This window comes from Notolabrus celidotus, chromosome 22, assembly GCF_009762535.1.
Source record: "Notolabrus celidotus isolate fNotCel1 chromosome 22, fNotCel1.pri, whole genome shotgun sequence".
Taxonomy (NCBI): Eukaryota; Metazoa; Chordata; class Actinopteri; order Labriformes; family Labridae; genus Notolabrus; species Notolabrus celidotus.
In genome coordinates, this window is record NC_048293.1 from 5,034,300 (window position 1) to 5,178,478 (window position 144,179).

The 144,179-nt window shown below is 40.5% G+C and overlaps 4 protein-coding genes across 16 annotated transcripts in view; all 4 read left to right on the forward strand.

Annotated features, from left to right (window-relative positions):
- pld1a (phospholipase D1a) overlaps positions 1-34 on the forward strand; it is a 56,203-nt gene extending 56,169 nt beyond the window's left edge. For all 8 annotated transcript variants that reach the window (XM_034675010.1, XM_034675007.1, XM_034675006.1 and 5 more), the window contains one exon: positions 1-34. This exon is cut by the window's left edge and continues 2,257 nt beyond it. The gene's annotated coding sequence lies outside the window, so the exon portion shown is untranslated.
- Positions 35-5,140: 5,106 nt separating this feature from the next.
- tnika (TRAF2 and NCK interacting kinase a) lies at positions 5,141-94,701 on the forward strand. 5 transcript variants are annotated; one of them, XM_034674758.1, is made up of 33 exons: positions 5,142-5,584; positions 29,593-29,658; positions 52,607-52,663; positions 53,714-53,839; positions 55,322-55,432; positions 60,123-60,213; positions 60,683-60,813; positions 60,896-60,950; positions 61,266-61,344; positions 61,497-61,672; positions 64,351-64,417; positions 64,511-64,709; positions 66,028-66,144; positions 69,179-69,367; positions 70,473-71,069; positions 76,134-76,298; positions 76,828-77,094; positions 77,758-77,864; positions 79,604-79,719; positions 80,322-80,419; positions 81,493-81,561; positions 82,603-82,709; positions 83,019-83,121; positions 83,369-83,509; positions 84,367-84,466; positions 84,664-84,834; positions 84,936-85,079; positions 85,704-85,838; positions 86,491-86,591; positions 86,813-86,962; positions 89,346-89,505; positions 90,505-90,644; positions 92,216-94,701. In XM_034674758.1, exons 1-33 carry the CDS (start codon positions 5,528-5,530, stop codon positions 92,297-92,299), a joined length of 4,476 nt encoding a protein of 1,491 aa, XP_034530649.1. In that variant the 5' UTR covers positions 5,142-5,527; the 3' UTR covers positions 92,300-94,701. The 5 variants fall into 5 exon arrangements, with proteins under 5 accessions (XP_034530653.1, XP_034530649.1, XP_034530651.1 ...); XM_034674760.1 differs by having other exon boundaries at positions 5,157-5,584; positions 83,019-83,112; XM_034674761.1 differs by having other exon boundaries at positions 5,157-5,584; positions 70,473-70,712.
- A 1,552-nt stretch (positions 94,702-96,253) lies between these two features.
- On the forward strand, positions 96,254-103,495 carry slc2a2 (solute carrier family 2 member 2). Its single transcript, XM_034675257.1, has 10 exons — positions 96,254-96,472; positions 97,408-97,532; positions 97,732-97,847; positions 97,960-98,122; positions 98,891-98,997; positions 100,220-100,300; positions 100,546-100,650; positions 100,740-100,841; positions 102,066-102,269; positions 102,384-103,495. The coding sequence occupies exons 1-10, from the start codon at positions 96,384-96,386 to the stop codon at positions 102,576-102,578; spliced, it is 1,287 nt and encodes a 428-aa protein (XP_034531148.1). The 5' UTR covers positions 96,254-96,383; the 3' UTR covers positions 102,579-103,495.
- A 2,418-nt stretch (positions 103,496-105,913) lies between these two features.
- LOC117805777 (eukaryotic translation initiation factor 5A-1-like) lies at positions 105,914-119,010 on the forward strand. Of its 2 annotated transcripts, none has more exons than XM_034674326.1 (5): positions 105,914-106,034; positions 107,156-107,331; positions 107,475-107,579; positions 111,544-111,675; positions 115,558-119,010. In XM_034674326.1, exons 2-5 carry the CDS (start codon positions 107,170-107,172, stop codon positions 115,618-115,620), a joined length of 462 nt encoding a protein of 153 aa, XP_034530217.1. In that variant the 5' UTR covers positions 105,914-106,034; positions 107,156-107,169; the 3' UTR covers positions 115,621-119,010. The 2 variants fall into 2 exon arrangements, with proteins under 2 accessions (XP_034530217.1, XP_034530218.1); XM_034674327.1 differs by lacking the exon at positions 105,914-106,034 and adding an exon at positions 106,072-106,185.
- The last annotated feature ends 25,169 nt before the right edge of the window (positions 119,011-144,179 follow it).

The window sequence follows — 144,179 nt, forward strand, 5'->3', positions numbered from 1 at the left end:
TTTAAATGGCTTAAAATTAAAAAAAATCTCTGGATTTCTTTTCTCATCAAATGGAAAACATGTCAAAATTCACTGGTGTCATAATGGCGTGTGATTGGAAAAAATATGTTCTTCATGAATCAGCTACTTTCATAATACAGAGTATGGAACAGTTCACAGATCTATATCTATCTAAAATATAACAAGTTTAAAATGTATCCCCCCAAAAGAAAACAATATTCACTGCATTGGTTAACTAAGCTGTTAAGGCCTGTGTCCATTTATAATGATTTTTGCCCTTGCAGCGCCCACAATCTCAATTTCAGAGCTGGTGCTTCATGTTGCGAATACGAAAGTTGTCCCATGGCTCTTCCATTTCCCTTCGTAATGACCCTCTGCTTTCACTCAAGGGGCATTTGAGGAAAAACCTGTCTACGTGTCGTGGTATCGACAGCAGTTCTAGACCTGGAAATAGTACCTCATAAAAATAGGTGTGGTTAACTTTTGTTGTTTACAAAGTTAATACCAGAAATCCCGGCCTTTTTTGGTTTTGATTGGCCCTTGATGAATTGACATTGACGAGCACACTATGTTCAAAAAGTTTATGTACTTTGAACACAGGATGCTGTAAGCGCAGCAACAAAAAAGAGCCAGCACTGAGGACAATTGTTGTAATGGACACAGGCCCTTAATTTATGATGTACACTTCGCGCACAATTATTAGGCACGCAAGTACTTTAAATCAATAAATAGTTAAAAACTATGTTAACAGTCGTTTTCAAATTTGTTAAGAAGTCAGATAGTGAATATATTTCTTCAACTGTGTGGTTAAAATGATTTTTTTCAAAAATTACGTTGGCTGTATTTTTAAATAAACGCAGAATCTGCAGAAATGTGTGTGCCAAATTATTATGCAAGTTGGTGATAAGAGCATATAACTGAAAATTAAGAACTAGGCACCATTTTAAACGTTCTGTTGATTGAATATAATAATATTTACTACAACTGTATTCAAACTTCAACAAAAACAACTGTTTTCTTTACATTTGTATACAAAATAAAACTGTTAATGTCTTTGAAACATTTCAAATCTAAAGTGTTTCTCAAATGTCCAATATAACCTCCTTTTCTTTCAGTGAGGGTCAGACGTCACTGTAAACTGATTTAGTGAGGTTTCTGCTGACTTATCTGCTGACACTGTGAGCTGTACCTTGTATGGCTTTCCAAAGAGGCTCTTTTGAGCTGTATTTCTTGCCATTACTGTAAATTATCTCCTTTATTATTGACCACAAGTTCTCAGTCTGGTTGAAATCGGGTGAGCAGGCAGGCCAGTTCATGAGGCGATGCTCTTTTGTATTTTCCTGCATGGTGGAAAAGACATTCAGCTAAAGTGAAAAAGATGCTAGTGTTCATGCATGAGCACAATGCACCGTCACATGCCTCACATTATTCCCAGGACAGGACGGCATCTCAGAGCTTTAAAGAGGATCGCCTCATGAACTGGCCTGCCTGCTCACCTGATTTCAACCAGACTGAGAACTTGGGTCAATAATAAAGAAGATAATTTACAGTAATGGCAAGAAATACAGCTCAAAAGAGCATCTTTGGAAAGCCATACAAGGTACAGCTCAGTGTCAGCAGAGAAGTCATCAGAAACCTCACTAAATCAGTTTACAGTGACCTCTGACCCTCATTGAAAGAAAAGGAGGTTATATTGGACATTTGAGAAACACTTTAGATTTGAAATGTTTCAAAGACATTAACAGTTTTATTTTGTACACAAATGTAAAGAAAACAGTTGTTTTTGTTGAAGTTTGAATACAGTTGTAGTAAATATTATTATTTTCAATCAACAGAACGTTTAAAATGGTGCCTAGTTCTTAATTTTAAGAAGTTATATGCTCTTATCACCAACTTGCATAATAATTTGGCACGCACATTTCTGCAGATTCTGCATTTATTTAAAAATACAGCCAGCGTAATTTGAAAAGCATCATTTTAACCACACAGTTGAAGAAATATATTCACTATCTGACTTCTTAACAAATTTGAAAACGACTGTTAACATAGTTTTAAACATATTCACAAAAATACTCACGTGCCTAATAATTGTGCACGCAGTGTAGTTTGTTCAACAAGCCACAGCTTCTTTTAAGCAAAATCTAAAGCTTTATGATCAGTTTGATATATTTATGTCTGTACCATAAGAATTATCTGAGCTATATTTGCAGATATGAAAACACTTTTTTTTTGTCATTGTTTCTGCCACCTTTGTTAAGATTGAAAGGCAGTCAAAAACTGGCAGTTGCATGAATAATACATGTTCATTCATCATTCAACAGTAATTATATTTATTGCTCAGATTGAATGATGTTTTCAGAAAATCTTGTGCGTTAAGAAAGTTTGGCTTTGATTTATTCCCAGTATAAATGAATGTTAAGCTATACAACTTTAGCAACTTAGAGCCTAAGTAAATCTTCAATGGAAAACATTCTTTTAAAAAGACCCTCACATCAGCTCCTAATGGAGGACTTGGCCAGTGTATGTAAAAAAATACATTAGTTCTTTTGTTTTTAATAAGCCAAGTTTCAGTACATAGGTACTTAAGTGTTAACTTGTTTTTGCTTTCTCTTCTTTGATTCTAGTGATAACGTGGAAAAATATCAAACAAGATTGAAGATGTTGATTCCCATGAAATTCACGAGTGCAGACTCTTATGAAAAGTTACAAGGAAGGCTACTAAAGACTTGTACTGTTCCTCCATTTCTTCTCAGGGTGAGGTTTTTTATGTGACGGTGATAAAAGTGTGGTTTGTTTTATGTAACCACAATATGCAGCACAGTTGGAATTATTTGGAAGAGCACAAAGAGTTGAACTTAAGAGAGTGTCTAGATAGTATCTAGATTCCAAAGATTTTATGACATAACAAACGACTTGCTTCATTGGAATTGTATTAGAACGGTGAGAAACACATCCTCTAGTTTGATCACCTGTTGACGTGTTTAGGCAGGTAATTTGTCTGCCACCAGCAGCGGCTGCCAACACATACAGAGCACTGGGCTGTTGCAACACTTTGAATACTATCACTTTTCGGATTAGGTAAGAAGCTGATGATTTTGTCATCAAAGTGTGAATCTCTTTTAGGGTTTCAGGAATGTTAAACTGGGTCAAAATATTTCAGAACAATACAACCACCTTGTATGAAAACAAGATCTCCCCAGTTTTTTTTCTTCATGATTTATCTTTGGTGAATCTGCAAGTAAAGAGTGACAGAACAACTTTTGATTTGTAGATGATCATGACGGTACCAATTTGAAAAAGGAAAAAAGTGTTCAGAAACAAGAAAATTAGAAATGTATAGGAAGTAATAAGCATTGAGATTTATCATTTCCATATGGTTATTTTATTTTTTTGATATTTTTTTTCATTTTCCACAGCAAAGATTCTCAACTTCTGACACATTTGACACCAGAAGTAAAGTTTTTGTTAAAAAGCACAACATCAGCAAAGATATGGGAGGAACCTCTTTGACCACATGGGGGGCGCTAAAGCTGACCAGCCTTAAAATTTCTCACTGCAGCTTTAATATACTACCACTCTTGAGAACATTCACTCTGCATTTTAACTTTCAACATTATTTTTGGGGGCTTTTATTCTTAACCTGACATCTATGAGTTACCAACTTGTATGGATGTGTGCTGATTACACATTATTTTAACAAAATCCAACAATCAAGGAATTCATATTTAGGGCTACACCTGTCATTAAGATATATATTTCATTGAAACTGACTTTGTTGTTGAGCTGTTGTCCCTTAAATGAAGGCCTATTTTTTTATTCCATCATGTTCTGTTATGAGTTTAAAAAAATGCAGTGTTTTTATTTTATATTCAGCTTCATGACTTAAAATTGTATTGTAATTATGAATGAGTCCGGTAATATTTTTTTTTAGTCAAGGTCTTTTTATTGTTTTGTTTTTTAACAATTATACAAAGACAAACATAAACATCAATGATGTATCATTTTGCTCAAACAGAGCCCCTTTCCCAATGTACCCTACTTAGTAAAGGAAAAAATCTAAATAAATAGTGAGAAGACAAAGTAAAATAAAGAAATAAATTAAATAAACAAAATAAACAGATACATATATGCATACATACATATACACACAAATATATACACATACACATGCATGTACACACATCTGTTAATATGTTAAGTTATTCTTTTGTTGTTTTATTTCTTATGGACGAAGTATGGCAAGTGGACTGGTGGCTGGTGAGGTGCTGGTTCACTTGCCTGGGCACTGCCGAGCTGCCCTTGAGCAAGGCACTGAACCCCCAACTGCTGGGGGCGGCAGTAGCTCAGTCCATAGGGACTTGGCTTGGGAACCGAAGGGTCGCCGGTTTGAGTCCCTGCATGCACGAAGTTTGGCAAGTGGACTGGTGGCTGGAGAGGTGCTGGTTCACTTGCCTGGGAACTGCCGAGGTGCCCTTGAGCAAGGCACTGAACCCCCAACTGCTGGGGGCGGCAGTAGCTCAGTCCATAGGGACTTGGCTTGGGAACCGAAGGGTCGCCGTTTTGAGTCCCAGCATGGACGAAGTTTGGCAAGTGGACTGGTGGCTGGAGAGGTGCTGGTTCACTTGCCTGGGAACTGCCGAGGTGCCCTTGAGCAAGGCACCGAACCCCCAACTGCTCGGGGTGCGCTGGTTGATGGCAGCATCCTCACTCTGACATCTCTCCCTAAGCATGTTCACTGCATGTGTGTGCATGATTGTATGTATACACCAAAAAAAAAAAAAAATAGCAAGAGTGAAAAAATTTAATGTCCCCCCTGGGGATTAATAAAGTACCTTTCTTTCTTGTAGAATGAAGAAATAAACTGATAAGAAAAAGGAAAAATATGACAAATATAATAAAAAAAAAACCCCAGAAGAAACAAAATTCAACAAATTAGCTGTCCAAAAAGTCCCCTGCAATATCCTTTGTCTTTGAAGAAAATAGTGACTTTACACACACACACTCATGTTTAATCAGACACTGCAGTTCTTCAGCTAAAAGGAAAGAAAAGTTTGGGAGTCCCTGCTGCCTCACCAAACCCCGCCCAGTAACAGGCGTGGTTTGCAGGCATTAAAGCACCCATCTCCCCCTCCCCTCCCTCAGAGTATTCACTTTCTGTCACAGCAGCAGCAGCAGCAGCACCGGCAGTAGCAGCAACACACTCCTCTCCTCTCCTCTCCTCTCGCGCTTCACCTTCACACTCCGGACCGTCTCCATCCCGCAGACATGGACCTGGAGCTGCTGGTGCACGCTGCGCTCTCGCTCCCTACCCTCCGCGTGTTTCAGCTCTAGCTGAGCGCTCGCAGAGGGAAAGGACGGAGACTGTTTTTTTATTTAGCCGCTCGCTGAGACATCACTTTGAAGGAGAGAGGAAGAAGAGAGAGAGAGAAAACACGCACACACACACACACACAGAGAGAGGACCACACAGTCGTGACAGCAGAGGCTGTTTCAGGATATCGAGTTTTTTGTGTGTGCGTCCTCCATCATGGCGAGTGACTCTCCGGCGAGAAGTCTGGACGAGATCGACCTCTCCGCTTTGAGGGTAAGAGGATATTTCAAATGTGTTTCTCTGTACAGCTTCAAATCAGAGAGCGTGCACTCGCTTCTCCTTCCCATGCACCTGACAGCGCTCCATGAATAGCAAACCGGCAGGATACAGGAGCAGAGGAGAGGAGGAGGCTGCCAGAGGCGGATGTGTGGGAGACAATGAGTCAAATTATATGTCAAATGATATATTTAGACATTAACTTGCATGACAGCTGTCCCGTGCATCCAAAGCTTTATCTACATTTGAATGGTTGACTGAGTGTGCGTGTGTGTGTGTGCTGAGCTGAGCTGAGATTCTGCTGACCTGGATACAACGCTTTCTGTATCTTTTTGTCACTGGGGCAGACTGTTATAGGCCTTGAATCACACAGCAGTGGAATTTAACCTAATTCTCATACACACACATTGTCACACTGACACACACACTGCAGATTTTATTGTGTGGTAGAAACAGGAGACAACAGAAACCTTGAGTTCAGGTCTAAATAGTGTTTTCTTGAAGCTGAACTGGTGCCCCCACTCCACTACAGCTGTTTCAGTGCCATTTACTTCTATGTGTGTGTGTGTGTGTGTGTGAGAGAGACATAGTGCAAACCAACCTGTAATCACCTCACCTTCCTATTATCAAAGCAGAAGCTCTGCATGCAGCAAAAGCCACTTTCTTTTGTTCATCCGGTGTGTTGCTGCAAACCACAACACACTCAGACAGACAGACAGACACACACACACACACACACACACACCAATGTGTTAATGCGTGGATACCCATGTTTTCACACCGCTGGGCATGCTGTGTGTGTGATATTCTGTGTGTGTATGTGTGTGTTCATGTCAGTGTGTGTGTGACAGCTAGGGTAATGTCAGCTGCACACAAGTGAGGGATGCTGCACATGAGAGAGAAAAAGAGCTCCAGCTAAAGACCTGTTTGCTTCTCTGAGAAAGGAAACCACATCATACACACATATCACACACACACACATATCACACACACACACACACACACACACACACACACACACACACACACACACACACACACACACACACACACACACACACAATGCAGTTGTTGTCTGCCTGCCTGTATTTACCTGCTTCCTCGTCTGCTTTACCGTGCCCTTTCTTCCGCTCGTCTCTTTGCTTGTCTTTGTGTTTCTGCTCGTTCACCTCACTTGTTCCTCCTTTTTTAAAAATAATTTTTTAACGCCTGTTTGTCCTGCTTCTTGTTTATCTGTCTGACTGAATGCACCTCCCTGTCTCTCTGCCAGCCACTCTGTCTCTGAGCATTATCTCTTTCTACCCACCTCCTCCTCTTTTGCCCTCCCTGCTGCTGCATAATGACCAGTGTTCACACAGGAGGTGAAATAATTTTTGGGCAACAAATGTTGCAACTTTGAAGGATTACACCTTTGTAGTCTGGTTTGTAGGCACAAGAGTGGAAAGGAGGACATAAAAAAAGAAGAGGAAGAGGAGGAGGAGACACTGACAGAGGCAAGATGAAGAGGAATGAGGAAGAGGAGGGGAAGTGTCTGTGCATTGGGAGTCAGGCCATGCATGTCCTGTTCTTTCAGAGGCGTGATGGCAAGCGCATGTCTCTTACTGTGACTCAGAGGCCGCTGCAAGGACAAACGCACACACACACGCTCAGGTTTCCTTTTACATGCATGGTCATGATCCCCTCAATAGTGGTCATTTGACACCACTCGTTTCTATGATTTGGCATGTTTGTACGTGCACACTCATGGATCTCAAAGATCTTTGATGCCCCATTGGCTCGGGCTCTAAACATTTCCTACAGATGACATCTCAAAGATCATGATGGTCATTGGTGTTGTTTCAGTCATAAGACTTTTCAAAGTGGGGTTGTGAGGTACTTATCAGTAGTAAGTGTGCAGTAGAGAACAGTAAACACTGCTCATGTTAGGTGAAGCTGTTGGGTTATGTATGTTATGTAAGTTATGTATCTGTGAAGATAATGTTTACACATAACTGCGTTTTTTTTTTTGCAGCATTTAGCAGAGCAGAGTTGGTAGAAATGGAATGCAATACACGCAGGTGTGTTTAAATGAGTGCATCATAATCTGAATCTGTCCCCTTCCATGGAGGCCACCATCTTGCATCGCTATGTTTTTGCACACATGGACACGTGAAAAGAGTAGGAGCGTGTTTTCTTTGTTTCTTTGTTCCTTGCACAAGTTGGAAAGCAAAGAAGAAGGGAGTGGTTGTGGTGTGCAAAATAATTTGTATTGATGGTAAAACATAACAAATGGAGGATTGTACTTGCATCATGCATCACAGGCGCTTCACCAATGTGAGGGGTGAGCAAAGAAGTGTTGCAGTCTGGAATGTAACCGTTAGATATTGCTATTTATTCCCATTTCTACACACTGCACCTTTAAAAGAATCCCACATTTAGGAGAACATGTCATTGTGATTTTTGTCACCCCTTCTTCTTGATATCAGATAACCTTTTCCATCAGCAGTGTGTCTTACTCTAAGCAAAAGCCCTGTATGCCTCTACTTGCTGTATAAAGTATTGTAAGCTGTTGAAAAGGCAGGCTAACTCACGACTACAAGCTTTGTTAAAACATAGACTTTGTTGAAGCCACGTCGCCCATTGGTTTCTGAAGCCAAGTTTTGAAGCCCAACGTCGGCAGTCACCATATTGAAAATGCTGACTCAACCTAGCTTTTGGATGACCTAACATGAGGCACAGATGTGGAGTCGAGGCGGACTTTTGGCCTCCTCACTAACAGCTGCAGTGTGCCCGCCTGTCAGTCAAGTCAGCTGTGCACTTTTAATATCTTTAGAAACAAATGAAAAAAAAATAAGAAAGTGAAGGATGGGGTGTCGTTGGTCTAATCCAGGGGTGTCCAAACTTTTTTTCAAAGAGGGCCACATTTGATGTTGTCAGAATACCTGAGGGCCATTGGCTCCGACTGAGACTCAGGAATCATAAAAGTTATATAGGAAATATCTATTTATTAACAATTATTTAAAAATGTTTCTCAATAAACAAGTAACTAGGTAGTCCTCCGTTCTCCACAAGCCACGTAAACATTAGCAAACTTTATCTTCTTCTGGAGGAAAATGTTTTTCATTAGGGTCGGGACATGTGGGAAAAAATATTGTATCATTATTTTCCTATGGCAGGATCAGATCTGGATTTCATCACACTTCTTTTTCATGTTGTTTTTAAGACTTTTCTGACCAGCAGACAACATTTTAAGAACTAAATAATTCTTGTCCTGCATTCTGAATTATTTTTATGCACCAAATTTTGCCTTTTCTGCACAATTTCATAATTTTGATCTTGTCTTGTGTCCTCTTTTGTGTCTTCTGAACTTTTAGTGTTCACCATGAACATTTTCACATCATGATAAAAACATTAATTTGAAAAACCTGTAAACTTAAGAGTTCTTGTGTTTCCTTCTAATCATATTCTTGCAGAATATCCAGAGCTTTGATTTTATAAAAGTAGTCCATATGAAGCTTTTTGAGACGTTTCTGGATTGACTTTAGTTTTGTTTGTACGCTTGAAAGAAACTGCAAGTGTACAGATGATTCAGATTGTGATTAATATCTGTGCTATAAATAACACAATTTAAGATGGAAGCTGTGGGCCATAATTAAATGGACCTTGGGCCGCTATTGGCCCCTGGGCCGTGCTTTGGACATGCCTGGCCTAAGCGGTCTAAGCAGACGCCCCATATACAGAGCAGTCCCTCCAGGAAGTTGCGATTTCGCGATCGCAACTATCAACGCAAATTCAACCAATCAGCGCGATTTTTTCGCGGCCTTGCAATTTTATACAATCACCGCAACGTTCCTGCAAATTTGACCAATTACCTCAATCTCAGCCCCTGAACGTCATCGGTTTTGTCATCAATTTCACTTCCTTAAACGTAAGTCCTCACTTGATCGGCACTTTTGAACAGCAAAACATGCACAGAGAACGGGTGAAGAGAGGACAGCAGGCGGGACAAGTGACGATGACAACGTTGTTATTTATAGATTGAGGGGCTCAGTGTTCGCTTGGTCACCTACCTGCAGCAGGTGTGCTTTATGAACAAGCTCTCCCTCCTCCATGCATCTGTCTCATCTTCATTGATGATTTTACCCCCGGTGTGTGTTAGTGTCACAGACACATCCACGGGGCGTCTGTTTACTATTTAAGGTACTACTATTTGAGGTTTGACATTGTTGCCGCCATTACCGTAAAAAGCTCTGCGTCTACAGCTTGATTTATTCTAGTTTGGTGAAACATCAGACACATTTAGTAAGTTTTGATCAACTCCTTGTTGTCAAAGATGCAGATGCATTTCAGAGTGCGTGAACTGCCTGTCAAGTGCCCGTCACTACGAGGTGCATTCAGGGACCGTCGTAAATGTGAAATACAGCCCTTTCATGGCATTTTTCTGTGAATCAAGAGAATCAAAATACAGTCACAGTGGTCACATCAAGAATGCTTTCTAAAAACAACTGTAATTTAGCGTATTTACTTGCCCCTGAGATGTTATTGGGGGAAAAAAGCAAAAAAAAAATCGCAACTTTCACCGCAATTTTTTCAAAAAGCTGCCGCAAAATCAGGCTTTTTGGGCCGCAACAATCACAAAAAAATCCCGCGAAATCCTGGAGGGACTGACAGAGACTAGAGCCCTCATTGCAGAGGTTGTAGGTTCGATTCCAGCCTTGACCATTTGCTGCATGTCCTCCCCCACTCTCTACTCCCCACATTTCCTGTTGCTCTTCAGCTGTTCTATCCAATAAAGGCGAAAAAGGCCCAAAAATATAACTTAAAATAAAGAAAAGGTGAAGAATAAATATCGTTAGTGCCATCATGAGGAGCCATAAAGTTGTCATGAGGTGAGAAAACATTAGAAGGGACATATTTCAGAGCACTTTTAAACTAAAATATTAATATTTAACGCCAGAAATACCATAACTGTATCGCACAAGTCAGAGTGATGGGATATTGCCATATCAATATTTTGTCCTGCCTTCAATCAGAACAGCTAATTGGGTCAGTGGTTATTGAAATGAGGCTTCAAGTAACTATTCAAACTACATCAGATGATGGTCACACTACTTACAAAATGTGTCTTCATGGTATCCTAAAATAACCTTTTAACAACATCTTAAAGAGATTTCCATGTGATGAAATTATGGAAGAACACGGATCATATTTTCTGATGTGTAAACATCAAACAGTTTGAGTAGAGTGGTATCAGTTAGTCCGCTCTCTCCATAAACAAGCATCACAAATTCTGGGGAAATGCATGTTTTTCCTCAACATGTCTAGACAGACCCTTTTACACTCACACTCTGTCTGTCTCCCTCTCTCCCTCCCTCTCTCTCTTCATCTCTTTATCTACACTTCAGCTTGTGTTCTTTTTTTCCTGTCCTCTGCATTTTTATGCCTCATCATCATGCATTAAGACTGATCATGATCACACACGCATACTCCTACACAACCATAGATAAGTGTACAATTACGAGACAAAAACACACTCACACAAGTGATAAGTGTACAGTCAACCACTGGACCGACTAGACAGGAAGTAGGTCAGCTGGCTCGGGCAGGGTGGAGGTGGGGGGGTGAGATTATAACACTGACCCGGGTGGTGGTGATGGGGGATTGTGTTATTGTGTCTTTGTGTGTAAGTGTGTGTGCGTAAGGGGAGTGTGGGGTCAGAGTGCAAGGCTTGCTCTTGCATTGGGCTTCTCTCAGGAACACTGACCCTTACGCACACACAGGAACACACACATACGAAGAGACAGACAGAGCAGAGTGGGAAGTGGAGAGGGAAGAGGGAGAAGTGGCTTTTCGTGCCTGCTGTCTCTGCACTTTTTCCCACCGTTGTCTTTCTCTTTCCTTCTCTTTTCGAAGGCCCGATAAGCTTTCTGCGACCATGATCGGTTGTCGCACATCGACCCCCAGCAGCACCTGTTTGGGCGCCGCCTGTTTAACTCAAGAAAGAAAGGGCCAGAGTCACAGAGATGTCACCGCTTGTTTCCCGTCTACGCTGTGACTCACCGTGATACAAAAAGACAAAAGAGAATGAGACTGAAGTTGTGGTTTTTCACAGACTGTGGTTTTTATTTATATAAGATGAAACTCACACGTGCACACACACGCAGGTCAGAGGCGTCAGAAGCACGAGTTCATCCAGTCAGCTGAGCAGAGCAACAGATGGGAAACCAGCAGGAAGTGTAGCCCCAGCACCACACACACACACACACACACGCAAGCACACACACACACACACACACACACATGAACACACACTGCCAATAGAGAAAATGTGCCATGCAGGGACTCAGGTGTGAGATCTGTGATGAAAGAGAGAGAGAGCGAGGGCAGGTGAGGATGGAGAGGCAGTGGCAGAGAAAGAGAAAGAGACATGAAGAGGTGCAGAGATGGAGCGATGGATTCAGAAAAAGGAAGAGGGTTGAAGGAGCAATGAAAGAGAAAGAAGAAGAAGAAGAAGAAGAAAGGGACATGGAGGCTGAGAGGCTGAGATGTGACCAGTGACTAAAGTAGTCCAGAGCAAAGACCCCACTCCAGACCCCCCTTTCATCCATCCCTGTTGCCCAGTAAGGCCGCATTCCTCGGCCCCTCACCACGGACGCCATAGTAACGGGGCCACAGCAGTGCCCAAGGCTTACACAGAGCTTATTCATGAATAGTCTATATACTGTATGGCAGTCTGTCGCTGAGAAATGCCCCTCTCCCTCCCACCCTCCTTTCCACTCCGCCTGCCTGCTTCTAGTTGACCTATTTTCTCCCCCCCAAGTCACTGATGTAGCTGCATCGAGTCTTTAATTCTCTGTTACACTCATACAAGCACTTAGTTCTAGAAGTTGGCTTTGAATGCATGAGAACATGAGGTTCTTGTTTGTTTGTATCTGCTAGATTAAACTCCCATCATCAGCTGATTTGAGGAGAAAAGCTGAATTACATTTTAGTTCCACTTTTTTTGTGCAAACACTTCAGTTCTGGAGCTCTCTGCGTAGCATTTACATGAATTTCACAGCACTGGCTGAATACATTTCCCAGAGTTTTCCTGCTTCTTCAAATCCATTACCTTTTATGGAGGAAATCTGTGCCTGAGAATTTGACATATTAATCGGCAGTTTATACCAAGTCTGGGAAATTTTTGAAGTTGTTAATTCACAGGTTGGGAACAGGTTATTTTTTTTTTTAAAGGATATGATAAGATAGGATGCAATACAATATGATACACTTGTTATGATACAAAGCAAAACTATGCAATGCGATACAATCAAGCGGCAAACTCCGGTCTCAAACGATGAAGCCAATGCGGAAGTGCTATAAACTGCAATACATTGAAAATCCGCTTGAGGCTGGAAACACCGGAAACCACATAGACATGAATGGGAAAAAGACGATCTTTGCAGCATTAATAAACATGTTTACAGCCTGGTTCAAAAAACGGCTTGGCCCTACAAAGCTAATCTCTCTATCGGCACACTCTGTACGGGGGTGATTTTTTTTCTAACGTGACGGTTCAGAAGATATTAAGATTACGAGTTTTGCCCAAATAAGGACATGACTGACGTGACTCCCGGTCGGGAACACACAGCCATTGGCTAAGAGGCTCACACTACGTCACACTCTGCCTAGTTGAGTTCCGCATTACCAATATGGCTGCTGCCGTCGATTTGCTTCAAAACAGCTCTCAGGAACAGATGGGTGACGTCACGGATACTACGTCCATATTTTATACAGTCTATGGATACGATACAATAACCTATGCTCCAAAAAGATACATATGATACAATAAAATAACATGGTATAGTATGAGATGATGCAATGCTATACAATTCACTCAAATACAATGCATTTGACATAATAAGATGCAATACAATACAATAAGATACAATACAATATGATGCATCTGTTATGACTTAATATAGTACAATATTATGCAATTCAATGTTACATGCAATGTCCTCCAATGTGATACATTTAACGTGACACGATTTGATATGATGCAGTGCAACAGTGAAATACAAAATGATGCAATATGATGTAATATACTACACAAGATACCATATGCTGCGGTCTTATATGATACATTTAATAGAAGATTTGACACGGTACATTACAAAATGATGCAATGATGTAATAAAGTACAGTTTGATGCAATTTAATATAAAAACCGAACATTATGCTCGAATATGATACATGTGATAAGATATGATTTGAGCCGGTGTGATACTATACGATACATTATGATACAATATGAGATGATACATATGATACAATAAGATACAATAGGATAGGATAGGATACATTACCATACGGTACAATATGATACGATACAATATGATACAATACAATATGATACAATACAATATGATACGATATGATACATTACCGTACGATACAATAAGAGACAAAAGGATAGTATAGGATACATAACGATACAATATGATGCGATACAATACAATACGATACGATTAGATACAGTACAATACAACTGCACCTTACAACTGAATACTACAGGATACAATGTATTACAGTAGGATACGATACAATGCAATGCAATAAAATAAAATACAGTGCACTATGTCGTGTTGCATCATACAGTACAATACACTACACTACAAAATATGGCTGCTTCTCAATGGTAACTGGTTGTCTCTCAATTGGAAAGTCGGGGGTTGGATCCCAGGTCCCGCTGACCATGTGCCAAAGTCTCCTTGGGCAAGACACTTAATCCCAAATCTGCCCCTGGTGCTGTGCCATCAGTGTGTGCTTGAGATGAGTTAAAAACTGATTGGAGCTTTACATAGCAGCCTCTGCAATCAGTGTATAGATGTGGTGTGAATGGATGAATGTGACATGTCATATAAAAGTGCCTTGAGTGGTCAGAGGACTAGAGGGAGGACTGGAGCGCTATTTATACACAGTCCATTTACAATATCATACGCATGATCTGATGCTATATAATCTGATACACTATGCTTCAATATCAAACTATAGTTAGCACTGATTAAAGAAAGTGGTTTTGTTTATTTTTCCAGCTTAAGCATCAGATTTGTAGTCTGCAAGAGCCCGGTTTCTGCGTGAGCAGGAAGAGGAAATGAAATATATGGAAAAAGACATCAGTGTCTTTGATTTCCAAATGATGCCTTAGAAGTGTGCAGAGCGTAAACAGCACAGAGATCAGCAAAGACGAAGCCTTAACATAAGAAATAAACAGAAGCTGTGATCTTCTAGATTCAGCTTCATTTATAATGCATCAATTTACAGCCTGCTTTGAAAACTTTACATTAAAGTATGAGTGAGGACGAGACAGTTTTTCGCTCTTTCTGTCCCTACTTTTTCCTCTCTCATTCTGTAAAGCGTAACGTGTACACACACACACACACACACACACACACACACACACACACACACACACACACACACACACACACACACACACACACACACACACACACACACACACACACTGAAGGGCTGAAGGAATCATGTGCATGTAAACAAGTCCATAGTAGGAGCTGAATCCCTCCGTTGTGTCTGATCACATGGTGCAGGGCAGGGAGAAGTCAGGAAAGATGGATTGAAATGACAGAGGCAGGCAGAAATTGAGAAGAAAAGATGAATGATGAGGGGGACGGAGGGATGAAGGGAGAGATGACAGGGAAAGATGCGAGATGACGGAGTTGGCAGAGACGGATGGGATAGCCTGGGAGGCGAGGAGGGGATCGTTTCACGAGCATCGTAGAACAAACTGCAGCGTGTATCATCTACAGCCGGGCTGTAAATCTGTGATTAAGAGTTGACTCCTGTTAATGTAGTGAACATGTCTGGGTGAGACGTACTGGGAATTAGGCTACCACAGCACCTCCTTGTAAAGCAAGCAGTGGTGAGCCCTGTTGTTAAGTGTAAGTGGTTTTATGAGAGGCAGACCTGGCCCCAGCATGGCTCCTATCATCCTCTTAGGGTCTTTAATTCAATCCACCCCACTCCTCTGTAATTCACTTTCAAAAGACACTAACTGCACTCACCTGGCTGCTCTCTGGTGCGCAGGAACATGTACTTTAGAAACACATTAGACCAAGAGAAGACTCATTAAACTGCACCAAGACGATTCATGCAGTGCTAAGCTACCATCACTCTCCCAAAAATACGCCGAATCAACACTTCATAGATTTTTGTGAGTACCCTGGGGCCTCAGTATAGGCTTTAAAGTTACCTATTAACATTTCTAGCAGACACGGAGCAGCATTAGCATTCATTTGGAGTCTTGTTTTTAGCCACCTGAGGAATGTTAGTCCAATATTTATTTACTCTCCCTCTTGCTCTGTTTTGCTGCCCACTGACCGCCTTCATATTTCACAAGCTAGGTACTAACTTTTGCTGTTTGGTGCTGACAGGTAGCAAAGAGTTTTGTTTTGTTTGTGCTGTTGGGAGCCAGGTTAATGAACGCACAGTGACATTTACTATTTACAAAGGATATTTACACCCCTGTTACATTTCGTCCGCAATGTGGAACGCATGGAGGTGTAGTGTTGGGGCAAAGCCGTTGTGCCTCTGATCCGGCCTCAGCCAGAGGTGGAATGGGGTGAAGATGGTGGCGATGTGTAGCGGAACGGAACAGCGCTGAGTGTATATGCATGCCTGAGTGTGTGTACATGTGGTGCACCCGCAGTGTGTTGACAAGTCATGCCTCTCATGCTTCAGCAACGGCATAATGTGATGTGAACTCACACACTGGGACACCAATTTTACACAGTTTCAAGATGCAGCGTGTACAGTGTGTACAAAGATGTAATGATGGCAGTACTCCATTCCAGTGCTGTTGCAGAATCGCAGTGTGTAAGAAGCTAAATAAAAATGTAAAGTTTTGGGCTGTATTAGCAAAACAATGACCTAAAAGGCACTAAAATGCTAAACAGCTATACATTTTTATACATGCTTGTGACATTGCATAAGGTGATCTGAGCTATTGTAACTATAAAACTATTGATTGGTGCAGTTTGATTTCAAGCATTTACACAGAAGCATAGACTACTACACTTTACGTCAAACTCCATCTGTGTCAACGTTAAGTATGTTATGAAATACAATGTATTAAAAACAGGCTTCAGTCTGGTTGTTCAAATCAGAACAGCTTAACTCTTATGTGGAGAATGTTCTCCTAATCAGGTAATTAGCCGTGCTTTTTAGCTGAAGGAATGCTAAATAAACATTACCTGACAGATCTGGGGTTCAATTAAGGGACACATATACATACATAAATACTAGGGATGTACATTTAAAGTAATGTTAAATGTTAACAATCAATTACTGATTAATCATAAATGTTTCCCATGTCAAAAACAATGCCAAATGCATTTTTTCCCCTGAATCAAATTTTTCTTTATGACACAATGTATATAGCTGACAGTATTGAATAACTACAGATCATATTGAGGTGTTCAAAATGTTAAACACGCTGAATATCAACGTGTGGAGCAGGCTTATAATCTCCGGGCATACAGTCATAAAAGTGAAGGCTCAGACTTCAACAAGGGAACTGAACAGAAACATATTCTAGACTCACAGTGTCTAGTTTTCTGTCTACTGGTTCTCATTGAGAACATTAAGCATGTGAACGTGGTCAGGTGTCAGATGGGAGCACAACCGGGTCAGAATCAGTCCGGCAGAGAAAAAAAGCGCTCGTGGAGACCTGTCACTCAGCCTCAGCCCCCAGCTGAGCGTCTCCGCTGTGAGCAACACCTTCAGTCAGCTGATTCACATCCAAACATGCTTTAAACTTAAAACACCTCCCTGATAGCTGAACCAAATATGAGACCACATGATGTTTGTTCCACGCGATATAAACTTGAAACGGAAAAATGTGTTCGAGTAAGTTCTTAACAATCAATTAACCGATACTCGTTAATTGTTGACATCCCTAATAAGTACATATTTTTAAACTAAGAAATAGTTCCATCATAAAAATGTACAAAAGGTAAATGAAAGGCTGAAAAGGAGAACTTTTGGTTGTCATTGAAATCTGTAGGGTTGGCCACATATACAGAGGCTATAACCCTTGTCGCAGAGGTCGCAGCCTCAGCCATTTACTGCATGTCCTCCCCCACTCTCTACTCCCCACATTTCCTGTCTCTCTTCAGCTGTCCTATGCATCAAATGCCCAAAAATATCACTTTAAAAAAAAAGAAATGATGAATAAGATAACAGCTAATTATTGCACATAAAGAGATACCAAGTTGATTGTAGGTGGTATCAGTTTGACGTTGGTGTAAAATCCTTTTTGCACACATAAATAAACAAAATGTTTTGTTCCTGGTTCAGCAGTGAGCTTTTTTTTTTTTTGTTTAGTTGGCGACAACCTCACAGATTAATGTAATATTCACTTACTGCACTGTTGGTGATTTTACCCACAAAACATGTTCCCACTGTCACTTTTTCTGTCCTTGTCTTATATTATGTCCTCCTGATCCACACGTCCGCCTCAATATTGCTGTGACATCTGTAAACTGATAAGAGAAACAATAACTGATGGATATCTCAAGGCCAAGCTTTAGCAGCAAATGTATTTCCTGATCCATCCTGGTGATAAAACCTCTGTTTATGTGCAGGTTACCAGGACTCATGAGTGCCATTTGATTTTCCTTTCATTTGACAGCATTGGTATCGTTCCTGTAATCACATTCGACACAGTTTAAAAGACAATAGATGGATAAATCTCAGATGAGAAGGCTTATTTATGCTTCCTTTACATATGAAAACAGATATGTTTGCTTTAAACGATTTAACAGTCACTACCCACATACTCCCGCGCATCCTCTTCATTGGGATAGCCGTTAAACAGCACCACTCCACTCCTTCTTTGCTGCTGTCCAATAGACATCCAGTTCCTGTCCAATCACCATCCAGCTTTTCTGTTGACGTTGTCTGTCCCTGTGTTAATAGTTCCGAACAACTTTCACAATTCTGCCAGTTTCCAAAGTATCCTCCCTCATTGTGTTTCTGGTTTAGCTTGAACAGTTAGCTGCACTGCTCAACACTGCCCCCGCTAATTCTCGTGGTACCCCAAAGTCCATATCCGTAAGCTTCTAGAAAATGTGGTGGTATAGGGATGAAATAAAAGCAGAGTCTGGGCAGAAGGCTCCGTCTGTACCGTGTATCAGAAGTAGAGCATAGATTAGGCTTTAGACTCACAGACATCCGGATCTGATGTAATATCACAAAGTTTAAATGAGTTAAATGAGAATACAGTCATTCATAAGCCATCATGGTTCTTTTGACTCAGCTAATAAGTCTTTCCTTTTGCTTAAGCCCTTAAGTCTCAATGGATACCTGGAAAAATGTGGCACTTGCAACACCTGTCCCCACAAACCACCTCAACAAACACACACAAACACAAACACACACACAACGTTTTAATCTGGGTTTTTTTATGAAATTAAGTGCTTAAAAGGAATTATTAGCCAGAAACAATAGCCGACCAATGGAGAGGAAGTTGGATATGATTTTCTCAAAGTCTCTACAGAATCTAATGAAGGCTGTGGTCTACGTCATGGTCATGACCTCTCCCAAGTCCTTTGTTTTGGTTTTATGGCTAAGGTAAGAACTTAGCTTTTGGTTAGGTAAGAGTTAAGGTTAGGAATGTAGTGAAGAGGATTAAGGTTAGCTTGAGGAATGAATGAAAGAATGAATGCAGTCAGTAAAAGTCCTCACACAGGTTGTAAAGTGGCTTTCACAAGAACTGAAGTCCTGCACTCTAAAACCCATTATTTCTAATGGCCTGTGCTGCTCATGGACCAACATCCCCCTGTTCAAAGAAAAGAGTGGCTTCATCTCAGTGGCCTTGTGCCCAAAGTTAATCCTACTTCATTTTCCTTTTGCACAAAAACACTCCACATCAAGGAGAAACGCCGAGGGAAAAACAGAAACCAGAGGCAAAAAGATTAAGACCAAAGCAAAAGTTTTATCTCTGGATGCACAAGGATGTCAGACGAAAAGCTCACTTCTTGTAGTATATACTTTTTGAATGTCACGCTGTCAGTGTTTCACTGAATGCTAGCCAGATAACACTTGACGCTTTCCTCCTGACTTGTAGATAAGTGTCGAGTGAGGTGAGGCAAGCTGTGTCCTATCTAACAAGCACTTATGATAAACATATCACCATTTTTGTTGTGTGAATGACTGGCATGTCAAGACAAACTTTATTTTTTATTAGTGTGTTCACAAAAACAGAAGGACATCATGCAGCTTTGTGGGATTAATAGTTGAAAAACTCATGTCTTGACTTCTATGGCGTAGGAATCCAAACTTAAAAATGGTGCAGGATGAGTTAGAAGAGTGTCAACAGTTTGGGGCCCAGGGCATCATAGTCATCTATAACAAGGGATGGGCATTTCAAGTGAAGTTACCATTCTACAACGATGACACCACTAACTATTCTGCAATTATTCGAATAGTCCTCCTGAGCCTTAAAGGTGACATATCATGCAAAATTGACTTTTTAATGGTTCTCTACCTGAAATATGTGTCCCTGGCATGTCTACAAACCCCCCGAGAATGAAAAAAATCCATTCTGCCCCTGTTTTGATTTCTCCACCTTTCTGTAAATGTGTGTGAAACGAGCCGTTTCAGACTTCCGTGTTTTTGTTACGTAACAACAATATCCGGTCTGTCACGGAAGAGATGCAGTGATATTGTTGCTCACTGTTTGAGGCTTTAACCCTCAGCACAGAAAAAACATACATAACAACAGATAGTGGAGATAAGACATGGGAGAATGAGTTCCCAAGAAGGTTGAGTTCATGGCTTAAAATTTCTTTGGAAACTGATGGAAAACAAACATCTGGTGATAGTTATCAAAAAACAGGTATGTGACATCACTGAAATACTGATGAACTCTGAGAGAAGTTGTGAAATCAAGACAGTAAAGGTGAGTTAAAGCTCCTGTGAGGGGGTTTTGACTGTTTAAGGAACTGATTGAGAGGAACAGTGATGCCTTTCTATGACCTACAAAAGCAAACAAGACTATCAAGGTAAAGAATGACTATTTCTATATATTGATTTTTAATGCCTGTGACGTCTGCGAGGTGGGGGTAGGTGTTAGCATGCAGAATGGCCATATCTAAATTTTTCTAGAGCTAATATTCACAGTGAGTGATACATTTTGCAGTTAGAAGACAGCATGGTTGGAATATTTACTTGTAAGCGTAAGGGACAAAATCAAGATCTCCACAAGGGGGCGCCAGAATCGACACAAACAGAAAGTTCCTTACTGGAGCTTTAAAGGTGACATATCATGCAAAATGGACTTTTTAATGGTTCTCTACCTGAAATATGTTTCCCTGGCATGTCTACAAACCCCCCGAGAATGAAAAAAATCCATTCTGCCCCTGTTCTGATTTCTACACCTTTCTGTAAATGTGTGTGAAACGAGCCGTTTCAGACTTCCGTGTTTTTGTTACGTTACAACAATATTCGGTCTGTCACGGAGTCAGAGCTCAGAGCTTGTTCAGCCCATAGACTGTATAAAATAATACTGAATCCCCCCTCCGTTTTTCATTACCTGCACAAATGTGTGCTAACAAGGAGCTTAGGAGGGAGGCATGCTAGTTGTAGGCTGTCTTAATAAACACAAAGGTCGGTTTTACTCCCCACGTCTGCAGATTTGAAGATCTAGTGGATGATTTTTATTTGTCATGGATAAGTGCTAGCGCTAGTTAGCATAGCTACATGTCGTAGCTGTGTACCAAGACACACGTTGACATACTGACAAATAAAACAACAAGAAACACTAAATCTGTGACAAATCCTTCAGAAAAGGTCCCACTGCCTTTCTGGCAGAGGTCGGTTTTACTCCCCACGTCTGCAGATTTGAAGATCTAGTGGCTGATTTTTATTTATCATGGATAAGTGCTAGCGTTAGTTTGCATAGCCACATAGCTACATGTTCGTAGCTGTGTACCAAGACACACGTTGACATACTGATAAATAAAACCACAAGAAACACTAAATCTGTGACCAATCCTTCAGAAAGGTCCTGCTACAGGCGCCTCTCCATCAGGATCAGATTCTGGATCATATTCAGAGGGTTGAAGTAACGTGATCTCTGAGCAGCCGTGTATATTCAGCCAACATGTAAACATTAGATCAACGTGCTGGAGAGCCGAGGCACATCCACTTCCTGAGGGGGCGTGGTCAGAGAGAAAACAGAGTGTTCTGAGGAGGACTGAAGAAGAGGGCTTTTCAGGCATGTCAAAATCTGATTTCAAAGTGTTTTTTTGAGCATAAACTTTAAAGACATGTTTTGGGGACCTCTTAGACCAATATATATTGATGAAAAAAGCGTGATATGTCACCTTTAAAAATGGTGTACCAGCAACTGGCGCTTATGCTAACTTATGCTATTTGGAATGTTATATATCATTATGGAAGTCTTTTGTTATCTAATAGAAAAAAGGAACAGTAACATGGACTTTTAGATTTTTTATTATTTAACGATAATGCGAAAATCACGACTCGTTATTTCCAACTACCTTATTCTCAATTTCTGTTTTACTTACACCCATCGTTAGGCTACATAATGTATCTGAGACTACATGCATGTTTTATGCAGTCAATGGTCACCCAGCCACCCACTTTACCCTCACATTTTCTTGTCTCTCTTAGAGAGAGAAATTGTGTGCCAGTTTGGCTCAGCACTCCTGCCCCTTCTTCCCTAAAAACCAAACAAACCAAAATCAAAAAAACAAAACAAAAGAGAGAAGTAAAGTCGTCCTTAAACAACAACTAAAGGAGACTTCTGGTGCAATGTAAATGACTTGTACTTATATAGCGCTTTTCTAGTCTTTCTGACCACTGAAAGCACTTTTACACTACTCATCACGTTCACCCATTCATACCCATTCACTCACTGATGGTAGAGGCTGCTTTGTAGTGAGGGACCATCAGTATTAGTTGATTTCATACGTTCACATTCACACACCTCTAAACAACAGAGGGAGCAATTTGGGGCTCAGTGTCTTGTTCAAGGACACTTCGACATGTGACTGCTGGAGCTGGGATCGAACAACCATCCCTCCGATTGATAGACGACCGACTCTACCCACTGAGCCACAGTCTTTTCCCCCATGTAGGGGAAAGACGTTCGTGAGAGAGATCCCAGTCCGCTTTCAAATGTCTTTTTGTTTAACTAAACTTTTTCCTCAGACTTTCGACATAAACGTCTCATTTTGATTTATCATGAATATCTCTAAAAGTGCCAAACAAGGCAATAACAATCCTGCTGCAGCTTCAAATGAATCGGGATAGCTAGCACGGTTTGCAGCTTGCAGCTCTGCCACAAAAATCCCAATTGAAGAAAGTACAACCACTGCGCTCATCTCTATGGATCAGTTTGCAGCAGAGTTCAAAAAGCAGAGGGAAGACGTGTCGTTTCTAATTGAAGAATCCAGAAAACAACAACTAATGCATTCTGGGATTGCATTAAGATACCTTTGTCCTGCACTTCAGACTGACGTTCTTTACAAAACCAAACCACATCGCCCACAGCTCCAAATACCTTGTCTCTGACCTACAGCTTCTCTTTTCATATGCAGATCTGTTCACACAGAGGCAATGTTTGCTTTTGGAATATAATTTAAATTTCAACAAATATGCCCAAAAAAATCCTTATAAAGTAAATTGCCTTCCCACGCTCTGTGTAAGAAAAACTGCACCGTCATCAGGGATGACCACACGCCTCTCAAAAATAGACTTCTGGAGAACTGATGTGTGTCTGTGTGGTTTGCATCAGAATTAGGTGAATCTCATTCTTACTTCTCTCAGCACTTTGGTGTTTGTTTTTTTCACTCTGTTTAATGTGCAATCTGCTATTATTTAGCAGCTCCATGCAGACACACACACAAATACACCATGATTCATCTGCCACCAGTGAGGTCATGTGGCAGTCATGTGACGCTCAGAAGGAACACAAAATGAGAAAAAAGGGAACGAGCAAAATTGCTCTAGTCATTGGGATCTGTAACCCACAGACACACAGGCATGCACACACACACACACACTCAGATGCACTGTCAAAGCCTTGTGCATGCTGAGAGCTCATTCTGCAAGTGGCCTATAAAATATGAATGATATCGTGCTATATTTTTATCAGCCAGCCTGAGGACATGTATGAACTGGAGCAGCAAAAACGCTCAGTTTCTCCAGCCACAGCACTCGTTCTGTATGTTGTGCATGGAGAAGACTAGGCTCCACATGCATGCAAACATCATGTATCTCCTAGTTATTCAGGTTCCTTTACCCATTTTCATTTGCATCATGTGCAGATGTGTGTATGTGCCTTGATTTTTATATTATCTAGATGTTTCTGCTGTGTAAAAACAGCAAGAGAAAGAAAGTGCATCCCGAAGATGTGTCTGGGGAGCTGCTGTCAGAACTTTGTATGCAGCACTGAGAGTTAATTCACACAGCTGCCAAACACTAAAACGCAGTTGGAGAGCGAAAAAAGGAAGTGAGGGGATGAAAAAATCTACCTGCATAGGCCTGATAGCAAAGCAAGCAGACACACACTGACTGCAGAAGGTTGCTGTCTGCTCTGTTAAAAAAGGCTTGCAGCCTCTCTCTGACTATCTGTTTTTGCACACGGGTTTAGTTAGACACACACTCTTCATTTTGAGCCCACTCAAACTTGTTAGAACATTTGAACAGTAGCCTTTGTGTAGGAGTGCGCTTTTGGCACAGCGTGTGAGTGTGTGTGTGGTTGGTTATGAGTGTGTGAGCGAGCGAGACAGCAGGAGGATGTACTTGAGACAGGGCGCGAGAGAATGAGTTTGTCTGTTTTTGTGTGCGTGGAGTGAACGCGCGCACACATGAAAGAGAAAGAAGGGTGAAAAACGACAGGAAAAAGGAAGGAGAGAGCAAGAAAAGCACAAGGGCCCGTCTTCAGAAAGCGCTGACAGGTTGACAGGTCTGCTGAGACGCGCAGAAACAAACATATAGAGACAGAGAGAGGAGAGAGAAACTGGGGGAAGAGAGGGATGAAAACTGAGCCAGATGACAAGAAAGAGGGGAAAGTTAGCTTTTAACAGGACAAATTATCAAACTTTTGGCACGCTGACACAGCATTTATACAATATACCAGCGCTCTTAAGTTTTCTTGGGTGAGCTAGGTGTTCTCTAGACGCCTGGATCAGCAGTTCAGGAAGCTAACTTAGCTGAAGGTTCAACCAAAGATCCACAGGCATGGTGTGAAAATAAGGGAAGAGAGAAGAGAGTGACAAAGGTTTCAGGCTGCAAAACACCAGACCCAAAAAAGGGAGAAGCAAAAGATACAAAAAGACTACATATGCAGCTCAAAGGTGGAGTGGGGGAATTGTCTGTGGAAAGTGGTTGTCATGTTCTATCGTCTGAACCAAAGCGTCCTATCAGTCCCAACTAATGAACTACACACAACTGCGATATATTCTGGTGATTCAGCAACAAAATAGGCCTCTTGCTTTACCCGAGTGGATGATCTTATTACATTAACACCCTCTTTGGCTCATCCATTGATGAGCCAAAAAAAGACAACATTTTTAAAGAAAAACAGGACAGAAAAGAATAAGAAATGGCGGATGACTTAAGATTACTTGTACTTTTAGCTCTTGCGGTAGAGTTAGCTTGTTCAGTTCAAAGACAACAACTACTACTCATCTCTCTCTGTCTTCATCTCCTCTAACCCCTTTTCCAACCCCAACTTGGTCGAGGCAGATGTGTGTCTATTATGAGACTGGTCCTGCTGGAGGTTTCTGCCTGTTAAAGGAAGTTTGTCCTTGCCACTGTAACTTGCTAAATGCTGCAAAGTGCTCTGCTCATGGCGGATTAAGATGAGATCAGACTGAGTCCTGTCTGTAAGATGGGACTGGATCTTATCCTGAGGATGGTCTAGACCTGCTCTGGAATTGTGAAGACCTGTTGGGAAATTATGGGGGGAAGCAAGCTGACGTGTACTTGTACCTTTTTGTGAAGAGGCTGCCAGTGAAGGCACACAAAGTGTACATGGTTACTTTCAATCGGTTTAAACCACGCCCCTCTGGTTGGAGGTATAGATAACCTAAGATCAGAACAAACTGAGCATAAACAATTGTATTCCCATGACAATAACTCCATTAAACAAGAAGCAGGGGGAAAATGTGCACTAAGGGATGTGCAGTGTACCCAGTGTTGTTTTATTTATTCATATCATAACTGTTGGTATACAATTATTGACATGCACCCCAAATGCTGCCAGACTGAGAGGATATTGATAACAGCTGTAATGGATTAACTAGAACGTTTGTCTTTGTTTGGCTGATGTGTTTTTAATTCGATACTTATAATCAGCTGCTATGCTTATTTGGATATTTGTCTTTTTTTTTCTCTAATGTGTTTTTAATACGTTTGTATTTCTGTGCAGTACCACAAATTGCTTCTTTGAGAATGTTCAAGTTTTCTTCGCCTAAAAGTCACCCAGCGTCACACCTGATTATTTCACACAGCAAAACCCAAAACCAAGCAAGAGCTAGTGTTTTATTTCTAATAAAAAAATATTTTAATATCAGCAACATTTACCCTACAAGTTGAGAAAAATGTCTTATTTCAAGATATCTGTTTTACAAGCCAAAATTTAGACCTTGATGAGTGAACTTATCCCACTCTATTGGCAGATTTTCTCATTTTAAGCACATCAGCACTTATTTTTGGCTCTTAATACCTTGAAATAAGACTTACATCTGGACCTGTCAGTTGAATGTGGCTTATATTAAGTCTAATAAAGTCATTTTTCACCATAAAAGACAGAAACACTTGCTCAGTTTGAGTTTTTTGAGTGTAGTAGATCAAGCACAGTGCAGGATTTATGATAACAGACATTGTACATTTGGAATTCTTTATTGAACAAGGAGCGAAGAAGAGCTCAGCCGTCACCAAAAGTAGAGTGAGGTACCAAGTTTTGGATAGTTTGGAACTTTAATCCACATGTCAAATGCTGATTTAGTAATGCAAAAATCTGCATTTCCTCAATGTGTCAACTTAAGACTGGCTCCAATATTTCAACAACTGTACAGCTGTATAACTTTTTAAAGTGCTTTTTTTTTATGATAATAGACATTGTTAATTTGGAATTCTCAATTAAAAAGGGCCAACAGTGTCTCTCACACCTCCATAAGCAGATAGAATAAGGTACAAAGTTGATGACAGTTTCAATCGACATAATGAATAATGGTACGCAACTGTGATCACACTTTTAAATGTCAAAGAGGATGCACACGAACAAAAGACACATAACCAAAGCTGGTAAAGGCCCTGTGTGTTTGTGAGACTCTGCTGGAATGAGAAGAGTGTTGGAAAGAAAGACTTGTCCTGGACTGTGTCAGGAGTGAAGGAGAGAAAGAGAGAGTGTGTAGATAAAAGGGTGAGAGAGACATAGATGGACTTCGGCTGGTTGGAGAACAGAAGCAGAGAGTGTGAAAGAGAGAGAGAAGGAGAGGAGAGGGTGAATACCAGCTATTGTCGGAATGCCGTAGCAACACGCAGCGCAGAGGAAGGGGGAGGTATGTGTGAGTGTGCTGGGGTCAGTGGGTTTTATGCTGTGTGCAAGTTGTTCATAGTCAGAGATGTGTTAAGCTCTCTCCTGGCAACCTATAGCAACCATAGGCTTAAATTATTAGCTAGTCCGGACACAAGCATTAAAACAATCCAGTACTGCATTTAAGAGCAATGCATTAACACCAGAGGAGCTTGATTGTTAGGACAGGTTGTGTTGGTGTAACTCAGCCATTGCTAAATATGCAGGTATCCACTGTTGTTATATGGATTACTGGGGCTAATGGTCTAAGCTAACAGGCTGTTAGCTTGTGGTGTTCATCTCAATGCAGTGTTAGAAAGTGTATACTCTGTTGTAATATGGAGAACAGAGTAAGAGTCAGTGCTAACATGTTCATGGTAGCACTCTGACATGAACATATTAACACCAAAATGACAGGGCTTTGGTTAGCTTGCAATTTTTTCTGTTTTTTCTGTGTTGTCATCTTTGTTTGAAATCAAATTAGCCAACCATGCTGCTGTCAGAAAGTGTAGGCCTACTTGTAGTTTCTGTACCCTCGTACTATAAAACACTAACAACTCCTGTGACAGATCACATACATGTGCAGTACTTTGATTTCTGGTGCAATACCTCAATATCCATGTGCAATATTGATAATAATGATAATACATTGTATTTAAAGGCGCCTTTCTCGGCACTCAAGGACACCGCACGCACACACACACACATACATATATATATATATTAATACACAAATTTACACATTAAAGGAAACAAAATCAAAATAAATGAAAACAATGTTTAAACTGAAAAAGTGGTAAGAAAATAGAAACAATAAAAAGTGACAGTGCAATCGGCATCAGACGGAGTAGGCAGTTTTAAACAGATGTGTTTTGAGTTGTGATTTGAAATGGGGGAAAGAATCAATGTTTCTGAGTTGAGGTGGTAATGAGTTCCAGATATGGGGAGCAGAGCGGCTGAATGCTCGGCTCCCCATAGTGGTGAGACGGGCGGAGGGGACAGACAGGTGTATGGATATTGTAAATGATTCCATAACATATCTCATTATTATATTTTTCTACCACATGTGCACTCTGGCTTAGGCTACTTTAACTTGTTTCATGTCGTTAAACGTACTTCTAGACCTTTCTTTGTACAGATAGTATTTTTATTTTTTATTTTTGGATTTGTGTTTAGGTTTATATATTTATTGTCCTTACTGTCTGTTTTGTCAAGTACCAGTGTTCCATTCACCATGTCAAATTCCTTGTGTGTGCAAGCTCACTTGGCAATAAAGCTTTCTTGAATCTTGAATCTTAAATCTATATGTGGACTCAACAACAATGCACCATAAAAAACAGTACAACCAACAGTCAAGAACTGCTTTATACACTGAAGAATCCTGGAATCCTAGAAAGAAGCTAGCTAATGTTAACGGCAGCTGTTGTCCTGTGTCTCCTGAAGAGTGTCAGAACTTTCTTTTTAAACCAAAAAACTGCTTTCTGTTGTTTTTTTGATTTTATTTGTTTAACTTAAAAATCTGATAAAGACATCCTTTAATGTTTAATCAGAAATCCCTGATTGCTAACATCTTCTTAGCTTTAGCTAACCTTACATTCCCTACTAGCACCACTCTGTTTTTATTTGCTACCATTTCACAATACTTATACTTTAACCCTTTCTTTTTTTATCATAACCCATCATCATTTTGATGACATAAAGGCCAAAAGTTATGCATAGATAGACTGTTATAATTAGGGGCGTGGCTAATGTGACTGACGGATGGATGATCATTAGAATAGTTTGAAGTTAGTTGAGTCATCATTTTTAAAATGGCGACTGCCATTTTTGGGCTTCATAACGCCTCTAAAGTAACACATTTGTGATGTCATTGAGACTACGCCCAGGTCTACCAAGCTAACTAATGTTAGCTGCAGTTTGCTGTCACTAACATTAATGGTTAACGAACACCACAAACCCAGGTTACTAACACAAAACACACCTATTGTGTGTTTTCACCACTTTGAATTATAATTACCAAAATATTATTAAGATAAAACTTTAGAATGTGTAAAGGGGAAAGACTTATAGCTAACTTCTTAGTTTTGACTTATGTGACATTCTCTGCTAGCATCACGCTTTTGTTGTTTGCTACAGTTCCATTATAATTAACATTAAACTAGGTCTCATTTTCTCTGCTGGAAAACATTGGCTCATGTACGACTTATGAATTACTTTAATCAGTGCACTGACTGGCATCCTTTCTGATACATATGCTGAAGCGTAGGTGGTAACAGATGCCTTTCGTTACTACGCTGGGAAATCATTGCAATCTGAACTTGATATGAGAGAATTGTGAATGTATAAGTTAACATTTTATATTGTTCCTACTCTTTCCAATAACCTCAATGTGTTTCTTTTGTCTTTCCAGGATCCTGCTGGCATCTTTGAGCTGGTGGAGCTGGTGGGAAACGGCACCTATGGACAGGTTTACAAGGTAAGATACACACACTGACTTTGATACATCGCATTCTGTTCTCTGATGGTATACTCCATTGTGTTATCAGCTTTTATTTATGACCTCAAAGTTGCATGTATGGAATAAAGAACAGAAATATGCACTGTAACTGAAGGAAACGGAGAAGATAAGATAAAAGCAGCGCACAAGCTTGAGAGAAGTGGAGCGGGTATAAGAGAGAGGAGATGCAGAAACTGGGACACATTAAAGTGCTTTTAAGAGAATTTCCCTCACTCCTCTCTCTTCACTTTCTCTCTACCTTCCTGTACTGTACTTGCATTTCTCTACATCTCTATATCCCTCTTTTCTAAATGAGGTATTTCAGGGGGAAGTGTTTCTCAGAGACGCAGGAAATGTTGCACTCAGTGTGTCTGACGTCGTGACATCACTGTGGTTTCTGTTTTTGGCTGTCAGCTGTTTCCCGCCGTCATTTAAACCATATCTCATGGTTCATGTCACAGTCTGGACTTCCTCTTCCCTCCATGACGGCTCGCTGTCCTCTGGTCCTCAGTTCCTGTTTCCTGATTCTGCTGCTTCATCCTGTCATCCTGCAGGATGTTTCACCAGTCTGTGACACTCTGTTTTATCACCTCTAGCAGCTGTAAACATGTGTTTGTTAAATAAGTGAAGGTATGAGCATGTGAGCCCCCTTGAGTGCATATGTGTAAGAGTGTGTGTGTGTGTGTGTGAGCGTGTCTAATAGAGCAGGGAGTCAAGGGCAGGTGGTGATGGAGAGGAGCTGTTCTTACACCTGATTGGGCAGGACATTAAGGTCAGGTAGAGGTTGGATGTTTCCTCACGAAATAATCTGACATTCTCATGTGTGTGTGTGTTTGTATGTGTGTGTGTGTAAGAGGCAGAAGGAATAAAATAACACAAAAGGAGCAGAGAATAGGAGAGTTATGTGTATCAGTGTATTGCTGACTCTGCTGTCCTGGTGAAAGTCACGGCTCATTTACTGGCTGACATTCAGCCAGTCTGTTCCTATACATTACCAAGCTGCAGATCGCCTATGGCAACAGTACCAGCCTGTTGGGTCCGTTGCAGATATAGCTGATCCACACAGGTTTTAGAGTGGATCAGTATTATACTCAATGGAGAGTCTTCTGAAGTTTATTCACTATACTGTAGGTGAACAGAACCCCCCCCCATAAAAAAAAAACAGTGAGTTCACCGGCCTCTCTGACAAATGAGACCTGAGGCCAAGAATAGCAGCAGCCCCAGATTTCAGAAAAACAAACCACACACGCTTATACACCGACCACCTAGCTTTTACAATAGATCAAAGCAAAAAACCCAGGGTAATTAGAGTTCAAAGTCTGACATCGGTGCATAGTTGTTCCATGCAGCAGGTGTGTAAAACGTGACAGCTTTCTTTTCTAATTCAGATCAGACTTCAGGCACAACAAATTACACAACGCCCTGAAAACAAAGGTTGTTATTTCCATCCTTCAAGATTAAGGGTGAGGATTAGTAGGCGGGAATTTTGAATGTTGTGTATGCTTGACAATTTATTCCCCCCCAAACATGTCAGAATTAGTTTTGCTAAATATGACATCTCCTCAGGTTGTTTGTGTTACTTGATTATGATTGGTTGAAGCATCATAGCAGTGATTCATCCTCAATAGAAAAGTATTTTTGGTCAACAGTTTCAACTCTGCCTGCTGACACTGTGGTAAAAACATTAATTTCAGTTATTACCTGGCTATGTAAAGTACTCAACACTGATTGGTTTAAATGTCATGATAGCTGTAGATGGTTCTCATTAGCAAAGGAGATGCCAAAATGGTATAACCTGGCTTTGTTAAATACTTGATTCTGATTGGTTGAAACCCAATTACAATGGTGTTAAATTATCAACAGCAAAAGCCTTGCAAGGAAATACCTGATCACACACTTCCTATCTTATCAACTGAATCTGTGGAATGGAGTTAGTCATGTTTCACCTCTACCTGTTGACACTGTGGCAAAAACATTAGTTTCAATTATAAGCTGGTTAAGTAAAGTACTCAACACTGATTGGTCTGAATGTCATGATAGCTGTAGATGGTTCTCAGTAGCAAAGGCGATGCCAAAAACAACCTAATCACACATCATATCAAATCAACCTGCAGAAAGGAGTTCAGGCACATTTCACCTCTGCCTGTTGACACTGTACTAAAAATGTTAGTTTCTATTATCACCTGGCTGGGATCGGTCCAAATTTCCTCACATTTTATGGGCAAAAACTGAAATGTTGAAGAAATTAATAGTAAGTATTGCCAGGAATATTAGTTTAAATGCAGAAAACATGCTCAAATGTCTTTTGTAGTACTTACTCGCTGCCCCTTCTGTCCCATGGAAGCAGATAAAACTGCAAACCAGAAGAGATTGCATTCATACACACAGATAAGCAGTAGAGTCACTTGAGCAAAAATGCTGTCTATTTTAAATTCCTCATGCGGTTGAGGTCCCTCGTCTCTGCCTGCAGAGGATCATCTTCTTGCGAGCAGGTGAATCTGTGACTCACTGAGATGATAAATTGACCTTCAGCCTGCTGGGTATTAGTGAACTGGAATTGCTCCGGCTCGCTCTGTAACCATTTTTAGACACTTGTTATATCAGAAAAACGACACTTAAGAATGTATAGCTTTGCCCTGTATTATCCTCACTGTGGATCAAAGAATACATGAGAGGAGACACAGGGAGAAGTTTGGCTCGCGTACAGAGATAAGAGTCAGGCGGGCTGTAAACAGGAGTTTACTCCTCATTTTGATTCCAAAAATAAATTAAATTTGCTCGATGGCAAGGGGCCAGTTTCACTTAGATGTGCCTGTGTGAACATACACTGCAAGTTCTCAAGTGGTGCCTTGATTTTTTTCTCTCACACCAGCTCTTTAAATCACCAGAGGATGTCTCTACCCAACCTTTGTTGTCTTTGTTCCTTGTTGAGTTTTATTGTAAGACTTATGCAGATAAAATAAACCATACAAGTGTAATGAGATCAAATCATCTTGACTTGAAAGTGGCTGCTTTTCACTTAGCAAAAACTGAATTATTCATATCTGTAAGCACGGATGTAGACTATCTTTTTTGGATCATTAAAACTTAAACAACCATGCTTGATGGCGTGAAAAACACTGCACATAAAAGTTAAAAACAGAGACATTTCCTAAGCATATTAAGTTATTAATATCACCTACTATATTTCTTTCTTTTCTCAGTTCAGATACTTGTTCTTTGTCTTGCAGTGAACACAGACTCTAAAATAAAATCAGCCCACTGCATTCTGCTGCAGTAACTCGTACTGGATGTACTGTAAGGCTACAAATATAGGTTTGAGTGTACTCATGCATGCATCCTTTTGTGTGTGCACATGCAAAAGTATTGGCCTGCAGTGTTTTATGTTATAGGTGACTACTAAAACACCATGTTGCTGCAGTTCAATGCATCTGCGAGTGAGAGATAAGTTTATCAACAATTCCATTACCCCGTCTAGTTAAATGATACACATCTGCTCCACACTACTCTTTTCCTCTCTCTCCTCCTCCCTCCCTTTACTCTTTCTCCTCACGTGCGCTCTCAAAGTCTCATCTCAATTTAAAAAATGTGATGAAAACTTGATCCAGGTTGTTGTTTTTTTTTTGCTCACAGCGTCTCTGTCAGCAAAAAATAGTTTGGCCAAGAACAGTGATAGACGAGTAGCCGCGGCGAAAAGATAATTTTAGCTCGACTTCTCCCTCTGTCTCCCTTTCTCATCTTACATCTCCTTGGCAGTTCTGTTTCCTTGTTTTTCCTCCTCTGTCTTGTCATCCCTGCTCTGTCTTCTTTATCCCTCGCTTGTGCGCGTCTCTTATCAATATATAATCAGGTTTTTCTTCTCGTTTCCTGTGTTTTTTGGTCTGAATCTTCCCTGGTGAGCTGTACTTAAGGGAGCAGCTTGTGCCTACAGTTTGTGTATATATAGCTGCCACTGGCTGCTCTAAAAGGGCCATAAATAGAGAACATGGGTAATGCTGAATAATTAAACACATTCTCCTTCCTCTTCTCTCCCCTCTCCGTCCTCCTCTCTTACTGTTTCTTCATTTTCGCTATTGTAACTCTTCATCTCTTCACCTCTCTTATCAGTATTTCCTTCCTTTATTTTGCCACGTGTCCTTCCTTCCTTCATTCTCATCTGTCCTCCTCCTTTACTCAACCATATTCTAGCTTCATATCTCTGATGTTTCTGCCCTGTCTCCCCCTTTCTCTCTTTCTTTCTGATGCCTGTGAATATTTGATGGGGCTGATGGGAACTCTGTATTTACAAGGGTGGGAAAAGGGACCACCCCTTGCCCGTGATTGGACGAAACACCCCCTGACTAACTGACTGACTGGACGACTTATTGACTGACAGACTTATTGATCGGATAATTGATTAATCACAGCTCCCCGACGGCCCTGCGGGAGAAGTCATTTTTCTCCCTGATGCATTCAAGGACAATTTGAAAGGGCGACAAATCATATCTCGGACACAAGAACACAAACACATCACAGACACACACCAACATGTGAGCGATGACACGTGCAGACCATAGTCTTGTAGAGTGTTTTCAGTGTTGTCGGCAACAAGGGAAGATTTCAAGAGCTCGTGTGGTGTTTGTGTATGTTTTCTTTTTTTCTTTTTTTTTGCCGTGACTCTGCTGTCGCCATGCAGAAGAAGAGGAGGAGAGGAGGAAGAAAAAAAAAAGGGGGCAGACCGATCTTTTTGTCCCTGATGACAGAACACATCCACTCTGCTCCTCCGCAGGCAAAGTGCTCCACACACTCTTTAAATATTCACCAGTCTCTCTCTCACACACACACACACACACACACACGCAGACAGAGGCACACACAGAGGTACACACACACACACACACACAGAGGTACACACACACACACACACACACACACACGCACATGCACAAAGGGACGTTGGGGACTTGGCCGTATGGGCTTTTATATGCTCACCCACTGTGACAGCGAGTCTCTATAAAGAGCAGCTGTGTGGTTTCCATTTACTGCAGTGGACTGTGTGTGTGTGTGTGTGTGTGTGCGTGTGTGCGTGTGTGCGTGTGTGTGTGTGTGTGTATAAACCAATATGTGTGAGAACAAGGGGGTCTGAAGGGGCATGTATGTGGCGACATGGCCTCCTGTTGATGTGTTTGTTTGTTTTGTGAAGTCATAAGTGTGGATGGTGTGCGTGTGTGTGTGTGTGTGAGTGTGTGTGTGTGTGTCGCTCTTTTAAAACATCTTTCCCTTGCTACGGTGTTTTTAAAAGTTAATGACCTGATGAGATCACACAAAGCAGAGAAAGGTATTCGCAGTTTTGAAATCACGCTCTCAGTGATGTCAAAATCGTCTTGTTGCCATGGTAATACAGGTACCCGGGATGTAAACAAATGGATGGGATGATTTAGTGTAGGTTTAAAGGTATGGTACGGAAAGTGTGCTTCATTTCATTACCCTATAGCATCTCTCTTTCTGAGCACCATTTTTTTCTTTCTCTCTCTTCCTTCCATTCTTTTCTCTCTCTTTTTCTCCCCTTCTCCATTTATTCTCTCTCTCCCTTCCCCCTTTTCTCTCCCTTTTTCTCCCTTTCCATAATTTTACAGCTCTTTTTCTTCCTTTCCTCCCTATTCTAGCTTTTTCCATTTCCCCCTTTCTCTCAATTTTTCTCCCTTTTCATAATTTTCTCTTTTTCTGCCTTCCCCTTTTTCTCTCCTCTATTCTTCCTTTCCATAATTGTATAGCTCTTTTTCTTTGTTTCCACCTTTCTCTCTCTTCCCTCTCTTTTTATCCCTTCCCTCTTTCTCTACCCTTTTCTCTCTCTTTTTTTCTCATTCTCCCCTTTTCTCTCTCTTCTTTATTTCCCCCTCTTTTATATTTCCCTTTCTTCCACTACCCTCTATTCTCTTTTCCTTCCTTTCCCCTGTTCTCTCTCTCTTTTTCTCCCACTCTCTTATTGTCTCCCACCTCCTTTCTCTCCGTGTCACACTTCCTCCCTTTTCTCGCTCCCCTCACCAGTTCTCTATTTTCCCTTCTACTCCCTCTTCCTTTATTCTCTATTTCTCCCTCTCCTCCTTCTTTCTGTCTTTCTATTCCCTCTTTGTCTTGACCTGAGAGAGCCCCCCCGACATCTCTAATCATTTCTACCTGCAGTACCTCCTCCCCTCTAACACCCCTGAACCGTGGGTCCTCCTCCTCTTCCTCCTCCTCGTCCTCCTCTCTCTCTGCCCTCTTAAGATACCTATAAAACTTCAAAGTTGTTATTTTTTTATCTTTCTTATCTGCTAGAAGTCACGCTGCACAGGACTGTGGGAGATATTTTCCTTCTCTGCACGCCCGCCACAGCCACTTCTCTGCCAGCTATACACATATTCCTGCACACACACACGCACACACACAGCTCAGGGAAGCAGCATGAGGTGTGAAAGCCCGGCTATAAGAGAGTCTGAAAAAGGATAGAAGACAGAGTGACGTCATGAATCCGTCTTTGTTTGATGTCCTCAAGTCCTCCAGCGAGTGTTTCTCAGCAGGAAAGAAGATCAAACCAGCAGCACGCACAGTTTGCATCTGTGAGGAAGAAGTCAGTGATTATACTGAAATAGCAACTTGACAAATCAGAGTGTGACATTACAGTTTCTGTCGAGTATCACAACTTCTGCCTGTGTTTATTTAACTTCTTTTATTACTTAGCTTAACTTTTAACACAAGGTTGGCATCAGTCATTCAGCATAGTCCCAACATCTCAATTGATTGAGGATTAAGAGGCTCCAAAACTCTTGGATGGGTTAACTCTTAAGGTGGCCTAACACTGCCTGCCCAACTTAGAACATTTTTTATTTTATTTAAAAAAAATATATTATTGGTCTTTTTCGCCTTTATTGAAGGGACAGCTGAAGAGTGATAGGCAATGTGGGGAGTAGAGAGTGGGGGAAGACATGCAGTGAATGGTCTACCGGCAGGGAGTTGAACCGGCCACCTCTGCTACGAGGGCTATAGCCTCTATACTTAGAACATATTTTGATTGCATAGCTCTCAGTTTGACATTGGCCTGTCTTGGTCCCACTCTTTTATTTTGTGACCAACTTTTCATTCAGTAGCCTCTGAGCTATTCAGACAGGCAGCTCAGGCTGCACTGATTTCACTCTTGACATGTGTCAATCTCACAATCAGCTGACAAGCGTGTCCTTTGGCCATTTGCAAGAGTTCCAGTCTCTCCCTCTGCTCTGCCGTTGCCACTGCAGCATCGATCACAAACTTCCAGCCCAACTATCTCTCCAGCATCCATGTGCACACTCAGGCTGGGGGGCTGTAGGATATTATCCAATCACTTCTCAAATTTCTGGATGTAAGATAAATATGGGAGGAGCGATGAGGTCGGAGCCGAGATGCTGAAAACATACAATGCTTTGTGGCTGCAATACTTTTCAAATCATTACAATGTGAGTTATCTGAATGAGCTGTATTTTTGATAAGACATATAGGTGAACATCATTTAGTAATCTCTGTCAGTTACAATATATGCCCGGTAATATTATATTTGTCTCTGAAGAATCAAGGTCAAAACGTTAGCCTTAAAACCATTAAGTACACACGTTCCCCTTCCTCTTGGGTCTTACTCTAAAGTACATATTATAGGCAAGCTATTTCTTAAAATACTGTTTTAAGATGAATTGAATACATACCAGTAATTAATTAAATGAACCAAAACTACGATAAATTAAAGATTAAAGAAATCACATCATAGATTTGGCAGTGTTGAGCCCTTCAGTCTGTTTTCAATCACAACACAGCCTACCTGCTTCATCCAAGCCACAGAGCGCTCCATTGATAGCATCAGTGTGAATAAATGAATCCACTGATTAATAGCTGGAGTGTGTAGTGGCTGCCACCCAACTGCAAACACCTTTTTTGCAGCAGTGCATGCTGATAACCCCAAGACTCACGCACTAGAAAGCAGTGTCACAACATTCATAATTAGAAGTTTTCTACATAACATTAATAGAGGAGATGATCATACGTTCCAGCAAACAAATAGATCGCTTGACTGAGCGTAGATACAGTTTTTATCTGATTTTAGATATACACCAGAATTTACTCATTTGGCACTGAAGTGGAACTACTTTCTGCACAAAGGGAGAACATTACTCCTCACATTACATCCTCCACTAGAACACCTATAGGTATGTAGTGCTAACTGCATCAACAGGCTGCAGTTAGCAAGATAAGAAGCTGACATATGTTACTATAAAGAATTAATGTAGTACGTATGTTAGCATAAATGCTAATGTGGATGCTGCTGGAAGGTCTCAGATGGGAGTATCTGCAGGATGTAGGGCGGGTTACTGTCGTGTGTGGATCTATACGTGTGTTTGCCTGTTGTGGTGAACAGCAGTGTGACACTGTCATTGCCGAGCTGGAGATTTGTAGTTTGGCTACACACACTTACTCACACTCTCACACTTACACCCACACCCACACACCTCAGTCTCTGGAGTCCTCATGAATGAACTGTGAACCATGACTGAGGTGGATGTTGCCTGTTACCGTGGGAACAGCAGATGTGCTCGTTCTGCCCACATGCAGTGGCGCGCGCGCACACACACACACACACACACACACACACACACACACACACACACACACACACACACACACACACACACACACACACGTTCACACCTGGCAGTTTGTTCATTAGCCTATATCCACACTCTGTCTCCCCCAAGGCCACACGCCCCAATTACCCACAATGCACTCCTGTCACCCAGACCAGGGTCAATTATCTCTGCTCGATGCCAATAACAATCTATCATTCCCTGTGTTTTTTCAGAGTGTCCTCCTCTCACTGGATGTTCTCCAGTCAGATCATCTGCTCTTAAACTATTAGAAATAAAACAACTTTAACTACATAAGAACTTGTATACAGACGAGGGTAATTTAACTGGCTTTACAATAAAGTTAGTAAAGTTAAACTAAGTCAATATAGCAAGATTGAATCAAGCAAAATTTGAAACATAATATGCACAAAAAAATCAAAGCGGGAGGAACATAAATTTATAAAAGATTTGAGACAAAGCAGTGCGTGAAAACAATAACAATAGAAAGTGAATGCCCAGAGGCAAATAAGTCCATCTGGTAAACAGCATAATTGATAACCTGTTAGCTAGCATAGAAAGCAGCAAATAATAGCATTCAGCCACTATCAAGCTATCATTGCCTAAGCTATGATTTGACTCCTATTGTTACAATAACACTTTTATGACAGCATTCATCCATTTCTTAGCTAAAACTGAGTATTTGATAACATGTTAGCTGAGAGACAACAACAAATGTAATCCTAAAACACCTTTTAGCTAACATTCATTTTAGCTAGGGACTAAAACGTTGTCTAATTTATAAACAATAGCTAACTATAATGTTTAAATACAGCCATTTCCTAACTTATATTTATCTTGAAACGCTTTTATAGATTTTACTCCAGCCATGTGTTATGTTGGCGTTCAGCCATGTCCTAGCTTAAACAGCTAGAAGAAACAATGAAAATTGGAGGCTAGTCATTTCTAGCTAACACAACTTCTAGCTAGGAATTAGCCCCTTGTCTATATTAACAATAACACACTGTTATGATAGAATCCAGCCATTTGCTAACATCACTTTTATCTTAGATTGCTTTTTTAATTGTACACCTTTATCTAGCAACATGTTGTGTTAGCAATCAGCCATTTCCCAACTAAATCTGAATATCTGTTAACACTTTAGCTAAGAGAGTCAATAGCGCATGTTGGCTACTTATACTTTTACTTATAAGTAGCCAACACTTTTAACTCAAATGTTAGCTACAATTATATTGTACAATGTAACATTGACAAACTCTGTCAGCATTCAGCCACTTCCTTCCTCCACCAAAAGTAACTGTAATGTTAGCTTTCAGTGATTCCTAGCTAACATTACTGTAAGCTAGGAAGTGAAGGAGAGCCACATTATCAAATATGTTGTTTTAGCATGAAGTTAGGAATACGTCCGGCCAGATACGTCTATTCACTCACTGATAATCTGGAAATGATTCATTTAAAACAGTTAGTCATATATGCGTTTACACCTTGAATACAGCAGTACAACATTAACATAACAACTGTGAGCTTCACCCTGAGCTTCACATCAGAGGAAAATGGCCGCTGTGTGAATATGGTCTGCTTCGTCTTTCTCAGCACCCTTGCTCAGCTCTTTCTCCTTCTCTTTGTCACCTCTAAAGTCTGTACAGTAAATCAGCTCGGCCTTTCGTTTGACCCCCCTGGAGTTGCTGGAGCATGATGCTGATGTGCTGAACCTGCCGCTTTGCCTCTTCTCTCCTCCTCCTCCTCCTCCTCCTCCTCCTCCTCCTTTTTCTTTGTAGTGTTCCCTCAGTCAGGAAAACTCTCCACTCTCTCGCTCTCCTTTTTCGACTTGTGTTTTTTTGCTGATTTTTCTACAAATGTTCCAGCGCTGGTTTGGTTCTGCCTGCCATAACTCTGAAAACTTTCAGGCGCTTTGATTTAAAATGAGGGATAAGTGAGCGAGTGGGCTAGTGGGCAGGTCAATGGCTAACTCAATGAATTAGCAAGTAAGTGCATTATTGAGCTAACCTTTGTAAATGAGTTAGCAACTCGATGAGGTAGCATGTTAGTTTGTGGACGGCACAGAGTCTGAGAGAAGGGGTCGCACAGATGTTGAGAAGGATTTCAACAACATCCATCTGAAGAGCAACATTAGCGCACAACACATCTGTTTCTATGGGAGTTTGTTTCAGTTAATCTGGGTCAGCCTCAAATGTCTTCCATAAATACGCCTCGGACACACATCCATGCTCATCCAGCGAGTGGTTATCCTGTTAGGGTTGATTTATTTCCATCACATTAAAGGATGTTTTATGATGAGGACAGGCTTTTACTGTTGTCCGCACACGCACGAACCAGCACAAACACATGCACACAGAGATCCTCTTTACATATAAAACATTCAAATAAATCAGATTTCTTGTCCTGTGACGATGGATTCTCTAAGCTCTGTGTGAGCGCCTGATCTCTTTGTTTTCAAACAGCATCCATCACACCGCCATAGGGAGTGACAGATGTTTTTTGTGATCAAATCTGTGTTCCTTTGCCTTTTTTTAGACTCCAGTTTGTCTCATTTCAATCTTTTTCTCTGCCTGCGTGCATTTGTGATGATTTAGCTCTGCAGCAAATCCTCTCCCTGACCCCAGATTACTCGGTTTTCTGTACATTCATCTGCCTGCTGGTTTGCTAATTAGCTCATGAGCAGGCAGGTTAATGAGCGGCTATATTTCAGGCCGCTGATAGATTATTGTTTCACTGGGCTTGAGCCGATAACACCGGTTCATTCAGAGTGGAATCAGCACTCGCTGTCTGTCTGAAATTCTCCTTCTTGCAACAACCCCACCTCTCACTCCCTCGTCAATAAAAGCCTGCTGGACCCTTCTCCAGATCATTGCTCTCGTTGTTCTCCCTCTTTTATTTCCTATTTTCTTCCTTCATCACCTCCTCCTCCCTTCCTTTTTACAACCTCCTTCTGCTCCCAACTCTCTGCTTGCATTTGTTTCCCTGTTCTCTCCTTTTAAATCTCCTCCTGTCTCAATCTGTCTCTCTCTCCTCCCTCATGTGTGAGCAGCCTCAGGGTGCTTCTATATTTCCTGGCCGGTGCAGTGGTAGATTGGAATGGCGGCCTTTGTCACTTTTATTTACTGCCTCACTGATTCCACAGCAGCATGTATGCGTGTGTATGTGTGTGTGTGTGTGAGCATGTGCGAATGCGGAGTGATTGCAGGTGTTTGAACTGCAATGAGGTGTGTCTGGGAGTATTGCCCCCTTATTTCTCCGGACTCCCTCTAGCAGAACTCTGTTTGTATCGTTTGTTAGCTGAAAGTAGCTTTAATTCTCTGCTAGCATGCTGGGGTTGTAAGCCCGCAGACTAGAACCAGTGGGTGTTGATAGGAGGGTACAGACTGAAACCCTGGTTGTCTGAAATCCGTCAACCCTAACACAGCCAAACTGCAGATTGGTGTGTGTGTGAGCGTGTGTGACAGCAGTGGGAAATCTCCCTCTACGACCTGCCTGTCACAGAGCGACAGACTGAAGGAGACATAAACAGAGTGAAAGCCCAGGAGCACACTTCTCCCATATGATACAGCAAGCATTCAGTCAATTCTCCCCTGATGTCTGTGTATGTTTGTGTGTGGGCATGGATTACCCTGACGGCACAGATTAGGATTATGGTGTGACCCATTTCCTTTTTACAAAGAGTTGGCTACCGACTCTGGCAATCTGTTCCTACTGAGTGTGTTTGTGTGCTTTCATATGCTTAAATTCAACAGCATCATTGATGTACTCTTTGCATGCGGGAAATACAGGTAGAAGACGTATGGTTGCACCATTCGTTGGTTTCATAGATATGGATTAAAGATTAAAGAAATGAATGCATACTTTTTGGTTAGACTGTTTTTCTACAATCAAAAAACAGTCACTTGGGTGCCGTCAGCCTAGCAGTTTAAGCGTGTGCCCTATGTACAGAGGCTATAGCTCTCGTCGCAGAGGTCGCAGGTTTGATCCCAGCCTCGACCACTTACTGCATGTCCTCCCCCTCTCTCTGCTCTCCACATTTCCTGTCTCTCTTCAGCTATCTTGCCCATAAAGGCGAAATAGCCCAAAAAAACATTCCTTAAAAAAGAAACAAAAACAGACACTGCTTTTATATCCGAGTCTGATTTTCTATTGATAACTTCACTGACTTAACACAGTCAGGGTAGGACTTTGATTTTGATTGGTGTTTCAAGTCAATACTGCTGAATGAGAACACTCAAACACAAACACAATAACGACCAATACTGGTACATTAACCTCAGCGGGTCATAGGGGTGAACATTGATGTTTTGGAAAGCGTTTCATTGGACACAGTATTCCTATAAACCCCTAAAGGATGAGTCATCAAGATCTTTTTATTTTTATTTTTAAGGAAATGTCAAACTCTGAAGTATCAAGAATAGCTTTTGGCCATATCTATCTTTACGGTTAGAGATACAACTTTGAAATGTATGATTTATGACTGCAGGCAGCACAAACTTTCCCCTCTCTGGCTTATCACCTGGAAACTGTCGCCAGACTCGCCACTGTCCCTCCTTCCCTCCCTGTTACATAGCACAACTAAGGGTGCACACTTGGGAGCTCTGTTGTAACTTACAGTACACATACACACAGCATCATGTCCACTTACTTACTGAAGGTATGTTGCATAGTGGTCTTTCATGAATCAAGTATTTAAATGAGGAAACAGAGAGGTTTTTTTTTACTAGGTTTGTGTTTTTCTACCTCTGTGAGTTTTGCGACAAGAACCCTGTGCCAGTGATGAAAAATAGATTAATATTCATTGGGATGTTTTGGGAAATTTTACTGCCATGTTCTTCTACAAACCCAACAACATTCATTTCTTTACATAAGGTAATTCTGTCGTCTGCTAAAAATAATAAAAAAAATAGGGCACTGATGTGTAATAAAACCAAAAAGTGACAGACAATAATCTAACATATTGCTGTGAAAAATCTAATTGTTGTTAGAGTTTTGCCTTTTGTTGTACCTTTTAAAACACTCTGTAAAACCCTGTAGTTTTTAAGAGGTCTTTACTCTAGCTGCATTCCTGTGAAAAACTTGAAATACTGTAATATACTTAAAGCTCCTGTGAGTAGTTTTTATTTTGTTAAAAAACTAACTTTAAAAAAGTTTTGATTGGTTTTTATGGGCTCCAAAAGCAAACAAGACCATCAGTTGAAAAATGTTTTTTTTTTCTGTAGTTATTTTAAATGCTTGAAACTGCTGTGGCAGGGTAGGTGTCAGAAAAAACAAAAAACAAAAAAAAAGCCTTTAAAAAATAGTTCTGCAGCAAAGTTTCTTGTTGAGAGATATGTTTAATTGTTAGAAGAAAACATATGTTGTAGAAAACACACCTTACATATGTATAGGACAACAGGGAGAAGATGTACCACCTTGTCCACAGAGATTGTCACACAAACCAAAAGTTCCTCACAGGAGCTTTAATTCGCCAGACATAATGAAGATGTTAAGTGAGTTTTGAGTCTCTCAAAGCAGACTTTTAGTCTTTCTGGAAAAAATTAGTGGCTACAAACTGAGAAAATCAATCTTAATACAGCACGCTTTGGAAATCTTGCCCAGGTAATTACATTTGTCGTTAATGAGCTGAGACATGCAGGACTGGAAAGCTTGTTCTGTTTGCCAGTTTTAAGTAAAATTTGGATGACCTTGCAGCTTGGCCACAATGCAAACACACACTGAGGACGGATGCTGATGAAATCCAGCTCTGACTGCTCTTCTGCTCTTCTCTTCGCTCCCCCCACCCTCCTATTTCTCAATCACCTCTCCCACCTCCCTCCTTTCACCTCCCTCCCTCCCCTCTTATCTCTTCTTCTAATTTCCCATGTCAGGACAATAGTCATTTAGCCCTTATCTTTCCCTCTCTCTTTATTACAGGTTGTGTGTTAGTGCAGGTACATTTGTGTATGTATGTTGAAGTGTCGTGCCCACTGTACCCAGGCCAGAGAAGGCTGTTGCTAGGCTACAACAGCAAGTGTCCTGCATAGTAAATGTGTCCAAGAGGGGGGGTCTGTGTAATCAACTCTGCAAGGGCATGGACGTGCACGTACAGTAAAAAACAAAGAACACACACACACACTCGCTCATAAAAGCTATGGTATCATGACTTCCAGCAGGTTGTTTTAAGGCAGGTTGGTCTCGCCTTACTGAAGCTGCAAGCGGGGAAAGATGAAGAGATGCTTCCCTCTGCAGCCTGCAAGCCCTTCCACCTGTGTGTGTATATATGTGTGTGTGGAAAAACATTCAGCTCTTTTTATAGCAGAAATACTGTCAAAAATACATTATTACATACACACAACCTGATTTATTTAACTCAACACACACATACTTACACTCCTCTCACCTCATGCTTTACAGGCGTTCTACCTCCACTTGGCAGGTACAATTAATCATTGTTATGTGCTGATGATAATTGGTGGGAGAGGTGCACTCTGTGTCAGTCTGACGCCTCCCTCATGGTTCAAAGAGAAAGGACAGATGAGATGACAGATGAGATGGCATTGGACAAATTAAATTCTGTTTTGCATCTCTGCAGATAAACAGACAACTTGATGAGCTGTTATCTGAACCAGAGCTTGATCATCTTGCGGAGTGTTATCAGGATCAAAAATAGGTCTTCGTTGTAACAAGATAACAGTGTCTTTACATCCGATGGTTTGAGTGCTGCTAAATAAAGACAGGAAATTATTGTAATAGTGTTTAAAGATGAATTCAATGTCAATTTTTTAGAAAGATAGTTATTGACTTTAACAGGCCAATATTCTCTGACATTTAATAGAGTAACAGTTACTCTTGTTCCAGTGATTGTCAGATTTAGAGCTGACACACTGAATTATTTGTCCAATTGTTTTGATTTTGATAGTGCATTGATTTTTCAAGTAATTTCAAATCAAAAAGCACCTCATTTGTATTTTCTTTGCTTTATATAATAATAACTCAAATATATTTGAGGTGAGGAGTCTAATTCAGTCTGACAAAACTTAGCTGTGATGACATCACCTTGCACTCCAGGATGGCGTCAACACTTTTTTTGTTCTATATGGACAAACTGATGTCTCGATTAAAGCTCCTATAAAGAGTTTTTCTCATGTTATGAAACAGACTGAAAATAATGCTGATGCCTCTTTATGACCTACAAAAGCAAAACCAGTGCATCAGCGACATTATTAATGATGTACTATACAGTGCCTTTTAATGCTTTAAACATCTGTCGCCGGGTAGAAGTGGCTACAGCATGCTGCAGGAACAGAAATAGCTTTTGTTGACATTTTCCACAACAAAGATTTACAGTGAGTGATATGTTTGACTATTAAAAGATACTCAGATGAGGTTTTTCATCAGAAAACACTACTTATAGAGGTGCAGGACAAATTTGCCAAGATATAAGTGGTAGTGTTTTCTCCCGAGGGGCGCCAAAATAAGAGAAAACCGAAAAAGGGGCTTTTATTTTGAAAAATAAGTTTTAAAAAAACCCGATAGATATGTAGATAATGAATAAGTCTGTTTGCTTCTCACTTGATATATATAAAAAAATGTATGACACAGTTGACAACATTTGATAAATTGGTGTCGTTCTTACATGTTGTTTTCCTTTAAAAAGACCACACAAAAAAAGTAATCTCTGACCATATGCTCGTAAATGATCCTGGTTTCTAATTTGATGCTTCTAGCTTCAAGAAAAAGACCTTCACTCAATTCTGAATCCCCGACCAATCCAATGGTTTAAGAGCCACTGATCCGTAGGGATGAGACCGAGAAATGAGTCTTCTGTGATGCGGCCGCCTGAAGGCTGATTGGAGATCAGTTTGGTATCAGTTTGCTGCCTCCACCACAACACACCCATCCAAGCGGAACAAACATAGTCAATTTGGTGTGTTATCGCTCACACACACCTGGGCTGGCGGCATCTCAGCTCTTTATGTGTGTGTGTGTGTGAATGAGTGAGTGAGTGACAGATGTTTGTCAGTGTTTTTTCGTCTATATAGCTCCAATAGATTAAAAAAAAGGTGGCTTGGGCACATAACAGACATCCTACTCGTTATAGTGACAGTCAGGAAGTATTAGATGGAAGCATTTGTTGCTGCATGTTCCCAGAGTGTGTGTTTGTTTCGTTTTTCTTCGACACTCAGGCCCACGTCAGTGCATTGTGGTTTGCAGAAGGCGCGTGATGCATTAGCAGAAGTAAAGTGAAAGGGGTTGCAGGGTTCTCAGTTTGTGTCATATTTGCTTGTCGGGTCAAAGCTGACTGCTGTTTTGCTGGCATTAGCGTTCAGCTCAGTCATGTTCATCTTGGACCCGCGTTTCACAGGCTGCTGGTCTGAGCTGTGAGGCATGAGAGAGATGGAGACAGAAGGGACAGAGGAAAGTAAGCGAGACATCCAAGAGAGAGGAAGAGAGGAATAATGAGAGGCATATAAAGAGGAGATTGTGAGAAGTTAAGAGGGTTAGATAATGAGAGGGAGAGAATCAGGGGGATAAGAGAGAGAGAGAAAGAGAGAGAGAGAGAGAGAGAGAGAGAGAGAGTAGGAGAAAATGTAGATCTAGGTCAGAGAGGCAAAGCAGTCAACAAACAAGTGGAGGAAGGGATGAACAGGCCTGTGTGCTACAAAGCTCCTTTTTCTAAATGGCAGAACCAAAGAAGAAAATTACAAAAAAACAAAAATCAGCATGACACCTCATTTAAATTAGTTAAAGGTTTAAGGGAATACACTTGCTTTCTTGCTAAGTGTTTGACTATAAGATTTATACAACTATCAGGGACCAGTTCTAAATCTGGAGCTGGGGCTGAGTAGCTTAGCCTAGCTAAACTAAAAAGTAGAAACAGAGGTAAAACAGCAAGCTAGCTTACTTCTATGGGGTTCAAAAAGGTAATAAACACGTGTAAAGCGCTCTGATACAGATGGTGTCGCTCTTTTTGGTTGACTTTTTTTAAGTATTCACAAATTACATTTTTAGTATAAACAAAGTTAGCCTACATGCTAGCCTAAAATTTAAACTACTTATCTGAATTTTGCGTAGTTTTATTGTAACTGTAGTTCATATGCAAACACAGAAAAACACGTATCTACTGGAAAGGCTACTAAACAATAACATTAATGCCACTCTGAGAGTTTGGAGCCATAGTCAAGAAGCTTAGCCTAGCTTAACCAAAAAAATTTGAAACAGAGGAAAAACAGCAAGCTAGCTTAACCTGCATGTGGTCAAAAAAGGGCTAAAAAGATGGATAAAACTCACTAATAAGGATGTTGTAGACTATTTTCATGTTGAACTTTGTTGAAATGTAAAAGAACACTTGAAGGGTGTAGTTAGCACACATTTTAACCTACCGTCTCTCAAAAGACATGGACTAATATGAAGTAGTTTTGTGAAGTTTTGCTTCTGTAAAGATACCACACCAAAGAAACATCAGAAATATTGGTCAGGCTGCTAAACAGCAACATTTATTCCACTCTTAGAATCTAGCGCAAGAGTTGAGGAGCTCAGTCCAGCTAACCCCAGAAAAGAAGCAAAGGGAAAGTAGCTAGCTAGCTTTAGGCTGTGGTGGTTTAAAGTTTAAAAAGACAAAAACAAAAAGTTGTAAAGTTCCTCTTCTAGTAACCTGGAGTAGCCTACATGTTAGCTTAATGTCTCTTGAAAGACAAAAACAGATGTAGTTTTGAATTGCTGTATTATAGCTATGAGGTTCATTGGCAACTGCAAGGAAACATTTAATGGTTGGTTAGACTATTAACCTGTTTTTAGTTTGAATAATTAAACTTACCAGGTGCTTTGAGCGTGAACATTTAAAACTAGCTGATTGATTACCCCAGCTTCAGTCTGAGCTAGGCTAACTGTCTCTTTGCTACAACTCAAACTTTACTCACAGATGTAGGAGAAGTTTTATTTTTTTACTCCTTTAACTCTCAGCAAGAAAGTGAATATGTTTTTCACCTACATTTCAAACTTCTACTTCTCTGTGTCAAATTTGTATTTACTTACTGGATGAAACAGTGTAAATGACCCTGACAAGGTCCCATAGCTTTGAATTAAGTCCTTGAAATGGCTTGTTTTTTCAGGATTGATTGAATTCAGTCAACATAATAAAAACAAAAAACAGCAAATACTCAGATTGAAGAAGCTGGAATCAGCTTTCTTATCATTTGAACCTGATATAACCTGCAGTTAAGGATTAAACGAATTGATCAGTGGTTTCATTTGTCAGTGCCAATCGTTATTTTATTACAGTGGCTCACATTGTCTTCTTAACTGCTTTGGAAACATTATTTTATATGACATTCATACAGCCAAGATCCACCCTCATCCTATCTTTAAATTTGCAAATAATTGAACTGAGGACAAAGAAAGAGCGAGAGATGAAGACGAATAGACACTGCTAATTCCTTTCTGTTGCACCTTTCACACTTGGTCATTTAATAAGGCGTGATGACATTCCTGCTCTAGTAGGGGAGGAGAGATGAAGGTTGTCAGGTGGCTCAGAGTAATGAATCTTTATCCAGCGCTGATAGTGTCCACGGATCTTTTTGACACATCCCCTCTCTCATTCTATGACTCCCTCGATCATTCTCCGTCTCTCTCTCTTTATATCCCTCTGTGTGCACATGTGTGGGTGTTTGCGAGGGTTCGTCTGTCTGTGTGAGCAGCTGAGAAAGGAGATCTCTTTGTATTTCATATGTGTGTCTGTAAGCGTATGTGTGAGTTTCTGGTTTGTAAGTGGCTGTAATTCCTTTGTTGGTCTCCAACAAAGCAAGTCCTTGTGCTTGTGGAATTGGGGCAGTCTGATCCTAATGAGAAATCCCTGTTCAATCTTTCCAGCTCTTTCACTTTCATAGAATCTGGACTGTGTGTGTGTGCGTGAAGGAGTGAGAGAGAGAGGGGAAAAAAGAGCCTGATCACAGTATTCAACCATCCGCTGCTGCTTAGTTTGCTGGATTGAAACACAATGAGTTATCATATTAAAAACCTCACTTTCTTTATACTCACGGCTTAGATTTCCCCTCATACAAGGACCTCAGCTGGTGTTAACATGATATTAGTCATGTTGCGGGAACCAACCACGTGTATACACAGAGTTGTTCATACTTGGAGCTCTGAGAACACAAGGACTTCCTCAATTAAAAGTTGATTGTGGTAAATTTTGAAGCACAACATGCAGAAAAAGGAGTTTGTTTACAAAATGATTGCGAATGAACATGACTTATTACATTCATGGTTTAACTGATTGAATCAGTCTTGATTTTGAAATTCCCTGAGATCTCATGACTAAAATCATCACATTTATGCCCTATTACAGCCATGTTCATTCATTTACACACTGGCCAGTTCTACTACTTTTAAAACATGAGTGTATAGGAAATGGAAAGCTATTGAGCTGCCTTCACTGCAGTTAAGAACTGTAGCCTATATATCGAATAACTTCCTACTTACAAGCTATTCATCAAGTTTAATGAGTTTTAGTGGGCCTTTGAGTACAATTGATCTTTTGAAACTACATAAAAAAGGAATGTGAAGAGCTGATGATGAGTTACGACCGCTGGCATGAAGCAGAGACTGTTCTTTTACAGAAAAATCATGAAACCACTAAGTTTAGCCGTATTATGCTGCTGCTGTTGTTATTGTAGCATATCCTGTTTTAGCGTCAGCGCACACTACCCGAGCACCCCTTCAATTACAGCCCTCAGGAGGCACTTCAAAGCCTGACCATTAATGCCATCTGGTTTACAAGAACTCCACCAGGAAAACAGTCCGGCTTTTGTTTTTTTGAGTTGATGTGTGTCTATCTTTGTGGATACATTTGTTTGTTTTTAGCACTGCCACTAAGCTGTTCTGCTCTGACTGTGACATGCTAATCAGTTGAGTCCAGGCAGGTGGCAGCAGTAGCCGTAAGTGTTTCAAACATCTCTAGCCCCGTTAGCTTCATTAGCTACTCACAACCACAGATGCTCCGTTGAAAACAAACCACTTGGGCTGTCCATTCGCCCCCAAGCTTCCAATCTCTCACTTCTTCGCCTCCCAGCTCCCTCAGGCAGCTTCTTAGCCTCAATATTACACAACGCTGCCAAGTCTGTGTCTTTCCCTCTTGTTCCTTTCTTGTCTGGTACATCTTAGCCTGTCAGCCACTTTTTTTGTCCTCTTTTTACCATTGTCTGTGCTGGACTGATGCCTAAATGAAAAGTAAAATCACAGTAGCATATGTCAGGATAACATGTTGACCAATAGGTGTAATGTGAGTCCTTTTAATGTGAGTTTTTGACTTGAATTTGGTCAAAAACGACGTATTTTCTGTACCTCTCTGTTGTCAATGTCCTCAAGTATGATTTAAGATACAGAAAAAGATGTCAGTTTGGTGCCTGAAACTAGAGATTTTTCAGCTTTTTGGCCCCTGATTTTGATTTACATCATTTACTGGACTTGCCTGTCTTTGTATCTTGGATCCACCAATGCCGCAGTTGAGTACAGTGGATCAGTCTCAACCTGACTGAAGCATCGTTCCACAGCCTCTTGTAGAGTGCTTGTCATTGCCTTGATTCCTTGGTCAGTGGTTGGGAAAGAACGCATTTCAGGGTCGTCGGTGCAGAGATCACATCAGCTATACTCAGAGTCTCCGCACTCAACCCATGCCAGCTCTTCAAGGGAGATAAAACCTTGGCTGCCTTCTCCATCAGTGCCCACTGGTTTGCTGTCGTTGAAGCTGGAAGTGTTTTGTTGCATGTTTAGTTCTTAGATGTCATATCACATTGGTAGTATTGAACGCAAAACTTGGACTGTTTTTTCTTTCTAGTTTGAAACATTCCCACACTGCTGACATTTTAACCACAGGGTTGCTAATGCTATGTAACCTGTGCATTTGTGGTCGGACAAAAATGATGCTAATTTTATCACAGCTGATTTAAATAATCAGAGTTAGATAATCTGCGTGATTGCCAATCCCGGATAAGTGAAAAAATGTCCAGATTAGCTGTGATCTGATAGTTGAGATTGGGATCAGGACATCCCAACAAGGGCTGCATCTCACTCAGCTGGAAGTGAAGCTTCCAGCAAAGCGTCTGCCCCCTGGTGGCTGGCTGCAGTACAGGTCAAAAACTCTGTCTCCCCCATTCATTTCAATGGGGCTGCAGTCAAACTTTAAAAATGAATGCATGTGGTACGAATGTTTCTCACATCAGTATGCTGTGGTGATATGTTGTTATTATTTGACTGTTTTGTGTTCAAGGCCTCTTTTTTTCTGAAAAGTTTCTTTTTCTTTTTCGTTAGTTATTAGAGTTTAAAAAGCGGGGTTTTACTTCGGGGTTTGCTTTTATTGACAGCTGCCGTAGAGGGAAACTTCGTAGGATTTTGTGACGCTACGCTGAAGGGCGGAGCTCGTTACTGTGCCGATAACAGAAATTACCGTGGCAACCACAGAAATTCTGTGGCTGCACAATGGCTGCGCCCTAGAGCGGGGTTTTTTGGCTTCAGAACCGTACAACGGGAGGAGGCGGAGCAACGCTGTCTATTTTTTATTAAAGTCTATGATCCCAACCTGTAACTAAGCTAATACCTAAAACCACTTACTTGCTAACAACCACCATTAAATGTGGAAAAAGTTTGAAAAGAGCTTCGTCTTTATTCATCAATAAGGACTTGGCTAGCTAGCTTAAAATAGCTTAGCTCATTGTGTGTACCGTTCAAATTGAAAGTTATAGATCAGATGACAACCAGTAAGTCTGATCATGAACATGATGGGAAGCTTAGAGGCTTTAGCTGCATCAGAAAACATGAGCTACATGTTTACAAAGAGCTGTTAAGCAGTTAGGAGAGTGACACTGCAGTTTTCTTTTGGATCATATCTCTGTGTACAAGTTATTTTTAAAAAGTCAGCGTTGACATAGATCCAATCCCATTCTCTACACTCACGGACTCACAGACTCAAAGTTACAAGGTAAAGGAGTGACCAATAAGGGATGTCCCATGGTAAAATAATCAAATCTATGTAGTGTTGTTTCAAGGCAAGCTGTGATGTCACCAAAGTGTGCCCAGTTCCTCATTTTTATACCATCTTAATCCCTTTTGGACTCATCTATTCAGACACTGGAGGCCTAATGTGTTGTCATTCTTGATAGGTCATGTTTACCACAGTCTTTGAATGCAGCGTTAATGACTGAATGTGACAGACATCAAACTTTGCACATACTGCATCGTCTAACTTTTAAGGGACACTGACAGTTATGTTGTGTTTACATCTCCTCGTGTCATTGACAGTCCCTCTCCTTTCCTCCTCTCACCAGGGTCGCCATGTTAAGACCGGGCAGCTGGCAGCCATCAAGGTCATGGATGTCACAGGGGTAAGACACACTCGTACACATACACACACATGCCCTTTCACACTCGTGCGCATACCCACGCACAGCAAATCATCTCGAGTGATTATACCACCGCCGACCGTGTCATCTAATTATGAGCGATGAGTCAGAGCCAGCGCTTGTGTGTGTGTGTGTGTGTGTGTGTGTGTGTGTGTGTGTGTGTGTGTGTGTGTGTGTGAACGTATGAGTGTGATGTGGCAGAGAGGAAATGAGGACAGGCCTATTGCCATGGTAATATTAGCTAGAGGTACTAGGACAGCAGTGTGGTCTCAGGCGTGTCTGTAAAGCAGGAGGGAATCTCAGCTATATTTAGAGATCCTCTCACCGAACGCCTCGCTGTTAGCGCTCAGCTGCCAGCAAAACAATGGAGCACTGCAGAGATGAAGCATCAGAGGAGTATGAATGAATGAGCCAAAGAATAGTATGAATGAATGAATAAGGAATTAAACAAAGGCAGGTGTATGTGAGGATGCAGCCGATAGTCAGAGCAGTGAATACAGAGAGAAGTATGAGTGACTGAATAAATCTGCCTAAACACAATGCAAATAAGATTGTCATAATTAATGATTGAAAATTAAATGAAGGGCAAAATTGCTCGCTAAATGAGCCGCTACTGTACAAAACCAGCTCACTAAAACAAGTGTTTTTATTTCCATGGCTGATGAACGCTAAATTAAAGTAATTAAGGCATAATTCTCTGACATTGTGCATAATTAATAAGAAATTACAGTTTAAAGTAATCCAACTGCTGCCATAACAACTCATTTCAAACACTGGCTTTTGGCTGTGTGTCAGTAACCCCCTCTCAAATGAGTGCAATTAAAAAATAATGCTGTTATTGTGGGGTATTTAGAGCCCAGCTGTTTGCATTGTATCACCACTTGGCTCAACATAAATGGATGCTGAATGTAAATACATCATCTTTATCCCTTCTGCTCAATCACTGTCCCATAAAGAGGGTTAGAGAGGTCACAAGTAGTGCTCATTTGTTTGTTTTTTTTCTCTTCTTGTGTGTGTGTGTTTGTGTTCCAGGATGAGGAAGAGGAGATCAAAGCTGAAATCAACATGTTGAAAAAGTACAGCCACCACCGCAACATCGCCACCTACTACGGAGCGTTCGTCAAGAAAAACCCTCCCGGCATAGACGACCAGCTCTGGGTACGGCATAATTGCTCAGTGTGTTTGTGCATGCTTTTGTCAGCACTTCTGCAGCCTCTCTGTGTGTGTGTGTGTGTGTGTGTGTGTGTGTGTGTGTGTGTGTGTGTGTGTGTGTGTGTGTGTGTGTGTGTGTGTGTGTGTGTGTGTGTGTGTGTGTGTGTGTGTGTGTGTGTGTGTGTGTAATGGAGTGTAACACGAAGAGAAAATAGCTGCAGAAAAAAGTGGCGTTCCATTTTTCACTGTTATACTTGTGTGAAAGAAGCGAGTGTGTGGTTACATTGAGGTTTGTGTGCATTGAAATATATACTCAACGAGAGTGTGTGAAAGATATAAAGTACAAGAATGAGCGTGTGGCTGGCTGGCTGCTGCAATAAATCATGGGCTAACGTGATCTAAGGGAGCTCTCTGCTCTCTGATCTGGTTGCATTCATCACACAACAACAGGAGGACTCATACAAACGTATGCATGCACACAAAGAAGACGGATCTACTGCATGCATAATTTCCCTTTTCCCAGTAGTGCTTATTTTATGTGTTTTTTTATGTATATGTGCATGCTCTGACGTGTGTCCCCTTCTGTCCGTGAGTGTTCTTTTGTCTTTGCGTGTCTGAGAACATGTGCACAGCCAGGATCAGAGAGGGTTTTCGGGTATTACTTGCCAGCTTCCTCTCTCGTTCTGTAATCCAGAGCGATGATGAGAGGAGCTTGAAGCAGAGCCAGAAACTGACCAGCTGAACTTTTGCCCACATATCTCTGCGGATGTAATGCCAGGGATGGATGAAATGAGGGTCAGAGAGGAGAGGGGAGATGAAGGAGTGAGGCAGCTCAGGATGGAGAGAGGAGGGAGATGGACAGAATGGAAACTTTGTGTTTGGGTCAAGAGGCAGATTTGATGCATTCGTGTGATCCTGTGACCCCGTCGGGTCGGTTTATGATGAAGTTTTGAGCGTCTGTGTGTTTGTGGAGAGTGGACAGATAAACAGTCTGCAACATAACTGTATGTGTCTGGTATCCCTAAGTAAGGGATAATGTATAGTTAGAAGGTAGTTATGGGAAATAGAATCTTGTCAGGGTGAGACAAGACCCCGACGTGAAGCAGGATTTAAATTTCTATGCAGCAAGCTGTAACTTAACTTAAAGTTGCACTCACCTGCTCCGCTGCCGAAACTAGGATTTCACCCTCTTTGATGTGATTTGACATGACGTGTGATCAGTTTGCCTCTGGCTTTGCTCATGTCAGGGAAAGTTAATAACTGTTGTCAAGGGGTTTTGACCAATAAGAATCAAGCATCTTACACACAGGAAGATCAGTAAGAGAGCCATATGTATTAATTACACTACTGCATAAATGTTGTTATCTTAAGTTGAGGAATGCTGGACGTCATGTCATGTCTTCCATCTTTTCACACACAGTTTGTAACACATAAACAAGTTTTCCTCCCCATGCTGATGTCTCTCTCATGATCCTTGTGTGTTTGTAGCTGGTGATGGAGTTCTGTGGAGCCGGCTCAGTCACAGACCTGATCAAGAACACCAAGGGCAACTCTCTGAAAGAAGAGTGGACCGCTTACATCTGCAGAGAGATTCTCAGGGTGAGTGATCACTCAGCCGAGTGAGATCTTTGACTGTGGAGTCATTTCTACAATTTTCACCCGTCATGTTCGAGTAAACGTCATGGTTTGTGAACGTTGGAGAAACACAGTCAGAAGAAAAACCTTACCAAAGATCTTTCTGTGTGCTGTGTTGGGATTTGTACTTGCTGTTAACAAGAACGGTCCTATTTTCAAGGCAAAATGCTGATGATTAAGCATGATGTATGGAAAGACTCGTTCTGTGATGTTGGACAGTTTAGGCATGACTAACTGTATGAGATATCATAAATAGTTCTTATAATGAGACCAGTGTGCTTTCTTTTGTACCTTGACGTGGTGGTCACTCCCATACATCAGAGGGTAAAGAGAACGCATCCAAAGAACATTGATAATGCACTGCATAAGTACTCCTTAAAGCCACACATACATACATTAGGAAAACACACTGGTCTTGCTACAATAACTGTTAGTCAGACCAAATTAACCTCTTTGGACTTGTACGAAACATCTGACTCATAATTTGTTATTCCTAATGCAACTTTACTTTTTGTTCATTCATTTAAGTTCATTTGACAATTCTTGGTTAAAGTTAGGTCCTTCAAAAAAAGTTAAAAGAAGTGCCACGAGTCTTTTAGAGAATCAGATAATCAAGCCTTACAAACAGAGCTGTATCAAAATTTAACTTCCACTACGTTTTGTTCCCTAATAACCGCCCATCTCTATTATTTTATTCGATTTCCTCTAAATGACTTCCCTGTCCGTACACTGGTTTAATATGGTTCAACCCAACCAACCAACAAAGCATATATTACAACAAAACACAACAAATCCACATTATTTTACGATCCAGCGTGATTCTCTTGATTACAGCATCGACAACAAACAAGGATTAAATGAGAAAGCCTCAGCCCCGGGGTTAACAAATGCAGTAACTCTCCGCTCAGGAAAAAGTTCACTCTCAGAGCAATGGAAAATTGAGTTTCTGTCAACTATGAAATAATGAGTTAATCTATTTGTAATTTTGTTCAGTGTTTAAATCAGTGTGCAGTGTGAGCTAACAGCTTCATAGTGAAGTACAAGAGCTCTGAATAACCCTGTTTTAATTGAAAATGAATGAACGCCTCAGCTATCTGCTATAACAGTTGGAAGTGGTGTGAAGTGCTTTTCAAAAACAGATGACTCGCTTTTTAAAAATGTCAAAATGTTTCAAAGAACATTTTTTCAATTACTAGCTGTAGGTATCATCAATCAACTGAAGTTGGGTGGCTTTGACTAAGTCAAAATGACAATACTCATTAGAGGTATCTTAAAAATGTAACTTTATTAAAAATGTGTATTATAAAGATTTTTTTTATGAAAACAGAGTTATCTGTTTTTGCAAATGAACTCTTAAAATGCATTTTAAGTTTTTTTTGTAATATCATATATATCCCTGGAAAAACAATTTTAAACTTCAAAATTCTTACACCATAAAAATAAGTTTTTTTCATTACAAAATCTTCCCCCTTTTTTGAAGTGACAAAAAGTTGTGCTCTTTGAAATATTATTGAATTCTGGTCATTTGATCAGCCTTCCTTTAAAGGTGACATATCACGCTTTTTTCATCAATATATATTGGTCTAAGAGGTCCCCAAAACAAGTCTTTAAAGTTTATGCTCAAAAAAACACTTTGAAATCAGATTTTGGCATGCCTGAAGAACCCTCTTCTTCAGTCCTCCTCAGAACACTCTGTTTTCTCTCTGACCACGCCCCCTCAGGAAGTGGATGTGCCCTTGGCTCTCCAGCACGTTGATCTAATGTTTACATGTTGGCTGAATATACACGGCTGCTCACAGATAGCGTTACTTCAACCCTCTGAATCTGATCCAGAATCTGATCCTCACGGAGAGGCGCCTGCAGCAGGACCTTTCTGAAGGATTGGTCACAGATTTAGTGTTTCTTGTTGTTTTATTTATCAGTATGTAGACGTGTGTCTTGGTACACAGCTACGAACATGTAGCTATGTGGCTATGCTAACTAGCGCTAGCACTTATCCATGATAAATAAAAATCATCCACTAGATCTTCAAATCTGCAGACGTGGGGAGTAAAACCGACCTCTGCCAGAAAGGCAGCAGGACCTTTTCTGAAGGATTGGTCACAGATTTAGTGTTTCTTGTTGTTTTATTTGTCAGTATGTAGACGTGTGTCTTGGTACACAGCTACAGCTACGACATGTAGCTATGTAGCTATGCTAACTAGCGCTAGCACTTATCCATGAAAAATAAAAATCATCCACTAGATCTTCAAATCTGCAGACGTGGGGAGTAAAACTGACCTCTGTGTTTATTAAGACAGCCTACAACTAGCATGCCTCCCTCCTAAGCTCCTTGTTAGCACACATTTGTGCAGGGAATGAAAAACAGAGGGGGGATTCAGTATTATTTTATACAGTCTATGGGCTGAACAAGCTCCGAGCTCTGACTCCGTGACAGACCGGATATTGTTGTTACGTAACAAAAACACAGAAGTCTGAAACGGCTCGTTTCACACACATTTACAGAAAGGTGTAGAAATTAGAACAGGGGCAGAATGGATTTTTTTCATTCTCGGGGGGTTTGTAGACATGCCAGGGACACATATTTCAGGTAGAGAACCATTAAAAAGTCCATTTTGCATGATATGTCACCTTTAAAGCTCCAGTAAGGAACTTTCTGTTTGTGTCGATTCTGGCGCCCCCTTGTGGAGATCTTGATTTTGTCCCTTACGCTTACAAGTAAAAAAATCTAACCATGCTGTCTTCTAACTGCAAAATGTATCACTCACTGTGAATATTAGCTCTAGAAAAATTTAGATATGGCCATTCTGCATGCTAACACCTACCCCCACCTCGCAGACGTCACAGGCATTAAAAATCAATATATAGAAATAGTCATTCTTTACCTTGATAGTCTTGTTTGCTTTTTTAGGTCATAGAAAGGCATCACTGTTACTCTCAATCAGTTCCTTAAACAGTCAAAACCCCCTCACAGGAGCTTTAACTCACCTTTACTGTCTTGATTTCACAACTTCTCTCAGAGTTCATCAGTATTTCAGTGATGTCACATACCTGTTTTTTGATAACTATCACCAGGTGTTTGTTTCCAAAGAAATTTTAAGCCATGAACTCAACCTTCTTGGGAACTCATTCTCCCATGTCTTATCTCCACTATCTGTTGTTATGTATGTTTTTCTGTGCTGAGGGTTAAAGCCTCAAACAGTGAGCAACAATATCACTGCATCTTGTCCGTTAGACGCAGTGCTGCTCTGAACAGAGGGAACAAAGCTTTCTTTCATCCACTTTTATTTTACCCCTCTCCCGTCTTATTGCGTGCGGCACTGATTTAGTCGTCCTTGGTTTCTTTCTATGAGCTCCTGTCCCTCTAGATTTTTATCTCTTCCTCTCCTTTTGTCTCAGGTCTTTTCTTTTGTCTATTTTATCCCTCTCCTGTCTATTCTTTTTAACATTTTTATCATCTGAGCTGTCTCACAGTTCTCTGTGCTTTACTTAATCTATCATTTGCTTTGGAGAATGGCTGACTATAAAAAGACTAATATAAGTTTTAAAAGAAAAGTACTTGGTACATCACAGAGGTTTTTCTTGAATTTAATGCACCAAAAGTCTCACATGTATGTGAATGAAATTATGTAAGCAAGAAGGAGCATTTCATACATACATTGCCAAATTATTTGTTATTGATTGGAGACTTGTGATATCACTAACATCATAATTCCAACCATTATTTGTTTTTGTGTATTGAGCAGTTAATCTCCCTCTATCCATCTTTCCAACTCCATCATGGTCGAGGCAGACAGCTGTTTAACATGAGCCTGGTTCTGCTCAAGGTTTCTGCCTGTTAAAGGAAGTTTGTCCTTGTCGCTGTAACTTGCTAAATGCTGCAAAGTGCTCTGCTCATGGTGGATTAAGATGAGATAAGACAGAGTCCTGTCTGTAAGAGGGGACTGGATCTTATCCCGTCTTTATGTTGGGCCTTTGTTAATAATATAACATAAGTACAGCCTCGACCTGCTATGTTTGTAAAGCGTCTTGTGATAACATTTGTTGTGATTTGGCGCCATATAAATAAAGACTGATTGATTTATTGATGAAATATATCTTTCACAACATAATAAAACATTAAGGGGCAGGCTTTTTTTTGCCAGAAATAAAAAAAGAAAAGTGGACTCCAGCTGGTTTGTTTTGATCCAAAAATGACATGACTTCTGCTACATTGACTGCTTTGCCAACTAAAATAACTTCCAAGTCTTATGATGGATTTGATCTGATCTGATTTGATTTGATTGTTTTGTCATGCATAAATAATAAGCCCTGCCCAAAGCAGGATTATAAAACAATATTATTTGGAAAAAGAGGCCAGAAAAAACAAAGTCGACACACAAGATAACAAGCACAACTTGAGAGATTAATCTGACATTTCTCCCTCACTCTGGCACCAAAAGTAGCCAACTTATACATTTTAGTTTTTGTCCACAGCTCCTGCAGAGGGAGGTCAGTGGTCAAGGTCAGTTTAGTTGTAGCAACCGTGGGGCTTCCTACCTCACCCAGGGGACCTCAGCTCTCTTTCTGATAGCGATGATGATAATAGTAATCATGACTACGATCATCACTGCAGTTGCGTTCCTTCACCGTATGCTTCTGTCTCTGTCTGCAGGGTCTGACTCATCTCCACCAGCACAAAGTCATCCACAGAGACATCAAGGGACAGAACGTCCTGCTGACGGAGAACGCAGAGGTCAAACTAGGTCAGTCTGACATCTAACCCCAGCTTGACAAAACAGCAGTAAGATTGGGCGGGCAGGAAGAGGTCTAAAGTTTCAGATGGCTCAACAGAGGTGTGTTTGTGTTTAAGTGTGTGAGAGGCTTTTTTTTTCTTCTTTTATGCTGAATACCAGCCGACTCATCTCTCTGTGGCTCTGCTGCTGCTCACACCGCAGAGTGCTGAAGAAGGAAATCTCCCTCTCTTGCGTTCGCTCTCCTGCTAAAGCCCAGTGAGGAGGGGATTAAAGAGTGTGTGTGTGTGTATGTGTGTGTTTGTTTGTTAATCACGCACGATACTGCAGGTTGGGTATTTTTTCCCATTTAGAGTCCATTATGAAGTCCAGTGAAGCCTACAAAGCATGCAGTGAAACATAAGATTCAAGTCTACTGCAGATAAAATCCTGAATTATTTTTGCTTATGTGTGTGTGTGTGTGTGTGTATTCTCTCTGCAGTGGACTTTGGTGTTTCAGCCCAGTTGGACAAAACAGTAAGCAGGAGGAACACGTTTATTGGGACGCCATATTGGATGGCGCCGGAGGTTATTGCCTGTGATGAGAACCCGGAAGCCACATACGACTTCAAGGTGCTTCTGCAACCTCCAGTTCAAATTAAGTGTGCCTGTTGTGTTTCTTGAGTATTGATACACTGTGTTTTTATCATTACAGAGTGATTTATGGTCACTGGGAATCACGGCAATAGAGATGGCAGAAGGAGCACCACGTATGTACCTCTGCAGCACTAATTCACACATATCCTGGCTTGAAATGTGACATTTGAAAATTAAAGATGCTAAATAAGGAAATGGTGCAGTAGTATACCAATCTCTGAGTGGGATAACTGTCTTGTACAAGAATGCAAGACCTAAGTAGATTAAGTCGAATAAGCTAATTGATGGTTATTAGTATTGACAACATTATTGATCATGTAAGGGCTAATTCCAGCTAGCTTTGACTTCATTTCATGATAATGTTTGGCACAGTTTGGAACATTCACTCTAACTCTGCCATGTTTGTTACCTAATTTCTGACTCTTTAGCTCTGTGCGACATGCATCCAATGAGAGCCCTCTTCCTCATCCCGCGTAACCCTGCCCCCAGACTCAAGTCAAAGAAATGGTGAGTTTGTGCTATCAAGCAGCTGTGTGTTTTTTTGCAGATCCTAATTTGCAGATTTGCTTAAAACAGGACAGTCGGTCTAGATATACTCTTAATTACAGCAGATTGTAAATGTGTTTTTGGTGAATGAATGTGTGTGTGTGTGATTTTAGGTCAAAGAAGTTCCAGTCATTCATAGAGAACTGTCTGGTGAAGAGCCACGACAAGAGACCCAGCACAGACCAGCTCCTCAAACACCCATTCATCAGGGACCTGCCCAATGAAAGGCAGGTCCGCATCCAGCTGAAGGACCACATCGATCGCACCAAGAAGAAGAGGGGAGAGAGAGGTGAGGACAAGCATGTTCTACATGTGCACATATTGAGTCAAACCCATAAGTACATTTATTTAGATTGACACACATGGTGGACAAAGCATTGAATGAGTTCAGCTTGGAGAAAGAAGCATGCAGAAGGAAGACAGTTACAGAAGAGTTCAGTAGAGGGATAGGTAGCTAGATAACAAAATACATGGCTGGATAGAGAACAAGATAGCAAGATAAATGCTAAATGGCTGGATAGAAAGAAAGGTAGCAAGATGGCTAGACAGTTAGCAAAGTAGCGACATAAATGGCTAGACAGATAGCAAACTAGATAGATAAATACAATTTAATGGCTGGATAGGTAGAATGGAATAAAATAGAATGGGCCTCATTCACTAATAAGTGCGTAGAAATGTTCTTACTGTGCGCATAAATTAAGTGCTTACGCAAAATCACCGTCGGATTCATGACAGGTGCGTACCAGCCAATTTTGTTCTCACCACCTTGCTTATATTAGAGTTTTGGGACTCACAAATTAAGTCATAAGCCAGGCCATATCTCACGTATAAACAACAACATTTTAGCATAAACAGGATAGAGACTTAAGCTAAATATAACATAAAATATGCTCACCAACTAGCCTAAATCGACAAAAATAGTAGCTAACCGTGAAAGAAAAACCCTTGAGAATAGAAAATGTGATGAGTTTTCTGCCTTTCTTTTTGCCAGATGGCCAAATGACAGTCATCTGGCTTTTTTCTTTTACTGAAAGTAGTTTAAATATGTCATGCATTTAGTTAAAAGAGTATGTGTTTACATTTTCAGAGAAAGTTGGTTTTCATCTTTTGTGCGTAAGCATTGGAAGTTCTATTTTTGTTTGCAGTGTAAGAACAAATTCAAGTAAGAATATATTGATGAATCCCAGATTTGTGCTTCAAACGTTTGTACGCACGGTTTAAGCACGTATTTGTGCATATGCACTGTTAGTGAATGATGCCCAATGTACTTTATTAATCCCCCAAGGGAAATTCATGTGTCTGGCAGAAAAAATTATAAAAAATCACATAAAACAAGTAATTCAGGTGTCTGTCAGCTCATCTATTGGCAAAATAGCTAGATAACTGGCTGTATAGAAAGCTATGTAGCAAGATAATGGCCATATCAATCGCGAGACAGCTAAATTAATGACTGGATAGATAGCAGATACGCTTGAAAAATGGCTGGGAAGATAGCAAGACAAGTTGCAAGATAGTTAGCAAGATAGCTAGATACATGGCTTGATAAATGGCTAAATAGATAGCAAAATAGCTAGATAAGTGGTTTATAAGATAGCTAGATAGATGACTAGACTGTTAGCAAGATAGCTTGTTGAGGCTAGATAAATGGGTACATAGATGCAATATAGCCAGATAGATAGATAGATAGATAGATAGATAGATAGATAGATAGATAGATAGATAGATAGATAGATAGATAGATAGATAGATAGATAGATAGATAGATAGATAGATAAATGAATTACAAGCTAGCTAGCCAGCTTCTAATTTACTGTGGAGAAATAAGATCTTTTTAGCAGTAATAACATTAAATTAGAATAAAAGGATGAAAATAAAAAAATGAGGGCACAAATACATACATAGCAACGATAATGATGGTGCTGTAAATCACAATATTTCTTTCAAATACAAGGCAGTAAAAGTCACTCCTTAAACCTACAGGAAAACACAATCTCAGTTAGAGTTATGATCTTTCAGTTGTATCTCTTGTCTTGTTATTTTGGCAATTTGAGTCACTCATAGAAATGACAGATTCTACCACGAATAACTCCATAAAAAGAGTTATAAAAACAGAATTTTATTTGATGAAATTCTGAAGTGTTGCAACTGTATTGTTCTTCTGGTCCACCCATGACATGCAGGTGGTGGCTGAAGTGCTTGAACACGTAAATACCCACATACACACAACAACTCACACTACCTTCACCCTCATTGCACAGAAAAGTCTGCATGAGTTAAATGTAAAACACACATGCACTTTAAGGTTGACAAGGATGCAAATGCTCACATGTATGCCTTTGTCCTCGGATGATATCTTCAGTGAGTCAGGAAATATAAGTGATAGACCACATTTTGAAACCACAGCCACAGACACGCACGCACGCACGCACACAAATTCAGGCTGAGTGATAGACTGACACTTGCGCACGGCTACTGCGTCAGTAAGAACCACGTTAACCGCTTCAAGAAACAACACACTCTGGGGCTGCTGTCCCGATGATGTATAGAAATGTCTTGTCATTGTAGACACACTGTGTCTTTCTCCAGATGTCACTCTGTCACACTCAGAGGACAGGTCTGTGTGAATGTTTCTCTGAAAGAGCAGGGGCCTCTTCTTCAACCGTTATGCTTTAAGAAGACAGTTGAAAGAGCTTGGAGCTAATGTTCTCCACCTCGCTACACACAGTAAAATGACAATTTATACTCTTATTCAAAGAGGCTAAAAGAGGGTGCCTTGAAGGAGTGAGGATCAGGGAATGCCAAAATCGTGAGCGGTTTAGAAATGAACAGGAGGAGCTCAAGTGAAAATGAAAAATGGGAAGAGGAATGGATTTGGTCTTTGGTTATTGCCTTTCTTGCCTTTTTTTTTGTAATTATTTCTGTTGCTTTAACTATTTAAACTTTTTCTCTCTCCTCCCTCTCCATCAGATGAGACAGAGTACGAGTACAGTGGCAGTGAAGAGGAGGATGAAGAAAGAGACATGGGTGAACCAAGGTCAGCGTCTCCTCTGTATTTTAACACAAACACAATGTTTTACTTCTCTTAAACACTTCTAACATCTTTTTTTACTAACTGGTCCATTTCCAGCTCCATCATCAACATCCCAGGAGAGTCGACCCTGAGGCGGGACTTCCTGCGCCTCCAGCTGGCCAATAAGGAGCGCTCGGAAGCGCAGCGGCGGCAGCAGCTGGAGCAGCAGCAGAACGAGGAGCACAAGCGCTTACTGTTAGCCGAGAGACAAAAACGCATAGAGGAGCAGAAGGAGCAGAGGAGGCGACTAGAGGAGGTAAACTGGAGAAGATCGAGAAGAGATATCAATTATAACCTTTGACAAAATGCATTTTCTTGTAGACTGGACAAACAACGGACATAACTCCATTGATGTCACACCAAGTTTGTGAACCACCTTTTTGGAGTTTCAAGTTCACCATTTCAGTTGCCTTTATGTTGCAGTAGAGTTGGCCTTTCTAATACTATGCTTAGCAGGGATTAATATGCTCTTGGAGTCAGCCCCAAGTGGCTATTCAAGGAAGTGCAGTTTGTGACACTTGTGTTGGCCTCACTTCTCAGCCTCAGAGACTGCTCCATATTTAATCTCCGGCAGCTTATAGAAAAAACACATACCTCAGTAGACAGATTTTACATGGATTGACCAAATTTGACCTTGTAGATTATAACACATAGGATAATTCAGATTTTAGAATCCCCCGTTATTAATTCAGCTGCTTTAATTTAAATCTCACACCAATGGGACCCCCTCACTTGCTCTGAAAGGCCCATTTGAAAGCGTAAGTTTTACCCTTTCTGTCATATATTGGAGGGGCCGATACAGAGACAGAACCCCACAGTATTCCCCTAGTGTCCCTCTCTTAGTTCCAGTGAACAGGCTTATAGAAGGAAATCCTTAACCCATAATCTGTGTGCTCTGTCTGAGTTCCCATCAGGGTCGGCTTCCCAACGCACGGCTGAGCACCATGACTCAACTAAACTACAATGACCCTGCAGCACAGGGCCCAGTGTGTGTCTGTGTGCCTCGCATGTGGGATTCTGCAAGTGTGAATGCATGTGTTTGTGCAGTGAGGCTCATTTGTTTCACACAAAAACACATGATAAGCACAATTAAGGTTGATGCAGAAACATATAATTGGCTTGTATGAATAAGTAAAACAAACTTTTAAAATCATGAAAAAACTCAATATTTATATCAAAATAGTATTCATAAAAAGGGTGATATTTTAGTATAAATAGATTTTAAGGCCATTTGATTAGATAATTATGTAATTTTAATAGCAAACCAGATAAAATGTAAAAGAAAAGGGTACAAAAAATCTGCTGCAGTAATACCTGTGTCTTGTGTAAATGTATGGCTATAATTCTGTCCATTTTAACAGAAGAATCGAAGTCAGGGCCCACTGTGGGGGTTTTGAAATGTAGTAGGAATAATCACACACAAAGAAACCATGATCAAATGTGTTCACATATCAAAGTTTCAGCGTTTGTGTGACAATCTCTGCTGAGACACGGTCTCTTAATTTGCGTGAAAACAGATAAACCCTTTTTGTTCAGCGATCCTGAATCGTCTTGTGCCTCTGTTCTCCTGACAGCAGCAGCAGCGAGAGCGAGAGCTGAGGAAGCAGCACGAGAGGGAACAGAGGAGGCGCTACGAGGAAATGGAGCAGCTCCGCAGAGAGGAGGAGAGGAGGCACGCAGAGAGAGAACAGGTTCATGCACTTACTGTTGTATCATATTAACACACACTCAGCCAGACATTATGGTGCCACAGAAGTTAGTCACATCATGACAACTCAAGTCCGGATTCCCAAATTTGCCCTAAAACTTTTCTGTTGTTTTCTGTTTCTTTTATCTTTCTTTGTCTTTCTGAGTCACTCTGATTTTACTCCCTTAAATGACCTCAGGGGTGTGTATTTTTTCTCGTTGGGATTTCAGCTTCAGACCCGCAGAACTCTGACATTTTTGATCTGATGATGCATCATTTTTCTGTGCTCACAGTTTCATCCCAATTTGTTGGTCATGTTCTTCCTCCCAGTGGCTCCATCTTGCATTAAAAAGGCTGAAACATTATCTGCTATTTTCTCTTTCTTCATGTTGCTCTATAGTAGCCTTAAGCAGACATGGATTCATACATTTTATTTTCTCTGTTTTCCAGTGATGAGTTTATTTCTGTTGTTTTTTCAAGATCACAACCTTCAAGTTACGATCATCTGATGTGAAGCTGAGATCTTGAGAGAACAACTTGAAGTCGAAATCTTGGGAAAACAACTGAAATGAACTTGTCATTGGAAAACATAAGAAAGATTGATGCGTGTCCACTTAGGGCTTCTGTAGTTAACTATATGTCAGTCAGGACCACACTCGTCAAGATTATTAATTATTTGCATGCAATAATTTATATTTGGTGGTAAGGCTCTGTACTGGGAGCTCCCTGCCCTTCCACGTGCCTATGTGGAATGCCAAAGCTTGAGGTGGGGAGAGCACACCTCCCCTCTCTTCCATGTACATACATGAAAAGCCAAGGCAGGTGGAGCAGCAGCAAAGATCGGCTGGGGTACAGAACAGAGCAGGCATCAGAGACAATACATACAGTATGACACTGGGAAAATCAGACACGTGGAATGCCAAAGCTTGAGGTGGGGAGAGCACATCTCCCCTCTCTTTCATGTACAGACATGAAAAGCCAAGGCATGTAGAGCAGCAGCAAAGACCAGCTGGGGTACAGAACAGAGCAGGCATCAGTGACAATACATATGACACTGTTAAAATCAGAAACAGCAGAAAAAGAGGTGCTGTGGCTGAGGTGGGTTGAAAAGCGGTTTGCAGGGGGAGCACCAAGAGTAGGCAGGCTATGGCAGCTGAAATAGAAAGCCAGTTTTGCTATTTGACAATTGGATACGTAGATGTAATCAGCTGAGCTACAGCTGATAGAGGCTGGCGTTAAGAGCAGCTGATGTTCTGTAGGCCAAGCTTGACTTTGACTTACAATAACTGACATTGTGCTCCATGCCTCCTGGGCATTTCTTGGCACGTTCCAAAATCTGTGGCTCTTCCAGCCACCAGCGACGTCATTTGATGTATTATAGTTGGTGGCGCAAAAAATCCTAAAGCTATTATGTCATACATTTGCAGCCATTGCCTCCTCTTCTATTGAAAACTGACTTTGGAACTGTGAAACAAACAACAAAAAATGGCATCCCAAAATATGAATGCTGGGGATGCTAGTAAGCCCTTAGCTTGGCTGGGGCAGTGGCTGCTCAGGCTCAATGTATCCTGGTACATGGAGGCGCTGCTGGCACTGCTACACATGCAGCAGATCTCAGCTCTCTCAGTCAGCGTAGAAGGAACTGATGAAATGCTCCGAACCAATAAAGAGTTATTATACACTAACAAGTCTGCCACAGTATATTAGTTTAAATTGGTGGTACAATAAGAGTTAAATGCCTTTCCAGCTTTCACAAATGTATACTCCTACACAGGAAAACTAATTCTGTTCAAGCATGCTATAACTTGTTCTTGGTTGTATCTCTCCTTATACCAGTACATCTCTGTGGCTTTGAACAGTTCTTTCCCTTGTCCTCATTTTGAACTTACTCTGTTTACTGTCTTTCCTGGTCTGTCTTTATCTCTGTCTCTCTCCTCCTACACTATTCAACTGTTCCAGATAGATATGTTTGAAGCTATCTTTTCTCTGTTTACGTCATTTTTCCTTGGTAACACATTACAAATGTTGAAGAACGTGGCCTTCTTTGTCTTCTGATTCCCATCTATCCTCTGTACAGCCAACTCAGGAGATTAACTTCTGTATTTCTCTTTCTACCTCTGTCTTTTATCTCTCTGTCGCTGTTTGGATGTTCAGATTTCCTGATTTTGATCTTAGCCTATTTCTATCTTCTTGTGCCGACATGCTGCTCAGGAGTATATCCGTAGACAGCTGGAAGAAGAACAGAGGCAGTTAGAGATCCTCCAGCAGCAGCTACTACAGGAACAGGCATTACTGCTGGTAACCATAGAGCTACTACTGCTCCCCATCTGTGCTGTGTGGTCCCCCATCCCCACTGCATGCGCCCAAGTGGCACCCATGTTGCACAAAGGCACTGACTGTGCAGAATTCCACAGTCTGACTCTGTAAACCTGTAAGCTACGGATTGGCGTAAAACATGAAGTGGAAACAGTGAATTGCCTTATCTCTAATGTTTGTGTGGAATTTATTCACATCACTGATTGCATGTACAGTAGCATTAAGTCGGCTGGATCTCAAAAGGCTCCCCAGAGGGTGTGGAAAACGGTTTTGTCAGCCTTGATCATGCTGGCCCCCACAAAGTGAGGACATCCAAGAGAAATAGGACGTTGTTATTCTCTGCAGAGGGCTTCTCTCGTTGCCCCAGTCTCGTCTAGGGCGACAGCTCTGTGTATTATTTGTGAAAAGATGTCTTTTACATTTTATCAGCTGAGTCCTGCATCCTATCTGAAGGGAAATTTGTTCAAGGGGGGAAAGAGAAAGTGCTGGAGAAGCTTTTGAGATCCATTTTAAGTGGTCTGAAAAATGGCCTCCCTGTCCTCCATTTTTTTCACCTCCTACCCTCCCAGTATCAACAATGTGTGTTCATATACAGCATTCCAGTTGTCAATATTGTGTCCATCAGTTCTGTGACAGCATATCACAAATCAGTCAAACGAAACTGTCCTGTCTCTAACCGTTGCCCTCTCTTCAATACCCTGTCCTTGTCTTTTCGCCCCCAGGAGTATAAGCGCAAACAGGTAGAAGAGCAGCGGCAGGCGGAGCGGCTACAGAGGCAGCTCCAGCAGGAGAGAGCCTACCTGGTGTCTCTACAGCAGCAGCAGCGGGAGGGAAGTCAAGCTGAGAAGAAACAGCTTTACCATTACAAGGATATCATCAATCCTAATGACAAGCCTGCCTGGGCTAAAGAGGTAAGTAACAACATGTGTGGTTTACAAATACAAGCATGCAGTGAGTGAATACATTGAGAGTAGATCGCCAAGTATATGTATGTTTCCAAGATGATCCCTGTATTGATTTGGACCTGACTCCTGTTACATTAAACACACCAAGTGGCCTTCTTGTATTGTTCACATCTTGTTCAACAGGTCCCACTAAAAACAGCGTTCCTGTGAAGAGGGTTAGAGTGATGGAAGTGGGGAGACCTCACTTTTTTAACCTGAAGATATTCGAGAATTAACCATAGACTGTATATAAGAAGTGGATGTAGCCACAGTAACATAAAAGAAGTAACGCCTGCAAGCTGGTTCACACAGGCAACTATAGCTGCACTGGTTTTTCAGGTTTGCCATCTGTCGTTCTCACCATACAAACGTGTCCTTCTAATTTAGGTGATCTGTTTAAGCTGCAAGATTTCCAGTCTTTGCCTTTGCTGCTCTGCACCAGTGCTGCGCTTAAACATTCAGACCTAGCACCTCCCCCAGCATCCACCTGCAGGTTCATACTGTAGGGGGTTTCTCCATTGCTGCATGTAAAATCAATCAGCAATGTTATGCTGCTGAATTAAAGTTTTGAGCAATACAATGTGAGTAGTGAGGAGTTTTTTTAAGCGAAAAGTGCCATTCAAAAGCAAAATGTTGGTATTTTCCATCATGGCGGCAGCAGGAAGCATAACTACATAGTGCTGAAAGGGACAAAATTGCATGGGTCTACACAAAAACCCAACACATTAGGTTGGGACTTTAATCGCATTGTAATTAATGTGTTAACGCTGACAGTCCTAATTGCTACGTCTCTATCCAAGTTGATAAATCAGCAATCGTTGAGGTTATGAACAAACAGAAGTAATTTTACCCTCTGGTTTTATAAACTTGGACCAATTTAACAACCACTGAAGTCGCCCTCTGCTGGTCAAACATTAGACTGCAGATGTAAGGCACTTCAGTAATGGCTAATCTTTTGTTAGCAAAGGCTACATCCACTTCCTTTACACAGTCTATGGAATGAACACTGTTTTGATGTTTGCTTTGTGTGTGTTTGTGTTGTTGCTCACCCTCCTCTGACTCTGACCCCTAGGTCCCGAAGCAGCAGCAGCATGGTCAGGGTAACCCACCCCGCCCTCAGCTACGACATCATCAGTCATTCTGTCAACCAGCTTCATCCACTGGCTTTCACGGCCAACCCAGAGCTCAAGCACCTAGGCGAACCCCGTCTCACGCTGCCCAGCTCCTCTCCAACAACCTACCCCAAATCCGCATTTCATTAGACCAAGCCGAACCCCTAGATCCAGGGTTGAAGCAGGAGATAAGCCAGCAGGTCAGGGAATTTAGGGCTCAGAGACTCAGTCGTAGGAGCTGCAGCCCAGGGTCCATTCAGGAGCAAAACCAGGACGCTGGCCAAGGGCCTAGTAGGGGGCCTAGTAAGATTCATAAAGAGCTTTCTAGTCCAGGGCAAGTCAGTCAGTCCAATCAAGTACCAAACCCTTATTCTCCCAGTAATCAGAAAGAGAGGCCAAGAGACAGGCCTCTCTCTGCCCCCAGTCAGGGAGCCATCCATGGGCTAATGTCTCCAGACCCTCATCCTAAAGCCCTTCAAGCTCATCCTCAGTCCCCAGGACAGGTCCAGAAACTTCAGTCTGGACCTTTCCCTGTTACCAACCCTGTGGTCAAACTGGTTAGTGCTCGTCCTCGTGCCAGGTCGAACTCGCCTTGCCGTAGAATAGATGTAGATGTAGAACCAGAGTATCAGGGATGGTGGCAGAAAGGGATGAGGCCAGTTGTCAGCCACGAGAGCTTAATGGTGCCCTCGGACTGGGAGGTCTCAGCGTTTAACTCAACTGACCCCCTTTCCAAATCTTTCCCTGATAATGCTCTCTTCGCCGCCCGACAAAGACACTCTTACTCACCTGCCTCCAACTGTGGCAATCTTCTTCGAGTCCCTGATACCCAATTACCTTTCCCTGCTTCTGAAGGAGGTAGAAGAGGAGAGGGATGGAAGCAGGAAGTACTAGGTGGTTGCTCCTCTACTTTTGAGCTTAGTGCTTCTGCCCCAGCAGACATACTCAGACAGAACATGGGCAGACCAATGAGTAGTCGCTCCTCTGACTGTTTGGTATCAAGTGCTCCAACGACTGCACTTGCTTGGTTGGGTCTCTCTCCTTGCACCTCCCCCCAAACCTCACCGAACCACTCCCCCTCTTCCTCAAGGTTATCCATAAATTCCATATCCCCTCCATTCTCTCCTATGGGCTTTGTGTCCAATGTAGCCCCACTATCACCCACACCTACACACACCCAGTTCCTCAGGCCGATCAACACCTCCTATAGCCCTTTTATATCACCTGCCTCTACCCCTAAGTGCTCCCCATTTAACTCTCCCTTTGGATCCCAGAACGAGGTCTGGATCAGATCTGTTCAGTGCTAACGCTTATCCAAAGAACACACATAGAACAACACACACACACACACACACACACACACACACACACACACACACACACACACACACACACACACACACACACACACACAAACTAACATTTTTGTACTTCCATATTTGAGACTGAATACAACATTCCTCAACTACAAATCCTCCCCTTTACAATAACAACTACATAATAACTCCAGCCTATTTGTTGTAGCTTGGGTTGCCCTTGGTACTGGTTGACACCATCATTAACATGTTGGTGCACACAGTTTACTTGTAGCACTTCATTTTAATGTCTACATGGGGTTTTGTCAACCTGAAAAGTGCTTTGATTTTCATAAGAAACAAGAACAGTCAAATTGTTGCAGTACAAAAACAGGGCTCACATTTGATTATAAATCAATGTTATCCTTTGTATTAAACAAAAATCTTATCTTAAGCTCAACTGAACTTACTCAAGACACTCAAGACTTTTAGAGAAATGAAAGTGTTTACACTGTAGAGACAAGGGTACAATTGGGTACAATTTCAATTGTATTACTTCCAATTCGCTTGCTGTACTTATTGATTCTTGAGTATAATTCCATAATTGTTTTAGGGTCAAAAAAACTACAACAAACAAATATTTGAAGAGAACTAAAACATGCATCTGTAATTCTGAATTAAGAAAAATTGGTTTCAAGATGTTACTGGTTCTTGATAACCAAGATAAAGTATCTGGGACTTTCTTGTTTCCAAAAAAGACCCGTCTCTGGAGTTAGTACTCCAAAAGTATTGATTTAAATTGCTTTGGGCCCTGCAGCGCTTATTATTTATGTTTGGTAGAGTGCAGGTTTGTCTTTGTACAAGTCGATTAATCAGCCTAATTTTAACAGTTCTTTAGGCCTACGAGGAAAAACAGTAACTCTATGCTAGAGCAAAGTCAAAGCCCATAAAAAAGGGTTCCTGGAACTAAAAGCCAAAGTATTTTGGTTGAAACCCAGTGCACATCGTTGCTCATCAGAATATGTGTCACTCTCAAGGTTTAAAAGTTAACCTACTCTTCAAAAAGATGGAAGTACAACAGCACACACACATATTTTACTTAAAACATAAAACACATTGTACATTGTAAATGTAATCATACATCTGTAATATACTTGTAGCTTTCTCTATAAAGTGTATGTATTTCATAAATAATTTGCATTTATACTTTTTTTATATAGATATCAACTGATTTTTTGTATTTTTTATTCTGAATATATTTTATACTTGGACTAAGATCCAGAAGGGAGATGTTGATACTCACAGACAGTCTCCAATAACACACTGATCCACTGTTAGTGTAGTAAACCACAGCCCAGCCCCAACTCCCAACCCTGTCAGCCCTCCTATCACCCACCGCCCCATCAACCACCATGGCAAGCTGGCTCCTAGTTAAATTGGTGCTGCTACCATTGGGGAAACCCGTCCATCCATACTTCCTTTTAGGTCAGTCAACCAGTCATTAAATTTGGATACTTGGTTATGGGTTCTGGCCAAATGGTGATGGGATCCATCTCGAATTTCCATAGGATTCCCTCTGTCCTCCATCTCCTCTCCCTCCTAATCCTTTTCCACAACTATCTGTATTGTAGATACCACAGTAGCTATAATTAACGTCTCCTAATGCTGGGTTTTACCTTTTGGAATCTCTGTCATGAGCTTCATTTCCACCACAGAAAAAAAACACCCAGAGACCAGGGACTTTAGGAGTTACCCATTGCATTTCCAGCAGGGAACTCATGTCTAAATGAAGTTCCATGGACTTCATATTAACACCAAATTGGTTAGACCACCCCTGCTACTTAAGTGCCTTCTGGGGGTACAGGAACTTTTAGAGTATGGCTTGCAGTGCTGACTATTTTTGATTGGTTGAGTACTTCCAAAGTACAGTAGCCTCTTTCATGGTCTCTTAATTGATTATCTGGACTTCCGTAATCTTTGGGGGCCTTTAAACCTCCATGGAAATGCAGACAACATTGCATCAAAGGAATCTTTTAATTCCAAGAAAAAAAATATAGTTTCTGATTCCAATGGTCCTGGGTTATTTTGGTGGAAATGGGGCAGTAGCGGAAGAAGCTTCTGGGTAGTAGGCTTGGGAGAATGACCCATACAAATGGAGCATTCATGCTTTACCCAAGGTTGTTGTTCTTCTGTTCAGGGATCTTCTCATAGTAACTCTGTCTTTCTCCTGAAGTTCAGCTGATGTTGATGCTAACCTAAAACATACTGCCTCCACAGATCTCTGAAGCAGTTCTCCTCTCTTAATCTTCCCTTTTCCATCAGAACTTTGTATTTAGCTCCTGTCTGTCTTAAGTCCTTTGTCTTTTGTTACATATCATCCCAAATGAACAACTAACAAAGAACGCCCTAGTAGGCAACTAACACAGATTTAGGTAATGACACAGCAAAGTATAGTTGTTCCAACACAGGTCATAATCTTGAATAATCTGACTAGATTAAGAGCTCATGGGGCATTACAGAAAGCCTCAAAAGGGAGAGTTCTCCATAGCACATGCATGTTTACCTGGGGGCTATTGACACTATGCCTTGCTGAGCCATAATTCGACCCTACACTAACCGTTGAGTTGATTGTTTAGAGAGGGGAAAAGTGAGATTTGTGCCGCTGGGAGCATTCCTCAGAGCCTTCTTTCACTGCACAGCAGATAATCTGATAATCTGATTACAGTGGCTGCAGGAGCTTTCTGCCTTACTCACTGTATATAAATGTGATGCTCTTTGGCACACAAGTTGGTAGAAACAGTCACTCAAACTATTTTTTGCACTAACAATCGAACAGGGTTTTCATGTGTGTGCACGCACTACATTCACATGTAGGGGAATCCAAGATTTTGGTCTGAATGTGGTGATTGTTGATTCTTGAACTTTCCCAAAAGCCATCAGATAATCTTATTTCTCAACTGTATGTGGGACATAGAGACACACAGTGTTGGGGTGAAGTATTTTCACGTAATTCAACTTGTAGGTTTAATATTTGCATAGTAATTCAAATATTTAGATGATATGATTTACTACTTTTTATGCAACTAAGTGCTTCAACTAAACAGCTTTGGGCCAGTGATCCAGTGTGACAGGGATCGTAGCCTCTGAACATAAGGCACCTCCTTTAGCAACTAAACTGGTGCTTTGTTGAAAGAGAAATTAAAATTTAGACTAACCCATGAGTCTAAAAGTAGGAAGACACTCAGAGGACATTCACAACTGATCACAATTTATTTAAAACAGCTAAACACAGGGTCACAGAGTAAAGAGTGACTAACACTAGCAGAGCTAGCACCACCAGCCTTCAGTCCTCCTTGTAGGTTAAGGTCCATATACCTGTGCTGGTTATGTATTGGTCCAATCCAGAAGCCATCTGTCATCTGTGCTTTCCTATGTCAAGGTAGTAGAGCATTAGAGCATTATGCTAGTCTCAATAAACCAAAGCTACAGCACCAGCTAGTGGCAGGTGGCACTAGCTTAGTCAAATCATATGACCAGATTATGAGCTTATAATGACAATAATATTAACTACCCATTTAAACGAAAAGTAAATCTTGTGCTGACAAGCGAGCGTAAGGACGTTTAATTTGTTTGCCGACATGAAGTGTTGGCTTCACTTGAGGTCGCTGATGTGCCGTCCATGATTTTATAAAGTCTATGTTTTGGACAGGTCTAGGTCTCCGGTGTATTCCAGGAAAGCTGTTGTTGTTTAACTTGTATGTGTAAACTGGAGTACATTATTTATTGATGATTTATTGATCTCTGTTTTACAATAACGTTTTCACCCAAGGCAGTTTAAAAGAATCAAATTAGAGTTTCCTCTCAGTAGTTTTGCTGTGGCTCTACTTCTTGCTGAAAAGCTGTTACATACATACTCACACTATTAAAACTGAAAACTTAGATGTGAAACTGATGGGGGAATGTAGTGGAGAAAAAAAGACCTACAATGAAAACATAGTTTACATGTAGTCACGTATAACCCCTTTAGGGCTTCTGTGGAAATCTGGATTTGCTATGATCACTTATCACAAGACAGACAACACTTCCACTGAATCACGCAGCGGTATGTCATGGGGCGTGAATTTGAAAAACAGGTTCACACATAATGGAAATATGCACGGTCCCGTCTCACAGCGCTAAGATGGAAAGATTATCTGGTGGCTTGTTCTGATGCATGAAGGTGGTAGTTCGATCGATACCCACAGCGGATAGAGCGTGGTGATTGGTTGTGCTGCGTGCTGGCCTGCGAGTGACAGTTGTGTGTGTGTGTGTGTGACCCCGTCTCAGGTGGAGGAGCGATCTAAGCTGAACAGACAGAGCTCCCCAGCGCTGCAGCACAAAGTGTCCAACCGCATCTCCGACCCCTCCCTCCCTCCCCGCTCCGAGTCCTTCAGCAGCGGGGGCATGCAGCCCGCCTGCACCCCACCTATCCACCGCTCCATCGAACCACAGGTGTGTGTGCGTGCGGACGTGTGTGCAATGGAGAAGGCATGGGAATGTTTGGTGTGTTTCCTAGACACCAGAAACATCACACAACTAAGTGCCTTATAACATGAACTCCTTCAAAGGTTCATGTTTAAATACAACTCTGTGTTATATGTCTTTTTTCTATTTCAATGTTTTATATCTGTCATTTTCTTTATTTCTTTTTCCCACAATCTTTTTTTGCACATCTTGATGTATTTTCTGCCTCCTGCTTTCTTTCTCTTTTTTGCTATTTTTGCTTCTCCTTTTCCTGTTTATCATTTTCCTACTCTGTAATTCTTTCCTCATTCCTCCAAACTTTGGATTTCCAACTCTTTCTCTCTCCATCCTTTCCTTCATCCTCCAATCAATGGGCTCTCTCTATACTAATACTTTTTTTTGAATCCATCATTGCTACCTCAATCTCTGCTTCGTCCTTCAAATGACTCCCCTCTTACCCATCCCTCAAACTCAAACCCTTCACCTCTTCCTCTGTCTTCTTCTCTCTGTTCTCTAGATGGCTCACCTGGTCCCTGTGAAGACCCACTCCAGCTCCATGTCTGGCTCTCAGTCCCTGCAAGACCAGACAGGCTCGGCTATGAGTGAGGGCATCGGCGTTGGCTCCCCGAGGCCTGATATGCCCCGCCAGAACTCGGACCCAACTTCTGACACCCCAGGAGCCCCGCTGCGGGTCACAGGACGGGAGGATCGGGATCGGGACAGAGACAGGGACAGGGATCGGGACAGGACAGCTTGGCTAAGAGAGGAAGATCTTCCACCCAAGGTACAGAGAAACAAAGACAAACATTAAGATGTGCCTTCTCGTAGAAGATACCTTTCAAAATAAAATGCTTACTGTTTATTTGTTCAACTTCTTGAATGAAACGATGTGGTGTTGTATTACATCTTAGCTGTACTGTTCACATGCCTCATGTGAACTGTAGTGTCTGTGCATTTGTTTTTAATTGTTAGTTATGAAGACACACTCATGCATCAGAATTATCAAAATAAACATGCATCACTCATCTCTCTGGTTTTATAGGTTTGGTGTCTGTCGTTTGATTAAAAAGCTGTCATCATGTTATGTCACCTGAACTGATGTTCAACAGAAGTCAATGCCAAAGTGTTGCAACATTTAATTTCAGAAACTTCCACAGAACTGCTGCACTTACAGAGGTTGCATTCACAGAAAAACACACCCTATTAATACGTCACTTGCAGCACACTGTCTTTAAATGAACCATCGTATTTGGCATCGTAAACAAGCAGATGAAGATTACTAAGTTATTAGGGCTCTACGTGCCAGACTTCTTTGTTTTTATGAGGTCTTATTTATGATGATTCAACAATTAGAAATATTTTGTATTCAAATGTAAAACTTCTCACGGGGGATTATAAGCAAAGCTCCTATTGTGACCTTCTCTGTTTGTGTATTTTGAATGTCCAGGTTCCACAAAGGACCACTTCCATCTCCCCGGCTTTGGTCAGGAAAAATTCCCCTAATGGAGGAGTGGGTCTGGGCCCTCGCACAGGCTCTCAGCTCATACGAGCCAGGTAAACATCATTGTAGCCTACTGTCTGCTACAGAGGACTAAACACTTATATATTTAAAGTATAAATCAATCTTTAAAACAACTTTTAACACATGAAGATAGATATGTTTGTTGTTGTTTTTGTTTTGGTTAGTGCATAATGTTATTCACAAGGATTATGAACATACTTCTGTTGTAATCAGAAAAAAAGCACAGCTATACTTGAACTGACTCCTTTAGATGTTAACTTTGAGAAGCTATTATTGCAGAAATTCTACTCAAAATGTTCATTATACATTGGTTTTAAAGCAATACAATGTTTAAACTAGCTTTTTAAATGATTAAAGAGGCCATACTTTGCTTATTTCAAGCTTTTGACTTCCTCCATGAAACCTCTGCAGTAACTTTACTTGACTTCCAACTCCAAAAACACCTGAAAAGTCTCAGTTTATCCTCTGTTGACTGTATATAACTATGGATGGCGCATCTCCATCCCCTCACTTGTAAAAACTGAGGCCAAAATACCATGATGTGTGCTGATATATAGGATGCTGGTGCCGAATTTTGTAGCCAAAACATGCCAAGAAGTGATCTGGCTGGTGAAGTGGTTATACTGACATCCTTCCCCTCTGCTAACTAAAGCACACATTTCATTTACTGATGAAACATTCAGGTTGGTAGAATCCAAAACAGAACAGATATGTATGTCACTTTGAAACGAACACTCGCGGCTGTGGAAAGCTCGGTAACCTGTGTTTGAGTGTTTGTTTCTCTCTCAGGAACTTGCATTTGCCTGCAGAGCTGTCAATTATGACATCACATCCCCTCATTTTAGCATCAAAAAACTAGCTGAAACCGAATGTCTCTGAAAAAAACGAGTACTTGGATGAAGATTAGCATAAAAAGAGCTAACTATAAAGACAGAATCCATGTTTCAGAAAAGAATATTGAACATGTGTTTTGATTTAAAAGTTTGTCCATGTCCCATCTGTTAACATGGAGGAGGCAGGCTTTATGTCCTATACTGCAGCCAGTCACCAGAGGGGTATACTACAAAGCTGGATTTGTGGTTATCAAGAGAACTTCAGGGTTAACTCTGGATTTTCAGTGCTACGAAGGTGGTTCACTCGTTACCTGAAAAATATGTGGATGTGCTGACGGCAGACTGTACGTGTCTGTTATTGGTCACATGTTGCCTTCTCTGCCCCGTTCATGTGAACGCGCTCAGGGTAATTCTGGATTTTCTCAACAAGTTGATAACCAGCTTCGTATGACAGTTTAGCGTGACCTCCTCTGTTAGGTTCAGTGAAGCCGGATCAGGAGAAGATATCTGGGATATGTTGAACTCGCTTCGTAGTATTCCCCTCAGGTGGAGCTCAAAACGTTTTGGCTTCACCTTTGGAGAGATGTAATGTCATCCATATTTTTTAATAAAGTCTTAGGTCTGACATAGGAGATTTCTCTAGTACTCTTTCTTCTGATTGGCCAGCGCCCTGCAGCTCTTGAAAGTGGGCATGTCTTTGTTCCACTATGAATGAGGCATACAACTATATAAAGACTTCTGTGACTTTGTGATCTCATAAAATCTCCAAGGTAGAAAAATATGTCTGGAACTTTGTGTTTAGAGCAGCCTGCAGACTTTGCACAGATTTGAAACTTTGCTCACGTTTTGTATGAATATTCAACAATGTATATAAAAACAAACCAATCATGGAATGGCGGATCAACCCCCTCTTTAAAAATCTTCTCCTCCTGTTTCAGTAACCCAGACCTGCGGCACTCCGAGCTCTCTCTGGACGCCATGCTGCAAAGAACTTCCTCCAACTCATCATCCTCCTCTTCCCCTTCATCTCAGGGAGGCTCATCCGAAAGGAGAGGTACAGAAAGTTCACAGAATACACAGAACTGAGACACACACACACACACACATACACACACACATACACCTGCAGATACACATCCACACTCGCATGCAAACAGTTACAAACCAGCTTCTGTACTTCCTCTTGTAAACATGAAAACCCAGACACAGAATCACACAAACATCCGCCTCCACTCACACAGCTTCAGCGAGTTTCCGAGGCTATCAGTGGGGACAGTGTCAGTCGCAGTTCTGCTCTGATCAACCTGTCTGATGTGCCCTGTTGCTCCCAGCCTCCAGAGAGATAGAAGAGAGGAAATGAGAGAGGGAGATGGAGGGCGAGGCGCACTGTGAAGTGTCAAACGACAGCCCAGAGAGATATCTAAGATATGCATGGATCAAACACAAGGCAGAACTTGGTTTAGTGTGGTAGGATTGGTGTCCTGTCATGTTTGCTAGGTGTTTTTATCACATAGCGAGAGATAAAATTAAACTGGATGCATCAGGATAGAGAAGGAACAATCCATCTTTTTTTTTGTATCAGCATTTTTTGGTGCTTCTGATAAAGTGGATTTGTTTATGTAGGTCACACGAGTAACTTCTTCCTTCTTCTGATAGGTCAAGCCAAGCAGGAAGGATCCCCTCCTGGAGCCAATCAGGAGTTGAAACCCAAACAAGAGGAGGGCCGTGAGTCAGCCAGACCCAGCAGACCAGCTGTGAGTCTCCCAACACAGACACACACTCTCACTTTCCTGTCACAGCAGCAGTCTCCTCTCTCTGAGTCCTCTGCAGGCTACTTCCACTCTTTTTCTGCTATTCATCCGATTATCTCTCTCTCTGCCTCCCTCTCTTTGTCCTTTTATTCTTCAGAGCTATAAGAAAGCCATAGATGAGGTTAGTGACACTCGAGTCCTGCCCCCTTACCACCAACTCCCCTTTCTTTTATCCCGGTTTTCTTTATCCTGGATTATCAGATCCTGTTTTTACCCCTGGCATGGTGGAAGCAGTCGGTTTAGAGAAGATGATGTTTGTCTCTTTAACTTGGAAACATCAGGGTGTCATGGCGATGGCAGTGCATGTGTGCTTCTACACACATACCTGAGAGAGTGGATTTGGATGCGTGCTTGTGCGAGTGTTTGTGTGAGTGTGAAATGTGTGTGTGTGTGCGTGTGCGTTAGCGTGTGCGGGTTGGAGGTTACTTGAACTGCCAAGCACCTGATAAGTCTCTGCATCTTGTTTTCCTGTTTCTCTGTCGTCACGGTCACTGTTCAGGAGGAGCTGGTAAGAACCACCGTGTATGACGGCTTTCTCCCCCCGTCTGCATGATTTGGTCTGATCCAAGGGCTGGGTGGAATGAGGAGGGAGGGAAGGGGAGGAACCACAGGAGAGTTGGCATGGGGATGACAGGTGGAGGGGTGCAGATTTGTGATGCTGAACTCCAGTAGAACTTAAAGCCTTGTATTTCTCTTTTCTTAACACTGCTTGTGAGAAAAAAAAGTGTTTTTCTGTGATCACTTCTTATCTCACAAAATCAAACCTCTGCACACGTCAGGCAGAAAGGTGGTCTCAGATCAGCACTTTTGTTCAGGGACACCTCCTTTTACAAGCTCGGGTGTTTATGTGACAACAGATGAGTTGTCTCCGTGTCATGATGGTCTGTCCTGCTCTTTGCCCCTCTCTCTTCCCTATCCTTGTGTGTGATTTTCCACAAGTTCAGAGACTAATGATTCAGAAGTGATGTGTTTATTGACTTTTTCTCTTTCTCCTCCTCCTCCCTCTCTCCCTGTAGGACCTAAGTGCTTTGGCTAAGGAGCTCAGAGAATTAAGGGTAGAGGAGGGCAGCAGACCTCCAGTCAAGGTACAATTATCATTTTCTTATTTCAGTCGTAGTCCTGGCAGAGGAAGCTCATTTAATAGTAAAAAGGGTGAAATAAATGAAGACTTAGCCTATCATTATTATTATTATTATAGCAAGTTACAACTCTGAGATCATAAGTAAAAATTATAAGGGAAAAAGTCACATGACACAAGACAAAACATTGACATTAAGAGATGCTTGGTCTTTATTATAAAATAAAAAGTAATTACTATGAGGTCATAAGTTATTATGATAAGATACAAAGTCCTCATTATGAAACCAAAGTGGAAGTTATGAACCAAAAGGTTGAAATTATGACTAAAATGTTGTAGTCATGAGTCAATACCATCTTGTAATTTTGACTCTTCATCTAATAACTTCCACATTTTATCCCAAAATTATGACTAACCTTCATAATTTCAACTTTTAATTTCATAATTAGGACTATTTATCACTTGATTTTGACATGCTATGTCACAGTTGGGACTTTTTATTGAATAATTGGGCCTTGCCATCTTGTAATTTTGCATATTTGGTCCATAAATAGGACTTTTTATCATTTATTTTTGCTTTTCATCTCATAATGATGATTAATGACACATTTTATACATGAAATAAAAATTATACTCTTTTTTTTTAAAGGCTTAGTTTGTTTTTTCTTTGTAAGCCAGTTTAAAAACAAAAATAAAATGATGAAAAAATTACTAAATATCAGTCATTTAGTAAAAAGCGGTTCAGAGATGCATGAAGAGTTTACCAGCAAATCACACAAGTTTTGAAGTCCCTTTGATATGGATAGCACAGAGCTCAGTTACTCTAAATCAGAAAACTAGGGAGAGACTCTTTGTAAATATTGATTGACATGTACAGGAGCCAGCAGTGCTGAATGTAAAAGCATCAAAACAAAAAAATTGCAAATCACCATAACTGCTAAGTAGCATGTAACTTGCAAAACAAAATCAGAGCCCACTGTGTGATTCTGTGTTTCTGACAGTTTCTGACTGTTTGTCCATTTTGTTTTCTATTTTGTGTTTAATGAAGGTGACGGATTACTCGTCCTCTAGTGACGATTCAGAGAGCAGCGATGATGACGGGGAGACGGTGGGACACGATGGGACAGTTGCTGTTAGCGACATTCCTCGCATCATGTAAGATGTCCCCTCTGTTTTCATTTCTTCTCCTCTTTCTGTGTTTTTTCAGGCTGAAATTGTCAGCGTTGATTTGTGTTGAGATATTCACGTCTTAGGAATATGCGCCTTGCCAGCAGCCTGTCAGTATAGTTTTGGTAGAATTGCTTTGTAAATAATCGGATCTGTGTGTGTGTGTGTGTGTGTGTGTGTGTGTGTGTGTGTGTGTGTGTGTGTGTGTGTGTGTGTGTGTGTGTGTGTGTGTGTGTGTGTGTGTGTGTGTGTGTGTGTGTGTGTGTGTGTGTGTGTGTGTGTGTGTGTGTGTTACAGGCCGGCAGTGCAGAGCAGCAGCGAGTCCTACGGAGGGCTGACAGAGGACTCTCTGGGTGATGCCTATAATAGCTCCAAGGACGGCACTTTAGTGGTGAGAGAGGTGATGAATGTGCAAAGGAATACACACACACATGAACACATTCACATAAACACAGTAGGAACATTGATTTAGTAATAAAAGTACAGAATGTGCACTTTTTGTTTAGACTTCACCACACAAACCGGCTCATTTTACTTCCTTATCACTCTTTATCTTTTAAACTCTAACCGTCCTTGATTTTCTCCCTCGACTTTCTATCTCCTGTTTCCTCTCTCTCAACTCTTCCCTCTCTTTGTTACCTTCTCAGGCAGAGGAGAGGAGGAGAGGTGGTCACACAGAGAGTAATGGGTTCAGCAATCATGGTAACCTTCCTGACCTCGTGCAGCAGAGCAACTCTCCCTCCGCCACACCAACCTCAGCCCTGCAGGAACTTGGAGAGATGGCTGAGGTCAGACATTAACACTCATTCCTTGATATGTAAATGAAACATGAAGTTTAAATAATGAAATAGCTTTTGAAATGTGACATGTTGTCATTAATATAAAATGATAAATGAACGTGTTTGTGATATATTCAGGACACTGAAAGTGCTGATGATTAATACGCTTTTCACAAAATATTCTGATGAGAGATCAAATGCTGTTAAAAGTTAATTCTTGGCTGTTCCAGGTGTGCAAATCAAATATAAGTAGAAAGTAGCAAATTGCTATCATTTTACAGCTATTGTCACAGCTAGCATTAGCATTCCACAACTTCATAGCAAACATTACAGTCTTGTAGTCGATACAATAGGAAAGGTCTAAAGTCAATAGTAGTGTTACCTAGCTAATGGCAATGTTAGTTAGCTAATGGTAATGCTAGCTAGCTCAATTCATTGAATGCTAGAGCTAGCTGTTGCTATAAAAGGGTATGCAATTATAGAGGGATGTGGGAACATGTTTCAAACTAAAAGATGTTTTAGCTAGCAACAGCTAACTCTAGCATTCAATTAATACCTATGTATTAATTGAATGCTAACTAACGGCAATGTTAGCTAGCTAATTGCAATGTAAGCTAGGATGGGCTTTAATTAAATGCCAGATTCAGCTGTTTCTAGCTAAAAACATGTTTTAGCTTGAAACATGTTCCCATATTTCTCCAATTTTTTATACCCTTAGGCTTTTAAATGACTCATCAATAAAGCATGGAAATTGCGTTAAAGTCTTGAAGCTGTTACGATCTTTCAAACCTAAAGAAGGAGGCTATTACAAGCAAAATGGCAACCATATAAATGTGACAAGTCACTCACTGTTTTCTGTCTCACAGTTTGGTATAGGCGGGTCCAAAGCATCCTTCACCCCATTTGTAGATCCACGTGTCTATCAAACTTCCCCCAGTGAGGATGACGATGAAAACTCAGCAGAAGGTAAGCAAAACATATGACAGCTTTGCTCACACCTTTGATTTATTCAGTTCATTTATAATTATATTGTGAACAACAGACTATTTTGCAAGTCAATTAATTGTGTTGATACTGAGAGGAAAAGCTTGGCTGCATTCTTTTCCCCTGCAACGCTGAAACAATAAAAACTTTCATCTTACTCTGTTTTTCCATCTTTTCAGGCATGTTTGCCAGTGAGTTGCTGAGGCAGGAGCAGGCCAGACTGAACGAAGCCAGAAAAATCTCTGTGGTTAATGTCAACCCTACAAACATCAGACCTCACAGTGACACACCGGAGATCCGCAAATACAAGAAACGCTTCAACTCTGAGATCCTGTGTGCTGCACTCTGGGGTAGGAGGGAACATCCTTTATCTTTGAACTGTGCTGATTTCCTGTCCTTTGTACAAGTTCCTGTGTCTCTAACTCTTTTTGTTTGTGTGCTGCATGATCAGGTGTGAATCTGCTGGTGGGGACAGAGAATGGCCTCATGCTGCTGGACAGAAGTGGACAGGGAAAAGTCTATAATCTGATCACCAGAAGGCGCTTCTTACAGATGGACGTGCTGGAGGGGCTCAATGTGCTGGTCACCATATCTGGTACGTCCAATACAGACACATATATCACATGAAAGTGCACACTCATACACAAATTCCCTTCTCTGTAGCTCCATAATTACCTTTTGTAAGAGGCATTTTCATCACAGCTTTTCCCAAAACATGAACTACAACACATACAGGGGCATATCCCAACTTTCTGATGGAGGTGGCCTAACAAGGGCACTGACATAAGCCTGGGATCACAATTAGGGCATCAATAAAATAAAATGTCCAACATTTAATTGCAAAGATACTACTGCCACGCTTTTAAAATGATTCTCAACTCGGACAAGACAAATAGCCAATCATACCTTCCTGTGTCACTGCCGGCAGTGACACCACTTGCCACTTATCTAGACACAACCCTGCCAGTTTAAAACACAAGATAAGAATAAATAATAAGCTTATCATCACTTGTTTGGCAAATAAATGCAAGAGTGGTATTAAAAGCTAAAAAAAGAGATCTAAAAGACATATTTAGAGACCTGGACCTGGATTAAGAGCCCAATTTAGCTAATCCAGGTCCATGGCCAAGTATTCTGCCATTGTGTGCTGTTTACTGCCAAGTAGGTCTCTGAAACACTTTGAAAACCCATTGTCATCTCTCCCACTCGCTCTCCTCAGGGAAAAAGAATAAGTTGCGTGTCTACTACTTGTCCTGGCTGAGGAACAGAATATTACACAACGACCCAGAAGTGGAGAAGAAGCAGGGTTGGATTACAGTTGGGGAGCTGGAGGGCTGCGTGCATTACAAAGTCGGTAAGGATCTCTAAGTTGGTTTTGGTGATAAGATTAGATATGCCTTTACTGTTTCCTTAAGAATATATTTGAATGCTTGTGAATTTTGATCACAAGTACCAAGGCTGATATTGGGACTTGACCTGCTGTCTTGCCAGATTGAGCTGATTTTTTATTTTTTTTTTTAAATTGAACCAAATGTGGTTGGAGATAATCAAACTTTTTCAGGCTTTTGGCTGACAAGATGAGGTCTGAAATCCCTAACCAGCTGGCTTCATTTGGAGCAGTTTTAGAAAGTTTTTAATTGTTCAACTGCATTTTTTCTTTTCTAACAGAAAAACTCAGATTTGGTTGAGATTGTATCCTGATGTTAAGAGAACTTGAACAGCCAAAAGTATTAACTTTTATTGCTTTTTCTACTAGTAGAATTGCATTCAAGTAAAAATAACCAAAGGATTTTTTGTCTGACTCTTACTTGAAAAGATTTGTACCAGTGAAGGGAGTTGGTAGATGAACTAAATGGTGCTAACTTTTTGAAGCAAAACATTTGTGCACCGCATTGAAGTACACATGATGTATTCTGCATCATATATGCTCGGTCAGGTTATCAAAGAAGAAAAGTGTGGCTGTAAATTTAAAATGCACTCAACATATGTGTCTGTCTTGTTTCCAGTAAAATATGAAAGGATCAAGTTCCTGGTCATTGCTCTGAAGAACTCTGTGGAAATCTATGCCTGGGCTCCCAAACCTTACCACAAGTTCATGGCCTTTAAGGTACAGGAACATGCACATACTTAAAACACAAGCATACACACCACTCTCATGGAAAGAAGCAGATTAAATATGTTGTGTAACTACAGATACAGACTGATAGCTTTGTTGTTTGTGACTCCATCCTCACCTCTGCACGTCTTAACACATTTGCCTTTGCCTTTGTCTTTTTCCTTCTCTTATTTTCCTCTCCTTCTCCTGTCTTCTCTTTCCCTCTCTGACAGTCATTCACCGAGCTGCAGCATCGTCCCCAGTTGGTTGATCTGACGGTGGAAGAAGGGCAGAGGTTAAAGGTCATCTATGGCTCCAGTGTGGGATTCCATGTCATTGACGTGGACTCCGGCAACCCTTACGATATTTACATCCCCTCACATGTAAGTGCAGGGCCGATATTCTCTCTCAACTCTGATGTATTTGAATTGAAATTAGTGTCTTGATGTAAAAAGGTAGAACAGTATTTTCTCAGTCTCCCTTCTACTGTTATACATGCTGATCTCTCTTGCAGCGACTTCGGCAGCAACTCACACACTGCCTCAAGAGGATTAGCGTCTAGGAATGCAATGACTTCCCCTTGACAAATTACCTTTTTTGATTGATTTCCTGTAGTGCAAGTAAAAGATTGATGGGTACTTTACCACCTTTATCAGACACTTTATACTTTGTTAAATTTGCTGCCTTGGGCTTAGGCTGTCTTTATTAAGTGCACTGAAAAAACGATAAAATAAAAAGTTTAAAAAGTGTTATTTTACCTTTACAGAATATCTGCAATAAAATTCCCTGCAACCAATTGGCATGATGGTCCAGAAGTTAAGATAATATTCTAGCAAGCTTTATTTTAAATTGGTAGCATGCAGCCAGTTCTAACTTTTGGTCACATAAATCACTCATGGAGGCTTGGTAACCATCAGTAGCTCTCTGTTTGTGTGCTTGAATGCTAATCAGTTTAGGGTCCTTGCATGCAGATTCGTTTTTCCATGAGGGCTTCCAAAACGTTATGCTTTTACTCTAATCAAGTTCAACACTGCTCAGCCCAACTCTTGATTTAGTGATAATATTTCAGTAAATATAAATCACTGAATATGAATGTGAGGACACGCAACTGTAGTCCGTGATTAGTTTGATGACATAGAACATGAAGCCTGTGCTTTATGGTAAGTCCACAAGAAGTCTTATGATTGACGACCATTCTTTACCTCTTTAGTTGATTGTCTTTCACTTTTTTTGCCTTTAATCAATACTTCCCCTCTCTCTCCATCCCTGCCAACTTTTCTTTCAGTGTGCCAAATCGTTGAAGGTGACACCCTGCCATCCACCCTGTAGACTAGACCAATAGATCTTTAGTAAAACCCCACAGTGGATGCACAGAAGCACTACATGTGTCTGTGTGCAGTGCAGTTCATTGGAGTAGCGATTAATGTACAATTTAGCTAGAAATCTGTTTGCCTGAATAAATTCATCTTACCCAACAGAGAGAAATTAACTGTTCTGTAAAGATGTACTTTGGTCAGATTGATTGTTTGTTGATGTATTTCATTTGAGTGTGGATGACACTTTTCAGAATTAATATATTTTCTGGTGGGCTAAGATGAGTTTTTTCATCACCATTTCACCTGTTTTCCCTTGTGCCCCCTCAAGTCACAACCTCAGATAGTCTACTAGCACAAACAATTCACCATGACAACATGGCAGTCATTTTCTTCAGATCTCATGCTAAGGGGAGAAAGCTAAACTACTGCTACATTAGCTGCTCATGTCTTCCAGATTTGCTAACTGTAAATATCTGGAAACTGCCCAGTTGTCGTCTTTCTATTGTTTCTCAGCAACTAAAAAGACAATAGATAGTGACAATGTTTGGGTTAACAACATATCTGATAGCACAAAAGGTGTAAATAGCTAAGACATGGCAGCTAACATCAGCATACAACTTGCAACATTGCATTACTCAACTCCTAGCAAACATTACGGTTAGTTTGCTAACATTACCATTAGCTAACTAACATCACTAGCTTATTAGCAATACTGTCAACTAATTAAATCACTATTAGCTTGCTAATATAGCTAAATAACATTACTGTTGGCAGGGAGACTTTTCTACTGTATCTATCAGTAGCTATCAAACAGTAATGATAGCTAGCAGAGGATGAATGCTAATGTTAGCTGTGAACTGTAGCTTATTGGTTATCCAATATGCAGTTTTGCCATATGAATGGCCTGCTGTTCGCTGGTTTATGAAGTCAGTTTTTCTTTAAGCTGCTGAACAACCAGAAAGTAGTGAAATGATATTGAATTTTAGACTTGTACACCTCTGTTCTAAGTAACATTATAACCTGTGGAGGAAAATGGCTGCCGTGTGAAAATGATAAAGTGGGTTTGTCTTTAGAGACTGTATTTTGGTTAGTTCCACAGGTTCAAGCTATGTCTGTGTGTGTGACTTTTCATTTCTTATGATGGTATTTCTCTTTACTTAGCTCAGTAAAAAGAGCTGTCCTCTCCCTATTCATTTATTAAACTGAATTTTACAGATGACAAGCTAAAGCGCAACCCTTTTGATGCACTCACGCTCCTGATATTTGGCAGCCTTTTCCATGTCCACAGACTTGATCTTTAGAGGATTACAGAACGCAGGCTAAGAGCCAGCCAAATTCTGTTGCCCTTAATGCCCATGATGAAACCTCTGTAATATCTTAATCTAATGCAGATTATGATTTAATGTGTCAGATTTAAATAAAGCCCCTTGCATGTGTGCATCTGTCACAGATCCAGAGCCAGGTGACGCCTCATGCCATCGTGGTGCTTCCTAAGACTGATGGAATGGAGATGCTGCTGTGTTACGAGGATGAGGGCGTCTACGTCAACACCTATGGCCGAATCACCAAGGACGTGGTGCTACAGTGGGGAGAGATGCCTACGTCTGTTGGTATGTCCCAGAGACGTGTGTCTGGTTCAATTTAAATGGATTCTTATCAACTCTGGAACCATTAAAACATCTTAGAGAAGCAGTCAGTTCAAATACCTCAATTAAAAATCACCAAACTTGTAATTAAGAGCTTTAAATAACTTCAGTGATGTATGCTAGTACCAATTACAGTGCCACTGTTGCAGTTCCGATTAAAGGTGTCATTAATTCTCTGAATCCAGCTTATGGGAGTTCATTTACGGTTTAATTCCCTTCAGAAATTAGTATATAACATCAGTCTTTAGAGAGGGGCTTTGAGATCTGCTTTGTAGGAACAAGAACAAAGAGAAAAGCAGGAGGAAAAATGGATACATATCATCAATAGTTAATGTAAAAGGAAAAACCAGGGTGAAAGACAGTGATAGCAGTGGGCAACCTACTGTGGAGAGTCTGTCAGAAAGATGTGTGCATGTATGAGCAATGTTTTAAAAGAAAATACCACTTCATAACTTGTTTTTTACTGCCCTCATATGGACGCCAGGGGTATAATACTTAAAGAACCAACAGTATCATACCTTGATATTTTCTTTAACCTGAAAAGCAAAACAGTAACACAGGCTGTTGTTGTTGGTCCATGCTTCACTTACTAACCATGTGCAGTTAATGGTTCTTTTTTTCCCTTTGCCCATGTAGATGTGACTGCTAACTGCGTTTGGTGTTTATTTATAACATCCTCTAATATCAGTGACTGATCAGCAGTGCGCTTCATGTATACCTTTTGTGAATATCAATAAAAAGATTTTGACTAAAAATAAATAAATAAATAAAAAAGAACCAACAGTATCAGTATAACAGGAACTAGGTATAAATCCAGCACCTGTCAGTGCATGAAGAAGCTCAGGGATATGGAATTTTCCAGCCAGTACATTCATATTTATTTCTGCTTGGAACCATTAAATATATGTAATGATATTGTGTCTAGTGTTGCTGATGTTTCTCTTGTATTTTCCTCTTTTTCAGCCTATATCCATTCTAATCAGATCATGGGGTGGGGTGAGAAAGCCATAGAAATCCGCTCTGTGGAGACGGGTCATCTGGATGGAGTCTTTATGCACAAGAGAGCCCAGAGGCTCAAGTTCCTTTGTGAGCGGAATGACAAGGTAAATTAGAAAAAGACAAAAAAAGACAGTTTCTCTTTGATTTTTGGGTTATTCTAATCTGTTGGATGGAAATTACTGTGGAACAATAATGTGATACGTTTTGTAAAATAATTCAGCTTCTCTTAACTTTGCACTGGATGGTCTTCACTGCAGCACTGCCTGTTCGGAAAATCCAAGTGTGAAAACACTGAATGTGATAATACATTTAGCTATATTATGCATAGATCTTACATAGGCTTATAGAACAGAGGGTCTCAGTTGAACTGCCTCATCACTGATTGTGTTGCTTGTTCAGATAAGGTAGAACATAATGTCCATTATCTTATGGGCCAAATATTGACATAACTTTCATCACACACAAAAATACTATTTGTGAATTATTTCTCACTGTCCTCTCTGAAATTGACTTATCAGGGCAGGTAGAGCATATAGCCTCAACCAGCCAGGGATGAGCTCTAGCCCAAACACGCTTCTTATCCTGGCTCTGCCTTCCCTGTCATCTTTCTTCCAAATCTCGACATACTCTTGTCTCTTTTTTCTTCTCTTCCATCATTAAAATGGGGGAGCAGGGGGAGGTAGAGTGTACAGCCAAACCCGTCAGGAATAAGCTCTAGCCCTGACACATTTCTTGCTATGGCTCAGCCTTCCTATCCTCTTTCTAACATCCCTCTACATACACTTGTTTTTCTTCACTTCTCTCTCTTTCATCATTAAAGTGGGGGAGTAGAGGGAGTTAGAGCGTACAGCCAAATCTCTCATGAATAAGCTATTGCCCTGACACATTTCTCGCCCTGTCTCTGTCCTTTTTCTACATACTCTTCTCTGTTTTCTCTCTCTTCTCTCCTTCTCTTTCCTTATGAAAATAGAGAATAGGAGCAGGTAGAGCATACTGCCTCAACCAGCCAGCCAAACAGGCTACTTATCCTGCCTCTGCCTGCCATGTCCTCCTTCTAACATCTCTCTACATACTCTTGTCTTGTTTTTCTTCACTTCTCTCTCTTTCATTATTAAAATGGGGGAGTAGGGGGAGGTAGAGCGTACAGCCAAACCTCTCATGAATAAGACACATTTCTCGCCCTGTCTCTGTCCTTTTTCTAACATCTCTATACATCTGTTTTCTCTTTCTTCTCTCCTTTTCTGCCCACATGAAAATAGAGAGTAGGGGCAGGTAAAGCATGCTGCCTAAACCAGCCAAGAATGAGCTCTTTCCCAAACAGGCTCCAGATCCTGCTTCTGCATTCCCTGTCCTCTTTCTAACATCTCTCTATATACTCATGTCTCTTTTTTCTTCACTTCTCTCCTTTCTTCCATCATTAAAATGAGGGAGGTAGTGCATACAGGCTAGTTTCTAGCCTAGCAGGGGTGAGCTTTAGCCTGAAGGAGCTTCTCAACCTGGCTCTTCCTTCCCTGTCCTCTCTCGGACATCATTCAACACTTTTTTGTGAGGGAGCTTACTGTTGGGGTTTCTTCCTTTAGAGCACAAGTACCTCGTTGAGTTGAATTGATAGTCGTTAAAAGGGATGTCATTGAGAGCTGTAAAAGTTGATGTTTATACTTTGTCCTCCCCTCAGGTTTTCTTTGCATCGGTGCGTTCCGGAGGTAGCAGCCAAGTTTTCTTCATGACCCTCAACAGAAACTCTATGATGAACTGGTGATGAGTCGTGCCACCGTCCACTCTGCCTCACTCTCCCATTGGCTGGACCTGCGACACACCTCGGCCACATCTCACTAAAAGGAACCCGACCGACCAACCGAGATGCCACAAGAGAACTCTTTGAACACCAGAGAGACTTTAACAGTGTAGAAAAAAGAGATATCGTAGTGAAAAACAACAAAGACTTCTTCTAAATAGAGAGACGTGTTATTTAGATTACTTCGGGTCGTGCAGAAGCCATCAACTGACTGGCAAACTGGTGCCACTGACTTTCCAAATATTCCTCCTTTTTCTGTCCCCGTCTGGAACTCTTTCCTCTTTTCGTCCAGTGCGTTCAAGTGTTCAACCTGTCTCTTTCTGTCTCTTCTCCTCCTAATCCTCTACTCCTTTCTCTCCTTCCATCCTGCTTGATCTAGTCATCACTTTCTCAATCCTTTGACACCCATGTCCTCCATTTTCTTCACTTTCTATCTGCGGTGTGTGGCAGAATTACACCTCAGAGGTCGGGGAAAAAAAGATGAATGAGATTTAATATAAATTTAAATGTGATTCTGAATAAGACAGTGTAGGGAGGACAAATCTATTCTGGATGGCAGACGGCCTGATTGATTTTATTTCTCCCTCCTCCACTTCCTCCTCTCACTGTCTTTCTGAGTAAACTGAATTGTGATTTAATTCGATCGCATATCGCTGATAGAGATGCTGCGAGGAGCTGCTGCGAGGAGCTGCTCTCACAGGCGGGCGTTACAGTATGCAAAGATGATGTCTGTGTCCCTTTAAAGTCACATCTTTTCTTCTTCTATTCTCTTTCCTTCCTTCTGTCATCACCACTCATCCCTCTGTTTCCACTCTGAAACTCTGAAGGTGCTGCATCAGATTTACTGTAATATTAAATGAACAATGAGAGCGTCATTCTGTTCATTTCTGTTCGTGTTCTTTCTCTCTGTGTGGCTGCGTCAGTCAGTCTCTGAAGCGTGATGAAATGTACAGCACATCTGTGTCTCTGGAATCAAGTGTGTGAGTGAGAGTGTGTGCGTAAATGTGTGTGTGTTTGACTTGATGTTGACATGAATCCCATTCAAATCAAGTTTGAATCAAAGTGGGATGTCAAAAAAATCAACGTCCTGAAAAAGAGTGAAGTAGCTCAGTCTTTGTGCGTGAACTTTCACCTTAAAGCGATCAAAGCAACGTTGAGTGTGTTTACATGCAGGTTTATCACATGATCTTCTTAGGATGGAGTTTATCAGTTGGTGTATTTGATCACCGAGCATTTAAAAATAGGCAATATTAGCGGTTCATTTTTTTGGAGTGTGTTCCTTTCAGTATTCTACAACACAGCCGTGTTGCTGTAGGGATTTGAATATGCATATAAACGACGTATCCTGAACACAACCTCAGCAGGATACCAGCCTCTGTGCTGAATACTGTGTGCATTGCGGATCGCTGTGGTGTCCTTTTTGAATCATGCTCCAGACTTGTTTGGTCCTTCTGATTTTGGCTCCTAACTGTTTGTACAGTGCCTAGCATGATGTAAGCAAAACTGAAACAGAGGCCAAAAGATTAACGCTCTCGTTCACTTCCTGAATAATCATTTTATTTTTGTGTTATTATCTCACTTTAACACATTGCTGATATCTGTCTCTTTTCATAGAGGTGCACATTAACAACAGACATGACCTGATATTATTTTTGAAAGATAAACCTTGCCAATTTCTTTTAAAGATGCGTAGTTCAGCTCAATCGTTTATTAAAACTGTATTTAATGAATAACACTATGACGGATGGGCTTGTTTTTGCATAGTGATCCATGTTGGAGAGCACTGTAACGCAGAATTTTTTTCCTGGTGGGTACACTGTAGTTACAAACCTAAAGTGAGACACAAAAACACCCTCCCTGTTATCATTTATTCTGTTCTATTATTAAAAGTTTTATATTTTCAGGACTTTTTTACACATCCACACTGTAGCTGTTCCTGTGCAGCTGTAACTTAGGTTCGCTGATCTCCGTCACAGGGAGCAGGCTAACATTTTAGCAATAAAGAGCCGAGCTGAAGAAACCACCGTCTTCCCTGTGTGTGTGTCTGTGTGTGTATGTGTGTGTGTGTGTGTGTGTGTGTGTGTGTGTGTGTGCACGCATGCATGCATGTGTGTGATTAACTAAAAGAGCAAAGTGTGAATGAGGCATCATTAATACGTTTGTGGATTTCACTCTTCCCATGGGAAAACGCTCACAGTCATTACACTGAGGACTCTCCTTTCAAAGATGAAAACCACTGTATTCTTTTCTCTGTTTATTTCTCGTTTTCTTTATTTTGAAAGAGCATTACTAATGTCCTGTTTTGGGATTTATTTGTTTTGTAAAAGAGATGCTGTAAGAGAGAAATAAATGAAACTAGAACATTATGCACCTTGGCTTGTGTGTGTGTTTGTGTGTGTGTGTATTTGCAGGCTTGTCGATTATTGCAAGTGTGCACTCTTGTATCAGCAACCCTCAGACTTTGCCCACCTTAGTGTATCATTAACAGCAAGTGTGCATGTGCTATTAGGCAGAAAACACTTATGTATTTTCACTGTATGTATATTTGAACATAAATAAGGAAAAAAAGACTCTTAAAAAGATGAGAACTATAATTGTACAACAACAATAAAATGTGTACACAGCATATTAAAGTTCATAATATAAGAAAGCATTACATACTGAGAGTAAGATCTTGAAGTAATATTTCACAGACTGTTTGCTCTCTTTGATTATCATTTATCACTTCCTTCCAAAAGTGTGACTTTGTGTTTTTGAGGATGTTCATCACATTTTAGAGTTTTCTGCATGTGTTAAGTCAGTGTATCAGTGTACCTATGATCAGGCGTGTGTTTGTCTATTAGTGAGTGGACACAGTGTGATCAGGCATGCAGCTTTCATTGATCATTACCTCCCCGGTGACACTCTGGACCCATCATGGAATCGGGAAAGGTAAGATCTTCCTCGGCAAAGACTGTCTTTACACATGTTTTAGGTTGTATATGTAAAGTTATCCTGGTAAAATGTGCAAACAGGTGGTCAGTGTACAGCTGGTATACACTGCATGAGGGTTAAATTTGACTTTATAACATGAAGTGACAAACAGCCTTTTCATTAGTGTAGTCTTCGTCCGTGACTCAGACGTGTCTCAGACGTGTGTTTAAAGCCCATGCACAAATAATGCTTAATCCATCAGTCATGTAAGGTTTAAAGATTCAGTATGTAAACTTTCTCAATGTACAAAATAGTGAAAAATAAAACACAATGTGGATTTCTGCTTTACTGTATGTACTCTTATTTGAGATTGTGTTTTATGCAAGTTCACCTAAGTGTCCATTCACAAGCCTTATCTTGTCTGTGCTCTTGTGTAGGCTCAAATGTATTTCTTCATGCATTTGTCGTTGTTTGTGTGTGTGTGTCTGTGTGTGTTTGATCTGATTGATTACCTTTCACTCCTACAGCAGCTAACAGGTACACTGGCTGTAGCTGTGTTTACAGCAGTACTTGGGTCTATGCAGTATGGCTACAGCCTTGGAGTCATCAATGCACCACAGAAGGTATAATCTACTTTTACAAACACACTGTGTTATCTTACTGGGTAATCCATTTGTCTAAGCGTAATGATTGCTGAATGCAAAGCAGCAAATCCATCTGAGACATCCCTTGGGTCATTTTCTCTATTAGACAAGTGAAGGTGTTCTGTTTTACTTTCCTGCAGCTCTGGAGATAATTTAATAGTCTGAGAAACCAAGGAACAGACTTCATCTTTTCTCGCTGTACAGAGAATGAACTTTTCCACAAACTTTTGGAGGTCAATAAACAAAAAGGATGAACACTGAGCCTTGATGTTGAAAAAATATGCACTCATACTTTTTCTTTTCTTTCTGTCTTTTGGTCTGTCTATGTATGTGCAGCCAGGATACTAATGATCCATAAAAATCTCTTGTAGGTCATTGAAAGGCATTATGGCCTCTCCCTGGGTGTGTGGTCGGAGAGGTCTGCTCCCCTGTCAGCCAACAGCACTGAAGAAGAAGAGTTCACGGACCCAGGACAACACCCTGCTGTGATCATGTACTGGTCGCTGTCAGTGGCAGTCTTCTCCATTGGTGGCATGCTGTCCTCCTTCCTGGTGGGATTTGTGGGAGATCTGAAAGGGAGGTAAGGAAGGATAGACATTAAAATGACATGGTGCATATTGAAAGCTTAGTGGAAAAGACGTGCCTTTAAGGAGAAGATTTGTTCTGCTACTTTCTAGGCAGTTAGAATCATACTTTGATTTATTTTGTTTATTCCTTTTTTTTTTAAATTTCATTTATTTGATTTGAGTATTGCTTGGCATTTTTGAGAGTATTGTTCATTTTCATTCATGCCAATACAGCATACTGAACTGAAACAAAATGACAAATAACAAAACGAGAATATGGAGAAGATTGAACACAGAAGTTACAATGATTTTTTAGCTTTTTTGAAAATTGCCAAAAAAGACATTCAACTTTGGTCATTCCCTTGAATAAAAACTCAAAATTTTAATGAAGCTTAATCTTCACAGTGTTCTCTAAGCATTGAACAATTTTGGGGTTGATCGGATGAAGCACCCAGCAGAAGTTCACTTAAATATAGACTCTGTAAATGCAAAAAATATGCCTTAATTTGAAAATCTAATCGAAATGGCCAACTTCCTGTTGGGTTTTCACCAAGAGGATAGGAGACTTTTGAAGGTCTTCACATGATACCTCCTCCAGGGGTGGAATTTTAAAAAAGACATTGCAAGGGGTGCTGTGGAGCCATTCTGTCATGCTCATGCACATGTCCCATATCAAACAAAAATACACACCACCACTAATGCATGTGCAAAATTTCATTAGTTTTGGGTTATGTTAAAGCTGTAAAATACAATTAATTTGTGCATGGGATAAAGAATAATAACCATGGTGAATCCAGAATCCTCTTGCCACTTTTGGTGCTTGTTGCTTTATGGCAAGAAGAGAGATAGAGGCAAACATCAGGGACCAATTTATATCACATTGCCTTATCCATCATGTGTTGATTTTGTATCATACTCTGCCACTTTGCCATCTCTTTCTACCTTGCAGGGTAAAGGGCATGTTAATGGTCAATGTACTGGCTGTAGCTGCTGGACTACTGATGGGTCTTTGCAGAATGTGGAAACCTCACATCATGGTCATCGCTGGCCGTGCTGTCATGGGTTTTTACTGTGGTACAGTAAAACATATGCGTTTACCTTCAATATTCAAATCATTTAGTTTAGAATTGCAGCTATATTTTGTAATTTATGAGAAATTTTACAATGTTTCCTAAATTGCAATTATAGAATAAAGCCAAATACAGTCTTTATATTAATTTAAAGCGAATATTAATGTGTTAGTTAGCTTACTGTACTGATGTGTGTGTTTCAGGGTTGACATCCGGGCTTGTGCCTATGTACATAGGGGAGATTGCACCCAAAGCTTACAGGGGAGCTCTGGGAGCATTACACCAGCTCGCTGTTGTTGTTGGCATCCTTATCAGTCAGGTGAGATGCACTAAACCAGAAACAACATTTGCACATTTGCAGCATCTTTCCTGGATGAAATCCAGAAAATATGACTACCTCTTCAAGTATGTGCTTTGCTATTTGGCTGCAGGTAATAGGCTTGGACTTTGTTCTGGGCAATGATACAATGTGGCCCTTGTTGCTCGGCCTGTCTGGATCTCCAGCAGTTTTACAGAGTTTTCTGCTACCTCTGTGCCCTGAGAGCCCTCGGTACCTTTATATTCTACGGGGCCAAGAGCAAGAGGCTCGAAAAAGTAAGAAGCACATACAGCAACTCTCATCATCCTTTTTGAAAACAAAATATAACAAATTAGTCTTACTCACATGTCTGATAGCAAAAAACTAGGCTAGCCAGCAACATATTAGCCTAGCTCAAAAACTGAAAACAAGGGGAAACAGCTAGCATGGCTCAGTTGAAGTGTATCAAAAATCAACTTCCAGCAGCTTTAAAGCCTACTTATATGTTATATCTTTTTTGTATGATAAATGGAGATGTCAGCATACAACAAGGAACATTTGGTCTCAAAATGCTAAATTATTTCTTGCCAGCCAAGAAAAAATAAGGCATAGCGTAACACATTTTCCTAGGACAAACAAGATGCATCCTGTTATAGGATGTAAGTTTCTCAAATGCTGTACAATACTGTTACTTTCTTTATACAGAGCCAGGCTAGCAAATTTTCCTGTGTACCAGCCTTTGAGCTAAGTTAAGTTAACCAGCTTCTAATTGTAGCTTCCTGCTTTAGGCTTACAGTCATGTAGGTGGTATCTATGTTTTTATTTAACTCTTACAGAAAAAGACCACAAACATATTTTCTGAATGCAGAATGATTCCTTTATTTCATTCACTCACAATGTATCAGTGCTATGAAGATTTTAAAGTAAAATGCAAGAGGAGTACTGGCGCTTGTAAGTTAGCAACTTTACATTGCATTACAGCTACTTACTTGCTGAAAACTTTCAATATTTTCAAATAAATAATGAATTCAGATGCTTCACCTCGCTTCTTCATTGTGTTGCAGGTCTGCTTCGTTTCAAGGGGGCGTATGATCCTTCTGCTGATCTGGAGGAGATGAAGAGAGAGAAAGATGAGGCAGACAAGGAGGCTAGAGTCTCGATCCTTTCTTTGGTAAGTACCTACTATTTGGTTCCAATTTCATAAAACATATATTCTAACCATGTGAATAAGTCTGTCTTGTGAATTCTGCTTGTGCTTGTGTTTGTTTTTTGAAATACAATGGCAAACAATCTCTCTAGGCCATCACACCACTCATGGTACACTATAACTATTGAACTTCAGTGATTCCTTCAGTGTGGACAGTCTCTGAAGCTGTCATTTTTTTTTTTAAATATATTTTTATTGATTTTACATGGACATATATTCATAAAAATCGAGGATAAGATGTTAAATATAGACACAAATATAATATAGTCAAAATTAGCCTAGAAAGGAACATCAAGGGTGCTGGTGGAACCTACCAGGCACCACTAAACCAACAACAGAAACCTTAAAATGTTAGAAAAAACTAACAAAAGCAAACAAAACAAAAACACATACACACACACACACACACACACACACACACACACACACACACACACACACACACACACACACACACACACACACACACACACACACACACACGGGGGGGAGGCTCCAGTTGCACACATAGGTTAAGTGTTGCCAGTCAAAGTATTTTAACAGTGTATCAAATCTGCTGGATGTTAGTCAGTCCAACTGCAGCCCATCAAGATCCTTGACAAAGTTCATAAAACCATCCCAAGTGCTATGAAGTTCTGGAGGGCGCCTCTGAAGCTGTCATTTTAATCAGTGACCAAAGTACACTGATAATGTCATGTAATCACAGTAATGATTTACATTAAAACACAAGTTCAATATGAAATATAATGGTGATGGAACAGCATCTGCACATCAGCCAACTTTAAGCTCAATCTGGCACCTCGACAGGGACAGTGAATAAACAGAATCAGGGGGTGTGATAACCCTGATAGAGACATCAAACTGTTAGTGGCGGTACCATGTCAGATAATCAATAAAGTGATGTTAAAACTTGTTTAAAGGTTTTGAATGAATGTAAAATACACTTTTTTTGACACATGCAGTAAAAGCAGCTCTAGATGAAGTGAAACCACTCACTCCTGAGTGAAACCGAAAGATTTCTGCTATCACAAAAAAATCTGACCTGCTGAAAACTGGAGTCTTATAGGACAATGCATACACCCAACATGTATACATAACAGATACTAACAATACTAACTGTACATTCTAGTCATGTGCTGTAGAAATCCTTTGTGGATCCATCTTTTACTCATCTGTTTTCCTCTAGATCCGCTCCTCTGTGTACAGACAGCAGCTGCTTGTTGCTCTCATGATGCATCTCTCCCAACAGTTGTCTGGCATCAACGCTGTGAGTGGAAAATGAATTAAACTCTGCCTTTTCTTATTCTCAGTCAGTGAACTGCAGCTGAATTCAAATGAGAGGGAATTTGATGGCATAAAGGAAAGATTGTTTTGTTGTTAGAGTATACTGTTGGCTCTTCTCAGTGTGTCTAAAAACATCCTTACATATGACTAAGCTTGAAGCAAGGTCAACACTGAAACAAAACCTTTATATAACCTTTATCCTAAAAATCTCCATGTTATCTCTTTCAGATTTTTTATTATTCTACGAGTATCTTCGAAGGGGCTGGCGTGGAAAATCCAGTCTATGCCACTATAGGAGTCGGAGTCATAAACACAGTCTTCACACTGGTGTCTGTGAGTGAAACGTTGTTCCTGTTTTCCTTTTAACAGATACTCTTCCATACACACAGAAACTCAGATAAACAGTGTGCTGTATGTTTTAGGTTGCACTGGTGGACAGAGTAGGCAGACGCACGCTGACTCTGGTTGGTCTGGGAGGGATGTGCTGCTGTGCTGTTGCTATGACTGTGGGCCTTAAATTCCAGGTTTGTTTAAAATCAGTTAAGGGACCTTTAGATTAGTGTTGCTTTTTGAGCTGTGCTTTCTAGTGGTCTGTCCCGAAACAGTTTCCTCTACTTTGCTATGTTTGTTATGCTATGCTTATGGTAATCATATATTAGTATTTATTGCCATTTTTAAAAATCATTTTTGTCATTTCAATCACCTATCAGCTATTGTATGATATTATCTAGTATATGCCTCTGGGAACAATGGTCAGCTCCTGGTGTAACCAGCTGTTTGCAATAACGACCTTCCCCAAGGCTTCCTTATCTGCGCACCGCTTAGTTTGCAGTCCAAAAAGCAACTCATGGAGCAACCGTGTGTTCAGATCAACCGTAAAGCCTCCCTTCATCTATGTCTACAAAATAGATGCTCATTACATTTTCCCAAGAGGAGCCAATCCACCAATTTCTTCGCATGAGTCCCAGTTTCACTGTAAAAAACGTACACAGAGGTCTAAGCCAAAAAGAAAAATCAATATTCTTGTGATTTACTTATGACCAACAGGACGTTAGATTTTGAAACAACATAATGATACATTTTAAGCATGAAAAATGCAAGCTTTGTCAGGTCAGTCCTCAAGACCTCTCTTGACCACTGTTAAAATTATTTTTGAAAGGGGGGTTGGACAGAGGCCTGATGCATTGCAGAAAGTTGGGAAATCTAAACTCTGATTGGCCTATAGTGACACCATGTCAAACAGATATGTTGTGCAAGTTAAAATTCTTAAGTAGAACAGTGTGTTAGCTCCACTTGGATGCAGGTGTCTTTTTATAAAGAAAAATAAATGACTGGAAATTTTTTGTCTATGGGAGCTGTGATGTCATTATGGAGATGATGTCCATACAGACTGTTTTTCCTGAATACATCAACACCTGCTGATACATGGTTGGTAAATACTAGTTCTACAAATGTACTATGGAGACCAGAGCACTTCCCATACTAAACGTTGTTGAGTCGTAGTAATGTTTAGAAAAATATTACGTTTTGTAAAATGTCATGGTGTTTTGTCCTTCTGAGCCATTATAGAGAATAGACCCAGAGAAAAAGAAAAAAAAACACTTTTTAAAGGTTTAGTTTCGACAAGAGTTGATATATCCATTAAAGCTCAGAGCACACAAAGACTGAAACAAACAGGGCTCAAAAAGAACATTAGAGTGGTATGTATGTTGGCTGGCTTCTCCTGACTCATTACATATTCTCTCCAGAGTGATTATTCCTGGATGAGCTATGTCAGCATGGCATCTATCTTTCTCTTCGTGAGCTTCTTCGAGGTTGGTCCTGGTCCCATTCCATGGTTCATAGTTGCTGAGCTGTTCAGCCAGGGACCTCGACCAGCGGCCATCGCTATTGCAGGCTGCTGCAATTGGACCAGCAACTTCATCATAGGCATGACCTTTCCCTATATACAGGTAGGCTGAAGGGACATACATAAGCTGTAAACAAATATAACACACACTGCATATCTGTTGACTTTTCTTTGCCTCGTTTACAGAACATCAGTCGTACCATCTTTCTCGTTTCAGGCTTTGTTGGGTGTTTATGTGTTCGCGCTGTTTGCCGTTCTGCTTTTCTGCTTCACCTTGTTTATTTATTTTCGGGTCCCTGAGACCAAAGGCAAGAGTTTTGAGGAGATTGCTGCTGTCTTCCAAAAGGGACGGAAAAAGAGCCTCAAAGATGCTGCTGAACTGCAGCAGCTCAAAACGTCGTCAGATGCTTGAAATGACAGCTATGTGCAGCTTTGTAAAATCTATCAGTATGCATGGGATTAGAAATCTGGCAGTATTTTAATGTGATGTGTTTGTGCACATTTATGCTCATAGTATTATAATTTTTGATAATTGAGGTTGAAATATTTACACAGGTTAACATTGTTTCATATTGCACATAATGACAGCTGCACAAAAAGACCACATTTCCGTTATACTGTATGGAGTTTTGTTTACATTAAATCGCAATAGAGACCTTAAATGCAGTATTCCTATGGCTTAAATAGGCTACTATCAATATAAGATGACTTTTTTTGGAAATGTTCAGCTTGTTTAACTGAAGCTTCAGTAAGTTTGTATCTGACTTTGCATTTACCTTCAACTCTGCTGAACTCAAGTGTTTTTGTTATGTTGCTTTCAGGCTTTAGAGTGTTTTTTTACAGCCTGCTCTCGACAACTGTCAGCACTGTGGGCAGCAACTAATCTCCAGAAACAGACATTAAACTTCCTCCAGAGCAGCAAATGGCAAGCAAACATGGGTTTAAAAGGCAGGTGAATATAGTGGAACATTTAGGATCTGAAGAGGGAGATTTTTCTTTAACTGAGGAGATAAAAGGAGAAAATTAGTGAATAGAATAAACAACTATAAAAGTGGAGTGAATGTTGCTGACAGTGGTGGCCAAAACCACTATTATAGTCTGTCGTAACATCAGAGGAGTTTGTAATCTGTAGGGTGTGAAGTTTCCCATGTCACTGCTTCTTTCACAGCTTGTTTCTGCTGCCCCTCAGTGGTTTTTAAGCACACATACTGTATCATACCAAAACTGTCAGTTGTACTATACTGATATTTGCACATATGGATAACTCTCTGTACATTTGGAATATAACTGCATTTTCTGTCCTGAATTAAAATCATGAACCTCCCTCCATTGATAGTGTGTTTTTCATGTATTGTCACTTAGCTAGGATGGTTGATATCCACTGTGTAGAAAGTCGTAGGCGTGCATACAGTATGTAAAAGTTTGACTGAAGAGGCTGGTTTTCATTTTCATACTGAAGGGGAGTTGGTGAACCTTTTTATTAAATGTTAATCTCAGTTTAACAGTCTTTCTAAAAAAATTTCAATACACCGTAAAAACACTCATACAGAAAACTTTAAGACCTGCCTCCTCAACAGTTAAATTCATATTGTTTTGAAGTGTTATATTAACGTTTTTCTCATTCTATGGCTGCACTTCTCCAGTTGCTTTGACCTCTGGTCTTGTATAGCTTATTTAAAATGAAAACTGGGCTTAAACATAGCTCCTAACTCTATTTAATTTATCAAAGACAAGAAACAGTAAATCAAGGTATTAGGAACTGTTTGAATCTTTTTCTCCATGAATACATTTGTGGGCACATAAGCTTCTTATAACTGGTAATGATTGTGCACTTTAAAAAAAATCTGCTGCACAAAATGTACTTTAAGTATAAATATACTTGTTTTCGCTTTTCTTGTAATCCTTTTTACATAACGGGATTATTAGTATTTGAGTATCAATATATATGAAGTATGTTAATGTCATAGTTTGTCAAGAGGAGGGTAATTTTAAGAAACTTCCATTTGATTTTTTTTATGAAAGTGTTTAGATTAGATAGAGAACTTTAACGTTACTGTTGTGTCTTGACCGTCCGTGATGTGTTGATGTAGAAGGAATCTTCGTGACACTGGCTTGCTTGCAGAGTAATAAGTTTATTACAAGAAACAACACCAGAATCATACAAGCACCCGGAATGCTTGGGAGAACAGCTTTGCAAATCTGCTGTCTCCCCGATTACTTATAAAGACCGCCTTATAATGTCAGATACTTCATTACCATTAGGTTAGCAGTTTGCATACATTATCGCAGGCTTACACAGTTTTGAACGTACACTGCAAAAACTCAAAATCTTACCAAGTGAAATTGTCTAATTTCTAGTCAAAATGTCATATCACACTTAATTTAAGATACATTTACTTAACAAGTAACATTTGAGCAAGATTGAGGTTCTTGTTTTAAGCCAATGCATCTTAAATATCTTGTTAAGTCAAACAATATTGAAATTATTTTGTTTTGAGTTGTAATTTAGAAGAAGCAAGGTTTATTGTACATTTCAGACATTTTTCAAGCTGAGATCTTATTTGTAGAAGACGGATAATCTTGATTTAAGACAAACCTTTACTTGATTTATGTAAATGCATTTAATTGGAGAATCTATCAGAAAACAGATCCATTGATAAAAGAAAGAAAGAAAGAAAAGTTGTCGTTTTTAAGGGTGGGTTACAGTTTTCAGGCACTGTTTCTTCTAAATCAGATAAAAATATACATCCTCAAACTACATGCACACAATGAAACACCTACTTTTGAGCATAGCTGGCTTAACCCTAAAAAACAACATGACTGAATATTAGTATATCCAGCTCACTAAGACATTATATCTCAACATGCTCAAATTAAACGTTGTAATCTTATTTCAAGTACAAGAAGGTCTTAAACCTAGAGAGGCACCCATGGCCGTGGGAAGTAGGGGTGCTGAGGGTGCTGCAGCACCCCTGTTGGAAAAGGCCATCACACAATCTTTTCTGGATGCATAAATAAATTGAATGAATACATTAATTAACAAAATAAAACAGTTTTTTAAAATTATTTTCATTGTATCATTTTCTGAAAATTGAATGCCTGAGGAAGATCTGAGAAATAATTATAGCAATTTTAAATAATTATTCATTTTAAAATGACCCGATGCCTGGGCCCTGTGTGTGTGCGTGATGAAAAAGTGAACGTATTTGGATAAGTTCTGTTCAATGTGCGCTACAGCCTTTTGGGCCTGTTTTGGCTTGTATGCTCTTTGCTGTACAACGGTATTATAATGAAAAGTTCTCTTGAAAGCTTGAAAAAAAATTGCACCTCTTACTGCAGTATCCCCAACTTAAAGCCACTTCCCACGGCTCTGGAGGCACCGCTAAAATGCAACTCAAATTAAAGTGAATATATCTCAAATGAAGAAGTTGACATGAAATGTGTTAGTGCAAAAATATTTTTTTGAGTGAAAAAATACTAATTGTTAGCATTCCTGTCTTATTCTGAGACACTAGGCATTGAAATACTGGTGAAATATTGATTAAAATAAGTTTTCCCTGCTAGTTTCAAGATCACAGTTTTCTAAATATTACATCTTGTTTTAAGAAATCTTACCAATCGAATTTTTACTTGTTCTACTGGCAGATTCTTTTGTTTATTTCAAGGTAAAAGTACCCTGATATAAGTTTTCTTTTCTTGTTTTTGGAGGGGCATTTTTCCCAGCGTGTGTGTTCAGCCACTGCAGTGCACTATCTTTACGACGCTACATCGTCACAGAGCGCGTACCTGCCCTCTCTGCTCCTCCTGCATTACAAAAGCCTTACGCATGCGCAGTGTTTCTCCTTCTGTGGCGTAAGCAAGAAACAAGGTAAGCAAAGCGTCCAGGCAAATGACTAACATTTTCACAATGGAAGGGACCATAACTCCCCAACTATTTTGTGAGAAGTGGGCCTCTTAGCTTAAGCATTGTAACAGGGACCATTTGCAGTCTTCATAGTTAATCAGTAACTTCTAAAGAGGTGGGACGATGCTTGGGTGTGGGTCGTGTTAGCATGCTACCATGCTAAATATGACAGAAAACACGCACGAGGTGGAAACCCAATGCTAGCTTACGAGTTTGAGCTAAAGTTGCCGGTGTTTCGGTATAAAGCGTGACCCTGTTAACTGGCGCCATCAGTCGAATACGTTGGCGGTTGTTATAGTAAAAAGGTGTGTTAGGTTAAACATTTTTTAATCACTCTGAATACAGATGTATTCTGCTTAAAGTCGCCATTAAACAGGGTCACTTGTGAGACCGAAACACCGGTAAATGCTCATCTGGTCCAGCTGCCACGTAAGATAGCTAGTTTATGACGTTTGCTAGCTTTCTTACCGAAGCTACTTAGCTACTTTCATGCTAACTTGAGCGACTGTTTTATAACTTAATGAAGGCAATGGCGCTTTATATTAACAGACTTGTTTCTATTAATGTAATGTGTTTCCCAGACAGTCTGCAAACGAAAATATGTAGCGATACTGTCAGCAACAGAGCGCTGTTTTACACATTAGCGTGAGCTGCTAATGCCAGCTCTTTGTATAGTTTGCTAGCGTTAGCTTGGAAAGAAACATTTGTGTCCAGCAGTGAGTAGAGAAAGCACTTGTGGTTGGCCCCTCTCTCTGTTTTCAGGTTATTGATTTTTAGGCTTTCACAGTCCAACCACTGTGACTTGTTTTTTATTTTTAATAAGGTTGTTTGTGATGAAGTAAGCACAGCTTCTCTGGAACACGGTGTTCAGCTCCAGTATGTTTCTGACAGCTGTTTGAAAGTTTGTCTTACTTACTCATGTAATTCAAATGAAGTGTTGTGCGTCTTTTTTATCTGATTCCTACATTTATAAACATCTTAACCTGTCATTTACAGTGGCTTTAATTCAATCCAAGTTTCCAGTTGTGCTACTGTCGTAGTTAAAGTTTTTTTTTCTCCTCCCACTCCACTCCTCGTGGTAACAGAATAACCCATCATCATGGCAGATGAAGATTTCAGCACTGCAGACTCTGGGGCCTCCTGCACATACCCCATGCAATGCTCTGCCCTGAGGAAGAACGGCTTTGTCATGCTAAAGAACCGTCCCTGTAAGATCGTTGAAATGTCTACCTCCAAGACTGGCAAGCATGGACACGCAAAGGTAAAACCTCCTTGAGCATTCTTCCTCGCCTCGTGAATGGCTTAAAAGAAAAGGCACTTCCTGATTTCCCCCCCTCCAATCATATGAGTTCCCAAAATACTTACTCCTCCTAAACTATGATTTGCTCCCTTGTGTTTTGGCAGGTTCACCTTGTTGGAATTGATATCTTTACTACTAAGAAGTTAGAAGATATCTGCCCCTCCACTCATAACATGGATGTCCCAAATGTAACCAGGAAGGACTATCAGGTGAGATATCCTTGTTGGCACCAAAGCATGTGTGGTATTTACTATGTATATGAGTAAGTGCATAATCTGTTCCCTTGTCAGTGTAGTGTTAATGGTGGGCAACCATTCACCAGAAGTTGAGGGGATTTTATGTAACCTAAATGTTGTGATGAAGTGAAGTTTGATGAATGAAAAATCTCTATTCTCAGTTGCTAGGTTTCAATTTAATTTATTTAGGACCATGTATAACATTTAACATAAATGTCAAGAGGGTGTGTCACATTAGTCAGAGCTGAGCTGTCTCGTTGGTGGTTGTGAAAGGGTAGACAGGTTTTGAACTGGTTGAACAGGTACTGGAATTGGCCAACAGGCAGTCACTTTTCCCTGATAAGAGGCCTCTTTTAGGATGTCTGAGGAGAGGAGAAAATAATAGTTGCTTTATTCTTTGGAGGAGAAAAAGGGAGGCGGATTTAGGGTCAGCTTTGTTCAGCTTCTTTTCTTCTGAAAAATCTCATGTGGAAAAAAGAACATTTTCTTAATCATCCACTTATTTATTCAACTTAAAATCAAATCTTTGAAAACAACTAAGGTTTTGCCCTCATATGATGACCCCCCAATCAAAGTGTTTAATATGCCATAGGGATGCACTGAAAATTCGGCCACCGAAAATTTCGGCAGAAAATTGAAAGACTTTTATTACTGAAACAACACGGCCGAAACACAATGTTGTGGTGATGCCAGAAAAAACGTGGCCAGTACACGCTTGTCTGGATAAGGGCCAACACGTCTGCATCCGTTCTTCCTTTAATTGCAGCACTAAAGCGTCTTCAAAGCAAAAAGGTTGAGACGGACCACGGAGTGAAAACAATGAAAAGTACACTCTTAGAGTCTGTCAGCACACGTTTCACTGAGATCTATCCGGATCCTCTGCACTTTATTGTGACTGTACTTTATGAGACGACGATGTTGAGGCTGGAGTCCAGCACGTCCGTATCAGCTGGAGTCTGAATGACGGGGTTGAAATGTGATCTTGAATGGAGCATGTGTGAACAACTCTGTATACAGATTCACTATCGCTTTGTTCCTCCATCTGATTTTCATATGTATGTTCTCAGGTCTCACTCGTTTTGCTTGTCAAGTGACTCAGACCTGTAATCCAGTAAAAGGCTAAATAATTCTGGTCATGCTTTATCTGCATCAAGTGGGGGGTTCTCCCAGATTTTACAACCTGAGAAGTCGACCCCCGAGAATTTCAATTATCTAATTATCCTCTGGAAAGTTCTTTGAACTCTTTATTTGCTGCCATAAAGTATCCTTTAGAGAAATAAAGTTCTGGAATTTGATCCAGTTGGCTTTTTTTGCTCATAATGAAACAGAAAATATTCGTTATTTGATACAAAACTAAGCTACATATATACTTTGTTTTCTAAAAGCTACAGATGAGCTACATAAGTCAGACCATGCTTAAATTGTGCTGAAAAAGGTCAGAGATTTACTGATCAGTGTTGTTTTTGTCAACGATGAAGAAATTATTTCGTTGACGCCCCTTTTTTCATGACTATAAAGAGACGGTGACAAGCTAAACATGGCTCTTTGATGACTAAGACATGACGAGACGTGTGTGAGTTTTCATTGATGAGACTGGATGAAAATGTTAGTTTAGTGGTCTGTCAAGACGTTCAAAATGCAGGACCTTTCTGCCTATTGTGCGAGTAATCTGCAATAAAAAAGATGCTGTGCAACATCAGGTATTGTGCAGAACCTGCCTTGCTACTGTGTCTACCTCACAAGGTAACACCACAAACCTTTAACAACACGCCACAAAGTAGGGATGTCAATTTCAAGTATTTTCTGTGATTGATATTTTGAAATGTAAATGATCAATTATTGATTACTCATTAAAAAACATGGATGTTTTCCATATCAAGAATAATGCCAAATCTGTTTTTTCCCTAAATCAAATTTTCCTTCACAACACAGTGTAGATAACTGATAGTATTAAACGGATCATACTGAAGTGTACAAAATAATCAACACGCTGAATATCAACATGTGGAGCAGGCTCATAAATAATCTCCACAGACGCAGAGTCAGTGAAGACCCAGACAACATGTGGATTTACTGCACCAGGACAACTGACCAGATTCATATTTAAGACTGTCCAGTTTTCTGTCTACTCTTATTGAGCATGTTTACGTGGTCAGGTGTCAGCCGGGAGAGCCACTGAGTCATAATCAGTCCGGCGGCGGGGAAAAAAAGAGACCTGTCACTCGGCTGCAGCCCCCAGCTGAGCGTCTCCTCTGTGTGCAGTCAGCTGATTCACATCCAAACATGCTTTAAACTTAAAACACTTGTTTGGCAGAATTGTTAAGTAGCTGTGGTGAACGCTTACAAGAGTGCAAGTCAAAGTATTTAGTAAGTTTACAACTGTAATTGAGTCATGCTTCATTAGCCTTTATCTTAACATAAGCCTATCCTATGAGAACAATTTGTGTATAATACATCTGATATTGTTTATTATAATACACAATATCAGATTTGATATAATTTCCAGTAATTTGTTAAAAGACTAATCTTTTTTTAATTTTTTTTAATACTAAAACTAGACTAAAATGTTTTTGAGTTTTAGTCGACTCAAACTATCACATATAGAAATGACTAAAAGTGACTAAAAACTAATAAGCATTTTCGTCCATAAGACTAAAACTAAGATAGCTGCCAAAACCAACAGTTACTGATAAATGAAGACTGATTAACTTCTCCTTGCTGTGAAATGGTGCCAGATGTAGGGCTGTCAAAATTGCTCCAAAATGACGTTCGAATATTCGCTCTAAAAAAATCCCATAGGTTCGAACCATTCGAATATCTATATTAGCGCATTATGTCAGTAACAGGTGGACAAACTAATACAAGGAGACATAACTACTTGTATATGTATTTTTATTTAAGATATAACATGCCTAAAACATACCTACACATTACAAAACAAGTAAATGACCTATTGGTCTATATCTTAACACTTTTAAGACCGTAGACCTCTCGCTTGCTCGCCCCCCTCCCCTCTCTGTGCGTAATGCGCTGAGTGAGTGCTGAACAAGACTTGTGCGAGCAATTAAAGGTCCCGACTCTTGTCCCTAATATAGGCAGGCTTCATTCAGTGATTCAAGCAAATATTATTAACATTAACTGAAGTTAAAAAACGAAAAAGTAGTCCACTTACATTCTTGGTGCAATGTAGGGTCTTAGGCCGGACAGGTTATTTGCCAAAAACACAAGACAGTCCACATGTGAAGAAGACAGTTCACATGTGAAGAGGCCAGATCTCTTTTTATTCACTATGTTCCAAACGGAGGAAAAGACGCGTTCAGAGCGCACTGAGGATCCGGGGACGGAAGGATTTCTCTCTGCCGTCTGCTTCACGCTGTGCATGTGTGACTCCTGTGATCCGTCCCTGACCCGTCATGCAGTGCGCCCACTTGCAAAGCAGCCGCTGATGTGTTTTTTTCCACAATCGAATATTAATTTTCACAATCGAATCTGTTTTTTTTTAATATTCGAATATATATTTGAATTTACATTTTCGTTGACAGCCCTAGCCAGATGCAGAAATAGAGGTTACACGTAACAACAAAAGACACTATCGGGAGAGGGTAAATAAACATCAGAAAATAATGCTGAAGGGCCATTGGTGCAGAAGAGTACACCAAAAAGTTCCTGAGGGAGGACCCAGACCTTACCTATTGTATGTTCCCTGTGCTGGGGGGCTAGACTTAAACTTACCAGTAATCTTAAGAATAAGAGAGCTGTAGTTTAAGTATTTATGAGTGCCCTGCTCTACGCTCTGTATATTCTCCTGTGGTTTTTTTTTGTCCTGTTTCAAACATGTCCCTGCTCTGTATTTATTTATATCTGAACAAATAAAAACTGATCTGAAGTTCTTCCTCACATTTGACTTTTATTTTCCTTTGTCTGTTTGCACATGCAGGTGTGTGATGTTTCAGACGGCTTCCTGACCCTGATGGATGATGGTGGAGACACCAGAGAGGACCTTAGAGTGCCGGACAATGACCTGGGCAAAGACATCGAGAAGAAATTTGAAAGTGGGGACCAGTTCATGGTGAGTGACTCTAACCTGAGCGTACATTTACTGGTGGAACACGTGTGAACTTCTCCTGTATCATCTTACTACATTGTTCTGCAGAACACCTGCAGAGTTCTGCTTTGTAAACTGATTTATTGTTGACTTTTAAACTCCTGACACATTCTCTACACACAGTACTCCTCACTTTCACTGCACCTTATGTTCACACCAGGCACAGAATGTGTGTGGCCCTCTCGTATCTCTGACCCTGGTCACTTTTGAGCCCACACTGTTTAAGCAGCTTCCTACCAGTGGGTGTGGGTGTGTCTGTTTTGAAAGGAGGTGTGGACTGGTGTTTTAATTAGGGCTGCATAATTAGTCAAATTAGTATATTATATTCATCACATCTTGCTTCAGCTGATATTGTTTGTTCACATACCACATTAGTGAGCTTAACTTGCTCCAATACGAGACTTTTTTACACACACATGCACTCAGCCTGCGCCTCTCTCACAGCGACTTCTCCATCTTCATCTGTCGCCTGTTCTGTTGACGATAATCGTCAGAACATTTGGTGAAGTTGTCCAAACAGCACAGCTCACTGTTTACAGTTAACCAGTTATGACAACAGGTGTTTGCAAGCGTTATGATGTGCTTCGTTATTTAACAAGCCTCATTGCAGAGTGCAGAGTAACATCTGCAGCAACACAGGCTGAGAGCAGGAGGACCAGGTGTGAGTGTGTTTATAACACACAGACTGAGTGAGCACAGAGAGGAAAACTACACATTAACAGTAGTGCTGGGGAATATTGAAAAAGATGTTATCAGGATAACATTTTTGATATCAGGCTATTGATAATTTTCACGTTAAATATCAAATCATTCTTTCGTATCGTTGTAAAGGCAGATTTTTTTTTTTTCCTGAGTGAAAGTTGAAGAAACCAGACGGTTTGTTAGCTTGGATCTGGGATTTAGTAGTCTAGTAAACAGCCAAAATATCTTAAAGCTAGGGTTGGTAGTCATGGAAAACTAGCATGAATTTGAATGTAGCATGTCCTCAGGACTCCGTCTAACCCCTCCCCTTGGAGCTCCTCCAAAACAACGCCCCTGCTCACATGCACGAGAGCCGCTGCTCCGTGACCATATGATCGTGACTGATTCAAAACCAGTCGTCAGCACATCGTTTGGGTTTTGCACTACGTCTCACTCAGCGGTAAGAAAACACCAAAACGTTATCATAGTGAAAATTAAAAACACAAACATGTAATGTACGTGTAGGATGCGAGCAGAACGGCAGGACGGGGTTTGACTGGTTTCATCATTTGTAACCTGATGGCAGGGATTGGTTGGTGTTTTCCCAGGTTTACTCTAGCTGTAGATAGCAGCTTAAGAACACATTATGTATTGACCACCATCAGGACAAAAAGATCATTTTAACCAGTATAACAGAAAGTGTATCTAAATCTGACCACCAACCCCAGCTCTACCTAATGAAGTTTAGTGGCCTTTCTTGTCGAGCATGTTTAGGTAGGTTTTGCGGTTTCTTCATTGTTGCTGTCGCTCGTTTCAGCTGTGTTTACGTTCCGCTCCAAACGTCTTTTAGCCTCTTACCCTGCAACATGATTGGCTGTTCCTCCTTCTGTTTAATGTTGGGTGGGAACCATAGACCGTATAAATAATGGATGTAGTATCCGTGACGTCACCCATTTGTTCCTGAGCGCTGTTTTGAAGCCAATCATCGGTGACAGCCATATTGAAAATGCAGAACTCAACCAGGCAGAGTGTAACGTAAAGAAGCGGGGTTTGAGCCTCCTAGCCAACAGCTATGTTTGCCTGTCAGTCAGTCAAGTCATTCATGTCCTTATTTGGGCAAAAACTCGTAATCTTAATATCTTCTGAACCGTTGTGTGAGAAAAAAAATCACCCTCGTACAGTGTGTGCCGATAAAGAAATTAGCTACGTAGAGCCAAGCCGTTTTTTGAACCAGGCTGTAAACATGTTTATTAATGCTGCAAAGATCGTCTTTTTTGAATTGGTGTGTATGTGGTTTCTGGTGTTTCTGCAGCCAGCCTCAAGCGGATTGTTGATGAATTGCAGTTAATAACACTTCTGCATGAGCTTCATAGTTTGGGACTGGAGGATGCCGCTTGGTGGGAACTAACATTTAACATGCACTGCTATCAACAGCGTTAATGATTGATTAATGATTAGTGGTAGGCAGGCTTAAAGACGTTTGGGCGGAATGTCAACACAGCTGAAAGGAGCGACACGAAAGTAAACGCAAAACAGAGTCATTGGTATAACACTGTGCTGACTTGCTGTTAACTATTAACTTAATACACTTAAATGATTACGCTCAGGATGTAGGTAAATAAATCTGATTTATTCAAATGATCAACCTGAGAAAAAAAGGAATCTACAAACTAAAACTTGACAAAAGTCTCATCTTACATTAAAGACCTGCTTCCTGTTAGCACCGTCAGAAATGATGGCTTCAAGAAGCTTATCAGAGAACTAAATCCAGATACGAGCAAAATTTAAATGAAATAATGATTTGATTTTTTATCGTGATAATTAGGGATTATTGACTGATGTGAAATAAATTATTGTGATAACATCTTTTGTAATATTGTCCTGCTCTATTTAAAAGTGAAGCTTTGATGCTTTATTTGACCAAATCTTTGCAGCTCGTGAGCATAAAAAATGTGAGGGCATTTTTTTTTGTCCCAAAACCACCCTGGCTTTATGTTTTGAAAATAAACATGAAAAAGAAAAATCTCCCTTTAACTTAAAGGTGACTTATTATGCTCTTTTTCATCAATATATATTGGTCTCAGAGGTCCCCAAAACATGTCTTTAAAGTTTATGCTCAAAAAAACCCACTTTGAAATCAGATTTTGGTCTGCCTGTAAACCCCTCTTTTTCAGCCCTGCTCAGAACAGGCTGTTTTCTGTGTCTGTGCCTTTTAAATGAGAATGAGCTCTCTGACCACGCCCCCTCAGGAAGTCAACCCTCTGAATTTGATCCAGAGTCTGATCCTGATGGAGAGGCGCCTGCAGCAGGACCTTACTGAACCATTGGTCACAGATTTAGTGTTTCTTGTTGTTTTATTTGTCAGTATGTAGACGTGTGTCTTGGTACACAGCGACGAACATGTAGCTATGTGTCTATGCTAACTAGCACTAGCACTTTTTTTTTTTTCCAGTAGATGTTCAAATCTGTAAAACCGACCTTTGTGTTTATTAAGACAGCCTACAACTAGCATGCCTCCCTCCTAAGCTCCTTGTTAGCACACGTGTGCAGGTAATAAAAAACAGAGGAGGGGTTGAGTTGTATTTTATACAGTCTATGGGCTGAACAAGCTTCGCGCTCTGTCTCTGTCACAGACCGGATATTGTTATGACGTAACAAAAACACGGAAGTCTGAAACGGCTCGTTTCACACACATTTACAGAAAGGTGGAGAAATCAAAACGGGCAGAATGGATTTTTTTTCGTTTCGGGGGGTTTGAAGACATGCCAGGGACACATATTTTAGGTAGAGAACCATTAAAAAGTCGATTTTGCATGATATGTCACCTTTAATAAATAATCATGGTTAATAATCATGATCTTGATCAACTTGATCAAAACTATCTCTTTTTAAAAATACACGATTCTGGCTAAAATGATGACTAGTCAGCTATCTTGAGGCAGCTGAAAGTGACTTCTGTAATGCTATATTTTACTGCAGTATACACCTCCATCCCTCTATCCATCCATCCATTATCTTTGCCGTGTAACTTGTTTGGGGTCACAGGGGAGTTGGAGCCTCCTCGGCTGTCATTGGCTGAGAGGTGGGGTACACCCCGCACAGTTCACTTGGCCACAACATTATGACCGCTGATTGTGAATGTCATTGTTCTCTTCCCTCTTTCAGGTGTCTGTGTTGAAAGCATTAAATGAGGAGGATGTAGTCGCCATCAAGGCCATGACCTCCTAATCAGTCCAGGGCAGCGTTGGAGACCTCACACTCCAATGATCTGTTGTGGCTTTGAAGCCTCACCAAAGCCAATGGCCTTCACCCCACATCTCCACCAGTTTCCCCGCTGGTCAACTGAAATCTGGAAACGGGACTGGGTCTGCTCTCCAACCGTACCTCAGGCTCGGGGCCGGCTGGCAATCCTCTACAATCAGTGACATTATCCAACCTTAGCCATCAGAGCTTCACTTTGCAATGATTACTGAAATTATTCCAGGAATTCTTCAAACATATTCCAGCGATTCATAACATTCTTTTAAGACCATGGATAATGTGTTCTTTTTTTGTTTGTGTGCATTACTTTTAAAAATCATTCCTGTTGTTTTTCTGAATGGACTGAGCTTTTGATTTTGAGTTGGCTGTTAACATTCTTACAGCTTGTTTACAGCTGAGATGCTGAGCAATGCTTTCTACTTAAACCCCCCCTCTTAAATGTTTTACATCTGCTGGCTGACTTTACCACCACAAGCGAGCTCCGGCTCTTCTTGTCGACATAAGAGAAACATGTAACTTTTTTTGATGGCTGGAATATGCATTTCTGCTTTTGGCAACGTCATATGCATCCACAGACACACTTTAAATTGACAATTGACTTGTAAACAAACGCCTTAGCATTTAAATTCATGCAGACAGCGTCATGTTATCGACCCACAGATCTCTGAGGTTTCTGCTGCGTTTAGCCAGCTCTGTGAGATCTTCTTTCTGTAGCAGGAGCTCTGCTGTCTCAGCCGTTCTGATGACTAACAGGCCTGGGCAGGGATGGTTGGGTGGGGCCATTTTCTCCTCTATGCCATCAAACTTTTTCTTTCACTTGAGGCCTTTTATGAGCTGAATAATGTATAGCAAATGATTTTCAAAGAACAAAAAAAAAGAAAAAAACGTATAGTCTGAAAACAATTCTATTTTGAAGCCTAATTTCGTCAAGTTAGCTTCAAAGAAGGCAAATACTTCATCACTATGCTGAACACAAAGATGATTTCCTAGCATGCAATTGTGGAAACAGTCTTCTGAGATGCTGCCACATCTAGGTGGAAACTCTGGGTTATCCAGGTTTGGTGACTTCAGACATAAAAAACCAAAACACAAACAAGTGTTGGACATGGACTGGGTTAGGGTTCTGGGTTGTGGGTTGGAGACTGTAGTTGTTGAACGTAACTTAGGGGTGGTAGGTCTGCAGTTTGATTGGATTTCTTTTTGGGTGTTGTGCAGTTTGCACTCTAAAAATGGATTATTCTCACTATGATTGTTACTAAATCATACTGAAAGGTTGTAGTTTTCTATATTTACATGCATACAAGAACTGTAATTGAAAGACATCGGGTATTGCAGGAAATCAGAATGCGTTTACACGCAACTGCATCAACGCGGTTGCTGTAGAATCTGCATTTCCATGCAGGTAGTCAGTTTCTCCCCTACCTCCAACAGTAAAAGTAAAACTGTAAACTTAGTGTATTAGCAATATATTTGCAGCGCTGCAGCCTGAGTTCTCTCTGTTTCTCTTTCTTGCTTTTCTGAACTTAGCATGTGGACTGATGGTGTAAAAAAAGGACTGACTCTAGAGAAGACGCCAAATAATGTTATTGTTCAGCTTGTTTCCAGTGTTTTTGATTCAATCTCACTTTGGGTTTGTAGCTTGAAGGGCCTTTGTCTTCCTTGTTTTATGATCTCCTGCAAAAGCTGTCACAGCAGTACTTTTATTCTTGTGCATTTTGTGCTCCTGTAAAAAAATCTGTTCAAAACTGGAGCTACACATGGTCAAGAAAGAAAATCAGAACTCCCCTTCGTCCCTCACACAGGGTTAAGAGGACGTGTGTGTGCGTGTGTGTGACATTTGTCATGTTACATTATTGCAAAAGTTGAATAATTGCCAGATTGCTTCATTTGTATCCACACACTGTTTGGGATTTTGACATAGGAAGGTTTTGTCTTTGTACAACAGCAGCCGGCCTGTTAGTTTCGTTCTGACTCCAGTCCACCGAAAGTAGTTTTTACTTCCATCAAGACACCAAAGTATTCCACTGAATGTCATGTTGTGTATTAAGTGCTACATTTACCGGTACTTTTGTTCCACATCATTCCACTCCTTTAAATGTTTTCCTGCATTCCACGCAAAGAGTGATGGCATTTTAACTAAGGCCACTAACTCTAGCTTCTTCTCCTTGATATCCAGATGTTGACTATAAAACAACAGCTCAGTAACAGTACGTCAGACCGCGTTATAACTGTACTCAGTTTATTAAGTAGAAACCACTCTGAGTATTTATACTTAGATAGGATGGAGAAGCGTTGTACCAGCAAACTAACTCTATAAAAGCAGTTGTGTGGTAGAAACTGTGACCTTAAACCACACAGGCCAAGTCCCTGCGTGTCCTTAGTACATCAATCCTCAAAGGTTCCGTCTGCAGCAACCTGTTTTTAACATTCTTTGGGAGCAACAAGCTCAAAGAATGTGTATCCTGTCAAACACAAATTGTAGGAAATGCTGCACAAAACTTGTTTGACCAGCAGGCCAACAACCCCCTGCAGCAGTCAAGCGCTGCCCTCCTGCTTTTTGGACGCAAACATCCCTCTGTTTCTAGTACACTGCTTCCTTCAACACATGGCTATCTCCGAAAGGTTCTTATCCTAAACTCCCGTCACTCACTCTGTTCACAGCACAGAAGATGAGTCTTCCTTAAGCCATATTTATGACCTGATCATATATCTCTCAACCAGGTCACATGCTGGAGTATTAACCCTTCTTGCCCTCAGTTGGCTCCTATAATAGAGCTGCTGTAATATGTAGCACTGATCACAGTCACATCTTAAAGGCGACATGAAGACAGGTAACAGGAATGACCTTTGATTTTGTTAAAATATGTTTACACTCTTACGGAGGCGGCCCTGTCCTTGTTGGTTTCACCTGCGTAAATAATCTCAGGGCTCCCGAGAAAGCGTTGGGAGACGTGTTACTTTACCAGTATCAGCAGTGAAGCCTATGAAATGAGATTAAAATAGTTTAATTTGCATTTTACTTTGAGTTTAAAGTTTTATATTGTCAGTCATCTTCTCTGGCGCATCAATTCTTTTCTTCACAGTTCCTCTTGCTGTCTGCTACTTCAATTTCCTGCAAGAAACAGTGGTTTATTTGTATGTTTAGACCACCTGTTTAGTGTATTATGTTAAAACAGGGATATGGTGAACTGCTCAGTCTTTATACTTTATGTTTCTGCTGTTTGCTGGAGAAGGGTTCTTTGTTCTGTTAATGAGGAACGTTTCTAAAGGAAAACTGACCTGGAACATAAAGATACAACACACGGGCCTCTTGTCTTCTCTATTCTAATTAAAGTATGGCTGCTGCCTTAAAAATCACAACTGTCTGTTTATGTGTTGTCAGCAAAATAAAGATCGTTCAGATTCAACTAGCTTAAAAAAATGTAACGCTTGTTTCTTCTTATTTTAACATGAAAAGGTATTTTAATCTAGAGTTTTCTGGGTTGGGGCATGGATTGAGTCACGATTGCAAAGATTTCTCATATTTAATGATTCTAAGATGTTGAACTTTTAATGCTTGCTGCAGCTGAAAAATCAAACCACCACCCTCCTCAAATCACAGCAAACTTTTTTAAGCTGCCACCTTAAAAAGCAACAGTTCACTTTAAAAGAAGAATACAATAACTCCCTTCTTTTATCGAGTGTGAAATTTGTTTGGGCTGCTCGACACGGCCAAGAATCTGGTGAGTCACCCCTGCTAAAAGTCAGTGATCACTGAGGTTAATGCAACTGATGCCTGAAGGGGCACATGAGACTGAACACAAGATTAAAGCAATCCATCAAGAAGTTTTATGTATTGACTTTGAACTAAAAAGTACAAAACTGATCCTCATGGTGGCACCAGAGGACAAGGGAAGGAATCAATAAGTCTCGAAGTACTGTGTGCACCAAATTACATAGTACATACCTACATACATACATACATGTGTATGTATATAAGTATTTATATACATCATTAGGCATGTATGTCAGTATGTACGTATAAGTACGTATGTATGAAGTATATGTATGCCTGTATGTATGTATATGTATGTATGCCTGTACTTATGTATGTATGAAATATATGTATGCATTTATACCTGTATGTATGTTTCTCTGTATGTTTAGATATTCTTTTTTCATGTGTATATATGTATGAATGTATGTATATACCTACATATCGATGTATGAAAGGATGGATGGAAAGATGTATGTATGTGTGGATATATGCATGTATGTACGTACACATATATACATACATATATACATACATACACATTTACATACATACATATATACATACACATGTACATACACGTACATTTATACGTACATACACGTACATATATACATACACATGTACATATATACATACACCTAGATACATACGTACAGGCATGCATACACAGATACATACGTACATACACATAGATACATACATATATACATACATGTCTATACATTCGTACATATATACATACACATGCACATATACATACACGTACATACATATGTACATACATACTTACATATACACATGTACATCCACATACATATTTACATACAGAAGTAAATACATACGTACATATATACATACACATGTACATACATACAAACACAAGTACATACATACATATATACATACATGTCTATACATTCGTTCATATATACATACACATGCACATATACATACAGACGTACATACATATGTACATACATACATACTTACACATACACATGTACATCCACATACATATTTACATACAGAAGAACATACATACGTACATATATACATACACATGTACATACATACATACACAAGTACATACACACATTCATATATACATACAAATGTACATACATACTTACATATATACATGCACAAGTACTTACATACATTGAAAACTGTCAATGCCCAAAATTATTTATACCCCTTGCAAATTTTGATAGTTTTGGACGTGCCACTTTTTGTTCAAAAATAAATAAAAGCTGAGAAATATTTTTTTCCACAATGATGCCTCTTGTATATCGTCTTATCTTCTGGGAGACACCTGTCTAATTTCCAATCAAGAAAAAACTTGCTGGTTGAATGAAAGTAACTTTAAGTCAAAATTTGTCTGGGGTGTGAATAATTAGGAATAATATATTATTTCGGGCTTGACTGTATTTACATGCACATGTACTGTACATACATACATACATACATACATTCATACATACATACACACACACACACACACACACACACACACACACACACACACACACACACACACACACACACACACATACATACATACATACAGTATCTCACAAAAATGAGTACACCCCTCACATTTCTGCACATATTTAATTATATCTTCTCATGGGGCAACTCTGAAGAAATGACACTTTGATACAATGTTAAGTAGTCAGTGTACAGCTTGTTTCACAGTGTAAATTTACTTACCCCTCAAAATAACTCATCATACAGCCATTAATGTCTAAACCACCGACAACTAAAGTGAGTACACCCCTAAGTGAAAATGTTCAAATTTGGCCCAAAGTGTCAATATTTTCTGTGGCCACCATTATTTTCCAGCACTGCGTTAACCCTCTTAGGCATGGAGTTCACCAGAGCTTCACAGGTTGCCAATGTAACCCTCTCCCACTCCTCCATGACGACATCACAGAGCTGGTGGATGTTAGAGACCTTGTGCTCCTCCACCTTCCATTTGAGGATACCCCACAGATGCTCAATAGGGTTTAGGTCTGGAGACATGCTTGGCCACTCCATCACCTTTACCCTCAGCTTCTTTAGCAAGGCAGGGGCCGTCTTGGAGGTGTGTTTGGGGTCATTATCATGTTGGAATACTGCCCTGCGACCCAGCTCCCGAAGAGGGGGGATCATGCTCTGCTTCTGTATGTCACAGTACATGTTGGCATTCATGGTTCCCTTAATGAACTGTAGCTCCCCAGTGCCGGCAGCACTCATGTAGCCCCAGACCATGACACTCCCACCACCATGCTTGGCTGTAGGCAAGACACACTTGTCTTTGTACACCTTACCTGGTTTCCCCAACACACGCTTGAAACCATCTGAACCAAATAAGTTTATCTTTGTCTCATCAGACCACAAGACATGGTTCCAGTAGTCCATGTCCTTAGTCTGCTTGTCTTTAGCAAATTGTTTGCAGGCTTTCTTGTGCATCATCTTTAGAAGAAATGTGAGGGGTGTACTCACTTTTGTGAGATACTGTACATACGTCAATCACAACCTAACCAAAAAAAAAAGGGTTGGCAGATCTACAATACAAAATACAAAGGGCGTTCTTGTCCAGCAACTTAACAGAAGTCGCTTTATAGCAAAAGTGGCCAGTAAAAACAAAACCAGTTAAAAAAATGAATGACTTTAAACCTAATAACGACCTTAATAATAATCTCAAACAGTCTTTACTTAGTTTAGGAGAGTATGTGACACCTGAGATGATGCATCTCTGTTGTTTACTGCCAGTAACAGGCTTTCAGTGCTCCTCTCATGACAGACGTTTGAAATGTTGTGTTGCTTCAGATGACTCTCTTTGGTAATTGACCTCCATGAAGTGTTTGCATTTGCTGTCTGCTTGCAGAACTCTGACTGAATACAGACAAGAGAACTTGAGTATTAATGATTAGTGTCGCACAATGAATCACAATTTCATTGTAACTGCAAGAGGAGCATTCATAATAAACACATGGCATAAGTCTTCATTTATCAGAATAGATGTAAACAAATGACTGTGTAGGGTAATGCTTTCTCACTCAGCATGCTATATACAGTATATTTAAACCTATGAGCTGGAGGCCTGGGTATAATGGCCATCCCTTCACCAGTGAACATTGTATTTGCACGTTGCATATTTTTCTCTTAGAATGTTGCATAAGCCTTTCAATAATCATGATTGATGTATGAATAATTTAAAGAATTTGGTAAAGAGGACTGCGAGAACCACCAGAAAAATGTTCTCTCAAGATGTTACAGACTTACAATTTGGCCGAAGCAAACCTGATATAAAAAGTAAACAATGAAGAAGTCTGTAAACATCTTGTACAGTCTGTTGGCCTAAAACAAACCAATCCTAAAAGAGACAATTCTTCATACGGACTCATATTCCATAAACCTCTTTTAGTTGGAAATGTTCTTCAGTTATCACAAGATGTATTGTTATACCTCATCTGTGCTGTAGGTGGCAGTAAAGCATCATGTTTGATAGCTAAGAAGTTTCTCTTTGAACCATCTTTCAGATTGTCTTGTTTTTTCCAAGTCTTGGTCCTTCATTTTGCAAACAGTTTTTCTCACAAATTGGTCCTTTTTCTCTCCACAAAATTTCAACTTTTCCGCTCACAAACTTGCAACCGTTGTTCTCACAAATTTGACAGTTTTTCTCACAAAATTGGATCTTTTTCACAAAAGGCTCACACAATAACCATCAAACCTCTCTTCAAACAATTCCTATGAAGGCCAAACGGTGCCAATTCCTGTCAGCCTTGACTCTTGAAATTTTGCTGAAAAGTCCACATCCACAGCACCCTACTCTCACTTACCCTCTTACACACCCAGGTACACAAGGCAGGTGGAATCACCTTTCTGTCGCTACAAAATCCCAAACCCATTACAGCCTCTCTAAGGCCATTACAGAGAAACCACCAGTGCTGCTTCTTCCCTCAAAGAGTGTTTTTTTTCTGGCATCTTCTGAACTCTCACACTTGGTAAGGGCATCAAATCAGGGATTGTTGAGGGGATTGGCAGAGATTTTATCCATCATTCCACGGTCCTCCATACCTGTTTATCTAGACGGAGAAGCTGCTGGATTCCTGCCCAATGTTTGGAGGGCATGAACCTGTTTGGACTGACTGGAGGTTTGATACAGTTTCATTGTATCGGGCTTCTCTTAAATCTGGGTAAACACACACACATAGCCTACATACATTAACACTGGATTCGCGCAGGGTGTAGATAAAGGCTGTTATGTAACTGCAGGACCTACTGTATGTCTCCAAGCAGCATGAGACGGGGAGAAGGAAGAGATCAAAGCATCAGTGTGAACTGTGGGCTTTTATTGAAACTGTATGGGATTAAGTGTGCTTGTGTGTGTGTGTTTTGTGTGTTTCACGTGTGTGAGAGCAAAAACAGAGCTCCCTTCAGTTTCCTCCGACTGCTTCCTTTCAGTCACACACACATAACTTGGACTTTATTTCTATAACATCAGGTTAAACTCTTCATACCCTCTTGGATATTTAGATGTCCTTATGGAAATATTTTACAGGGAATTCATTTGGTGTTGGATTAATTGGAAAAATGAGTCACTGGCTGGGAAAGTTCACAAGAACGCACCCTCATATCAGAACGATAACTTGAAAGCTGATAAAAGTTTGGAACTCTTCTTGCCAAGTTTTCAACTAACATCATATTATTTGGAAAAATAGCATACCAGAGTAACCTTGAAACACATTTTCTATTTTCTGATGGGGTTATTTGCCTCTGGGAGCAGCGGCCAAAGTTTTGGGGCTTCTTGTGTAGCCCAGGGTTAGTCCTTAAAAGGACTGTCAAAACTTCCATTTGTGTGGGTTGCCTTTATTTACAACTTGAGAGTTAGAGGTAGGGTGAGAATGGAGCTGTTGTTGAGAAATGACTTCTACCATCAGATAAGTAGCTGAATTTGTCTTCTGGTATCTGTCTTTAGGAATTTATCAAACCTAAATTGTTGCTAGATTGCTGCCAATTGGAGTGAATTTAGGTGGGCTGCTTTCCATTCTTTTGCTCTCCACATGGAGTGTTTTCCTGCAAACAGCCACAGTCTTTTCAAACCCTAGAGGAAATAGACCAGATGAATGCTAACCAAAGCTTTTAAGATACCATAATATGTTCCTATGCCTACAGGTTATGCTTTAACCTAGAATCTGGAAATAATGATCATAAACCAAAGTACATACGGTGACAACAGCCAGGACATTTTCATATGTCATCTACTGCATATCAGATTTTTCTGCATTGTAAAGTGATAAGTGGTTTTCAAAGACTACATAAAACAATGGATAGAGCAACAGCTATCCAAAGTGGAGCTTCCCCTGCTGATTGGCTGCAGTATAGGTCTTGAAGGCCACCCCCTCAATGTTAACAGTTATAACATTGGTCAAATCAGATAACTAAAATACACGTCATCAATCAATCAGTCTGTCTAGACCGTACTCTATGTTATATTACATCAAGACAGGATAGGACTCTCCTATCTCATCTTAATCCACCATGAGTAGAGCACTTTGCAGTATTTAGCAAGTTACAGGAGCAAGTAATAACTTACTTCTAACAGGCAGATACCTCGAGCAGGACCAGACTCATGCGGGATGGCCATATGCTCCGACGAGTTGGGGTTAAAGAGAGCGAGAGAAATGATAGTGATGAAACGAATATTAATGGGTGCTGCCGCAGGAGTCTGGCGAGTCCACAGCAGGAGGGCGTACTGTCGGTTTGAAGCCTACTCTTAAAAGTAGAGAGGATGCCTCCCGGACACGTCTAAATAAATGTTCTCAAACATGCTTTCTGTCTTTATAGTTTGTTTTTTTCAAGGTGATTTAAGTCTAGCCGTTCATTTTTCAAAAAAGTTTACTTTTAATCAGTTATTTGATGTCCAAAGGATCATTTATTCACAGCTCTGTTGGCACATTTAGGCTCCTGCAGTGTTCTTTACCAGACTGATAAGAAGAGGAACAGTGAGAGAAAACTCAACAAACACTCATGTAAACATCAGTTTCTGAAAAAAGGTAGGGATTTCACTCCAGTGGCTCCACTGGCCAGAAGGCTTTCGGGCATGTCTTGGCTCCGCAGTGCAGGAGATGGTTTCAATGATGGTTTTTGGCTGCAACTGCTAAGTGGAGTACACATAGACCAGTCTAGATTGGTTCCCGGCAATAAAACACAGCATATTTTCTTGAAAGTATCCATGTTGTTTTTCAAAATATGACTCCGATGTTGTGAACACACAGTAGTTGAAAGCATGACTTCCAAACTTTGGAATTGGGACTATTTGATAGGCACATGAATGCAGCATATTGCAGTGAACCATAAATAACTTTTAGAACCATCAAAGCAGAGATTCAATCCAACAGACAAACTACTATACTGAAATAACTAACTGAAGTAGGTGAAGTTTTTGAGTTCTCCAGAACATTAAAAGAAATTATTTTAGTACCACTATATGTAAGTTCTCAATTTCTTTAAAATTTTGGAGTTGTATACCAACATCTCAGATTTAGGTCCGATTTGTTTGCCTCCTTGTGTGTTACAGCATGTTTTTGTGTCTGCAAAAGTCAGCCTGTGTGAAGTGTGAGATTCTGCTATTTCTGGTGTATTTGATGAATACGCCTGTAGCCTGCATGTGTGTGTCTGTGTGCATGTGTAAGGGGGGGATCTGACTGTTTTTGAAGATCAGTGGGGTTATTGAATCCAGATCCTGAAATAAAAAGTGGGGAGAAAGAGCACTCCATCACAGCCTCTGACAGGATTTGGAGGACTGATGGAGGGCAGACGGAGGTGTTTAGTCCTCCTTTCATGTGCTCGATTCCCGCAGAGAGAAGAGCAGTGGGGAAGCTTTCCGTATGTGTGTGGGAATGTGTTTGTGCGATGAGTGAAGGTACAAGAATGAATACTGAAATAAATTCAATGATCATTTGAGAGATTGAGATGTATGTAAAAGTCCATGTCCCCCTAAGTTTCTTTTTTTTTGCTTGCACGTGGACAGCAGCTGTCAAAGGTAGCTTTAGGCTAGAGTTATGTAATGTGACAAGTAAACAATGTAATGCCATTTAAATACTGTATTTCAACAGGAACTCGTGTTCCCTAGAGAATAAATCCCTGTGATTCTTGTGGTCCTCTAACCTTTTCATGTAGTGCCGATGTCAGTCAGACTTTGTCCAAAACTTCTTGAGAAATGCTAAAAACTTCATTATGTTTTTAAGTATGGTAAAACAAAACAAGACAATCAAATGGTGTGACATCATTAATACAGGTTCCCCAGCAGCATTCAAATGTAGCCCATCCAAAAGTGATGTGTAACACTACGTGTTTTGTCATGTACAGTCATGGCCAAAAGTTTTGAGAATGACACAAATATTACATTTTCACAAAGTCTGCTGCTTCAGGGTTTTTAGGTGTTTTTGTCAGATGTTTCTATGGTATAATGAAATACAATTAGAAGCATTTCATAAGCATCAAAAGCTTTTGAGAATTACACAGAATTCATGCAATAAGTCAATATTTGCAGTGTTGACCCTTCTTTTTCAAGACCTCTGCAATTCTCCCTGGCATGCTGTCAATCAACTTCTGGACCAAATCCTGAATGATGGCAGTCCATTCTTGCATAATCAATGCTTGGAGTTTGTCAGAATTTGTGGGTTTTTGATTGTCCACCCGCCTCTTGAGGATTGACCACAAGTTCTCAATGGGATTAAGATCTGGGGAGTTTCCTGGCCAAGGGCCCAAAATCTTAATGTTTTGTTCCCCGAGCCATTTTGTTATGACTTTTGCTTTATGGCAAGGTGCTCCATCATGCTGGAAAAGGCATTCTTCATCACCAAACTGCCCTTGGATGGTTGGGAGAAGTTGCTCTCGGAGGACGTTCTGGTACCATTCTTTATTCATGGCTGTGTTTTTAGGCAAGATTGTGAGAGAGCCCACTCCCTTGACCGAAAAGCAACCCCACACATGAATGGTCTCAGGATGCTTCACTGTTGGCAAGAGACAGGACTGATGGTAGCGCTCACCTCGTCTTCTCCGAACAAGCCTTCCTCCAGATGCCTCAAACAATCGGAAAGGGGATTCATCAGAGAAAATGACTTTACCCCAGTCCTCAGCAGTCCAGTCCCTGTACCTTCTGCAGAATATCAGTCTGTCCCTGATGTTTTTACTGGAGAGAAGTGGCTTCTTTGCTGCCCTCCTTGACACCAGGCCTTCCTCCGAAAGTCTTCGCCTCACTGTGCGTGCAGATGCATTCACACCTGCCTGCTGCCATTCCTGAGCTAGCTCTGCACTGGTGGTGGCCCGATCCCGCAGCTGTAACACCTTCAGGAGACGGTCCTGGCGCTTGCTGGACTTTCTTGGGCGCCCTGGAGCCTGTTTGGCAACAATAGAACCTCTCTCCTTGAAGTTCTTGATAATTAGATAGACGGTTGACTGAGGTGCAATCTTACTCTCTGCTATAAACTTCCCTGTTAGGCCCTTTTTGTGCAATGCAATGATGGCTGCACGTGTTTCCTTGCAGGTAACCATGGCTAACAGATGAGGAACAATGGTGTCATGTACCATCTTCCTTTTAAAGTGTCCAGTCACTCAATCATGACAGATTGATCGCCAGCCTTGTCCTCATCAACACCCACACCTGTGTTAATGTGTGTGACACCTGTGTGTCATTGAAATGATGTTAGCTGGTCCTTTTGTGGCAGGGCTGAAATGCAGTGGAAATGTGTTTTTGGTGATAAAGTTCATTTTCAAGGCAAAGAGGGACTTTGCAATTAATTGCAGTTGAGCTGATCACTCCTCATAACATTCTGGAGTATATGCAAATTGCCATTATAAAAACTGAAACAGCAGACTTTGTGAAAATTAATAGTTGTGTCATTCTCAAAACTTTTGGCCATGACTGTAAGTTAAAGATGCCACATGAACACAGAAGTTTGACGGGATAAAATCGTTGATTGTTTATTTTTTTTTGTGATCAAATTTTTATTGTAATTTCTGCAGTTACATACAAACATAGATTAACAAGGAACAAACAGAATAAAAACCAAAACAAACAAACAGACAAAAAATAAATAAAAACACAACAAAACAAAACAACAGGTCCAGAAGAAGGAAGGAAATTCATATGTTGTGGTAATGTGGTGAAGTAATGTCGATGTATTAATGTGGATATGTAAGAGAAATTGTGTGAGGGGGATTGCTCAGTTCAGCAAGTTTTTAGATCGTCCACTGTAGCACACCATAGCTGAGTTACGTCCTCTTTGGCTCCATGGATGCGAGCTGTAGACAGTTCCAAATACACAATATCAATAAACGTTATTAACCATTGTTTACGAGTAAGCAGTAAGGCTTGTTTCCATCTAGTGGCAACCAACTTCTTAGCAGCCGTCAAGCCAGCTAAAAACACACGCTTCTGAGCTCTATGGAGCTTCAGCTGATGTAAGTCATTTAAAAATCGTTGATTGTTAAGTACTGATGATAAAGAACATTTGGAAGCTGTGAACATATTCAGGGATACATTAAAGCCAGAGAAAATGTCAGTAGAAGTTAAGGAGAGTTTTTTTTAAGTGAAGAACGGTCAAGATTAATTCAGTGTCAAAATGCTGGCAAAGCAAGTCTTTCTCTTTGGTTGTCTTTGTGTGCACATTTGTAAAAGAGTGTGATTAAGACCAGAAGAGCGGGGGAGTGTTCTTTCTTTAAAAATAGTTACGCTAACAGATGTGATCATTTGAGAGCAGGGCTCACAGCGTGTATGTTCTATTTTAGCCCTCTGTGCACTCATACTGCTGGGAAGGTCTCCCTTTTATTTTTGACAAAGAAGACCTGCCCTGGATGAATAATTGAATAAGTTCACAGGGCAAGTATCTAGTTCAGACTGGTTTTTGAGTGACTTACAATAGTCCTCTTCTGCAGAAAAACTGACTGTATGGTGTACATATTAGGACATCCTCAGGTCTCAGAGTGAGGTATCAGACCTCAGATGAAAACACGTCATGTCTCCTGAAATCCTCCATCATGCGTCAGACTTCAGATGAAACAGCCTCAGACTGTATGACAGATTGAATATGGAGTACAGATGTGGATTAACAAATTTGTTATGCTATGGTCCCAGCAGGTTATGTTGTAGTTCCTCTTGCCCCATGCTTCTGAGTAAGTTTAAGCCATGTTGCAGGTTTGAATGCACAAAAATAAATCAAGATAATGGATGGATGGATGGATGGATGGTTGCATGAATTGAAGTTGAATTTGGGGATTTCATGGACATCTCATTAGTCATCTCATTAATTAGGGATGTACTGAAGCAACTAGGGGTGAGCCCGACTAAGGATTTGCTTAATCGAATCTGATTCATCAGATTTTGCCCATAGTCGACGAATAGTCTAATGTTTGTTGTTTTTCCTTATTGACCCAAAGTCTGCATGATGGTGACCGCATGACAATATTACACATAACCCTATACAATTAAGAGACTCGTAGCTTAAAGTAAAAGGGACAACAGAATATTATAAACATAAATCTTAGATTTTTTAAATCTATATTGCAAAAACAACGAGGTGATGAAGAGAAAACTCAAATAAGGCCACCATCCGTTAAACATGGAACAACGCGCCGTTATAGAATAAGGAATCAGGAGATATTTAAACAGTGTTCACACAGCAGAGAGCAGCACTGCAGAGGGTAGTTTGTCCAACTTAAGACTAAACATTTGTATAATGTTCAAAATCAAACCTGAACCAGCTAAAGGGTTTTTAAATCTCTTAACAGAACCTTTTAAAACAGTCTTTCATCGCGTCTTTGTCCGCTTGAGTCTTTTCAAATTGTACGTGAGGAAAACCATCGTGTGTACGGGCAGAAGTGCGCTCCTTGCTTTGTTGACTGTAAATCCTGTCTGTGAGAATATCCTCTCTGATGATGTGGAGGTGGATGGGATGCTGTGGATTGTTTTTGAGGCTTCGGACAGCTTTGGGTATCCCTCCTCGTTCTTTTGGCCCCGTACAGTTTTTGTGTGGTCCGGTAATCCTTGATCTCACAGCCCTCTTCATGAAGCTGCTCCTCATCTTCATTACTATTTTTTAGAATCATCTGAAGTTTTATTTCCTGACATTTTGAGCTACCATGAACGTAGAAAGATTTAAAGGCCAGCTGAGGTACGTCTGCTCCGCAGGTCCCGCTAAATGGGAGAGTCCACCTTTAATTACCAGGGGAGATTTAATTACCACTTTAAGGAGGTTTAACACTTCAAGAGCTGTTCTCAGAATTACATTAAATAAGTTCATATTTTTATAAAAATAGGCTAAATGAGACACTATTTTTACGGGAAACAGGAAAATAATGTAAAATTAGACATTGATCACCCCCATGGTTTGAATGGAATGATCCACGTTTCACATGCAAATATTCGACTATGAGATTGACAGTCGACTAAGGCTCGTTAGAACGAATCGTCCAATATTCGACTATTTGGGGTCACCCCTAGAAGCAACTAATTTCCTAAATTTAAATTCAGACTAAACAACTAGTTGTATGGTAGTAGAACACTCAAAATTGAGCACATTTTATTTGGCACAGCTAAAAACACGGTCAGAGAGTCCACCAGGAAAATTATGTCAAAGGTGGCTAACATTAGCAGAGCTAGCACCGCCAGCTTACCTTCTTTCAAGTTAATGTCCACATGACTATGCTGGTTATGTGTTGCTCCAGTGGAGTGGTTATATTTTCAGTTTAACCAGATAATTCTATCTTCATTTTCTGCAACAAAATACTGCCAAAGGTTATAAAATAATCAATTTAACAATGTTGCGATACAAACCAATGACTGTTATATAAATAACTTGGTTACTTACAATCTATAAACAGATACCTTCTTTAATAATCGCTTTATCAAATGTTGATAAATAATAATAAGGGAAGAGTTTCTAAAAAAGTAAAAATCCAAACATGATAATATTAGTACATATGCATCAGTCTTAAACAGATTCAATCTTTGAAAGAGACAAAGTGTATGTGTGTACTGAAGTATCAGTGAAGGGTTATAGAGCTTCTGTTTTTCAGGATGACTGGAGTTTGAACATTCAGGCTGTAGCCTCTGATGAACCTCATGTCAAAAGCAGTGTGTTGTTTCAGGCCACCTGCTCCCCTCTGGCATAGCTTTGAACTCCTTGTGTGAGTGTGACCTGCGATGTATGTGTGTATATTTGTGAGGGCAGTTAGTAGACTAGTAGTTGGAATGTTGAAAGGTTTTTGTCCCACATCTGGAGGATGACTCCAGCCGGAGGTGGGAGACGACCGTTAGGAAGAGCTGATGGGAGCCGGGGGTTTTGGGCGGGTCATTATTCAAACCAGATGAGGATATCTTCTCATCGCGGAGGGATAAAACGACATCTTTTGTACTACATGTAATTGATTTCACAGAGTTAGGGTACACACTACACCTATTTAAGAGTCACAATTTCAGGACCAAAAATGAGTTAATCTTTGAATCATCTAAAAAAATTGTTTGTGTCTTATTGCATCTGCAGTCACCCCTCCTGTGGCTTTGTAATCACTTTGCACACTCAGGAGTCTTTTTGCTAAGTGAAGCTCATTCCAGAGGAGAGGAGGAGAGCATACTTAAAGGAAATGTTCACAAAAACAAGTAGCAAACCACAAGTTTTAGATCAAGATATTAAGAGTGGAAGATACATGTTAATGCCTGACTCTTTTCAATACACACTGGGCTAACAAAATAAAAGTTTTTCTTTCTTACACTTTACCAGGGACATTTTTGCCATTTTAAAGCGTATGTTCATTTTGGCGCACCCTGTGGACAAAGCATTGCCTCTTATCTCTTTGCTGATTTTGTCCTTTATGTGAAAGTTTTAATAACAAAAATATCTGCTTTGTTTTAACATTGTAATACCTCTCATCAGAAATCTATGCCATGGAAGACCTAAGAAAAAGCTGTCACAGTAGTGTGCACTTCATTAATTTGACTAACACTCACTCTAAATAAACTACAGTCCTATGAAAAAGTTTGGGCACCCCTCTGAGGCTGCATAAGAAATTACTCTGTCTTCACAGAAAATGATCAAAGTGGCATGCCATTCATTTTCAAATCAAAATCTAGCTTCATTTTGGAATAAGGTGCTGTGGACTGACGAAACAGAGATTGAGTTATTTGGGCATAACAAGCACAGTTATGGATTCCGGCGAAAGAACACAACATTTCAAGAAAAACACTTGCTACCCACAGTAAAATTTGGTGGAGGTTCCATCATGCTGTGGGGCTGTGTGGCTAGTGCTGGTACTGGGAATCTTGTTGAAGTTGAGGATTGCATGGATTCCACTCAATATCAGCAAATTCTTAAGAATAATGTTCAAGAATTTGTCCCAAAGTCGAAGTTACGCAGAGGCTGGATATTTCAACAAGACAACGACCCAAAACACTGCTCAAAATGTTCTCAGGCATTCATGCAGAGGAACAAGTACAATGTTCTGGAATGGCCATCCCAGTCCTCAGACTTGAATATCATTGAAAATATGTGAGATGATTTGAAGTCGGCTGTCCATGTTCGGAAACCATCAAGCCTAACTAAACTGGAGATGTTTATAATAACTTAAACCAGAATCCAGACACTCATTACAGGCCTTAGGAAGCGTCTAGTGGCTGTTATTTTTGCAAAAGGAGGCTCTACTAAATATTGATGTGATTTTTCTGTTGGAGTGCCCAAATTTATGCAATTTTGCTATGATGCATATTGCACATTTACCGTTAATCCAAAAAACATAATTTCACCACTGAAATATTACTGTGTCCATCAGTTATTTGATACAACAAAATGAAGTTGCTGATAAAAACACCCAATGATTTATAAATGAAAATAATGGAAAATGCCTTAACTTTTTCATACAACTGTATATAGTAATAGTCAGTTGTTTAGCTGATGGTCTCATTTTCTTATTTATTCACTATATTTATCTCTCCCCTTTGACCCTGGGGCAATGACACAACCTGACACAAGTAACCTCAAAGAAAGCCACAAAGAGTTGCATAATGGCCTCAAAGACAGATAAAACAAAGACAAAGGCAATGCAAAATGACTACAAGAAGAAAAACAACAAGATTCTACAAAGACACAAAACAACTACAAACAAACAGTAAACAACTTCAAAGAAATATAAAATGGCTTCAAAGATTTCCAAAACTTGAAACTTAAAAGGGTAAGAAAATGAAACCAAAGAGAAACGAAACAACCACAAACAGAGACGGTACATTCTGAAATGTTAATTTATTCACATTATCTCTTCTAAATAACCCAATTAATAAAAGCTTAGACAACATTTATATTAGAACATGTTTTAGGCTCTGAATAAAGTCTTGCAGATTTCATGTGCTTCTTTTTTGTCTTTCAAGACTTTTCACTCACATTGCCATTATTAGCTGATTTTATGTGAGTATTGTGTGGTTTAGAAACTTGGGTCATGATGAAAAGAATGAATCATTATGTTAGCAGTAATAAGTCCAACAAATAATAGAAAGAAGTGAGGTGTTACCAGCGTTTTCTGGAACATCTCTGTTTATCTTATTAGTCATGCTGATGTATCGAGGAAGAAGAGGGAGGTTCAAGGAGTGGTGAGTTCCTGTAGCATACTAACTAACAGGTGTCTGTGTGCTTTCCTCCCACTCTTATTGACTTCCTGGACAGAGCTGATCCCACAAGACTTCTGACCACTGCACATGTTACATAAGAAGAAACAAACAATAGTGTGTGAGTAATTTGTGAGCGTCGCTGGGGTGGATGTGGATTTGTAATGTGGTTTGAGACGTTGTTTGGTGACCTCGCAGTCACAGGTTCAGCTCCCACATCACTCAGTGTATGGAAATGTGCACGTCAAGAACACAGAAAGACTGTTGATACTAAAACTGTGATGGCAGCTGTCCTCCAGCACTGATGTGGAGTCAGCTTAAGTTGTGTTTAATATTTATTAGATCCAAAAATAATCCAAATTCTGTGTCCTTGAAATAGCTTCAACCCTAGCCTGTGTGTGTGAATGTGTGGGTGTAGACTCCCCCGTCAACATCGACTGTTTTCAGTGCCCTGTAAACAACCTCAAGGACGCCCCTGAGAGAGACACTCTGCCAGCGTGTTGTGTTTTTTTGATGAAGTCCCCATTTCACGCAGGCTGTTTGGGAAACAGCTCACTCGTGTTTTGTCTCGTCTCTGAAGAGAATGTCATGAGAAAATGGGTTTTGCTGCTGACACAGGGGTCCTATCTCTCTGCATGGAAGTGAAACAACAGTGACTAACAGAGTACAGTCACCCTGTTTAAATAATCAGCAACCTCAGATAGCACCGTTGTTGCACTTACTCACATTATGGGGAATGATGATGATGATGAATACTCAGCACGGTATTAAAAAACAAACTCATGACTCCTCTTTCTCCAGCACACAACAGCTGATTATATAACTCACTGTGTGCGTGGAATTTTTGAAAATATGTCTGCTTGTGTTACGTTAGACTGAATGAAATTAGAATTTGTAAGCATGCAATGGTTTATGAGCAAGTGTATGCTAATACCTGAATAAATCAAAGTGTAAGAACAATGTTCGTATCTGAAATAACATGAGAAGTTTTGAACAGGAGTATTACACGTCTGCGCGTCAAACTGACCCATTTTAGAGTTCAAAAATAAAAATAAAAATGTTAAAAGTTAAGTCAAGCCAAGACAAGTCAAATTTATTTATAAAGCACATTTAAAAACACATCAGAAGCTGCCCAAAGTGCTGTACAATACATAAAAAAACACAATGTGAGACCAAAGAAAATTCATTTAAAAAGAGACAAATAAACGACAAGGAAAGCACAGCATTGGAAATGAGAACCTATTCAGGGCTAGAAGACTCAAATGCTAAAATATAAAAGTGTGCTTTGAGGAGAGTCTTAAAGGTGACATATCACGCTTTTTTCATCAATATATATTGGTCTAAGAGGTCCCCAAAACATGTCTTTAAAGTTTATGCTCAAAAAAACACTTTGAAATCAGATTTTGGTCTGCCTGAAAAGCCCTCTTCTTCAGTCCTCCTCAGAACACTCTGTTTTCCCTCTGACCACGCCCCCTCAGGAAGTGGATGTGCCTCTGCTGTCCAGCACGTTGATCTAATGTTTACATGTTGGCTGAATATACATGGCTGCTCAGAGATCACGTTACTTCAACCCTCTGAATCTTATCCAGAATCTGATCCTGACGGAGAGGCGCCTGTAGCAGGACCTTTCTGAAGGATTGGTCACAGATTTAGTGTTTCTTGTTGTTTTATTTATCAGTATGTCGACGTGTGTCTTGGTACACAGCTATGAACATGTAGCTATGTGGCTATGCTAACTAGCGCTTGCACTTATCCATGACAAATAAAAATCATCCACTAGATCTTCAAATCTGCAGACGTGGGGAGTAAAACCGACCTCTGCCAGAAAGGCAGCGGGACCTTTTCTGAAGGATTGGTCACAGATTCTGTGTTTCTTGTTGTTTTATTTGTCAGTATGTCGACGTGTGTCTTGGTACACAGCTACAGCTACAGCTACAAACATGTAGCTATGTGGCTATGCTAATTAGCGCTAGCACTTATCCATGACAAATAAAAACCATCCACTAGATCTTCAAATCTGCAGACTTGGGGAGTAAAACCGACCTTTGTGTTTATTAAGACAGCCTACAACTAGCATGCCTCCCTCCTAAGCTCCTTGTTAGCACACATTTGTGCAGGTAATGAAAAACGGAGGGGGGATTCAGTATTATTTTATACAGTCTATGGGCTGAACAAGCTCTGAGCTCTGACTCCGTGACAGACTGGATATTGTTGTTAAGTAACAAAAACACGGAAGTCTGAAACGGCTCGTTTTAGACACATTTACAGAAAGGTGGAGAAATCAAAACAGGGGCAGAATGGATTTTTTTCATTCTCGGGGGGTTTGTAGACATGCCAGGGAAACATATTTCAGGTAGAGAACCATTAAAATGTCAATTTTGCATGATATGTCAACTTTAAAAGAGTAGACAGAGGGGAGGCTGTTCCAAAGACAATAAAAGCATGGTCACCCTTTAGACCATAAAAGTATTTTTTCGCTATGAAACTTCTTCTGCTTGGCTTAATTAGCGTGAACATATAAAATGAAAATGGTTCATTTCATACATTTGCAGTCCCCCCTGCATGCTTCTATTACATCGATACTGCTCTAGGGTCATTTGACCATACAGTCAAAGTGAAGGCTAAAAGGGGTCATAAGGGTCTAATACTAAATGTTTCTCAATCACTTTCCACTGTACTTAAAAAGAGTTTTGACATGAATTTTCATAAAAAACGAGTGAATTATCCTCATTGAACTATGATCTGTGTGAATTATAGAACACCAATGCACTAAATATTGATTTAAATGGTTAGTAATGGAGTTAATAATGAGATTTTAAAAAATGTGTATTGTGATTTTTTGGGGTTCTTACACTTTTGAATCATTAAATCTGCCCTGGGTCAAGTTGACTGAGGAACATTATTGTTGTCCCTAAAAAACAAACATAACAGGAGGGTTAATAAACCATGGTGTGGGTCAATACTCGATTCTGATTGGCCAGAGTGTGTCTGTTAATTCCTGGTAATGGACACCTGAAACATAATTTGATCAAAACTAAAACTTTGACAGCACAGGATCATGTACCTAAACTCAAGAACAGACTCCACATCTCCCAATGCAAAATATCTGTACCCCAATTCACAGTTTTCAATCTCATGACCTGGAGGGCATGGAGGGCTTTTGAATGAAGTCGTTTGAATGAAGTCGTTTGAATGAGTGGCTTGGTGTTCAAGTGGTAACACCATTGCTAGGCATTGGCTACATGGAGGCCAAAAGTTAAATTGTTGTCCTCCTTGCTTTCTAAGTGGAAATGCTAATATTACTATTTTGTATATGTGCTGAAATGCCGTGAAGAGGAACAACAAATTTAACAATCCAGATTAACGCTGGCCATGACTCCTCTTGGTCCTGTATGTGGCTAACATTAATCCTTCCATGTTGTACAAGCTGTGCTCTAACGTTAGTTAATTTCAGACCATATCAGTTACATAATAACACAATTTATTTGCATTAAAATGGAGTCAATGGGCTCCTCCATTTCTATGGGCGTCATCAGACATGTCACTGGACGCCATCCACCATTGGACGCTGTGGAGCTGCAGCACCGGCTTGTTAGTTGTTCATATCTTCAGTATGAGGAGTATTTACATTACATGGCCATCCCAGAAAAGAGGAGATATGAAGAGAATCAAACTACGCCAAACTGCGCCACACTACGAGATGCCTCCTGTCAGCTGTGATTGTTTACAACTTGATAGTAGTTGGCAATAACTGCTACAGCTCCAGCTAGCAGCAAGTGGCCGTGCTACAGCTTAGACAACACATGTATAAGCAACATGTTTTCTCATAGTCTTTTCTTGCAGGTAACCGTGTTAGAAGTGCGATAATGCCACTCAGAGCTTTACATTATCAGATATTAAGAACTCATCTGAAGCAGCTGTCCATTATTCTTCATACTGGTTACCTCCTCAGGAGTTATCCTTCACTTCACTCCACCAAACAGTCATTTCAAGTTGCAGTTTTCAGTCACCAACTGATGTAACTCAAAATCAGTCTGTAGCAGTCTGTATATGTGTGGGTGAACGAGTGTGTAATGCAGTACATATGTTCTGTGGTTCTGTGTTTGTGGATCAAGGACTGGGAGCGGTTATGAAAACAGCGTTACCCAGAATACAGTTCTCCTGGATCACAGGTTATTGCCCCAGGAGGTTGTGAGAAAAGGCAGGGCCACTGTAGGGAGCGGATGAACCTGACAGTGACTCCCTGAGAAAAAAAGAGAGAGAAAGAATGTGTGAGTGTGTGTGTTTAACTGACCCCCAAAGAGCGGGAAGAGAACCCTGACGTATGTGACATCACGGCAAAGCAGAACAAGCTGTTTTCAACCAGCTTCTCTGATCAACTCTGACGTTTGTGTTTGTGTGCACATGTGTGTTCTCGTTTGTGTCCACAACTAATACCACATGTATTAGAAGGGAATCACAAATCACGTGTGTAGACCAAAGGCCTGTCATCTTTTGTCAAATGTGCGATGTAAAACACAGCAGAGTAGATAAAGATCACGTATTATAAATTGGTAAATGTGTAGTTTTGATTTCATGCAGCAGGTGGTGCCACAATATCTATAAAGAAGACATTGATCAACATGTGGTTCACAAAAACAAACAAATAGCAATAGGATCTGTTTGGTACTATGCTGAAGAAACAGAATAAATGACGTGATAAAAATTGGAATTTGATTACAAGAGTTTCTGATTCATTTTAAAATGCATGTTACATCATATATTAGTCATATGACTCAAACACTGGGCAACCTTTATGATCTACACGTTAAAAGCTGGACCTTTTAGGAGCAAGCTAACTCACAACCCTCTTTCAGTATTTTCCCACATGTCTCTAAGCCAGCTTCTGCTCTTCATCTTTTCTCCTCTACCTCCATTTTTAGCTCTCTTTCATCACCAGACATGACGCTCATAATTCCTTCCCTCTTTTGGTCCTTATCTTGCCAAATCCCTCATACTCTGCTTCATTGTCTTTTCTAATGCTCTCCATGGCTTTCATGTATTCCTTCCCTCCAAACCGTCTAGTAACATCACGGCTGTTCACATCTGGGATGCACCTGTCAGAGGAGAGGGCAGCTTTCCCACCAGACCCTAGTCCTTTTGAAATCCCCCTACCCATTTAATAAGTACAAATATTTATCCATTTGAGTTATAATGTAAGGTTTCTGGAACTATTATTTGAGCTATTTTACTCTGGCTTAGGATTTATTTCCCAGAATTGAAAATGTGGTGCCTTAAAGTGTGTTGTGCACATATAAAATATTGATCTTAGAAATAACATAAAGGAAGAAAAAAGGCAGCCTCAAAGAATTCACATGAAAACTCCTTTCTGTTTCAACAGCTTGTGGTTTGTGACCTGCAGGACTTGAATCATTTCCAAAATTCCTCTGGTAATGACTGCTGTAGATTTCCCCCCAAAAAATCTGCATCAAAACTCCCTGCAAATGCTGCATGGTCACATGCGTGCTTATTGACATTGTGAATCACCTTATCATTATTTTTCCCACTGCTTCTGTTCTGCAAAAAAGTGTGGGTTTTTGTGTGATTGCAAAAAAAAAACAGTGATACAGTACGTGCCTCAGGGCCAGTCTACACACATGCACATGCACTGTCTGATAGGCTGGATCAACCCTAAAGCTGCTCTGAATCATTGTTTCCAAAGCCTGTTGCCTTGGCAGCCAGAGGACGGAGGGATCTGACCAAAATACAACCTCATAAAATCTACACTTAAAAGAGAACTGCCCCATGCCACATCTTTGTGTGTGTGTGTGTGTGTGTGTGTGTGTGTGTGTGTGTGTGTGTCTGTGTGTATCTTTTGATTCTAAAAACCTTAAGTCTAAACGGCCTACATATGCCTTTTCTTTTTTCTTCAAATCTGATTACTGACACATTTCTGAAAAAGCAGATGAAATGTGAGACTTTGCTGTACGCATAATGAGACTGGTTAAGGATTACAACTGTGCAAAGTGACAGCTTACAAGGGAAAGCTTATTTATTGATCAGTATTGAAAATCAACAATATCCTCTGCGTCTCTTTCTCTTTGAAATCATTTCCTCATGTCTCTTCCAGAGAAAATAAACCTGGAAGCCATGAAAACAGACACAGAGACAGAGGGAGGGGCGGGTACAGCAACCTGTTCCTATTAAACAAAGGCCAGAGCATTGTTCTCAAAGGGGAACGAGACCTGCCGCCTCTCGTGCTGTGTACTTGTGTTTGCACCCAATCACCAGCATACTAATGTGTAACATGTCATAGCTCTGCGCTGTGATGGGAAAGGTGGAAGTTCCACATTGATTGGAGAGCTGCCCTCTGCTCGCTCTATTGTTAAGCTGCCAATCCGTCTGCATCCAATAATAAACATCAGGCAGAGTGTGTTTCTGTGTGTGAAGAGGAGGTCATTAAGCAGCCTCTCCCTCTTCATGTTCAATAACAAACAGTAAAGGGCGGTTGTTTTAACAATTGAAGAATAAGCACACTCACGTATTCACAGGTCAGCCTTCTGACTCTGATGACATTATATCCTTTTTCCTACAGGAGAATTAGGCTGAATGGGCTAAAACACACAAACACAGTATTGGAGGTTGGTGCTGTGTCTCATCCTTCAGACTCAGTGCTTCATTCACAGAACCCTTACAGTGTGAAGTTCATCATTAAAATGGTACTGACAGATGAATCACTCAAAGTTATTTAAAACAATTCATTATTTTCTGATCTCACTCTTCCAGCTACACGATTAGTGTTTCCATTTGCTATGACAGCTAAGCTGTGCTGCTTGAGCTAGCTAGATAATTAAGCCAAAGTTAGTTTCATGAATCGGTTGACAGTTTTACACAGGACTTCCACCAGATCCGTGTCCGGTCTGTCTCCGATCTGCTGCGGTCCGGCTCAGAATGCAGCACGGAGCTGGACTGCTGGACAGCTGGAGTCATGTGACCAAGGTTTTCCCGCGGTAATCACTGAATTGAGGATTCTCCTCCTCCTCTCCTCATTTGTCTTTATCAGCCTCTGAAAACCTCTGACATGTTGACTCCAGGCCTGCCTCCGCTCTAAATGACATTTTGTTTTCATAGTTAAGTTAAAAACAATCTGGTGATAACACAGAGTGTTTTATTCTGAAAATTAACTGGATGTTTTAAGTTTGTTTTGGTGCCTGACTTCCTGTTCCACTCAAGGGAGAGGTTCGGGTGGCTGGTGGTGAGGCTTTCAGCAGTGTGACTGCCCCCTGGTGGTTGGCTGCAGTATAGGTCAAAAAATCCGTCTCCCCCATTCATTTGAATGGAGGAGCAGTCAAACTTTAAAAAATAAATACACGTCGTACGAATGTTTCTCACATCCGTATGCTGTGGTGATATTTCCTTTTCCTGAAAAGTTTCTTTTTTGTTAGTTATTAGAGTTTAAAAAACGGGGTTTAACTTCCGGGTTTCCTTTGATTCACAGCCGCCGTGGAGTGAAACTTCAAAGGACACACAGCGTCTTATGAAGCTACACTGTAGGGCGGAGCTTATTACATTGGCTTCACAGGCTCTGGCTGCACAATGGCTGCGCCCAGGACCGGGATTTTTTGGCTTCAGAACCGTACAACGGGAAGATGCGGAGCAACGCTGTCCATTTTTATTTACAGTCTATGGTTCCACTCCATTGGCTCTGTGGTGATTGATGTGTCGTGTTCTGGCGTCCGGCAAAAATAGAAGTCTTGCATATCTGATCCGTTGCGTTCCGACCTGCCAGAACGCAACAGAGCGGATCCAGTGGAAGTTAACAGATTGACTAGAATAGAAACAGAAATCAGATATGGTGCCGTGACGGATCAGAGACTGACCTGGTGGAATTTGGCCTTTACTTCTCTTCCAGCTATGCAGTTTGTGTTTTAATTTGTTGTGGCAACTGAGCTGTGCAGCTTGAGCTAGATAGCTAATTTAGCCAAAATTTGCTTCATTAGTCAGTTGACAGGCCTATTTCCATACCTTTTTTTTGAAAGGGCTAAAGTTACATTTTTAAAATTTTATTTATTTAACCTTTATTTAAACCAGGTTGGTCCCATCGAGATCAAAGATCTCTTTTCCAAGGGAGACCTGCCCAAGACAGTCAGCAGCAAAAAGCACAAAGTTACAGTCAGACACACACAGAGAACCGAAGTACACTTTACAAGCATGTTTGTCGCAGAAAGAGCCGTTACCTGGGAGGCAGTTATAACAAGATACACTAAAAAAAAGGACATTCTAGAGATTCAGCTTCAAGGTCTTTCACTTTAGATTTAAAACATTCAGTGACACCAGCTCATTGAGTTTCAAGCCATTCTACAATGAATTCCAGGCTGAGGGTGCAGAATACCTAAAAGCCCTTTTCCCAGTTTCTGTGCGAGCTTTTGGGACAGAAAGCATTAGAAAGTCCTGGGAACTCAGTGAGTACTGTCCAGCACTTTTCTTTGTGATAAAGACACAGAGGTAGTGTGGCAGCAGACCAAAAATAGCCTTATAAATGAAAATGTACCAATGTACCAACCTACGGGTCACCAGAGACGGCCAACCAACCCGCGAATACAACTCACAACGGTGAGTCAGAGCTTTACAATTGGTAATGAACCTGAAGGAAGCATGGCAGGCTGCATCAATCTTGTGAAGACACTGAGAAGTGGTGTGCATGTTCAAAAGATCACCATAGTCATACACCGGAAAAAGTTGCAGCAACAAGACGCTTTTTTGCATTAAAAGAGAAACAAGATTTGTTTGGAAAGTAAAAACTCAGTTTCAGCCTCAGCTTTCTCACAAGGTACAGCACAAAAAATGAAGGGACTCATCAATCAGAACACCCAGGTATTTGTAAGAGGTAACCACCTCTATCTCCTTTCCCTCTGCAGTGACCACCACTGGGACACTTTGTGATCCAGCCTTGGAGTTGGTAAACAACAGAAGCTTAGTTTTGTATTTGTTTTGTTTTTTTAATATGTTTTTATTGAACTTTTCCAATATAGACACATAATAAAGCAAACAAACATAAATTGTCAAAAGGGAAGCTTATGCACATATAAAAGAGATTATATCTCTAGTGGACAGTGTCCGTTTTACACTTCCTTATAGTGACAGCATTGAAAACATAAAAGTACACAGAGCAATACAAACAATACAAAGACAACTTAACCAAACACACAAAAAAGAACAAGAAAAAAAAGTGTGTGTCACATCAAAAATAGAAAGTCACAACGTTTTGTTTTTTGAAGCTGTAACATTAGCCCACATCCATCCATACATTACCACTCTGCTTATGAAAACTGTAGCTTAAATTAGCAAGCCAACACTACCTACATTTTTTGGTGGAAAGCGCTTTTCCTGACTCACTTTCTAATGTTTCTACATGTCTCTGTACACATAAAAGAGCAGTTCATAACACAGCCAGTTTCATGAACCCACACTAGCAGCATTAACATTTAGGAAAGATACTCTGTGCTGGTCATGAACTGACATTTAGCTCAATTAACTTACCTAACAATAGCTTTATGAGCCAGTTGCACTGTTTCTCATTGACATTTTGATGTTTCCTGCTTTGCTCATTTCATATAAAGGAAAAGAGCTGAAGTTCCATAAAACTATTAACATTTGTACACATTTTTACCACTCTTCCCAGTGCCAGGGATTTTAAATGTAACCCCTTGCCTTGCTAATGCTAAGTTAGAGACTGGCGACATTTTTCTGTTGATACAAGAACTGTCCATGCAATCCGCTGTAGCTAGCCAGCCCAGGTTAGCTTGGTTAACATAATCATAACTTTTAAAGGTGACATATCACACTTTTTTCATCAAAATATATTGATCTAAGAGGTCCCCAAAACATGTCTTTAAAGTTTATGCTCAAAAAAACACTTTGAAATCTGATTTTGGTCTGCCGGAAAAGCCCTCTTCTTCAGTCCTCCTCAGAACAGTCTGTTTTCTCTCTGACCACGCCCCCTCAGGAAGTGGATGTGCCTCGGCTCTCCGGCACGTTGATCTAATGTTTACATGTTGGCTGAATATACACGGCTGCTCACAGATAGCGTTACTTCAACCCTCTGAATCTGATCCAGAATCTGATCCTGATGGAGAGGCGCCTGCAGCA

What these genes read in the sequence shown, in the direction of transcription:
- slc2a2 (XM_034675257.1), top strand. Translation starts at nt 96,384, where the DNA reads ATGTACTGGTCGCTGTCAGTGGCAGTCTTCTCCATTGGTGGCATGCTG. An exon ending in TGTCATGGGTTTTTACTGTG is followed by an intron (nt 97,533 to 97,731) that starts GTACAGTAAAAC and finishes TGTGTGTTTCAG; the next exon opens with GGTTGACATCCGGGCTTGTG. An exon ending in AGTTGTCTGGCATCAACGCT is followed by an intron (nt 100,301 to 100,545) that starts GTGAGTGGAAAA and finishes TATCTCTTTCAG; the next exon opens with ATTTTTTATTATTCTACGAG.
- tnika (XM_034674758.1), top strand. Translation starts at nt 5,528, where the DNA reads ATGGCGAGTGACTCTCCGGCGAGAAGTCTGGACGAGATCGACCTCTCC. An exon ending in AGGTCATGGATGTCACAGGG is followed by an intron (nt 52,664 to 53,713) that starts GTAAGACACACT and finishes TTTGTGTTCCAG; the next exon opens with GATGAGGAAGAGGAGATCAA. An exon ending in AGAGATGCCTACGTCTGTTG is followed by an intron (nt 89,506 to 90,504) that starts GTATGTCCCAGA and finishes CCTCTTTTTCAG; the next exon opens with CCTATATCCATTCTAATCAG.
- LOC117805777 (XM_034674326.1), top strand. Translation starts at nt 107,170, where the DNA reads ATGGCAGATGAAGATTTCAGCACTGCAGACTCTGGGGCCTCCTGCACA. An exon ending in GCAAGCATGGACACGCAAAG is followed by an intron (nt 107,332 to 107,474) that starts GTAAAACCTCCT and finishes GTGTTTTGGCAG; the next exon opens with GTTCACCTTGTTGGAATTGA. An exon ending in AAAGTGGGGACCAGTTCATG is followed by an intron (nt 111,676 to 115,557) that starts GTGAGTGACTCT and finishes TCCCTCTTTCAG; the next exon opens with GTGTCTGTGTTGAAAGCATT.